The sequence below is a fragment of the Hydra vulgaris genome, chromosome 03, assembly GCF_038396675.1.
Source record: "Hydra vulgaris chromosome 03, alternate assembly HydraT2T_AEP".
Classification (NCBI taxonomy): Eukaryota; Metazoa; Cnidaria; class Hydrozoa; order Anthoathecata; family Hydridae; genus Hydra; species Hydra vulgaris.
In genome coordinates, this window is record NC_088922.1 from 66,806,013 (window position 1) to 66,950,191 (window position 144,179).

At 28.7% G+C, this 144,179-nt stretch overlaps 5 protein-coding genes across 14 annotated transcripts in view; 2 read left to right on the forward strand and 3 right to left on the reverse strand.

Moving 5' to 3' along the window:
- LOC100203339 (UBX domain-containing protein 11) overlaps positions 1-20,728 on the forward strand; it is a 39,062-nt gene extending 18,334 nt beyond the window's left edge. For 4 of the 5 annotated variants that reach the window (XM_065794036.1, XM_065794037.1, XM_065794035.1 and 1 more), the window contains 9 exons: positions 1,706-1,839; positions 1,945-2,034; positions 3,288-3,365; positions 13,001-13,139; positions 13,304-13,407; positions 14,974-15,032; positions 16,913-16,985; positions 20,236-20,303; positions 20,375-20,728. In XM_065794036.1, coding sequence (XP_065650108.1) covers positions 1,706-1,839; positions 1,945-2,034; positions 3,288-3,365; positions 13,001-13,139; positions 13,304-13,407; positions 14,974-15,032; positions 16,913-16,985; positions 20,236-20,303; positions 20,375-20,519 — 890 coding nt within the window. In that variant the 3' untranslated portion in view covers positions 20,520-20,728. The remainder of the gene's footprint in view (positions 1-1,705; positions 1,840-1,944; positions 2,035-3,287; positions 3,366-13,000; positions 13,140-13,303; positions 13,408-14,973; positions 15,033-16,912; positions 16,986-20,235; positions 20,304-20,374) is intronic. The other variant, XM_065794039.1, reaches the window with a different exon arrangement.
- A 21,435-nt stretch (positions 20,729-42,163) lies between these two features.
- Positions 42,164-43,977, reverse strand: LOC105851016 (vascular endothelial growth factor C). The gene has a single exon (XM_065794041.1). It carries the CDS (start codon positions 43,676-43,678, stop codon positions 42,893-42,895), a length of 786 nt encoding a protein of 261 aa, XP_065650113.1. The 5' UTR covers positions 43,679-43,977; the 3' UTR covers positions 42,164-42,892.
- Positions 43,978-50,765: 6,788 nt separating this feature from the next.
- LOC136078858 (uncharacterized) lies at positions 50,766-51,691 on the forward strand. The gene is made up of 2 exons (XM_065794675.1): positions 50,766-50,835; positions 51,036-51,691. Exons 1-2 carry the CDS (start codon positions 50,766-50,768, stop codon positions 51,689-51,691), a joined length of 726 nt encoding a protein of 241 aa, XP_065650747.1.
- Positions 51,692-74,814: 23,123 nt separating this feature from the next.
- LOC100198930 (procathepsin L) lies at positions 74,815-114,717 on the reverse strand. Its single transcript, XM_065794042.1, has 5 exons — positions 114,404-114,717; positions 87,145-87,339; positions 82,790-82,981; positions 75,377-75,657; positions 74,815-75,287 (listed from the first exon to the last, which is right to left on the reverse strand). Exons 1-5 carry the CDS (start codon positions 114,656-114,658, stop codon positions 75,188-75,190), a joined length of 1,023 nt encoding a protein of 340 aa, XP_065650114.1. The 5' UTR covers positions 114,659-114,717; the 3' UTR covers positions 74,815-75,187.
- Positions 114,718-142,781: 28,064 nt separating this feature from the next.
- The window catches only part of LOC100198345 (transcription elongation regulator 1), a 12,667-nt gene continuing 11,269 nt past the window's right edge, over positions 142,782-144,179 (reverse strand). For 2 of the 6 annotated variants that reach the window (XM_065794043.1, XM_065794044.1), the window contains exons 12-17: positions 143,987-144,179; positions 143,653-143,829; positions 143,463-143,546; positions 143,263-143,360; positions 143,101-143,158; positions 142,782-143,009 (exon numbers count right to left, since the gene is read on the reverse strand). The exon at positions 143,987-144,179 is cut by the window's right edge and continues 59 nt beyond it. In XM_065794043.1, coding sequence (XP_065650115.1) covers positions 142,866-143,009; positions 143,101-143,158; positions 143,263-143,360; positions 143,463-143,546; positions 143,653-143,829; positions 143,987-144,179 — 754 coding nt within the window. In that variant the 3' untranslated portion in view covers positions 142,782-142,865. Of the gene's footprint in view, positions 143,010-143,100; positions 143,159-143,257; positions 143,361-143,462; positions 143,547-143,624; positions 143,830-143,945 lie in introns of those variants that run through there. The other 4 variants (XR_010637754.1, XR_010637755.1, XR_010637757.1 and 1 more) reach the window with 4 other exon arrangements.

Genomic DNA, 144,179 nt, shown 5'->3' on the forward strand with positions numbered 1-144,179 from the left:
ATTTATAATACTTTGTTTCCAGTTTAGGATGTTGAATGCTGGATCTTTTTGAATCATTGCATGGGTTTCACTTATGTCTCTGTTATTATGACTAGGCAACTTATTCTATTATGTTCTAATGCGTGTACATCTCTAAAACTCAGTTTAATGGTTCTGAGGCCATCTAGTAGTCTGTTTTCCCAAACTCTGTTGTAGCTTTCAGAGAGGCTGATTCCATCAACAGCTGTAAATATCAGAGTACTACCAGTGCCATAATGCGCATGGATGGTGTTCCTGTATGTCCTTTGGTGTGCATTGTCGAGGCCACATTTGGAGCCCTTTGTTACGGCTTAGGGTTTATTAATAGTAATGAGGCAATTGCTTGGACTATTAGATAGTGTACTGAGCACTATCTGTGGTTTCAGTCAAGAAAGAGAAATTGTATTATAAATACATCTGTGCCAGCCTTATAGATGTAGTAGGGGTGCAAGGCTGGTCAATATATAGAATCTGTTTACCTCTTAAGTCTTTGCCTTGGAGGCCTTCTACAAGACAGTAGCCTTATGCATATAAAGTCTGCCCTAGATGAGTATTTTTTATCATCTCTAACCTTTACTCAACCAAGAACCTCAGGTCAGGGGTTGTTTTAAGTCGGAGTTGGTTTCTCCTAGCCTTTGGAAAAAAGTATATCCTACAAGGCAGCAGGACATAAAACAGGTTGTACTGGGTTACATGTTACCAGTACCAGGACAACCTGACCTGACAAAATATGTAATGAACTGCTATTAAGTAGGCTCCTGCTCCTTCTCCTCTATCTCCTGTATAATTATCTCTCATACTAGAGTCTGATCTTTTGACATATTTCATGGAAAAGCAAATAGTTCTGCAAATAAATAGTTTAGTTTAAATAAACTCATCAAAAGCATGTAGTTCTGTCATTATTCCTGTTAGAGTTCTACAAAATTGTTCTTCAGTATTCTCTTGACTATTCAAGAAATGCTTAATGAATCTTGTTTTTTTACCAGGTGGGAATCGCCACCATTGATTCTAATAAACTTCAACCAGAAGTTTATTTGGCGTATGTTAGACAGTACTTCCAGGGATATGTTGGGGATCGAACTTGGAACTTACTGCTTATGATGCGCTCTACCACAACACCACTATCGCTGTTGATCAATTACAATGTTGCATTTTAAAGTATAACATATATAATAACATGTCACCTCTGTTACAGAGAAGCATTTTAATACTACTTGTTAGTGGATTTTTATGAGACCCGTGTAAAAGAGCTATTTACCAATGTTGTCATAATTCAGAGAATTCACAATACTTTAAGACTTGTGCCTGGAAAAATTTTTAATCAATGACACCAAAAAAAGTTATTTAAACCCATCCCTTGCATTTTATCTTGCTTCAGCTTTTATTGTGTTCTTTGCATCAGTTTTTTTTAGTAAAAAATAAGTTGTTTTATTTATATTTATATTTATTTATTTATATTTTGTTTAGTAAATAGTAAGTTAAAGAAACTTAAATTGACAAATAGTTTGGTCTTTAAAATAACTTGTAGTTTGGTCTTGATAATGACAATTATATAATCAGGTAGTATGATGCAGAGGCTTCCCACTCACATTCACATTGAAATTTTAATCAATCATATATTTAATCAATATTTAAAAATCAAAAATATATTTAAAGTTTTTTCCCCTTTAAATGATATTTTGTTTAGAAAAATTAATGAGTAAAACAAATGCTTTCAAGATGGATTTTGATCTCGTGGTTAATAATATAGCTAAGCTAAACTGGCTTGCTGGTGAAGGTGAACATTATGTAAAACATACAAAAGATGGAGCAAAACTCCAGGTTTTATTTTATTTTAATTTGTTTATTATTATTAGTTTCAACTATGTTTATTATTTATTGTAATTATGATTGGCTATTATAAATCTATTATCTTATAAATTATAGATAAAGGAACCAGTTTCATTAACTCTTTATAATAATGGTATTGTTATGTTTGCTGGTCCTTTTCGGCCATACTCTGAGTCAACAACCCAGGTATCCAGGCTTTTTTTTTTAACTATTTTAAATTATTCTTTTTTTTTTTTTTTTTTTTTTACTCTTTTTTAAATTAAATTTAAAATTAGTATGAGAGTTACATCTTTTACTGATTACATCAGTTTTTTCACTGGTTACATTATTTTTTTTAATGATTATGTCAAAGTTTTTATTAGTATACTATGATGTGATCAGTAGTTTTTATTAGTAGAGTATGATGCGATCAGTAGTTTTTATTAGTATAGTATGATGTGATTGATAGTTTTTATTAGTATAGTATGATGTGATCAGTTGTTTTTATTAGTATAGTATGATGTAATCTATAGGTTTTATTAGTATAGTATGATGTGATCTATACGTTTTATTAGTATAGTATGATGTGATCAGTTGTTTTTATTAGTATAGCATGATGTGATTTATAGGTTTTATTATTATAGTATGATGTGATCAGTAGTTTTTAGTATAGTATGATGTAATCAGTAGTTTTTATTAGTATAGTATGATGTGATCAATAGTTTTTATTAGTATAGTATGATGTGATCAGTAGTTTTAATAGTATAGTATGATGTGATCAATAGTTTTTATTAGTATAGTATGTGATCAATAGTTTTTATTAGTATAGTATGATGTGATCAATAGTTTTTCTTAGTATAGTATGATGTGATCAGTAGTTTTAATAGTATAGTATGATGTGATCAATAGTTTTTATTAGTATAGTATGTGATCAATAGTTTTTATTAGTATAGTATGATGTGATCAATAGTTTTTCTTAGTATAGTATGTGATCAATAGTTTTTATTAGTATAGTATGTGATCAATAGTTTTTCTTAGTATAGTATGATGTGATCAGTAGTTTTAATAGTATAGTATGATGTGATCAATAGTTTTTATTAGTATAGTATGTGATCAATAGTTTTTATTAGTATAGTATGTGATCAATAGTTTTTATTAGTATAGTATGTGATCAATAGTTTTTATTAGTATAGTATGATGTGATCAGTAGTTTTTATTAGTATAGTATAATGTATTCAGTAGTGATACAAGTTTTATTGTATTAGTCAATAGATTTTGAATAATTTGCTTTTAAGTTTTTTAATAATTTAAATCTTAATAATAAAAATTTTAGGTGTTTGATACAGTCACTGCAGATACAGTTTTTTTAATTTTTTTAGAAATTACATGGTAAAAAAACAAATATTTTTATAAAGTAAAAAAATAATTTAAAAAAAAATAAAATTTCTTTTATTATTTAGGTGTGTATGAAAGATATTATGGATGGGTATTTTCCTACCGAATTAAAAACAATGTATCCAAATGGTGTGCTTTTTCAGGTTGCAAAATTTTTTTAGGTTGCAAAACATTGTTATACATATAATAAAATACATCAACAAACATCAAACTTGTGTTTACACAAATATAAGTTCACGCTTTTATTCAAACAAATATAAGTTCACTCTTGTTCACACAAATATAAGTTTGCAATTTTGTTTACACAAACATCTGTTCACATCTTTGTTAGACTTCTTTACAATACTTAGAAGTTAGTAAGTAGTTAAATTAAATTTGTTGTTTGTTTGTTTTTTTAACTGTTTTTTTTTTACACAAAACTTGATGAATAAGGTTACTGCACAGAAAAATGCATTGTACTACCAGGGAAGTGGTGTGATTGAACTACTTTTTTTTTTTTTTTTAGATAAGACTAATTCCTTAAAAATATTTACAAGATTATAAAAGATATCGAGGACACAAAAAAACAACACCAAAAAACACAAAAAAGAGAAACTAAAAAAGAAAGTTGTTAACTTTTCTAAAATAATGACACAGTTGCAATATGTTTTTGTAATATTTTTTTATGCTTCATAAATTAAAAAAATCATTTAATAACTGTAGGACACCAAAAAGGACGCTATAAAGATCCAGCTGTAAATATATTTAGAGTAATTATATTAGGTAATAGTTCATGTTTTTAAGCCAAATTATCAAGCTTTATCCGCTGAAATTTTTTTTTTTAAATCCTACAATAACTTATTAATAATATTTAAACATTATAAATTATTATATGTCCTAGCATTTATTAGTTATTGCATGTTTTCATAAAAAATACAATTGTAAAATTCTTACTTAAAAATTTTCACATAAAATTTATTTTTATGTCGAACTAATAATTTTAAATTTATATTATAGAAACCACATCATACATACACATCATACGGCTTTGATTTTGGTCTAGCTGCAAACCATAATCATCACAAAATGTGTTTAATTTGGTCATGATTTTGGCTGGCTTAGAAAATAAAGTAAGAATAAAGCAAAAAAAAAAACAAATTAAATAATAAGACAAATATACTGTTTTCACTTCTTTCTCTTAATTACCTTCTCTAACACTGAACATCTGTTAAAATAGTATTACTATTACACTAACACTTTTTCTAATGTAATCAATCACTTCTTTTCTCTTTTACTGCTAAATATGTTCCACTTGTGACTACACTTACTTATTCTAGTTGCGAACCTTATGTAGATGATTCAAATGGGGAAAGAATCGAATGAAAATATCCAACGTCTTTCTTTATTCAACAAAGACATACACTATATGAAGGAAGAAAGAATTATTGTTGAGCTTAATGATAATCAATACCATGTTAAATTAAATATTGTTGATCATAGTTGGAACAGAAAGGCTTCAAATATTTATCAAGGTCTTGGAGGTTCACATTGTGATCTTTGTGACCTTTTAAAAGAACAATGTGAAATAATACAAACAGTTCAAGATGGTTTCATCATAAACAGGGATGTTAAGTTTATGCAACAAATATTTCTTGACTTAATAAAAAAGGAAGAGACCATTTTGAAGAAAAAAAAGATTACAACATTTGACTCGATCAAGCTGCAAGTCCGATTGCATGTTTGAATGTTAGGTCCATTCAGGTTTTACATGGTTTGCTTAGGAGCTTTGATTATTTTATGAAGGTAGTTGTCCACATGGGGGCAGGTGTCTTAACATGGAAAGAATTTAAGATAAACAAAAACACAACATTGCTGAAAAAAGAAAAAGCAAAAATACAAGAAATGATCCATGCTAAAACAGGAATAACATGAAATTTTGCAGAATTCACTAGACAAGTGGTATACAACAATTAGATATGTTCCCAGAAAACCTTTACATAATACTGTACTGTGAAAGGTAATAACAGATCACATATCAAGTCAAATAGACAGCAAACTAGTTGAAAAGTATGGCTCGTTTCTTTCCACAATTCTGAGAGCAATGTCATATGGCAAAAAAATTAATATTGAGCTATACAAACAAATGTGTCAGGAGCTAAACATCTAGCTTCTACAAGAACTTATTTTGGTAAGTATAACTCCAATGCTTTACAATATTCTTGCTCATTGCTGGAAGTTGATAGAAGTAAATGATTCACCGGATAGAAATCTTGGAGTGAAGAAGGAATGGAAGCTAATAATAAGCGTCTCAGGTGAACGTCAGGGAAAAACTATCAAGAAAAATAAATCAATTGGTCAATATAGAAGGTTGCTTCTAAAGACTTTAGGAATGACCCATTAGTTGCAGAAAAGCGGAGCAAAGGATGTCTATTTTGTATAAACTGTTTAGATAAAGGGCATTCTAAATGTCCTGTATGTGCAAAAGTGCATCAGCTGATAATACTTTATGCAATCTTTTTGTTTGTCAATAAATTATTTTTGTAACACATGTGTATTTATTATTTTTTTAAAACCAAATTCTTAGACTTTAACCTCAAGATGGAAATTTTAAAACTCTTTTTTTCCAAAAACCACTAATGGGGGCGTTGCAAGCAAGCATTGCAGCAAATAAAAGCTTTTACTTTATTGTTTGGAAATCAAGTTTTAGTGTGAAGTTTTAGTTGAGATATTGACTGAAATGTTCAAAAGCTTTAGCAAAATTATGTTCAAAAATTTACACTTTTTAAATCACTTTTATAAAAATGATCCAATTTTCTTCCTGAAATACTATTTAAAAATTATTAACCAGAAAATCTATTTTTATATAGGCTCTTTATCCTTTATTATTAAATAATAAATTTCCAAGTTTTGGACCAATAATATTTTTTTTTCATCACTTTTTTCAAGTATACTCAAAAACTCTGTTGGGTTTTAAAGTGTTTTTTTTTCTTCCAAATAGTTCAACTTTGCATTGCCATAACTTTTAAATAGATAAAAATTTTAACTTTTTTTTTTTAATTTAAATTTGCATGTCATTTAAGTATACAAAAATTAAGTTTAATTTTAATTTTAAAACATTAAATTTTTTATTCATATCCACCATTTAAACCACTGTGCTCTTGTGTATGTTTGACTTGGAACTCTATGCAGCCATTTAAATCAAGATACATAATTCTATTAAAAGTAAATGTGTGTCTCTTTTCAAACTATTTTTTTTTTTTTTTTTTTTTGCATGTTCTTCATTAATTTTATTAATATTGTAGCTGAGTAGTGATTTATTTAAATACCCATACCACTCACTAAACTTTTCTAATTCTGATGACATAAATTGTGTGCCATTATCATTTTGTACTTTATGTGGTCAATTCTAAAAAAATTATTGTTAACTGTTTTTGATTGGATGTTGTACTGTACAAAATTTTCTGTTTGTTTATGCCATCTGCTATGCCTTTTTTTGTTCACAATTTTCCTATCAGTTTGTTTATGTTACAACATGTGGTGTAACTTGTCAAGTATAAATTTTTGAATGTTTGTGTTCTGTCTGAACCTCTGACATGGTGTTCATTCACCCATAAGTTACTATATGTATGTTTGTGTTCTGTCTAAACCTCTGAGCAGTGTTTGCTCACCATAAGTTACTATATGTATGGTTGTTCCAACCATACATATAGTTACTATATGTATGTTTTTGTTCTGTTAGAACCTCTGTTGTAGTGTTAGCTCAGTTACCAAATAGTTACAACTATATAACTGATACTCACTTTAAATTCCTTACAACTGTTATATACTTTCACCTTAATTTCTAGTATTCCTTAAGATGTAATGTTTTTCCTAATGCATTTCCAAAATCTCCTGTTCAGTGTTTAAAATTATTGCTTTCAAAAGTAACTTCTTTTAACTACTCTAGGTCAGATTCAGGATCATTGCAATCACCATGCTACTGATAACATGAAGCCCAGTACTACCTCCCTCATGTCCTGCTGGCCTGGCAGGATATGCTTTTCTAAACTCCAAGGTAAACTTCCCCTGCCTTATGGTTCTTGGTTGAGTAAAAGCAAGAGATTATAAAAACACTCATGATGTTAATTGCATCCAGCCACTTTCTTGTAGAAGACCTCTAAGGCAAATACTTTAGGGTTAGGAAGAATAATTCTATTGATCAGCATTGCACCCTTCTTTTATCTTTTAGGCTGGCAAAAATGTAAACCTGTGCCTCTTGCCTAAGATAGTAAATAATAGATTTTTATTGACTCTGCTCATAATTTTTTGCTGAAATTTCTGTGGTAACTCTCAGCGAGGCTGACCCTATTAACAACTGTAAAATATCAGAGTATTAACAGTGCCATGTTGTGCATGGATGGTATCCCTATATTATGACATAGGGTTAACTAGCAGGGCTGACCCAATTAAATAGCTCATTGCTATAAATGCGATACTATAAATGTCATATATATATATATATATATATATATAAATATATATATATATATATATATATATATATATATATATATATATATATATATATATATATATATATATATATATATATATATATATATATATATATATATATATATATATATATATATATATATATATATATAGAAAGAGAGAGAGAGAGAGAGAGAGAGAGAGAGAGAGAGAGAGAGAGAGAGAGATGCTTACTATAAATCTCTTGTTCTCTTTAACTTGCGTTATTTTACTGTATCTGTCCTTTCATGCTCTAAAGACTTTTATTTGTCTTTTTTTTTTTTTCGCTCTTTGACTTTCACAATGCTTTGGAACTCTTTCCCATCCTCATGTTTTCCTGACTCATACAACCTACAACTTTTTAAGTCTTTTGTTCACCGTTTCTTTGCTCTATAAAAAAATTGACTCATATAACCTTTAATTATTTAACTCTTCTCTCAACCTAAATCTTTAACTTTGCTTTATTCTTTGTTTTCTAGAAACTTATTAGTGGTTGCGGCCTTGTTGATTATAAAGCAGTATTTTTCTTTTTTTAATTTTTCTTTTTTTCTTTTTTTTTTATATATATTATCTGTACACACCTATCTTTTGAATATAATGTTCAACTTTCATATTCAAAGAAATCTAATTAATTCAAAGAAATCTAATTAAATTAAGTCAGATCAGGTTATCCTGCTACTGGAAACATGTAACCCAGTACAATCTGCTTCATGTCCTGCTGCCTTGTAGGATACGCCTTTTTAGGCAAAGGCTAGGAAATGCCAACTCCGACTTAAAACACCCCCTGCCTTGGGGCTCTTGGTTGAGTAAAGGCTAGAGATGGTGTCTCGATAAAAATACTCATCTTGGGCAGATGTTAAATGCACCCGGCTTCTGTCTTGTAGAAGGCCTCCTTAAAGGGTAAACAGATTCTATTTGTTGACCAGCCTCGCACCTCTTCTTCATCTATTAGGCTGGCGCAGATGTATTTTTAATACATTGTTTCCAGTTTAGGATGTTGAATGCTGGATCTTCTTGACTCAATGCATGGGTTTTGCTTGTGTCTCTGTTTTTATGACTAGGCAACTCATTCTATTATCTCCTAATGAGGGTACAGCTCTAAAACTCAGTTTTATGGTTCTGAGGCTGGCTGGTAGTCAGGTTTCCTGAACTCTGTGGTAGCTCTCAGAGAGGCTGATTCCATCAACAGCTGAAAATATCAAAGTATTAACAGTGCCATGTTGCGCATGGATGGTGTCCCTGTTTGTACTTTTGGTGTGCCTTGCGGAGGCCACATTTTGAGCCCTTTGTTACGGCTTAGGGTTTATTAGTAGTAATGAGGCAATTGCTTGGGCTATTAAACAGTGTTCTGAGTACTATCTATGCTTTGAGTCAAGTTCTTCAATCTAATTTAAAAATGAATAAAGTTACAAAAACTATAAAACACAAAAAACCATCATCATCACCAAGTTCTCTAAACCTATCATTCACTAATATTCGTGGCCTTCGAAGTAACTTTTCCTCTGTTGAGTCTTATCTCTTACAAAGTTCACCAGACCTACTTGCTCTTTGTGAGACTAATTTGAGTTCAGCTGTCTCATCTTGTGATCTTAGTGTTGATGGTTATCTTCCTTTAATTCGTAAAGACTCTAATAGTCATATGCTTGGCCTGGGCATTTACATTCGTAAGAATTCACCCATTGGTCATGAAACTAGATTTGAATCCACAGACTATTCTTTCATGTGCTTTCGTTTAGCACCACTTCACTCTATTGCCTTTCTCTTTGTTCTATATCGCTCTCCTTCATCTTAAGATTGCACTCTTATTGATGTTATTTCTGATCATATTGACCAAGCCCTCTCTCTTTATCCATCAGCTAATATAGTTGTTGTCGGTGACTTTAATGCTCACCACTCTGAATTGCTTGGCTCTAGTGTCAGTGATTCGGCAGGCATTTAAGCCCACATTTTTTGCCTATCTCAATCCCTAACTCAAATAGTCAACTTTACAACTCGCTTTCCTGACACCCCGAATCATTTACCTTCTCTACTCGACTTATGTCTTGTTTCTGATCCTAGTCAGTGCTCAGCTTCTCCACATTCACCCTTAGGTGCTTCTGATCACAGTTTGATCTCTTTAAAACTAATATCTCATTCTTCTTCATCACCTGAATCCCCCTATTATTGAACCTCTTACAACTACAGTAAAGCTGACCGGGATTCTTTCCGTGATTTTCTTCGTGATGGCCCTTGGGTAGAAATCTTTTGTCTTCCTGTCGACAAATGTGCTTCTTACATAACTTCGTGGATTCAGGCTGGCATTGAATCTTTTGTTCCCTCTCGACGATTCCAGGTCAAGCCTCACTCTCCTCTATAGTTTTCCTCATGATGTGCTGCTGTGATTGCCAATCGAAATCGTTACTTCCATATTTATCAGCAAAACAATTCTCCAGAAAACAGATGTCTGTTTATTACTGCTAGAAACAATTGTAACAAAGTAACGCCAAAACCCGCTATTCTCAGGTCATGAATTCTCATATATCATCTCAAAAATTAGGCTCTCGTGACTTCTGGAGAATCTTTAATAATATCAATAATAAGGGCAAATCTTTAATTCCACCTCTCTTGTATGGTTCAGACTTTGTCACCTTACCTAAAGGCAAAGCTGAATTGTTTGCTAAAAACTTTTCATCAATATCATCTCTTGATTCCACTAGTTGCGTTCTACCTAATATTGCTAAGAAACAGGTTGATCCATTGCTTGACATTCATATCACTCCAGCATCTGTATCTAAAGTGATTTCCTGCCTAGACTCTTCTACAGCTTGTGGCCCGGACAACATACCTGTTATTGTCTTGCAGAAGTGTTCTCCGGAGCTGTCGTCTATACTCTCAAAACTATTCAACAAGTGCTTATCAGAGTCTTATTTTCCAGCCTGCTGGAAAGCAGCATCTGTTATCCCTATCTTCAAAAATTCTTTAGAGCGATATGATTCGTCTAACTACCATCCCATTAGTCTTCTTCCTATCTTAAGCAAGGTTTTCGAATCTTTAATTAACAAACACTTAATTTCTCATCTTGAATTTATTAACTTATTTTCTGACCATCAATATGGATTTCGATCATCTCGTTCTACTGCTGATTTGATAATAGTAATAACTCATAGATTTATCTTGCATTAGATAAAGGTGGAAAGGTTAAGGCCATCGCTCTTGAGACTTCAAAAGCTTTTGATAAAGTTTGGCATGCTGGTCTTCTCCATAAGCTTTCTTCTTACGGTGTATCCGGCAACATCTTTAAGATTATTGAATCCTTCCTTTCCAATTGTAGGATAAAAGTTGTCCTCGATGGACAGCACTCTTCTTCTTATTCTGTAACTTCAGGGGTTCCTCAAGGTTCTATCCTTGGCCCTATACTCTTTTTAATTTACATTAACGATCTTCCAGATATTCTCACATCTAAGGTGGCATTGTTTGCTGATGATACTACCACTTGTTCTTGTTGTGATAAGAAACCAACACCCTCTGATTGCTTGGAGGGGGTATTTCAGCTTAAAAAGGATCTCACTTCTGCTACAGCATGGGGCTCACAGTGGCTGGTGAACTTTAACTCAGATAAAACTTTTTTCAGCTAATCGTTATCGCAATAATTTAGATCTTCCTTTATTTATGAACGGTGATGTACTCGATGAGTCACCTACTCTTCATCTTCTAGGATTAACTCTTACTTCCAATCTTTCTTGGAAACCATACATCAAATCAGTTGCAAAATTAGCATCTGCTAAGGTTGCATCTCTTTATCGAGCTCGTCACTTTCTTACTTCGGATTCTATTCTCTATCTCTATAAATCTCAAATCCGGCCTTGTATGGAATACTGTTGCCATATCTGGGGCGGTTCTTCTAATGATGCCCTTTCTCTTTTAGACAAGGTGCAAAAACACATTGTAAACATAGTTGGACCTGCTCTTGCAGCCAACCTCCAACCATTGTCACATCGTTGTAATGTTGCTTCTCTTTCTCTTTTCTACAAATACTATAATGGGCACTGCTCTAAAGAGCTAGCGTCTCTTGTACCATCTACTAAAATTCATTCTCGTGTTACTCGTCATTCAATTGAGTCTCATCCTTTTTCTGTGACTGTTCCTAAGTGCTCCAAAAACGCTTATTCGTCTAGTTTTTTTCCTCGACCATCAGCTCTTTGGAATACGCTTCCTTCATCTTGCTTTCCTGATTTATATAATTTGCCATCCTTTAAGTCGTCTGTCAATTGTTATCTTGCTCTACAATCTTCATCTTTTTTCTTTCAGTAACTTCCAACTTTAATTAGTGGCTGCCTGTTGCCTTGTTGGAAGCAAAGATGTTTAAAAAAAAATCTATTAATAACCTTTATTTAGATTCAGCTCTGTAAAATTGTTTAATTCATAAATTCCTATAGATATTGTTTTGAAAATAGATAGTTAGTAAATTATGTTTTTTATTGTTCACAAAAAAAATTTTAACTGAATGCATGTTGTATTTTGTTTTTTGTTATTAACTGTTTTTACTTAGAAGTTTGAAGAACAAGTTTTTTTTAGTTTTTTCTTTACAGAATTTTATAAAATTTTTTGATGTAGTTCTTGTTGTTTTCAATAAAGCTACTTTTATGATCCTGTAGTTTGACAGGATCATAAATGTAGTTTTTTTTAAGTTTTTCTTGACTAGCAAGTTTTTAGCGGGTTTCGCCGGATTGTAGAATCTTTTTGGTATATAATCAACTTTTGCTCCATTTTATTACTTCAATGTTGGTCTTGAAAATTAACGCTTTTTTTTTTGCATCTACTAAAACCACCTACTTTATTTAATGAAAAATTCAGCATTTTGTATACCTTTTAGTATTATTTGTTACTCATTGAATTTTTCTTAATGAGATAATTTGATTTTTTTTAATTTTTCCTTAATGTCTTTACTTAACTTTAAGTACCACATAAATTTTTTCATAGTTTTAAAATAGCATTATATACCATAATGTTTTTAGCTTCTATACTTTGAATAAGATTTTAAATGTCATATTGTATTACAAAGAACTATGTTACCCATGTTGTCTATATTGCTCTACTGTCTCTCGAAGTATAAAAGGCTTTTTCATGGGTATAAAAGAATGTTTCATTGTTTACCAACACATTTTGTGTGATGCATACTGTCTAATGTATTTTTAAATGACAAAGCATTGCTTTTGTAGTTATTATTGTTTAATAAAAAATGTTTTTATTGTATGAAATATGTTTTTTTAATATTTTGCTTATTGTTTTTTATGTTATAATATTTTAGGTTATTGATAAGCGTGATACATTATACAAAAACAAAAATCTTGAAAAGATTTTTCCAGGAGTTGGACTAACTTTGAGTCCTGATAAAGTGAAAAGTGAAAATAGAAAATGCATAAAAGTAGAATATGATCACAACAATGGTTTAAGAAAATTTACTTATTTTATAATTGTTTCAATTTTTTCAATTGATTAAACAAATTTTATAAAAATATTTATCATCTAAAAGAATTTCTATCTAAGAATTGTTATTGGTCATTTATCATTTAACAATAACAAATAATCGCTGTTGTTTTAAAATATTTAGGCAATAAAGAAAGTGTAGAAAAGTTTCTTTTAAAGCTCCCTTTATGTAAAATAGAAGCAGGTCGAGTTATTGATGTAAGATTAGGAATAAAAGAAATGTTAAAGGTGAAAACAATTATATTGAATGTACTTTCAAATTAAGTATATTATAATTTGTTAAGTTATGTTCTATGTATTATTAGCAAAGTTATAAATTATGAAACTCTTAATGTTTAACTATTATTTAATTAAAAAATATATATATTTTTTTTAATTAAATAACAGGTGATGCGGAATTTATCGGATAAATCCTAATTTCATTATTTGAGCATAATAATTAGTTTTTTTGGCTTATCTTTGATTTTATCTCAAAATCTGATTATTATTTGAGCATAATAATCAGTTTTTGTGGTAAAATGAGGTTAAATGCAGCTGAACGAGAATCTTTTCGAAAGCGACTAAAAATGTTTTTTGTAAATAAACTTAATTAAAAAAAAAAAAAATCGTAAATCATTTTGAAAAGGAAGGATTTGCTCGAAGTACAGTATATGATAACTTAAAAAGACTTGAAACTGTTTAATCGTTTTCTGATAGAAAGCACCCTGTTCGTCCGACATCCTAGACTAGAGAAAAGAAAGCCGAATTAACGAGACTTGTCAACAAACGAAAAGGGGTCAGTCAGAGAAAAATAGGTATTAAATTCGGTGTTAATCAATCGATAATTGGTCGCCAGTTAAAAAAAATGAATATTAAATATAGAAAACGTAAAAAGACTCCAAAATACACTATAGAACAACAAATAAAGGCAAAGAAAAGAAGCAGGAAACTAGTTAACCAACCCGATAACACAAAATCACTTCTAGTCATCGATGACGAAAAAAACTTTTGTTTTGCAGGGGACAACATGCCTGGAAATTCTGGATACTACACAAACAACAAAAAGACATGCCCAGAAAGTGTTCCTTTTATAGAAAAAGAGAAATTTCCAAAAAAATTAATAATGTTGATAGCCATATCTGACCGTGGTATGTCCGAGCCATTGTTTCGCACTTCCAAGGCTGTAGCAATCAATTTACCAATCTATATTAATGAATGTTTAGAAAAATGACTTCTTCCATTTATTCACAAGTATCATGGAGACTTTAACTATTTATTTTGGCCAGATTTAGCAAGTTCTCATTATTCTAAAGATTCTCTAAATTGGATGGACCAATATGTCTATTACGTTGGTAAAGAATCCAATTCCCCAAACGTGCCTCAAGCACGATCAATTGAAAGAGATCGAGAGAGATTGGCAAGTTTCAACAAAGCAAGTTTTGATTGATCGCATTAAACTAAAACTACAAGAAATTGATTTAAACTTTTTACAGTTGCATATGAAAGGTGTCAAAGCAAAATTGAGATCAATTGCAGATGGTGGTGTTTTTTCATATAATAAATAATATATTTTTATTAAAAGATAGATGGTTCATTTAAAAAAAATATAATAGTAGTTTGTTTTTTTATTTATAAATAAGTTATTGACGTTTTTATTTTGTCCGATATTTCCGCATCACCCGTTAATAGTTAAACATTAAGAGTTTCATAATTTATAATTTTGCTAATAATGCATAATACATAACTTAACAAATTATAATATACTTAATTTTTTAACATGTTAAAGTAAATATACATATATTTTTGTTGTTTAAGCCTGCAAGTTCAAATAACGTCCTTGTAGAAAGAGATCTTTGTGAAGAAATAAAATTCAGGTAATTCATTTTTGTAATCTTTTTTTTTTTTATTTAATTTCTTTTTTTTTTTTGGATTTTGAATTTTCTGAAATAATCCAAGAATACATGATGTTATGGTGGGGTACCTAATTGGTATTTAAAATAAAGAAGAAACTTTGAGAATGACTTAAGGTCTGCATACCTGACTTTGTCATGTCTTTGATATGTTGAGAGCAAGATTTTGTTGTCAATAAAATATCTAAACATAATCTAAAACTATGTTGCCATAAATATATCAGCAGTTGATCAGAAAAAATCCATATTTATTGTCAGAATCAGTTGTAAGTTGTAAGAATCATGTTGTAATGCTAGAATACTTGAGAGATCAATAAAATCCAAATCATCCAAAGTTTCTAAAGAAAAACTCGGATCTTGATTGAGCAATTGGGACTTGTGTGAATATGATGGAGATAAGCTTGTGCAAATTAAAATAGTTTAAAGAGTGTTTTTTTAATGCCAATCATTATGACAAAGATGTTTTTTTCGACACAAGAATCTTAAGAATCAAATTTTATTTTTAAGATAATAACAGGCCAACACAATTTTAATTTTTTTTGCATACTATATGTTTTTCTTAGAGTATTGCTTATTCTGATTTCAAATATGCAATATTTTTTTTTTCTATCACGTCAAGTTTTAAAGATATTAGGCCTCAAAAAAGAATTTTTTTTTTTTTTTTTTTTTACAGAGATTTTTAAAAAGATCAACACTTTTATTTAAAAATTATTTGCAAAAAGGTATAGTAAAAAAAGCTAAAAAGTATAAAAATAAACTAAAAAAATAATTTTCATTTAAAAAATATTAAATATTAAGAATATTCATTCTTATTACAAACTAACATTATTTTTGAAATCTCTGTGAAGAAACGCTATTTTTGAGACCCAGGTTGACATACTTTTGAAGTTTTTTTTTTGTGACAATATTAGCGATTTTACCCCAAATATTTGGGATTTGTACCGTAATATCTTTAAAACTTGGCGTGGTAGAATAAAAAGGATTGCATAATTGAAATAAGAATGAGAAATACTATGAGAAAAACATATTGTATGCAAAAAAAAAATTAAAAAAGTAAAATTTTGTTGGCTTGTATAATAGTTATCATTGCTTATTTATTATATGTTTACAATGGCTAACATTAAAGTTTCATTAAATAAATTTAAAAAGGAATTTTTAACTCCATGGGTATTAAAATAAATGGTACATAATCTTTGATTTAACAAATTAGATGATCAGGCATAAAATGTATTTATTGCATCGATTGAAATAAGTGTCAAATTAATTTAATGAACCTATAACCAAGTATTGCTTACTTAATCGTGACCTGTAAGAATATACATAAAAATAGTATGTTTACTCAATAATAGAAAATTTAAGTTTTTTTTTTTTTTTTTTTTTTTTGAGGTCTCTAAAATTATTTGCCTATTACGAGTCAAATGGCCGATTTACCCTCTTGTAGGTCTCTACGCTTTAATTAAAATATGTTTTATATTAGTCAAGCTTTTGCCTTCTGAAAAGTTTATCATTTAAAAAATAAGAAAGGCTGAAAGTCTTAAATTAATTATTTTCATAGTGAAAAATAAGTAGTCTAAATAAGCATTATATTTTTTATAAATTATTATTATTTAATTATCTCCTTTATTATTATCTCCCTTTTATCTTACTCTCTTTATTATCTCCCAGTTGTTTATAAAAATACGATAGCATTTTATAAATTAGTTTTACAGCCGATAGTTTACAATCGGTAAGTAAAAATTAAGCTTAATCATGTGCAATACAATCCTACTAAGTTTTGTGTTGCGTTTGTTTTAGTCATTGAAATATTTGATAAAAAATTATGGTGCTATTATGTTATTTTTCAGGCCTAGTTCTTCTGGAAAACGATCAAATTCTTCTGTGACTACTTTAAGAATCAAGTCTGAAACTGGTGATCAGGTAATTTTAATATTAGCTTTATTAAAAGCAGGGCCGTACCGAGCCAATTTTGCGCTTCGGGCAAGAAAAGAAAATTGCGCCCCCTCTTCCCCTCCCTTCCCCCTCCACCTCCTTAAAAAAAAAAGAAGAAAATTAAACGAAAAAAATGATTTATTACAAAATTTATCACATCAAGTTATAAGTAAAATTTGTCATTAAGATTGCACAAACTTTAGTTCAATGCCACTTTTCTGGCTTTTCTTGAGGCAAATTCACTAATGACATCATCAAAATCAATGTTGTTTGCCACTTCATTTTCAATTGAAATTATAGCCAAACTAGACAAACGTTCTTGGCCAATTGTTGACCTCATATAGTGTTTTATGAGCTTAAGTTTACTGAAACTTCTCTCACACGTAGCAACTGTGACTGGTATGGTGAGGAAGATGCGAATAGCAATTGTTGTGTTGGGATAAGCATCGGTCAAAGAATATTTATGAATGAGCTGCAAAATGTCGATCGGGCTAGATTTTTAAAGTTGTCCATGATTGCGGCAGCTTGATATTTAAAGCTTGCCATTTCTGACTGGAAATCGGAAGAATCTAAATCTGCCTTGTCAATTTGAGATAAATTTGCAGCTTTTTTCTTGAGTTCATCCACTGAACTTTTAGAGAGTGAATGCCCACTGAGGTAGCCAAAATCAGAGGATACAGCAGACATCAGCCTCAAACCGCCACTCTATTTGTGTAATAATGCTGTCAAACACAAAGTTGCACTGAGATCCGAATTCTGTTTCTGCTGTGAGAAGGTGAGAGTCATCTTCAGCTTCATAAAGTGCTATTCGCTTCACTTTGCGCTTCCTCTTAATTGGAAAGCCACCATCAATTCCGCTCTGGTTAGCTTTTTCTGTGGCATCTTTAATAATATTGTCCACCCCAACATCTCAAAAATTCTGAATGAAAGCCTTCAACCATTTCATTTTTTTTACGGCAATGTCAATTGAAATGGTTTTTGACTGAAGCAGTTTGTTTTCCCGATCAATTAGAGAAAGAATTTGACACCAGAAATCCAACAAACACAAAAAACTGAAATCAATATGAATGAGAAGTTCTTTTGCACTGCTAACTGTGACAGCATTTGTCATAGGATTGTGGATAATGGATTCCAAAACTTGAAGAACATCTTTGATTTGTCTGTGCAATGGTGTAATTGCTTCTTTTTTGGTAGACCATCTTGTGTCACTATTTCCCTTTAATGAGATGGTCAACGTTTTCATCAGTTTTTCCCATCTTGACGTGAAGCTTGAAAAAAAGTTAAAGATGGCTTGAACCTTTCCAAAAAACGTAATCATGAGTGGGGAAACCTCAGCAACATGAACACCAACAAGATTTAAAGTGTGAGCTGCGCATGGAACAAATCTTGCTGACTCATTAAGAGAATGGATGTGAGCTTTGACGCCATTGTATTTTCCAGACATATTGGCTCCATTGTCATAGCCTTGGCCCCGGCAATCGGAAATGCTTAGACCATCCTTCTCCAATTTTTTACTTATCTCTGTTGCAAGACCTTTTCCGGTTTTTTGGTGAGATTCAATGAAGTCCACAAAGCTTTCCTTAATTGTGCAGGTTTCATCACTGATGCGGACATACCTGATGATCTGAGTCATCTGCTCTTTGTGGGAGGTATCTGGAGTGCAATCAAACAGAACAGAGTAGTATTTAGCTTCTTTGATGTTTGACAAAATTTCTTTCCTGACTTTGTGCCCAAGTAACTCAATCAGCTCATTTTGAATTCAAGGAGAAAAGTAGGATGTTGTGGTTTTTTTTGCTTTAACGGACGCAATGTGTTCAGCCACTAAAGGATAATAATGGCTAATCAACTCAATTAAGTTCAGAAAAATGCCACTGTTTTGTTGACCGATGTCTTCTGTTGTTCCCCGAATGGCAAGATTGTTCTTGGCACAGAAAAAAATTGCATCAACAATCACTTTTAAGATATCTCTCCGCTTTTTCATCTCTCCACTAATAACTCTCTACAGATCAGAATTCAGGGTCTTTCCTTCCTTGAGGTTTTTTTCGAGAGTTTTCCGATCAGAATAGCATCTTTGGTGTTCATTGTTGTTTTCATGCTCAGGAATTCTTGGGTTTAGTTTTTTCCAGTCACAAAACCCTATAGAAATTTCTGAGAAATTGTTGGTTTTTGTTGTTAAAAATAACAAACAGCAAAAACAAAATAAAGAATCTTTTTTATTGCTGTACTGCAGCCAAGTGCGAACAAATTTTTTACCATTGGGATGAATTTTTTCATACCATTTTGAGCTGAAGTGTCGCATTCTGTTGTCAAAATCACACAGCGTGTTTGGGAAAAATTCTCTTTTGTCTTGCTCTGGCCTATGCTCAATCAAAAAGCATCTTGTTTTGTCCGTTATTTTAGGCCATGTTGCTGGATCCCTCTGTTGAAAATTTTCTTCCGAGGCCACTAGAATTTCTGAGATTTCTGAATGAAGTTCATCCTCGTCCATTTCAGCTGGGCTTGAAAGCTAGGCATTTTCATCTTCCCTAGTTGGTTCTGAATCAGTTGTGCAAAATTCTTCTTGACTTTGGCTAATGAAAATCTCCTCTTCAATTATTTCCAAATGATGATCTGAACTCAATTAAAGTCAATTATAGGATCTGTTGAATTGTCATTAATTTCAATACAAATATCCTCTGAAATAATTTGTTTCTCCACTGAGTTTGTTACCAACCACTTTTTGAAACAGTTTTGTAGTTTCTCGTCACTTTCTTGGCGCTGTTTTTTATTCTTCTTAAATTCAGCACCAGATAACTTTTGGGTTCGACTCATAATAGAATTATAATGCTCAAAAGTTGTCAAAGGTATAGTAGTGTTATAGGGCGCTTTTTTGTTCAGTATATGAGCTTTAATATTTAAGAGTTTGTGTCAAGAGGCGGAATTTTAATTAATTTTCTTATCAACAGCAGCGACGCCGTGAAAATTAGTTTCATAAACTGATTATCGTTTTTTTAATTTATTAAAGTTTGCGCCCTCCCAATTTTGGGGCCTCAGGCCGCGGCCCGGCCGGCCCCGCACTTGGTACGGCTCTGATTAAAAGATTTGAGAAAACAAGTGAAAGTTATAAGAAAGGATTACTGATATCCTGGTACTGAACTTAAAATAAAGGTTTGTGAGATTCTAATACTATTAATGAGTTAGCGAGACTTATATTTAGATTTATAATATAGTTATTGTAGCGAAGTTATGATATTTTTAGACGTACCTATTAAGGATGCGCTACGATCAAACTGTCGGAGATGTGTATCGCTATCTCGATTTAATCAGGTATTTTTTGAACTTTCACATTTATTTAGGTTTATTGGTTTTTGTTAAAATAATTAGATTTTTTTTTCCAGAAACCATCAAGGCTTGTATCAGTTAAAATCGTCATTTCCAAACAAAACATTTACCGATTTCGATATTACTTTGAAAGATTGCGGACTGGTTCCAAATGCAACTTTACATATTCAAGAATGTCGTGCTAACAACGGTGTTTTTTAGAACTTTACATATTTGAGAACCTCGTCAAAACACGTCACAATGTTTTTTAAATCGACTCGTTTAAAAAATTATACTGTTTATTTTTTAAATAGTTATAATTTTAATATTGAAATAAGTTATTTAATATATTAATGCAATATTTGTATTATATTTCTTTATGTTGCTGTAAACCAGCTATTTACATATGAATATCTTACAATAATAAACCAGACAAGATTTTAACTTCGTGTTAAATTTTTAAAAAAATAAGAAATTCAAATAGTTAAACTTTAAATAAGTTGATATTATTTTACTTCTAATGTTTTGATTGGTAATTTAAAATATTATTTTACTTCTAATGTTTTGATTGGTAATTTTAAATATTATTTTACTTCTAGTGTTTTGATTGGTAATTTTAAATATTATTTTACTTCTAATGTTTTGATTGGTAATTTTAAATATTATTTTACTTCTAGTGTTTTGATTGGTAATTTTAAATATTATTTTACTTCTAATGTTTTGATTGGTAATTTAAAATATTATTTTACTTCTAATGTTTTGATTGGTAATTTTTTACAAAATTTTTTCTTAAGGTTTTCGAAAAAACTTGATTTTTTCATCTGACACTAAATTTTTTTTTTTTTTTAAATAATGAAAATTTAGTTGTAGATGAAATAAGTAAGTTGTCTTTTACCTTGAATATTTGATGATGGACCAGAAAAACTTGACCAAAAAAAGTTGAATTTCGAGGTGAAGTCTTACTTTTCAATACCGATTCAAGATTTTTCATGGTTATATAGTGGATGAACTCTTGAATCATTTTTTCATTTTATAATAAACGCTTTAAACGATGAACATACCTGTATTGAATAAAATATTAAATACAAATATGTACAATAAATTTATATTATATTTTAGTACGGCTAAAAACTAAAAATATATACTTTTAAAATTAATCAGAGTCGAATAAAGCATTAGAAAATGGAAAACATCTGATGGTTCTAATGAAATTATCTTTGTAAATTATTTCGTAAGTAGAAAAACGAGTTAACACGGGGTTTACTCTTTATGGTAAAAATGCATAACTCCGTATAAAAATGTACGAGGTGCAACAGAGGGAAAGGGAGGTTAAAATCTGGAGATTTATGCGTACTTAATATATGGATGGTCCCTAATTAAACTAAACTGTCTATTTGATGATGAACCTTTATTATCGCTTATTTTCTATATAACGACTTCACAAAATTACAACAGCATAAATATAGTTTTTTTAAGATCTCCATCTCTGAGCACATTCACACACCTTTCCATTCATCTGAAATGTTTGAATGAAATATTTTACTGATTTTGTTCTAAAATGTGTTAATCCTCCATAATTCTATAGAATCTCTTTCTCTGCTTTGTCATGTTTTCGGATTCAGTTCTTGATAATAGCTTTTCAGTTGTGTCGGGACAGTATTTGTTATTTCTTTTTCTGGCGAAACCAATTCGTTCTAGGAGTATTTCTCATTTTCCTCTTTTTTAATTGTTGTCGTATTGAATTGTATATTCGTAAGTAGCTTCATGTGTGAAGCATTCCGGGTTTTTTGCGAGTTTTTTACCAACGGGAGATTTGACAGTAATAATTGTATCGTTTTTATCTGTAATTGCGTAGGGTTTGAACTCAAAAGGTGCTGTAGCTTTGTTCTATCATTTTTGTTTTATCACTAATGTATCCCAAATATTTAAATTTGGATTTTTTGTGCGGTATTTTAAATCGTGTTTTTTTTTTTTCCTGTATAACTTAGCGTTTTCTTGTTTTGAAATAAAGGTATTGTAGTATTTGGGTTGTGCAATGGGGAGTGGAACTGTAGGAGAACAAGAAGTTGTATAAAAGCTGTTTCCAGTCTCTTCGTTCAATAAGTGCTGCATGTATTGTTTTAATCTGAGGTTTCATAAAGGATTTGGCTTGTGAGTTTAGTTAGGACCAAATCGGCGTGATTTGCTTGTGTTGAACTTTCAGTATGTTGAAAGACGTCTTTATTTTGAATGATAATAGGTCCATTATCGCTGATAGTTGTTTTCGGTATCTTTTTGGTATACTGTTATCGTTTTCGGTATGAATTTAATCAGGAGGTCAGCAGATGTATTATGTAAAACATTGACAACCGAAAATTTTGATGTTTGGTCGACGGTCGATTACGAGGCCTATCAAATTGATTCCGTAAGGACTGTTAAAAAAGTTTCTCAAACTTTCCTTGGTAATGGTGTAAATAATAGTTTGGCTGGTGCATTTTGTTTACAAGTTGTTTGAAAAATTGCACATTGTTTGATACATTGTTTTACTTTAGTGTCTAGACCAGGAAAGTAAACTTTCTGTTTAAGTAGCAAGTTGGTTTATTTGAGTCCTATGTGACTATTATCCGCAAGTTCTATAACCGTAATTTCTGGTTAACGTGGAATCATAATTCGATTTGCTTTTAGAATAATATCTAACGTTTGATTTAGTGTCAGTTCTTAGCAAATATTACTATAAGCAAGGAATTCTTTTTGAAACTTTTTTTATTTCCGTAGGACAGTTTAAATGTAATAGTTTATGATAGCTACTTGTAGCAACTAACTCTGTAAATATTTGTAGAATGGAATCGGTTTTTATTTGAATAACTAGTAGTGAAAAGGCTATAGCAAATGCGTATTCAGCCGTAAAATTGGCATATTTTTATAGTCCTTCGTTGTCACAAGGGTCTGCAGGGTGTCTACAAGGATAATCAGGTTTACTATTTTTTCCTTGGGCGTAGTGTAGATCAAAAGAATATCCCTGCAATCGTTAAGTCATACGCTCAATGCGAAGTAGCATTTGGGTTATTTAAAGTTTTAACAATACTTTCGTGATCATTGTACATTTTAACTAGGGTTTCCAAACATATTTGTTGTTTTGTGCTCGCAGGCGTATACTAGAGTTAAACATTCTATTTTAAGCAAAGGATTGTGTTGTTATACAGGCGGTAGAGCTTTCGAATTAAAAGAAAATAGTTTAAGTCTTGTGTTGGCGCGTTTTGTACAATGACTGCCGATGTGCCTACAAGACCCGCATTGGTTTAGATTGTGGTCTCTTTGTAGGGATTGAAGTAAAGTAACGCGGTGTTATTTTGATATGTGGGTAACATTGACATGTATTTGATTAAATTTTTTTATCGGTCACCCGTTGACTATTATTTAAATTGTTATAACAGATGCTGAAGCCAGATGTTGAATAAATAAATATAACTACTTTAATCCGCATTATTATAAGTATAAATAACAACACAATATGGCTGGCATAAACTAAACGAATTTTAATTAAAAAACTTTAGTTAAAAGATGAATAAAAACATACAATAATACCATTTTACATGTGTTTTTATGATGTTGTTTTTAAATACTAAGCATATAAGATTTTTTTGTAGCATTTTTTTCAAACGCATATTTCAGTTTTAGGGTTACATTGACGGAAATGCTTAAGCCACCCCATATGCCAAGAATCAAACAAAAGTTAGTGGAGTGCTTACAGTTGATGAATCTTTCACAATTACATGAATGGAATCAAGCAAAGCGATCCCTAAACTAATAGAGCTAAACTTAAGAAAAAATGCACCAAAATATTAAATGCCATCAGATCTAAAAACCGACACTCTCAAAAAGTTAAAATCCACACCTAACAATGTTGCATAATACTGGTAAGAACAAAACATCAGAAACTGAAGATGTAAAAAATTATCTCGTTGTTTCAAAAATTTAAACAAGCACATTTACAGCATAAACATACTACAGTCAATGTTACCCAATATAGGGGTTACATTAAACCCCATCAACAAAATTAAGTATCTGTCAATAATATTGGATAAATAATTAAATTCTTTATCACTTTATGCCAGAAATATAATTGATAAACGTGTAGAAATATTGCATATCAAATTAAGCTTGTCACAACTAAAAAAATTATTATTTTCTAAAGATGCGTCAATGTTCCCTCACTTAACCTTATCCAAAACATGTGTCTGATATCATATCGTTTTTTAGTTTGTCAAATGCATGCTGGCACTCAAAATTTAAGTTCAATGATGAATCTTCATGAAGAAGTTTTCGTAAAGGATAAATGATTGTACTGTAGTGTCGAATGAAACATTTTAAATAGTTCATAGACCTGAGAAAGCTTTAGAGAGCGTTCTGACCGTTAGAGAGTGAGTTCTGGCGTTGACATGTTCTTGATATTATGAAGTTTTTCCTGATTTCATTGAATTCATTTAAAAATATAAATCCATTCCTTTAAAAATATAAATCCATTCCTTTGAAAATATAAATCCATTCTTTTGAAAATATAAATCCAAAATATTTGACTTTTTCTTTACCATTATTCATTATTAAGCATTATTCAATATTTAGAATTTCTGTTTAAATCGTTCTAATACTTTTTGTAATATTAAAATGTCCTGTTTTATATTTGAAAAAAAAATTAGAACACCTTCGGCAATTTTCAAAGTTTATTCTATATTTTTTAAAACTTCTTGAAGCGTTTTGTAGTTTATTCTGCGCGAAGTTTACTCCAAAATTAAGTCTTGTAAAAAGTTTAATTTGAGTTAAAATTAAAATGTATTCATTGATCTAAATTCCTGCGCAAGTTCGAGCTGGTGAATTGCCTTTCTTAATTCTAGTTTTGAGAAAACGGCTGTGTTTTTTAGTTTTATATTAACACCGTCCAGGGTTGGAATTAATAAACGTGTTCTTCCAATAGCTTTGTTAGGGGCTCGCATGTCTACGCAAGTTCTTAGGTTGTCGTCATTTTTTGGAACAATTACCAACGGACTTTTCCAAAGTGTCACTTTGTCTGTTACAGTTTTAATTATTCCTTCTGCTTCAAGCTTCGCAAGTTCACCTTTAACTTTTTCTCTATGTCCAAAAGGAATTTTTCTTTCTCATTGTGCGACTGGTGGAACACTTTTATTAATTTTCAATTTTGCTTGGTAGTTGTTCTATTTTTACCGCTTAGCTATCCTATTTTACCGCTTAAAACGGAATTTTTGCATAAATTTATAAGAGGTTGAAAATCGTTTTGGAGCATTTAGAAAGAGAATATTGTTTAGTTTGTTATTGTTACCGCAGGAATTTAGTTTAACTTTCCTTCACGGCATTAATCTGCCCTTCTATTTTAAACTTCGGTTGCTATCCCTGTTAGTAAAAATCTATCTTTTAGATTTATGTATACAAAGTGATTTATTTAAGGAAATTGTTTAACTTTACAATTGTTAGAATATTAAAAAGCTCCGGTATCTATAGAACGGTTATTGGTATATATTTTTATGTATATCGTTATCTAGAAGTTTTCAACTGCGATATTAGTCATCTTTTTAGTATTCAGTATTAGTATTCACAGAGTACGAGTCTCCTTGGTTTAACTTTATGTAAAGATTTTCGGATTCGTTGATATCTTTATAAATTATATTTAATGGTTTTGTATTAGTTATTTTTGAATAGTTTTATGTATATTTTGTATATTTTGTATATTTCTTTGGTATTTCTCTCAATGTATTCATATATTCTGTTCGTTTTGTTTCTTACTTTTACAGACTGTTCCAAAATTTTTCCCGATTTTCCCGCCGGAGTAGTTTTACCCAAAGTTAAACATATATTAGTTGTGTAAAAATTGAAGTTCATTGTTGTGGGGGGTAGAGGGCAGGGGAATGATTAGTGGGCAACAGGGGTTGGGTGGCACATTAACCCCTCACAGTGTTATAAAATGGGTTCTAACCTTGACTTTCTGACCCGAGAAAACCCTTTTGTATAATGATAGCCACACTATGGGGATCACTTGGATATAAGTATTAAAATCAGATTACAACGTCCTGGCAAGTTATTGATGTTTAAATTTTCTGACTTTATTGATTACACACACATTCGAAATGACAGCTTGTTTTGCATTTTTACAGTAAGATATAATTTTAAATTCAAGTAAACAAACATACTGTAGCATAAAGAGCATTATGTTTTATGAAAACATAAAAAAAAGTTGAAAAATTAAAAGATATCAAGAAGATAAGCTTCCTTTATTACCAAACAAATATAATATTTTTTTATTCTTCTGTTTTTCTGTTTAACTTTTCATAAAAATTATTTTTAACTGTGAAAATAAGACAGTTTTTGAATTTCGGGAAAATTTCGGGAAAATAAAAATTTCAGGAAAAGGCATGATTTATTTACTTTATTCACGAGAGCAAAACTGCGCACATCTAATTTTACAAAAAAATGCCGAATACAGCAAAAAACCACCAAGACTGCAGGAAAACTGTCTGTTTTCTTTGCTTCAGTAAATGTCAGAAGGAACTGACACCTTTCCTAAAAGAAAAATGCCAAACAATACTCAATGAGAGGATCGATTTTAGTAATGACAAAGTTCCACTTGGAATTTGTGAAAAGTGTCGTTCTTGTTTAAGAAGAAAGGATTCTGGAGAACACATAAATCTCCCATCACTTTACAATTTTGAGACTATAAAAGTTCGACCTCAAACTAGAGACACATAATGTGACTGTTTGATTTGTTCTGTTGGAAAACTGAGAAATAATGGTCAACAGAAAACTCAGCTTTTGCAGAGCTCAGCACAAAATACTCCATCTTCAACTGTCCAAAAACGATGCTCTGACTGTTTTTCAATTATTGGAAGAGGATTACCTCATCATTGCACAAAGGGCACTTTGCGAAATAACCTTGTTGCTGTTGCAACCAAGGATCCTGTTGCATCTGAACAAGTTGCTGCTCTTGTTGTTTCAAGTAAGGATTCTTCTCCACATGGCACTGTTCGATTGAGTCAACCACAAGGTGGAAGAATGCTTCCAATAATGCCAGGTAAAAGTTTAACTTTCATGAAAAGATATTTTAGAAATTTCGAAATTAAACAATATCTGCATTTATTTTAGGTTCCTCATCAGCTAGAAAACTATTTCCTCCAAACCCATCAATTAGTATAAAAGAACTTGTTCAAGTTCAGGCAAACACAGGGCTTTCAAACAATGGCATCAAGAGACTAGCTGCAACAATTAATCAGTCAACTTCACAACATATTGTTGAGAAAAACTATGCTGTAAAATTTGATGCAGTTAGTAAGCAGCTTTCTCACCATTTCACGAGTTCATTGATTAAAGATCATGCTGGATGTGGAAGGACTGTCATTCATTTCAAGGACTTCAAAGAGCTTAAAAATGAACTCATTTCTATGAGAAGCACATCAAACAATCATATTGTGAAAGTTGGAATTGACGGTGGGGGAGGATTCCTGAAAGTAAGCCTTGGAATTATTGAATTAAATCGTGAACCTAACACTCCCCCAGCAAAACTCAATTGCACAAACAAGTTTTTCAAGGACACTGGAGATAAGCGGCAACTTATTATTGCTGTCTCTGAGGACCTGCAAGAAAACTACTCAAATGTGTCTCAAATTTTCGAATTGATCAATATGAGAGACCAAGTTTTTGTTTTGTCCTGTGACCTAAAACTGGCAAATATAATTTGTGGTCTCCAAGCACACTCAAGTGCACACCACTGCACCTGGTGTGATTCAAGTGCAAAGGACCTTTTAAATCAAGGAAAATTAAGAACTTTCCAATCTCTTGATCAGAATGTCTCACTTTTCAATGCAGCAGATTCAAACATCAAAAGAGCTCGTAATTACATGAATGTTGTTCATTCTCCTGTATTTGATCTTGCTGGTGGCACATTAGTTTTGGACTTCATACCGCCAATGGAGTTGCATCTCCTTATTGGTGTTTTCAATCATCTCTTTGCTGCCCTACTAAAAGTTTTCCCTCAAGGAACTCTTTGGACTGATTCACTGCACATTAAACAACAGCTTTATCATGGAGGGCATTTTGCAGGAAATGAGTGCAGGAAATTGCTAAAAGATATTGATCTTCTTCAATCTATTGTCGAGTAACACTCATGCTATGCTGCAATACCATTAGTTGATGTATTTTGAAAATTCAATGCAGTAGTGTCTGCCTGTTTTGGATGCGTTCTTGATCCAAGTTATGTACAAAAAATTGAAGCTTTCAGATTGGCTTATGTGGCACTGCAAAATGTTTCTGTGACACCCAAGGTTCATGCACTATTTTTTCATGTGAAAAATTTCATTGACAAACACAGCCAAGCTCTCGGACTTTACTCAGAACAAGCAACAGAGGCAATGCATCACAACTTTCAAGTGCATTGGCAAAGGTACAAACGACCTAACCATCATCCTGAATACAGTAAAAAGTTGCAATGCTGCCTTGTGGACTTTAATAGTAAACATTGCTTGTGAAAAGAGGCATTTTAGAATGATTTTTTCTTGTATTAGAATATTTATTTTAAAGCATGATTTTCATTTTAGATACACGATAAACTCTCAGAATATGTCTTTTTGTTTCCCTAGTTCATATTTATTGGAATAACCTATATTTTGTACTATATTCTGTCGGTTTTGACGGAAAACTCGAAAATTATGGTTTATGTCGGTTAAAACTGAAATTTCGCTTCTTAAAAAAAAAAAAAAAAAAAAAAAAATTTTGTCGGTGAAATTTGTTTATTTCATTTTCACCCTTCCCCCCACCCCCCACCCCGCCACGTCTTTGTCGTTCGGTACGGCCCTGTCAATAACTTGCCAGGACGTTGTAATCTGATTTTAATACTTATATCCAAGTGATCCCCATAGTGTGGGCTATCATTCCACAAAAGGGTTTTCTCGGGTCAGAAAGTCAAGGTTAGAACCCATTTTATAACACTGTGCCCTAGAAACATTTTTTTTGAAGAATCGCACATGTGATAAATATATTTTATTGATACTTTAATGTGACTTATTGTTTTCAATAAGAATTTTATTATGATTATTGTTGTACTTGTAAATCTCAATCTATAAATAATTTCTGTTATTATTTTAGTTTTTTTTTGTTCATATTTGTTTAAATTTTGTTCATACCGCGTTTAAATTTGAAACACCAAAGCATTGGCCTAATTGTTTAACATTGATGTTTCTTTGAGCTAATAATGCTAATGTTAAATTCGAAAAAGTATTGAATAAAATCAAAATAATGCAGAGATGACACCATCTCATTTTTTTGGATTCGATCGTGTAATAAAAATAGTAAACAATTTTGCTAAGGATTTATAGGATAAGGATAAGTATTTATATTCAAAGAAATATTCAAAGTATAAAAATAATAATATACAGAATCGTACCTCGAAATGTGAGCCCAAATTACAGAAGGTCTTATATTGAAACGCTGTTGCTCCAACATCGACCTACCGCCAACGGACCACTGTTAAAAATTAAGCGTTTTGCCTCCGTCATATTTTATTTTTTTAGGATATTTTATTCTTTTAGGAGAGGCAAGTAGAAATTGAAGTAAAAAGATAAAAAAAAGATTTTTAAAAAAATATATGGATGATAGAAAGTTCCTTTTTTTTTAACATTTTGCTATAGCGCTAAACCTATTATATACGGTGGAAAATTAAATTATTCTTATCCTAACTTTCAATCTGCATTTAAATTAAAACCTTGGTTTAGTGTTGTTTTAAAGAATCGGGAAGCATTACTATGTAACTCTTATTAAGCTATGGGAAATATTATAAAGCAAAAGCAAAATGTTTATTTTATATTCGAACTCAAAATAACTACTATGAAAAAGGCACTGTTTAAGTAGCGGGATGGTGTCAAAAGCTAAAGTTCTTCATCAGACAATATCTCTGTTTGCTCTGAAGATTCGTCATCTGAGCACTGTTTTGGCAGTAAATGCGAAAATGTTAAATGAGCGCTTCAGCTGCTTCTTCGGATAGTTGACCAATAGGAAGCAAAGCATGCTCTATTACAATAAAACCATGAATAAAGATTTTATGCATAATAGGGGTCATTGGATACCATGGATATAACTCGACATATAGTTCCGCAGTTTTTACAGTATATTCTCCAAATATTTTGACATTAATTTTATATTTGCTTGATATCGTTTCTTTTAGGGCGACAATAACATGGCGAAGAAGGAGTTGGATTTTTCCAGATCAATTTTTTGTCTTCCGTACAGGTTAATTGAAGTGGTACAAAAGAACTCTAAAATATACTTGCATCATTCAGAAATTCCTGTTTATATTTATTTTGCAGTAATCCGTCACAACCGCATTTATAACTTAATACTGAAATTTTTTGTCTTTTCCATTTAAATTTTGTACCACTTTTTCTAAATACATTAACAATCGTGTAACCCTTACGGTCCAATAAATCTTGTAAATTGATTGCAATACAAGTTTCAGTGATATTATAAGATTCTTATTCGAATAAAAATCCATTTTTGCCTTTTTCAGGCTACTGTAGCAAGAATATTGTATTTGACAAGAATTTCTAACAATTTCATATTGTCTTCTGGAAAGATCAGCTTCGACAAACATGGCCAATGCACTTAATAACGATTGGTGCGCTTTGTTTTTCTGTAAAACGTTAGAATATGCTATTTTAATACATATTTGCCCGCTTTGGAGAGTCAATAATTTTCTGAAGAATTTTCGAAGCAGTTCAAAACCAATGTTTCTGAATCTGTAATACTACATTATTCTTCTGTTTTCCTTCTTTTGCTTCCCTCGCTTAATTCTTTAAAGCTATTCGTTGATCTACCCCCTCGATGCAGTACTGCAGGTATCGCAATAATTCCTTTGAGCTTATTACTATCTTTTATTCCAAATTTTTTTTTTTATTCAGCCTTGCCCATCGTTATTTCAATTCGAAACTAAATTGCGATAAACTATGCTTTACTTCTTTTATTTGTTTGTCTGACTAATTATTATTTGCTAATATGTAATGTTCTAAAAATTTTCATTTTTCATTAATGTTTGATGTTATTTGGCTCTGCATTAGATAAAAAATCATTCTTTGAAAATCAATGCATTCTCAAATAAATATTAAATTTAATTTTTTACCTAAAAAATCTTTATTTTTATTTGAATGTTTACAATAGTTTTATAAAGTAGGATCCTATTATCCTGATGTCACATATTGATGTCATTCCACACAATGCTGTACACTTGAGCTAGTGTAATTTACGTTGGTAAGCAGCTCTGGGATTTGAAGTAAAAATTGCACATTTTTCACATATCCGTTACGATAAAAATGAGGTTCATCACTTATATTTTATTTTTAATAAAAACATGTTACTTTCTGTACACAACTCTAGGAACAACTAATTTGTTACCTAAATTAGCCGTTGTTGATAGTCAACTGGTAAAAGTTCCTGTGCCGATTGTAATATATGGCTATACAAACCAGTGTTTTTAAAAAGAAGGATTTGCTCAATATATTTAGAGCAAATCCGCCCTTTTAAAAAACACTTATTCATATGTAATGTATGATGCATAATATAGTTTGATGAGATGAAATTCGCTGAAGTGATGTTCTAGACATGCCCAATTGTCTAAAACGTCTTTGCGTCGATGTTTCTGAATATTCTTAAACACTCACACGATAAATGCTCCGTTCACGATCAATGTTCACCTGTTTCTGCACTTCTCAGTCTTCATGTATGTGGCAAGTCTGATGCTGCACCTTGTTGTCACTATCGTACAATTTAGCAACTTATTGTGGTTTGGCTAGTTGCATCTCTGGCGTTGAAATAGTTTCAATATGGTTGTTGCGTAAGTAAAATTGAAATCTCATTGGGAAAGTAAAGTTCTACCACTTTATTCTGCTGCTCCTTCTTGTAATTTTGTATGTTGATGTAACAAGATTTGGCGATTTAAATCTGACAATAACAATAAAAAATAAATGCAAATAAATAAAGTTTGAATAGCTCCGTTTCAAAACGCACAAATGAGCATTAACGTTAAGTTTGTAAATACAATTTACTGAAAAACTTGCCGATAATGCTTATTCGTGCGATGAATTGTATATTCTATTACTAATTATATTATATTATGATTTAATTAGCTAACAGAATATACAACTTTCCGTCTACAGTGTATATTAACTTAAACTTGAAAATAAAATATAGAAATTAAAAAAAAACAAATTAAAAAAAAAAAGCATATAACAAAAATTCAAAAAATAAAAAAGAATGAAATCAAAAAATTAAAAAGTTGATATACTATAATGACTATTGTTTAAAACCTTGTTTACTGTTTGTTTTATATATATACAGTGCTTCCAGAAAGTATTAGCGCACTCGTACTTTTTTTATTATAGACAACTTCAAATCAGTACAAATTGCAAAGTAATTTTAATTTTGAACTAGTTTTTTTTTTAAATGAAAGGTAAAACCAATTAAATTTAATTATATTGTCAACCTGCTTGTTTTTTTATTAGTTTAATTAGAAGAGTTAATTAGAAGTTTAATGATTACTCGGAAAAGTGTCTGAAATTAAGCGTGCAAAAGTATTAGCGCACTCATTTAAAATGTATTAGCACACTCGTTTAATTCCGTTGAGAAAAACTTTCTTGGTTAATTTTTGTTAAAAACTCTCTGCTGATTAATAATAGTCAATAAAAAATGTAAGAAGAATAAATTGAAGTGGCGGAAATATCACTTTAAAATTGCAACAACAAAAATATGGGTTTAAGGAGCATAACAATTAAAACAAAGTGGCAAGTTGTTGGCCTGAACAAAAGTGGTCCCAGCAATCAAGAAATCGGACGTCAACTTGAAATCAGTGAATGCAGCGTTAGAACAACGCTCAAAAACTATAATGAGTTTGGAACAGTCAAAGACAAAAGTCGCTCTGGTCGTCCCAAAAAAATGTCAGAAAGGAATGAAAATAATGCAATTATGCTCGCTAGACGCAACCCAAACATAAGCATAGCCGAAATTGCCTCAGACCTGAATACAGCGTAGGGTGCACATCAAGTAAGCCGATCAACAATTAGCAAGCTTATGAAGAAAAAACATCTTAATTCATACCTTGCACAAAAGAAGCCACTATTAAGTATCAAAGACCGTCTCAAGCGAAGAAAATGGTGCAAAGAGAGCTGCATGGACTGTAGAGCAATGAAGAAAGGTAATTTTCTCGGACAAGTCAAATTTTGAACTTATTAATCGCAAGAAAAGGGTTGTCGTGAGGAGATACAAAAACGAAAAATATAATCCTCGTTTTATCATGTCAAGAGTTCAAAGAGGAGGAGGTTCAATTAGCATTTGGGGCTGCATTGCTGGATCTAGCAATGGACTGGCGCATCTTTACACTGATTGCCTTAATCAACATCGATATAGAGAGATATTAGAAGGTTATTTAAAGCCATCAATGGACGTTTTCAAGGCAAACTCCACCTGGCATTTTCAACAAGATAACACTCCTTGCCACACAGGACGCTCAATAAAGCAATACATGGGAAAAAAATGGTTTAATCTAATGCCTTAGCCCGCTCGCTCACCAGGTTTAAATCCTATTGAGATTCTTTGGAGTTGGATGGACTGCAAATTACAAAAAAGCAAGCCCACTAACTTGGTGCAGCTCAAAACGCAGATGCAAGAGTTGTGGAATACCGTGACACAAGATTTAATCAGAAAACTTATAGATTCTATGCCGCGCAGAGTCTTAGCATGCCTTAAAAACAAAGGTGGTCACATAAATTATTAAACTTTCTTACCATCTTTGAAAAACTGTAAGTGCGCTAATACTTTTGCACACTTTTTTAATATTGTTTTTATCACTCTTGTTGTATTCTAACTAAGTTCAAGATATTATTAAAGAAATATCCTTTATATATTTGACAATTAGTATTTCTGCTTTATTTTATGAATAAGTTAAAAAATAATTATCACTCAGCCATTTATTGTTTTTGAATTACACTCATTTGAAGTTCCCTTAGGTAAAAAAAATATGAGTGCGCTAATACTTTCTGGAAGCACTGTATATATATATATATATATATATATATATATATATATATATATATATATATATATATATATATATATATATATATATATATATATATATATATATATATATATATATAAATGTTATAAAAATTTTATAACATTTTTATTACTTTTAATAAAGTTATACCATGCTTGAGCATGCCTATAATTAAAATTCTTGCGGTTGCTAAAATTATAAAATAAATATTATTGTAGTTATATTTTAAAATGATAAATCACTTTTGTCGTTATATTTTGAAAATAATAATGGGCGTCATTCTGTCATAATTTAAATACTGGTAGTACTCATTTCATTTTTTCATAAGTCTTGTATAGCTTTTAATTCAGATTATTAGAATAAAGGTGGTAGGGTTGCAAATAATGATCGAAAAAAAAATTTTTGTGAAATTTTCTTTATGGTGGAATTTCACCCTTTGATATGTCTATTTTCATGCAACTAAATTGGGAACAATAAAAAATATTTCTTGGTCCATATTTAGACTTTAAACACTCTGAGGTAACATCAGAGTCCATAGCAACGTCCCTAGTTACCGTAAATAAAAGTTTATTCTTTATTTTCCTCTGAAAATATGTGCCTTATTTTACTCAGAACATTCATTAGGATGTATTTGCTATGTCTTTAGCGATCTAAATATCATATTTTGAAGTCCCAAACATTACTCAGACAGATAAATAAGCTGATTGAACATTTTACACTTAGTATTATTTACAATAATTTATTCTTTAGAGAACCGTATGTCTTTGAATTTAGATTGTTTTAATAATTAATACAATGGAATTTCATGAAGATATTAGTAAAAATAAGAATATAAAGAGCACATCAAAAAAAAAAATTTTTTCTCGAATCAAAAAAAGAAAATGGAGTAGTATTGTTTTAAAACGACCAAAATTTACTGTGACACCTTGTGTTATTGGTGAATCCCTTCAAACATCCTCAGCAAAATAGATTTCTTATACTGTTGATCAGTCTAACTCAGAGGGTTTGGTTGATAATATTGAAGACTTTTTCTTATTTTTTCATTTTAATGTGTTAGCAAATATTTGTCGTGAACTTATAGCATGTCCTGATTGTGCTGCTAACGTTGTTGTTATTGATCAACATTGAAAGCGAATGGGTTTTGCACATTGTATTCTTATAAAATGTTCAATATGTGATTGCATGAAACCTTTTTATATATCTCCTAAGACTTCCTACAATCCCGAAAGTGATTTTAAAGGTCGCAAAACATTTGATGTAAATGCCCGAGCTGTATTTGGTTTTCGGGAAATAGATTGTTGATTTTCATCTATGCAGATATTTTCCTCTATCATGAACTTAAAGTTCATGGCATCATTCTCTTTTAAACTGTTGAACAAGAAATGACAGCCTACAAAAATGTTGCAGAGAGTTGTATGGAACGTGCTGCTGAAGAAGCTCAAAAAATAGATTTAGTAGATTACATAAAATGTATACGTGTTTCCATTGACGGTTCCTGGCAAAAAAGAGGACATGCCTCTTTGCATGGGGTAGCAACTACAATATCAGGTGATAAGTGTTTGGATATGGTAGTAAAGTCAAAGCACTGCTTTAGATGCAAAATGTGGAAGAATAAAAAAGGTTCACTTGAATATGATTTATGGAAAAATGATCACCACTGTTAAATAAATGATAAAAAATCCTCTGGTGCGATGGATTCATATGGTGCTGTTGATATATTTAACCGGTTAATTAATAAGCACAACATAATTTACAAAGAATATATTGGTGATGGTGGTACTTCATTTTTTAATGATGTTGTTAGATCTAAACCATATGTAAAACATAGTTTAACACCAATTTAGCTTGAATGCGTTGGACATGTGCAGAAACAATTAGGAACCCAATTACACAACCTTGTTAAATCTTACATGGGAACAAAAACTCCTGTCCCTTGAAAAGGTTAACTGATGGATAAATTCATTAATTCTATGCAAAATTATTATGGTATGGCAATTAAATCAAACCTTTCCAATCTTTATGCTACGAAAAAAGCCATATATGCAATACTGTTTTATTTCACAAACACAAATAATCCGCTTGAGCGTCATAAATTTTGCCCTCAAGATACCAACAGTTGGTGCAAGTACTGATCCAAGGGCCAAAAGGATTATAAACCCTCCAATACAATCCCTTTTTGGATAAAGAGTCTTCTTCTACCGATTTTTAAGGATTTAATGAATGAGGATTTGTTAAAAAAATGTGTGCATGGATAAACCCAGAATGTAAATGAGGCCCTAAATGGGCTCATATGGTCAAGGTTACCAAAAACTGTATTTGTTGGCAGGGAAACCATAGAAATGGGTGTAAATTCAGCTATTATTCATTTTAATGATGGACACAAAGGAATATTGAAGGTTTTAGAACACTTTGGTTTGAAAGGGCAAATTTCAAAGGCAACTGCAACAAATTTAGATAATGCGTGAGGCATTAAGCGAATGGAAAAGAAGTTCACGGCTGCAGAGAAAAAGCATAGAAAAGGATTGTGAGCCAGAAAAAAAGGATTTTTTGATAAAATGAATGAAAAAGAATCTGTAGATTTATATCAAACTGGTGCTTACTGAGGAAATTTTTTAAACATTTTATTTTTGTTTCGCATTTTTCTCTGTTTTCAATTTTCTGCATACTTGCTATAACTCAAAACATGATAACTCGAGATAGAGTTGAGCATTTGACTTGAAATTTTTAATTTGTGTTTAATACGATCTAATACTCCGTATGACCCTCGGATTTTACATAAAACACTTAATAACTTTAGAAAATTTAGTTTGGGGGAAAATTGATGAACATTTGTTGAAATAATAATATTTTCACAAAAACTTAAATAACTCTTAGAGTAAAATGATTTATGCAAATCCTAAGGGTCATCCGGAGTATAATATAATAATATACATATGTGCAAAAGGATTTTCAATTTTGCTTTTGTTTTATCAAGATATCATGTTTCAAAAACATCATTTGTAATAGTCAAAATTAAAAAATTTTCCGTCATTATGGATTTTCTGTTTAAAAAATTAAAAAAATTTTTTTTGCAAACTATTTCTTTTAATGTATTGAAGTTTTAATAAATTAAAAAATGTTGCATTGATGAATTTCAGAAAGTAGCTTATTTCCATCCCTACCACCTTAAGTTTGGAGTTTGGACGATGTGTGAAAGTGTCCTATTTGAAACATCAAAAAATCTCACGGGCCCCCATGTGTGTGTGTGTCTCTCTCTCTCTCTCTCTCTCTCTCTCTCTCTCTCTCTCTCTCTCTCTCTCTCTCTCTCTCTCTCTATATATATATATATATATATATATATATATATATATATATATATATATATATATATATATATAGTATAATATATATATTATAATATTATTTTATATATATATATATTTTATATATATATATAATATTATTATATATATAATATATATATATATAATATATATATATATATATATATATATATATATATATAGATATATATATATATATATATATATATATATATATATATATATATATATATATATATATATATATATATATATATATATATATATGTGAATGGTTTATAGCAAATAAATTATCCATAAACATAAAAAAAACAAAATATAATTTCTTCCATCGTCTTCATGAAATGAGATTCATCCCATTAAATCTTCCAGTTTTAGTTGTAAATAACTCTTGTATAATAAGAGAGCGTTCATTGTTATTTCTTGGTGTTGTTATTGATGAAAATGTGAGTTGAAAGGAGCACATAAATATAATTCAAAATAAAATTTCGAAAAATATTGGTCTACTTTACAAAGCTAAGCAGTTATTAAGTCAAACCTGTTTAAAATACATTTATTTTTCATTTATTCATAGCTACCTAAGTTATGCAAACGTTGCCTGGTGTAGCACTAATGTAACTAAAATAAATAAACTATTAATTCAACAAAAGCATGCTTTAAGAATTATTGGAAATGTAGATCGTTTCTCACACTCTAAACCTCTATTCATTAAATTTAATATTCTCAACGTATTTCAACTAAATCTTTATCAAATTCTTATTTCTATGTTCAAAGTTAATAAAAAAAATAGCACCTATTTTATTTAACTCTTTTTTGGAAAAAATATATCATCTATACCCAACACGATTCCTAAAACCTATTACTAAGTTCTCAATTGCTAACAGAGGTCCTAAACTATGGAACATGCTATTAAATAATGAGTTAAAAACTATTTCTTTTATTAAACAATTTAAAAACAAACTTAAGCAAAAGCTTTTAATAAATGACAACGAATTAAAAATTTTCTGAAGCCTTTGATTAGGAGTAATCTCGTTTGCCTATTTCTTTATAAATATGGTTTAAATATATATTCTATATACAGTTCAATTTGTACATTATGACGTTGTTTTTCATCTGATATAATAAACTTTACAGATATAAAAGACACATGATACTAAAATGTTTTTTTGTTTTTGTTTATTTGTTGTTCGTGTATTATCTGTTATTTTATGATTTAAATTCAAAAGGTTGATAAATCTAAAACCAGTTAGGAAAAAATAATTTAATTAAAATAATTAATTAAAAAATCTTCGTATACTTTTGAATATATTTCACTGTAATATAGCGTAAACTGTTTTTTAGTTTTTATTTATCGTTATTTTATTTTAACGCAACGTTTTGTTTAACGTTTATTTAACGAGTTACTTTGTTTTGTATTTTTATTATTGACATTTTTATTTAAAGGGGCTTGGTGATAAGACAGAACTTGTCTTCTTCTTGCCCCAGCCATGTATTTATATATTTGTATTGCATAAACTTGTAAACTTTTCTTATCGGAGAAATACATAATAATAATAATATATATATATATATATATATATATATATATATATATATATATATATATATATATATATATATATATATATATATTAGGGTGGAGTGAATTTTAGTTTTTTTTACAACTCGTTTAGCCTGGGTGTGCAAATGTTGTCTATTCATTTCAGAAATACTCTGGAAAAATATCAAAGCTCTAGGAAATTATCTTGAGGTGCCTCAAGACCTATAAAATTTTAATGGGTCCCTAATATTATGTAAAAAAAAGTTTTTTAAAAGTATGTCATGTTGGGTCTCAAAAGAAGCAAAATTTTATAAAAATTTCAAAAATAACAATTATTTTTTAAAAAAAATTGTTATTTTATAGTTTATTGCAGAAAAAATGACCTTTTAAACTAAAAATGAAAAAAGTTAATTTTTTTTTATTATAATTTCAAAAAAATCTTAAATAATAATTTTTTTATAAAATAGTTGTTATTTTTGAAATTTTTATAAAATATTGCTTTTTTTGAGACCCAACATGACATACTTTTGAAAATATTTTTTTTACATAATATTAGGGACCCATTAAAATTTTAAAGGTCTTGAGGCACCTCAAGATAATTTCCTAGAGCATTAATATTTTTCCAGAGTATTTCTGAAATGAATAGACAACTTTTGCACACCCAGGCTAAACGAATTGTAAAAAAAACTAAAATTCACTCCACCCTAATATATATATATATATATATATATATATATATATATATATATATATATATATATATATATATATATATATATATATATATATATATATATATATATATATATATATATATATATATATATGTATGTCAAACTAGTTTAGAGTTAAAAAAAAAATTTAATATTTAAGTGCCTAAATGTTTAAATGTTGTAAATTGATGAATAAAATAAGTCCTTAAAATTTCAATGAATTATTCCAATATTTAGTAACAGGCCCGTAGCAACCGGGGATAGCGGGCATTTGCCCCCCTTCCCAATAATTTTTTTAAATAAATATTTTAAGAAAATTGACTGAAAAATCGATTAAAAAAAAAAAAGAAAAAATCCTTTTTGAACTAATTTGGGGCCCCATAATCCAGCACTGCCCTCCCCAATATAATTTTTGTTCCTACGGGCCTGCTCAATTAACTTAACTTTTTATTGGGGTCCTAATATTTTTTTTTTTTTTTAAAGTTTTTTAAAAGTAGGTTAACTTGGTATTTGAGTACCAGGTTAACCTACTTTTAAAAAACTTTTAAAAAGAGCAAAATAATATATATTTCAAAAATATCAATTGTTTTATGAAAACTATATTAAAAATATTTTTAATATTTAAAACTTGTAAAGATGCACTTTATTATTTCTAGTTTAAAAACCAGTTTTATGCAATTAAATCTAAAATAATAATTAGTAGTATAGTAATAATTAGTAGTATGAAATAAAAATAATAACTGTAGTATGAAAATAATAATTGTAGTATAAATTTTTTATGAAAAATTTATAAAATTTTGCTACTTTTAAGACCAACCAACTTTTTTTTTTCAAAATATTATGGAGCTGTTGATAAGTTAATTGAGCTGTCCAAAACACATTATATAAGCTGGAGTTTTGAACTAATTTTGCTGACCATAAACCACATCAAATCGAAGGGTAGGCCATATAAAGTTCAAAAACTTTTTTTTTTTATATAAAATTTTGAAATGGTCTGTGTTTGTATATATATATATATATATATATATATATATATATATATATATATATATATATATATATATATATATATATATATATATATATATATATATATATATATAGAGAGAGAGAGAGAGAGAGAGAGAGAGAGAGAGAGAGAGAGAGAGAGAGAGAGAGATATATATATATATATATATACATATATATATATACATATACATATATATATATATATATATATATATATATATATATATATATATATATATTTAAACAACTTTAAAAAGTATTCTACACAATAGAGTGCTCAATGTTCTTAAAAGAACAGAGCAATTATATTAGTAATATATATATATATATATATATATATATATATATATATATATATATATATCAAATCGAAGCGTAGGCCATATAAAGTTTAAAAACTTTTTTTTTTATATAAAATTTTGAAATGGTCTGTGTTTGAATATATATATATATATATATATATATATATATATATATATATATATATATATATATATATATATAAATATATATATATTTAAACAACTTTAAAAAGTATTCTACACAATAGAGTGCTCAATGTTCTTAAAAGAACAGAGCAATTATATTAGTAAAATATATATATATATATATATATATATATATATATATATATATATATATATATATATACACACATAAATAACTATAAATGTTTTCTAGAAAGTACTCAATATTTTTGAAAGAACAGAACAATAAAATAGTAAAAAATCATTATCAAATGTTAAATTCTGTATAATAATTTTTTTACTAATGGCAGACTCACTGTAAGTCACTGTTAACATTTAAAATGTCAATTCTTTAATCCATTTTTTTATATAACAAAAAATAGCCAAGCACATCAAAACATATCACAATTATTTCTTTAAATAAAAGACTAAATAAGCTTTGCTAGAAATAACTAAAAAAGCTATACATACATATAATAAAAATATATGTATATATATTTATATACTTATAATTAAGTTAGAACTTCTTTTTTTTGTATGTCGAATTAAAAGTTATAAAAAAAATTAAACATAAAAAAATAAATTAAAAAAAAAGGATTATAAAATCAAGACTTGATGATTTAAGAATTTCCATTATATGCTAAAAATAACAATTTTGAAGGAGGGTTTCTTTTAATTTCAAAATTCTAACCTTCAAAAACTTTTGCATAGTAAGTGTGTTATAAAAAATACAACTTTGAAGCACATTATACTTGTTCATACAGTGTTTTATAAATATTAAACAAATATTATCAATCAATAAATAAACTATGCTTTGTAAATATTGAGCCATTAAAAATATATATATATATATATTCTTTTTGCATTGCAATAGATGTGAACAAGTTTTCAGAGAGTTTGTTATTATTTATAACTTCAATCATATTATTTATGTTAAAAAATTTTCTAAAAAAAATTCTCTATGGTTATTTTAATATAATTACTTGAAAATTAGAGTAAATAAAGTTTTAAGAAACAGAAATTCACTTTAGTTGATAAAACTTCAGATAATGGTAATCTGTTTGACTAAAAACAACTTAATGATTGCAGCAAAACAAATAAATTGAAGGCATAGACAGTTTTTTCCAGACATTAGCATATACAATTTTTATGTTATGCTTATGTAATTTTTAAAAATTTAGTCACATTAGAAATAAAATAAATATAAAAAAGGTTAAAATTTCTAAAAGAATAAAATGTCAACATGTGCAAACAAAAAAACAAAAAAGAAAACATCTACAAGCTATTTACAATACTACATAAAAACTAAAACTTGAAAAAACAAATGCACAGCCTGTAACATATATAATATATGTATGCCAATGAAATTTTTTTATCTTAAAATCATAAAAACTTTTTCTTATTGCTCTCCATTCTCCTTGTTAGCTGGTATTTTATGTTTTAGGCCTATTTTGTTTCATAAGCCTAACGGTTTATAGGCTTAATCTCTGCTAGAGTTGTTTTGTTTTTTTGAAAATAATTTATTGTCTGTCTTAAACAACCACTTTTTCTGCTGTATAAAAGGCAGTCAAAAAATAAAACCAACAAACAAAAAACGCAGATCATTACTGCTACTATTATCCATTTAATGGGTAACATACCACAATTTGCCTTTTGAGAATATGACTTTGGTAAATAACATGAACAATCACTTTCTTGTAAAAGTCTTTCATTCCGGTTGCATCTCTCATAAAATCTTGATTTACAAGCACAAGTGCAAGTTGATCTATTTAAATACTTTTTACCTTCACATTCAGTTATACACTCACATGCACATAAATTTGGATTCCAAACAAAGCCACCATCACATTTCCTTTGTTGAGAGCGATCGCATACACATTTGCATTTCTCTGCATCCCATGTTTGATACTTTGTGCATGCAGAACTATTATAGGCACATTGACATTGACAGGATGTATGATTTTTTAAAGTCAGTGTTTCATTTCGTTCCAGAAGTTCATTGAACACATGTAGTTGAATATCTGTAGAAACGGCAGAATCACATTTTCGAAAGGATGGCTTTTCTCTTTTGCAAACACCACTACAACGATAAAGTGACACTACTAAAGGATAATATTTATAATTTAAAGCGTCAGTATTGATAAGCATTGGTCTTATGTCACATTCTTCATTAGGAAGAGAAATAACATCTTCCGTGGATAGCTTTGATAAAATAAGAACAAAAAGTAACAAAGACCTTAAAACGCTCATCTTTAAAAATTTTTAATTATTTAACAAAAATCTTCAACTTTATTGCAGATATTATTGTAAATTTACACATCATTTACATATCAACTTGACGATAGTTTTAAAAATTGCCGAACCTTAACTTTTTTGTTATGAAACTTTTGCGTAATGCATTATTTAACGATTTTACAACTGTTTAAAAAGTCGTTGTTTTTATGAAGAAATGATGTCACAAGTGAAATTAAAAATATGTATAGAGTTTCGTTCGTGACAATCGTAATTATTAATTTACATACCGATGCACTACAACCTTAAATAATAAGAGTTAAATAGTGAGATCTAATATAATGAGATCTTTAACAAATAGTAACAAAAAAGGCATTAAAGGTAGTTCTCCAAAAAATAAAGGTCAACTTTAACAAAAAAGTTTAAAAAAAAACTACTATATGATTGTTTTCATTCGTTTACAAAATACAAAAACTTTTAATCTTCCGTTTTAACTGTAAGTACTTAAAATACGGCTTTTGTCCATTAAAATAATACTTTTACGCATAACGACGGTGTTGCAACGGATAAATAAATAAAACTTCTCCGAAATATTACTTCAAAAATCAAAATGAAACCGGGTTTTTTTAATCAATAATAATTTATTTACTTATGCTTAACTTTTTTGGTCATAGGCTGAACGAGCAATTGAGTTTTAAGTGAATACTGACTTTTTTTCCCGTGAACTTCATGAAGTCAGACAAGAAAACTTTGGTTATTTAAAAAAATTAATAATGGCAAAAAATATTTACGCTTAGCAGGGTTAAGGACGGGGGTAATAAACTTTTTAAAAACCAATTACCAACTATTTTCAACAAATTATCAACAATTTTATCAAATTTAAGACACGTCAAATATATCTTGTAAACCCGTATTTTTAACTTTCAAACTAAAAAAAGACACATTATTAAAGTTTTTTCTGATTGCAGATTTATAAAAATAATAATAAGTTCATTTTTTTTTCTTACTCATAAGAAGTGGCCAAATTAAGTTGGATTAACTTCAAATTTAATTTATTCAATTCAAACATTTTGTTTTGCTTTTTATATACTCATAAGTTTCGGTGAACTCTTTTATTGCAACATGGTATCCAATTTTTAATAAATGGATGATAAGTTGTTTGATTTTCAATGCAATGATCACAATATTTTATTACTTAAAAAAAAAAACATTATACCATTAACAAAAAAAAAGGTCACAACCTTCTAAGGTTTTCTTACCTCCTTCATTAAACGTGTGGATTTTATATCTTCATGATATCACACAAAAGTATTCATCAAGTTTTCATAGAATCCTCATTCATGATGATGATTCTATGAAAATTAATTTATGGGATAATAAGGGAAAAGTAACAGAGGGTGACCTAAATATAGAAAAAATCATAAATGAAAAGCTAACTTATTTAAATAACTATCATTGTATTTGTAAAACATGCTATACAAATGTAAAAAGAATATTAGCAAAAATAAAAAAATATATAAATGCCATATAAAGAGGTTGTGAAATTCTTAAAGAAAACTCACAAAGAATATTGATATCTATACCAAAAGCAGAAGAAACGGATTGTAGAATATTTTAGAACAAACAAATGAAGCTTGATCAAAAAATATTTTTGAACAAACAAATTGAAACTTGATCTTTGTATTATTATATTTTTCATCATTAAAATCATCATCTGTTTTGGAAAGAAATTGACCATATGGTCTATCAAGATAGCTTTTATATTTTTCTCCTAGTTCTTTGTGAAAATACCAATAAATTGATCTCACATTAGTCATAGTTGTAGAAAAGACTAAAGTTCTTTTAGCTGAATAAGTATTCAAAAGAATATGTTGAACAACTGGGTAGAAAAATTTCTCTGGATCTCTAGAGTCAATGTGTTAATACACATGTATTTAATATTTCTTTGTATTTAATATTTCTTCTTTCTGGTGTAGATGATATAATAACCAGATGTAGATGATATAATAACCAAATTATGCATACAAAGATTATCAATAATAAAGTCAGCAATACTTTTAGCCACAGTTGCTGTTGATGCCAATACTGGAATTCTTTTAGGGACAGGTGATAGCAATTCGAGAGTCTATTATAATGAGACCGAAATGCATCTGATTGTGTACTTGAAGATCTATAACAATCACAGACAAATAAGGTATAAATAAAATCATGTAAATCACAAGATTTTACTTATATAATGCTATAGGCAATGTATTTATCTTTTCTTTCAATGAGTAAAATTTTTTTAATTTTGATTTAATTTAATGTATTACAAGAAGTTCTGACATTAAAGTTGTAAATATCAATGTTTACTTTACGTAGAAAATTTATATAACAAAATCACTTACCACTTTTTCCCACAATGACTTTCATCAATTGCAACTGCAACAAGTTTCTGATTAAAGGCAGAGTCATAGACAATTGATCTATTAGTTGTTAGAATGGCTTCAGGTGAACAAAATTTTACATTTACTTCATTGTAATTTATCTAAAAAAAAACAGTATACTTTTAAACAATAAACAACACTCCATAATTCAAAAAAAAAATTTACTTGAAGCATGTCTAAATTCAATATCAGAATAATATAATACTTCATAATAAATGCTTAACACATTTAAAATTAATGAAATATAATAATGCATTTCTAATCTTCAATGCAATTTTAATCTAAATGCATTTAGCATTAAAAATTTCTCAATAAATGATTAATTATTTGCATTCACTAAAAAATATTTTACATATTTTCTACAGAAAAATGAAATCAAAATTCCAAAATTTATAAACAATAATTCAGAAAAAAAAAATTCTCAGGGTAATTACCAAGCAAAAACTAGACCTTCTCTAGAGAAATGAAAAACTTTATTTAGTAACTAAAATAATGTATAATAATGATAATTATTGTTTGATCATCTTCAACATTTGATAATTAATGATAATTAACTGTTTGATCATCTTCAACATTTTTTCTTTGTTGATTATGCTTTATAGAAGCTACTTTGATTCCCTTTTTACTAAGTGTGTATATGTAACCTTAAATTATCTATCCCAAATCATTCTTCGGATAAGTATGGTCATAAATCAATCACAAACCAATGCGTAAAATCTTGGAATAAATTAACACTTCACCTTTAAAACCTGTCTTCATGCTTTTTTTTTTGGAGAGATACTGTTTGTAAAATGTTGAAATTATTGTGTGTCTTATTATTATTGCTTTTGTATTGTTATACATGATATAAATATTATTATAACATTCTATATGTGTATGTATATGTGTATCACACATATACATACACATATAGAAGGGCCGACGCAAGTAGGTGTCACGTGATGGTGCTATTACAACTTTTGCTTGTCTGAAGGGTCTGCATTTGCCAACTGCCTTGTCGAAAAGGGTCATACCTCACTATAAAATTACGTGAACATTTATTAACCTTCCCCTTTAAAATAAAACTTAAATGGAAAAAAAACATATAATTTTTTAAACTATAAATACTTTGTTTACATACTGTTTTTACAAATAAATCCAAATCATATACCTTCTTGCATCTACATCTTGCCATGGAGATGCCAAGTGTTTCTCAATTGTTATTATTAGTATAGCTTTTGTTGAATAATTTATTGACAAGTGACAAATATTTACCATAAGCTCACTCGCATTGGACGAATTCTTTGTTGTTGGGGTGCAAGTAGTATTTGACTGCAGCACATTTGACAGTACAAACTTTGTTTGTTCTGTTGAACAAACTTTTTTAACATGGCTTGCGAAGCAATATAAAGGTGACAGATTTTACAGATCTGCTCAACAAATGACAACTGAATAGATGGACAATTGATATCATATGGATGAATTTTTAATGATTTTGCTAACCGAGGTAGTATGTTTTCAACTTTCATAGACTGATTGAAGAAAAGAGATGGAATTCTATATGATTTTATATTAGGTACATCTGGTGCTTTACGTCCCTCGTTAACTTGGAAGAGTGGAATTAGTGAGGGGAGGGGGGGATAAATCTATTGATAAATATTGAAATATTTTTAAGATATAATTTTAACCATTTATTATTTCAAATGTTTTGGATAGTTATTTTGTCATAAACTACTTGTATTATTTTATATTATATTTATATTGCAATTTTTATATGGTTCTGGCGACAAGATCGTTATGATCTTCGTCCAGATTCCAAGTTTATATGCTTATATTACATGTAAATCACGACATGTATATAATGTAATAATTATTATAAATAATTATTGTAAATAACTATTGTCCTAATTTTTGCAATTGTTATGTTTATTTTATTAATTTCTGTCATAGTTATAAACTTTACTATAATTATTTTTACCATTGTTTTTATCATTAGTCATAATTTTTAGTAAATTTATCATGATATAGTTACTATTTGTTTTTTTATTCACATTATTATTAATATTATTATTTTTATTATATTATTATTGCAATTATTAATATCATCTTTATTTATTAGTGCTTTATTTTCCTTTCTTTCTTTTTTTTTTTATTTATTTATAATTCTTTCTGTGTTTTATTTGTTATTATTTTTTTTTTTTAGGTGCCACAACATTTACTAGTTTTTAACTATATGAGTGACACCTAACCTTATTTATGTAAGTTTATAAAATATTATTGTAAGTTTTCATATTTTAAGGTTAAATAAATGGATAAAAAATGTAAACTAAAACTAAACTAAAAAAAAAAAAAATATATCAAAGTATGAGCTTCTAATTGATTGGCAACTTAAATTATAGTATTTGAAAACTTGTAGAAAATGCTGGCTTGTTCTTACATTGTTTTGGCACCTAACTTAACATTTGATTATCAAACTTCAAGCTCAGACTTTTCAGGCACATTAAACTATGCTAATCTTGGAATATTGTCTATGTTTCTTGCTTTCATATTTCTGACAATGTTTTACCAGCGTATTTGAATTTAAATTTTTATAATTCATCATTATAATTCATCATACCAACTTCTACGTCATTTACGACATATCTAAAAAAATCAACAAATGAAACAATGTATGAAAGTGCTTTAACTTTTCTTGAATTTGACGCACTTTATTTTTCTTTGAAAAAAAATAAATCTCCAGGATTTGATGAAATTCCCAGTAATATCCTTATTTCTAACAAAAAAAGCATTACAAAACCAAGAGTATGCCCAATTTATAAAAATAATGATTGGGCCGACTTATCAAACTATAGACCCATATCGGTACTTTCAGTTTTCTCAAAAATCTTCGAACGTGTAGTTTATAACAAAATATTTGATTATTTTACAAAAAATAGTCTTTTTAAGCCAATACAATTTGGATTTCAAAATAACATTCACCAGAACATGCCATTATTGAATTAGTCGACCAAATAACTGATGGTTTTGAAAATGATAAGTTTACTCTCTGAGTATTTATAGATTTATCCAAGGCATTCGACACCGTTGATCACTTTATTCTGTTAGAAAAACTAAAATGGTACGGGGTATGCAATAAACTATATCATTGGATAAAAAGTTATCTATCTAATAGAAAACAATATGATCGAAACAAGAAATCCGGAATTCTGAATATTCTTTGTGGAGTGCCTCAAGGATCTATTCTAGGACCGCTCTTATTTTTAATTTATGTTAATGATTTTAATAATGCATCAGTAAAACTAAATGCTATCATGTTTGCTGACGATACAAATCTATTTTTATCTAACTGCAATATTAATCAACTTTATGATAACATGAACATTGAATTAGAAAAAATAAATGATTGGTTCAGGTCAACTTTCTCTTAACGTTGAAAAAACACAATATACCTTGTTTCTTAAAAAAACACAAGAAGAAAACCTTCCTCTAAAACTGCCAAAACTTATTATAAATTATAAACAAATTAAAAAACGAGATACTATAAAGTTTTTAGGAGTTATTGTGGATGATCATTTGTCATGGCTCCCACATATAAAATATATACAGTCCACATATAAAATATATCAGATAAATATTTACCAACACCTAATCTTTATGTATTAATATACCAATAATCTGACTCCTGAAATCTTTATAAGCAAATTTAATAAAAATCTAAATGAGAAGTATTTCTTAAGAATAAATCAAAGTAACACATTTAAATTACCTAAAATAGTAAACAAATACACAGAATATAGTTTAACTTGTAGAGGTCTCAACCTGTGGAACTCTTTTCTGAAAGGCAATTTAAAATCTTGCAAAATCTTTAAATTAATTTCAGTGTCAAAGAAAAACTTACGTTTTAAATCTTACGGATTAATTATTATTTTTGTTTACAAAAAATTGTCTTTTAAACATTATATCTGATTATTTAATTGTTTGTATTTTTGAATATTAAATGTAATCTTTATATACTAGGGTAGGGTGGGGTAAAATGGATTGTTGGGGTAATATGGATATATTCAATAAGTATCCATGGAGTAAGTTAGTTTAATGATGTATATTCATTAGTTGGACCATGATGTAACAATATGTAAAATTTAATTTATAAGTTCTCTAACCCATATTGATAAATAAACAAAAATCTAAAATGGGGTAAAATGGATATACAGGTAAAATAATAGTGGGGTAAAATGGATATATATAAAATATATAAAATCCTACTCACGTTATAGTATTTTATTACAAGAACACAAGCTACACGACATTTAAATATACATTTATGCTCACTTTTGCTTTTTAATATAGTATTATACATTTTTCAGTGACATATAATAGTTTTATATAATGCTTCTGAACTATTTACATTAAGATCATAGTTCAAATTTGTTTTCCCTGAATGGTTAGGGTAAAATTTAAACTCCCATTTAAATGTTTTATATTTTATTTTTGTATTCCTCTTACTTTATAATTAAATTATAGACATTATATAACTAAAGTTTGTTTTGATAAAATAATAAAACTGAAATAAATTATTATGCCTCGTGAATACCAACGCAAGACTATTGGTACATATGATCACAGCAAACTAATGACTGCCATACAGCTTGTTAAGGAAGGAGAGTCAGTATACAGTGTATCAAAGTCTTCTGGAATTCCTTATGGGACATTATACAGATGATCCCATGATCAAATCCAAAGGAATGACAAAAGAATTGGAAGCGGTCGTGGGTTTGTTTTAAATAATACTGAGGAAAATCTTCTAGTAGAAGCCTTGATGTACTTAGCTGATAAGGGTTTTCCACAAGATAGAGAAGATATCAAACTGATGGTTAAATCCTATATAACATTTATTGGCAAAAAAACTCCATTCAAAGTTGACAAGCCAGGGAAAGACTGGTGCATGTCTTTTTAAAAACGATGGAATGTAGTCCTTGGTAAAAGAAAACCTGAACTTTTGACAAAAGCAAGAGCTAATGATCTTTCTTTAAAAACATTGACAGATTTTTTTGAGTTATATAAGAAGACATTAAATGATAATAATTTATTTGATAGACCGCATTGCATATTTAATTTAGATGAAACAGGTTTACGTACAGATCCTACAGCAGGAAAAATCTTTGTTCGTAAAACATCAAAAACAGCCTATTACATTGCTCCATCATGTGGTAAATCAATGTATACTGTACTGTTTTGTGGGTCAGCAAATGGGCAGTGTCTACCTCCCTTTGTCGTTTACAAAGCCATCCACCTTTATGATGCATGGTGTCAAAATGGACCAGAAAATGCAATGTATGGTGTAACAAAATCCGGTTGGATGGAGGACTATATTTTTGAAAGTTGGATTGATAGGTTTATTATACATGTAAAAGATTATGAAAAGCCTGTGTTGCTGCTATGTGATGGACACAACAGCCATATAACATATTCTACTGTTAAAAAGGCTCTGGACAATCATATAATTTTACTTTGCTTACCTCCGAACACAAGTCATGCATTACAACCTCTTGATGTTGGTTTTTTTGCTCCATTGAAATCCCATTGGAAGAAAATCCTTAAGGATTGGTTAAGAGAAAGCAGACATTAAAATGTTGACAAGTCTGTATTTCCAACTTTACTAAAAGCTCTTATCAGTAAGATAGATAACAAACTCCTGAAAAGTGGTTTTAATGGTAGTGGTCTTTACCATGTTGACAAATCAAAACCTATGAAAAAGAAAGTGAATATGTAGCCAATGCATGAGGAAGTAGATAAGTTTAACAAAAAAGAAAATGTTGTAAAAAATCTGCAGAGAGCAATCGATTCTGTACTTACACCTAGCCCAAGTCAATCTACACTGACAGCACTTGCAAATTCAAAAAAACGCAGAGCACGTGTCCAGGCCAAAAAGGGAGAAATTTTAACAGCACAAGATGTTGTCGCAAGGTTACAAGAAGAAGAAAAGAATAAAGCTGAAAAGAAGACTGTATCAGTAAGTAAAAGAAAACTGCTTGACATAACTAATACAGTTTGACTTTTTAAATACGTGAAAAGCAATAAGTGTGATATCAAATCAAATATAATGAGTATTCTTATATCAAATATAATGAGTATCCGCATTACCCCACCAGTGGGGTAATTTGGATATATGAAAAGTGTTGTTAAAAGAGAATTAGTATGTTAGTTATTTAAAATATATTTATGTTTTACTCATTGTGATTTTATTGTATACACCCTGAATGTAAAGAAAAATAACAAAAGTTTTTATGGTGGTTTTTAACTAAAAAAAAAAATTATGTTAGAAAAAAATATATCTAAAATTCTATCCGTATTACCCCTCCCCACCCTATATGTTGAATATGATATCATATATTTAATTGGAAGTTTGTGTTTAAATATCTTCTTTTTATGACCTCTTGTGACTATTAGTATCTATTAATATTATATTTTCTTCTTAACTATTTTCATCAATATATATATATATATATATATATTATATATATATATATATATATATATATATATATATATATATATATATATATATATATATATATATATATATATTAAATAAAATTTTTTCACTTTTTCAATATTATATCTTCTTTTTTGACTAATAGAGGGTGTTTGTACTTTGAATTGATACATCTTTTTTCCCTATTTTTATTCTTAAATATTATTTTTCATTTTACTATTTTTTTTTTTTTTTTCTCCTAAAACTTCTACTTGATTTATTAACCATATATTAGTATTATTGTTATGATCTGTAGAGGCTCTATGAAAAGATTAGGTTGGTATCTTGCCATACATATCTTCTTTGAGCCCCTGTTTGTTTATTATTTATAAATTAGTAATTATATTGTATTTTTTGTCAAAAGGAAATTGTAATTTATGTAAACAGCAAAATTAAAAAAAAATTAAAAAAAAGTTAAATATATATATATATATAAAAAAATATATATAAATATATATATATCTATATATATTAATATTGCATTATTTTATTATTAAATTTCTGGTTTGCTATATTTTGTTCTCTAGGGTACCTAAGTAACCCTAGTAAACAAAAAGCCTCTATGGTAGGGGAGAGGGGGGCACGTTGATACAATTGTTATATTTTTTGACATTAAAGGCTAAATATTATATTTTGAGTGGAAATAATAACTTGTATATGTTAGACTAAGTATCCTGCAAACACAAAAGATTAAGTAAACAAATACAAAAGATAAAGTAAACAAACTAAAAAAATATGTTTTTTTTTTTAATTACTCTAAACAATTTTCACAAATAAAAGCAGGAATACCATCTGTACATTCTTCATGGGCCCACAGTTTACAATCTACAAACTGAACCGAAGTTTCTCTTGATCTACTATTTGAATAGGGCTCGCCACACACAAGACAGAAAGTATCATCAATGTTTTCATTTGAATTCAAAAATGAAGTCCTTACAGTTTTATGTTTGGATATGGCTGCAACCGATTTAAACTTTGGTTCTGCTTTTTTCTTTTTCTTTTGTTCTGCCAGGTCAATAGCCAGTTTTTCTGGTGTATTGGTCAAAATACATGTTTTCTCCCGCGTTTACTCTAGCTGCGTGGTCCGGCTTTAGGAAGTTGCTGTACCACATAGGGCGAGGCTATAGCTTGATTGTTGGCACAAAAAATAGTTCCAGCAATAGCAATTTTCTCCACGTTCAAAGCAGAATCGACACCACCAGAAACTGCAGGATCTGGCTTATCACCAACAGACGAGAGCACAAACAGGACAGCGTCAATCCGAAAACGATTGAAAGGAAAAATCCCTGTTGATTCGAAGCCTGACTGTATGTTAGCAGGTGACATGGCAAGCTTGAATGCGTTACAACATGTAGCAGGAATGTAAAGAGGCTGCATTGGCTGCCCAAGATGGCTATTTAGCCATGCATCGCACTGAACATTATAATGTCTCTTTAGTGAAAAAAACACTGAACGATCTAAAGACTGCAGCCTGTGCAAACAATGAGGAGAGAACAAAAGCATATGAATACCATTTTCCTTGGCATATTGAATAAATTCAAGAGATACATGAGATTCATGATTGTCCAACAGCAGCAGGACAGGTTGTACAACTGTTGGTTTACAATGTTTCACAAAATGTTTCAAAAATAGAAAAAAATTCCCTTGTCCCCTTGACCCTTGTCATCCAGCCAGAAATATGACATGCTCCAACAGCCAGGGGAACCTCCATCTACCATTTGTTCACTATACCTGACCCTAGAAAATATATGTCATTGGAGGACATGCGTGTCCTAAGGCATTGACTCCACAGCACAAGGTTACTAATTTACCCCTCTCTGACCTTGTTGCAGATCCCACTTGTTTGACGCTTTTTGGAGCTACTATTTTTGATGGTTTCTAAACTTAGTCCAGTCTCATCCACATTCCAAATGTTCTGTGGTTCGAAATGGAAACGAGTGTACAGGCTCTCTAAATTGTTGTAAAACAAATCAACATTTGTCCTGTTAAAACTTGTCATTCTACTTAAAGAAGTGGCCTCGGGCGTTCTGATAGACAGGATAATTTCATGTCTTTTCATGAGCCCTTTAAACCAGTCTACTCCGTCAGATTGAATGGCATGCCAGGAACAAGGAATTACTTTTTGTAGACTCTTAGAATACTGATATGCAAGCTTTCTTGTTTCTTTTGGCGAAAGAACAAAAAACATTTTTGCTGCGTCTAGCAGTTAATTAACAATTTCTTGCTCCTCTGCAACAGTAATTAATAGTTTGTGTTTGAATTAGCCAGATGTGGAAACTCCTTCCTTGACTTTTTTGCAGAAACGAAGTAATGTCATTTTATCTAAGCCGTGGGTAAAGGCGACAGTTCTGAGACTTTGCTTTTTTGAAATGACTTTATCAGCAGCAAGTTTAAGGACTTGCAATGAGGCCCCAAAAGTAGTTTTTCTTTTATATGTTAGCACCATCTGAAATTGTAAAAAATTAAAAATTTTTACTTTCTCTGGTAATTTAAATTTATATTTAATACCAATATAATCACACCACGAACTTTTAAAGTGTTTACAAATATACGAAAACATTGATGCTAGCGGTACGGCAACTTAAACTCTGTTGTAATTTTTATTGGTTGATTTTGAAATTTGGGCGCGTCTTTTTAGAAACGTGAAATATAAGAATGGAACAACTTAGTTGGATTGCTATCCAAAAAATTGGATTGCAAAAGTTTTAAATAGTGGTATTAATAATAATTAGGCCATAGGCCTAACAATGTTTTATTTGGCCCATTTACCTATTTACTATCTCTGAAGGAAAAAAAAACATCAGTCTACTCCAAACAATTTAATTGCCTTAATGCAAATACATAAACAAAAATATTTTCGGCCATATTTAAATGCTTTACCAAAGGGGTAAGATGATACAGTGTATCAATATACCCCAAGTGGTCTGGATCCACATGTCCCTTTAGACTACATTGCATTAAATTCGAGTTAAATTTTAACAGAAGCAACGAACAAACAAATGACATATACAAAATCATTTAGCAATGTTTTCTCAAACTTATGGAAGGGTTGATGAGCTAAATGTACTTACCTTTTTTGTAAAATCTCTTACGAAACACGTTGTTAGTTTTTTTTGAAATGTGCTCGATTTACAAAATGCTTCCCAGCTTGATGAATTTTGAAATAAACGGAAATCTTTTTGCATTGGACGTTAGGGAACTAAAAAGCTGTTTCCCGTGCCAAATCTTATTCGCGCAATTAGTGTAATAGCTGTTTTATTAGCTTTGTATCAATTTGCCTCATATCAATTTGCCCCCCTCTCCCCTAGCTATGGATAATAAAAAAAAAAATTATATTAATTTTAGGTCTACAGCTAGCATATAACGCCTAAATATTTAAAAGAATTTTTGCTTTCAATGTTTTAATGTTTCAAATAGTGTCACGCAACAAGTTAAATCTGTGTTTGATAAAGCTTTAACACCGACACGAACGTTTTACAGAGTTGGTTAGATAATAAACGAATACCATAACATTTATCGTAAACTGATGAGTTCCTTTAAGCGTGATAAAGATAAGGAAATGTTCAAAAAGTGATTTAAAGAATAAATAAAAAAATCACTGTTATTGTTTAAAGTATTGGCGACTTCAAATGCAGAGCAAGAAAAAGTACAGCCCACTTTAAAAAATCTATTTTAATGGCAGGAAAGATATAACTTTAGTAGTTAAAAAGTTTAAATTAAAACGATTTCGAAAAACTATAAAAGAAGTGACCAGTTAAATGGTTTTTAGACAAAGTAACGACAGGTCTAAAATTGTTTAGTGGTCCAAATGGCATGCAGCTTGATAAGTGTAAAGTATTGTAAGCGGTAAAATTTGTTAGTATCGATTGTGAAGTTCAAGAAATTGATCGCAAAATTCTAAGTAAAAATCTGCCGTTCTTGTTGATATGAGTTCTACTGTTACATCAAAGTCAACTCAATGTTGTTAACAACTGTAAATAGAATTTTAAGATTGTATTTAAGACTTAAAAGTCATACCCAAGCATTAGAAGATGCGTGAAGATGGCATTGTAAGATCTATATTTAGCTCCTAACCTTTAGCTCCTAATTTTTTAGGCAAATTGTACTTTAAAGTACAATCAGAAATTAACGAAAAGGAAAGGAATATATTTCTTTATGATTAGCAATTTTGAACATTCGGAAAAGATTGTTTTTACTTAAATGAAAGATTTCTCATTTCATTTATTTGCAATTGCAATGCATTTTTCTACTTAAATAGTCACCCAATATTTCATTTCATTCGTTAGAAAATGCTGAAAAATATTTCTAATAAGTTCTAGACTTAAAATATTCTTTTTCAAACATCCTTGGGTACTTTGTTTGTGTCGTTGTTAGTTTGGGTAACTTTTGGTCTGGGTGCCCTAAAGGAAAAGTTTTTTGTGGTAAACCAAATCAAAAATAAGTTTTCCGGCCCACCCTATTGTATAACTCATTGTTTAAAAAAATAAGTTATATATATATATATATATATATATATATATATATATATATATATATATATGTATATATAAGTTAAGTAAAAAAAATCTACTCTTTGTGAAAACTTGATAAGAAAATTAACTGACAAATCTATAAAATTAATCTATATATTCTCATAAAAATTAATCATTCCAATCAAAATTTAAAAGACGAAAATATTAGGAATTTTTCAAAGAATCTTTGTATTGTTTTTTTCTCTCTAACTTTGATCGGTTCTAAAGTTATTACCAAAATACTAAATGGGGAATTTCGCCACCTATCTATATTAAATAGAAGTGCGCTTTGATTAGATAATTAATATAATTTCCCTACCTCTTGTTTTGGTAATTAATTTTTCAGGTAATGTTGGTCTTATAATCAATTCAAGTTAATTAAATCAATCAATTATCAGCAATAATGCCGCAAAACTATAAGAGAAAATCCGTCACCAATTATATCAAATAGCTAATGAAAAAAACCATTGCAAAAGTAACGCTGGCGAACTGAGTTGCAAGCGAGCTGCAGAACTATACTGTATACCTTGAAGGAAACTAGGGGAAAGAATTCAATATCCATAAAAGATAGCTGAAAAAGAAAAAAGATAGGTAAAAAAGCTAGAGGGGGGACATCCCCCGATAACTCTCGGTATCAATGGTCCCCACTTATTGATTATTGTGAGATTTCTTTTATTTAACTGATTGTAAATTTATTTTTAAAATTTATAATTTAAAATAAAAAATTTACGTTGTAAACAACATTGGTGGCGAAATAAAAAAGTTATTTAAACTGAAAAAATTAGTGGAAAAATTACCGTATCTTACTCTCTCTCTCTCTCACTCTCTCACCCACTCACTCACTCACTCTCTCACTCTCTCTCTCCCTCTCTCTCTCTCTCTCTCTCTCTCTCTCTCTCTCTCTCTCTCTCTCTCTCTCTATCTATCTATCTATCTACATATATATATATACATATATATATATATATGTATATATATATATATGTATATATATATATATATATATATATATATATATATATATATATATATATATATATATATATATATATATATATATATATAATCATTCCCTCGGTCCAAACAATTCCATATTTTTTGCAGTTGTGGAGATCAGTTTTGATATGATTAGTGGTTTAAAGCATAAAATTATATTCAATGGAAGCTATATTTTTTTTTTTGTAGTTATCCAGCGTTTAAAATATACTTTTGATTGTTTGTTTTATCACCTTTACTACATTTATGTTGCTTTCTTGGATCATTGCAATCATTTTTTTAGACCATTGATATCTTTATTTTGTATCAGATATTGATGAAAAAATTTGGGGGCAATTTATATATTGAAACACCTGTTGCACGATTAAATTATGCATACTTTTAATTCTCTGCTGTAAAAAATCAGTTCATTAATTTCATAAAAAGGCATTTCAAGGTTTCAGTACTTAACATCAATTTCACATATAGATACAAGTTGACATTTGTATGATAAACGTTTAGAGGAGAAACTGAACTGAACAGAACGAATGTTTAAAGGAGAAACTTCAAGCTAACGCAAAGTTCTGCTGAGAAACTATCTTGTTGCCTCAAGTATAATTTCTTTCTCCATACTTTTTGTTATCAATAAATTTTATCTCCATCTTTTTCTTTGAAGTGAACATCTGCAACTAATAAGAGCCGATGACACCGGGTGGATTGGGGGACGATCCTCCCTCCCAAAACTTTTATCTAAAGGACTTTTTTCTTTTTTTTTATACTTTTAAGAAAATTTTCGATATAGAAGACTTTTTTTAAAAGTTGACGAATGTGCCCCCTCACTTTGGAACCCGTGTTGTATTATGTCGGTCCTGCTATATCTTATTGATGTCTTTATTGTGGATAAAGTTTTCACCTACTACTGCGAATTTGTTTTTACTGCACATGGACTTCTTAATTTTTTCTAGAAAAGAAAAGGTAAAAAAGATTTCTTCAAAAGAATATTTTTATGTTGCCACGGCTGTGTAATCATTTTATCGGTATTTATAACCAATAAAATCAAGTTCAGATTACCCTTTTTGGGTAAATTACATTTGATTTAAATTTTGTAATTGTGCAAGGATAGTGCATTGTGGGTAGTGACAGAACGATGTTTTTTATTGAGCGTGGATAGTGAATGGTGGGTAGAGGCAGAGTGATGTTTGAGAAAGATAACTCACATACAAATAATCTTTCTCAAACATCAAAAAAAGCTATTCACTGATCAGACTATAATACAGAACTTTTTTTATAATATATAAAAATATTTTTCGAAGATTTTATTTAAAAATTTGAAGTTCTTAAAACAAAATATTGGAAAAGTTGAGCAATAAATATTAAAACGTTTTCATTAGTTTATCACATGTTTATATATATCCTAAATATCCTTTTATCTATCTGTATAATACGAAAACAACATTTCCAAATACTTTTATTAATCTGTATAATACAAAAAATATTTCCAATCACGGTCTTAGAAAGATTTTCGTGCAGCTTACATATTTTATTGATCTTTGGTTGACAGATACAAGAAAAACTTATTCACTTCTTTTTTATCTACGTTACATTCACATAAACATAAATTTGGATTCTAAATAAAGTTCTTAAGGCATTTCTTTTTTTTAGGAGAAGGATTATAAACGCATTTGCATTTTTCAACATTCCACGTTTAATACTTTGTGCATACAGAGCTATTAAAAGCACATTGACATTGACAGGAAGTATGATTCTTAAGTCAAAGTTTCATTACTTTCTGGTTTCCATTCTTTCTAAGTTTGTTAAACACGTGTGCTTGGATATCTTTAGTAACTGCAGAGTTGCACTTTCGAAAAGATAGTTTATCCTTTTTACAAACACCACTACAGCGATAAAGTGATACTGCTAAGGGATAATATATATATAGGTTAGAGGGTCAGCATTAACCAGCGTTAGTCTTAATTTGCATACTTCGTTTGGGAGTGTTAAAACGTTCGATATGATTGAGTTTGATACCTGATCAATAAATGCGTATAATTTGATACAATATGAACCAAAAATATAACTTTTTTCATATTTTTTATTTAAAAATATTCATCTAAAAATCTTCATGTACAGTTAACATATTTTTGATTTAATTACTGGAATGTTCAAACTATAAAAAAAAACATTGTTTTTTGGTTTATATGGTTTAGCTATATCTAGCTACTATATAAAGATAAATCATAAAACAAATTCAAATTATACTGGTTTTTATATTGTTTAATAATTTCGCTTTTTTTTTTTTTTTTTTGAAAAATAAAAATATATTACTCTAAAACATCTGGAAAGTAAAAATTAAATTTTTGTAATTTATTATCACTTAAAATTTAAACTTGAAATTGAAACAAATTAAAAATAAATTAATAATGCTTGAAATTGCAAATAATGCCTAAAAGTTTAATTATAAGAATGAAAATAAATCGTTAAATATTTGAAATAAATATTTTTTACTGTAATGAAATAATAATAAACAATTTATTTTTTTTAGAACGAGTTAATCTCTGATGGCTGGGTACACTTCAGGTAATTTTTTTTTTTTTTACTCATTATTTAATCCTAATAATCTGAACTAAAACCCGAACAGACAAGATCTTTGAATCTTATTTACCTGAATATAAACCTGAGCAAATAAGATATTTTAATCCTATTAATCTGAACAAAAGCCTGAGCAAATAAGATGTTTAAAGGTAAAATATTGTAAAGTCCGTAAAGTCCGTAAAATATTCAAATGATAAAAAAACTGCTATTAAAATATTTTTTGATCGTTTTACTTGAACAATTGTCGTTCAAGCGACCATTAAGTGTTTACTAAATGTTTGCAAAACGTACTTTTGCCCACTGGGAACAGACAAAGAAACTCGTACACAGTTAGCTTCCTGGTTGAAGTATGAGCCACATTGCTTAAATGGAAGTAAACGGAAATCCTAGAAGCACGAAAAAGAAAACAAAGAAGTTATTAAAAGAAGGTGATAAAGAAATCAAAAAGATGATACCTGTGAAATAGAAGGTGACGTTAAGTTAAACAAAACCGAAGGTAGTTTACCCTCTTACCCCAACTTGTAAAACTTTTCTAAAAATTACATTATAGTAATTTTTTTGAAATTATAATCTTTCGAAAACGTTTAAAAACGTAAATTAAGTTCAAAGTTGTTTTTTTAGATATTATAATTTATATTTAATTTATATATATATAACTCGCGTGGAAATATCAACCAATGTTGATATTTCAACGCGCGTTCTTGTTTCCAAATTAATGCTTAAACCAACGTTTGTAAATCAACGTCAGTTCAACGTTAATTTATTGACGTTGAATCAATGTTAATATTTCAACTTCGATTTTTTATTTCCAAATCAACGCATAAATCATCGTTTGTAAATCAACGTCAGTTCAACGTTAATTTATAGACGTTAAATCAATGTTGATATTTCAACGTCGATTTTTTTGTTTCCAAACGCGCAAATCAACGTGCCAATCAACGTCCTCAAATCAAAACGTTTTTAACGTTCAATCGACGTCAAAATGCTTGCTGGGACTTAATGCAAGATTTGCGAAAAATAAGTAAATACAAAACTAATAATGGAAAACCTCTATAAACAATTTTTTGCTTCAAGTAAAAAAAACTTGGGAATATTAAAACCTTTTGAACTATTTTAATCTTTTTTATATTATACATTAAATTATTATTTAGGAGAAAACATCCTTTATACAAAAAATCCTAAAAACTTAATGAAAGTTACCAAAACTTATGTTATAACACTTTGTATACTTACTTTATTAAAAAAAAACAATAAATTTAAGTGAAACATATTTAATGAAGGAAATATACTCTTATAAAATTTTATATGGGGAGGAGCTCTTAATAAATAGGAAGCCGGTTTTTTAACAAAATTTATTTATCATCAAAAGCATAAATTGTTAAAAAAGAACAGAGTGTAAATCTTTTAAATAATTTTTTTTTTAATTAACAAAATGCAAAGTGTTAACGAAAAAGGATCAGAGTATATATCTTTTTAACAAAATTTACTTAAAAAGCAACAGCATATAAGTATTTAATGAAGCATATATCTTTTCAATAAAATTTACTCAAAATTATAATTATTTAAAAAATTATAGATATTAAAAAACTATATATCTTTTTAATATTTCTTTAAAACACATTCTTTCAACAATATTTTTACAAAACATTTTATGATTACACTAACTACGAACAGATTTAATTTATGGGTTTCATCATGACAGTACACCACTTTACTGGCACGGACAACATTCTTGCTCTCAACAAACCAAGTCACATTATAGCAAAGTACATCACTTGACTTGCAAGGTCAACAACAATCTTGCTGTAAATTAAGCCAAGTCACAACAATTTGAAACCATGCAAACAACGTAATAACCGCTTACAAACTATAAACATATAACATTATAACACATCACAAGCATAGAAACACTTCGTATATAAAAGATATTTACACACTTACAAAATAAAAACCCATGTAACCTTAACACATATAAACACATAATAAATAACACATAAATATAACTAAACATATAAATTAAGAAAAATATATAAATTAGAAACTTTTATAAAATACAACCTTATTTGTCTCATGACAGACCTCGTAATAAATGTTTAACAATTTAAAAAAAACTAACAATCAAACGGCCTGGTTTTTTATATGATAAAAGCAAACAGATTTTCTTTAATTTCATTAAAATAAAGTATTAAACGATCTTTTTCTTTAACATATGCAAGGGTTTCGGAGATAAACACTAAATTTATCAAGAGTTTGACCTTTTGAAAAGAGCATCGTTTTCTAGAATCATTATTGTCTTCTAATTTTTAAAAATAAAAAATAACAGATTAATATACTTTAAATACAATTGACAAAGGACTTGAATTGTGTTAGTATTAAAATGCATGAGTTAAATAAATTACCTGACTTTCAAAGTTACCGTATTTGTTAAGAATAAATTAAAGTAACACATATAAATTACCTAATACCAAATTCATTTCAGTGTCAACCGTTTTGATACTGAAATGAATTTAATACTTTTGCCATATTTAAGTTTCCATTTTAAATTGCCTTACGTTTTAAATCTTACGGATTAATTTTTGTTTTTGTTTACGAAAATTTTTTTTAAGCATTATATCTGATTATTTAAATGTTTGTATTTTTAAATATTATATGTGATCTTTATATATTATATGTTAAATATGATATCATATATTTAATTGGAAATTTGTAATTAATCATTTTCTTTTATGACTTTTTATGACTATTTTCAATATCTCGAGATATCGTATTTTTTTTTGTAAAAATTGATATTTTTGACTTTCAAAAAGTCTTTAATCCTAAAATATTGAATTGCCTTTAAAATCTCTAACTAAATATGGACCTAACACTAAGGATCATTTTTGAAATTTTTTAAAAAATGAAGTAAAAACAAGTATGAGTTTAACTCTGATGTAACAATGTTAACTTTAAGAAAATTGTCTACCATTTAAAAAAAAATTAATCAAAATTTATAATTTTTTAATAAAAAAACAAACTATTTTTTAATAAAGGCTTTATCTTGTATGTTAAAAAGTAAATGTTATAAAAAATTTTATTTGTTTGTCATTTGGCATTTTAAAATTTTCAAAATAGATTTTATAATTTATAAAATATGTTTTGTAAAAATAGTATTTATTAGTTGGTATGAAAAGGGTTGCAGGCTGGTATGAAAAGTACTCGCAGGTTGGTATGAATAGGGTTGCAGGTTGGTACGAATAGGGTTGCAGGTTGGTATGAAGAGGGTTGCAGGTTGGTATGAATAGTGTTGCAGGTTAGTATGAATAGGGTTGCAGGCTGTACTTGATAACTTTTAATTTCGTTTCCTTCCTGCAACGCAATTAAAAGAACCTTCAACTACAAGCCAATTTAAAATAACTTCATAGCAGCATTTTCTAAGAAAATTTTCCTTTTATTTCGTTTAATAATTAGGTTATTTATATTTCATAATTTCTTTGAATTATTATTTTTGTTTAATTTTGGTGTTTTACGAAATTTTGAGTTTAAAAAATTATTTTTTATATATATTTTTAGTTTTTTGATATATAGTTATGTATAGTATGTTTATAATTGGAGTGCCCAACTTTTGAAATATTTTTTTCTGCAAATATCAGCTTGATATTATTTTATCGATGTGAGATTATAATCTCAAGATATAATTAAAAAATGGTAAGATGATATACATAGACCAATGACCCATACGCTTTGTTTTCTTATAAATCAAATTCAATTCAAAAAATTTTTCACAAAATGTCGGTACCGATAGATACTAGCATAAACTTTTGATATTGATTTGTCTAATAAATTTTTATTGTTATTTTTACCTGGTTTTTACTTACAATGACTGTAGATGTGAAAACTTGCGCTAACATGTATCAAATATATTTGTATTAGTATACAAAATTTTCTTTATTTTTAAATAAATTTAATAGTCATTTTATTATTTGACAAAAGTTATGTATTTTTATATGTTTTTTGTATATTTTATTTTTTGTTTATAAACGCGGACAAGATGTAAACGGGGCTCGGTGATAAGACAATCAATGTCTTCTTCTTGCTCCCAATTTTGATCAAATAATCACTAATAAATTCATAAACACCAAAACTAAAACAGGAGTATTTAAATGATATTTCTGACCACTTTCCAGTGTTTATAGTGTCACAAAAGTGCGATGATATTAATGCCTCAAAATATTAGTGTCACAAAAGTGCGATGATATACCTCAAAAATAAAAAGAACAACTAGAATAATAAGACTACTATAAACTATTTTCATAACCTATTATCTTTTATAAATTTGAATCATCTTTTAAAAATTACAAACGTTAATAAAGCATATGACATGTTTCTTATCAAGTTTCAAAAAGTTTATAACAAAGTTTTTCCGGCAACTACGACTTTTTTCTTAACAAAAGCCCAATTAAATCCTTGGATAACAAAGGGTATTCTAAAGTCATCCAAAAAAAAACAGCGGTCATGTAATAAATTTATCTAAATGAGAACACTTGAAAATGAAACCAAGAATAAAAACTATAAACGTCTTTTTGAATCAATTTTAAGACGTTCTAGATAATATTAGTATTCTGAACAGTTAAGTAAACACAAAAATGAAGCGCAAAAGATCTGGAACATAATTAAAGAAGTAATTGAAAAAAAAAAATCTTGATCGGATTAGCCTTCCATTCTATCTTAAATCAAATAATGAATTTATTACAAATAAATCTTTAATTGCAGAACAATTTAATCAGTATTTTCTTATGGTAGGTTCTAACTTAGCATCAAAAATAGAAACATCAGAAGTAAAATTCGAATCTTTTTTAAATTCTCATAATACCATTTCTTGTTCATCATACCGTTTCTTATTGTACAAATCTATTGAATATTTAAGAACAAAATAAAAAAAAAAGTAGTTGCGCCATTATAAAACCAATAAAATATAAAACTATTCCACTATTGCACATTTTTAATGTATCTTTAAAACAAGGCGTTTGTCCTGAAAAAACTTAAAATTGCAAAAGTTGAACCCATTTTCAAATCTGGTGTTTCAAACGTTGTAAACGATAGACCAATTTCAATTTTTTCTTGATTCTCAAAAATACTAGAAAGAATTATGTACAATAGACTTTATTCCTTTCTAAATAGAAATAATATTCTTTACAACAAACAATTCAGATTTAAGTCAAAAAAATCCGCTGACCATGCCATTATTTACCCTTTTCAAGATAAACTTAAAGCATTTGATGAAAAAAATTATACAGTAGGAGTTTTCATAGATCTCAGAAAAACGTTCGGCACAGTTGATTATAACATTCTTCTAGCTAAACTAAACATTGATTGGTTCAAAATTACTTAACAAGTAGAAAACAATATATACCGTATAACGGAGGAAAATTAAAATATATGACAGTCACATGCGGTGTTCCTCAAGGATCAATACTCGGACCACTCCTCTTTCTTGTTTATATAAACAATTTACATAAGTTTTCTAATATTTTAACTTAAATTTTATTCGCCAATGACACAAACTTGTTTTACTCTAATAGTAACATCGACTTCTTATTTGAAAGAGTCAATAAGGAACTCACAAATTTAACTGAATGGTTCAAGTCGAATAAACTATCCTTAAATACAAGTAAAACCAAATACACTCTTTTTCATAGGCTCCACAAAAAAAAAAAAAAGAAATTCTATTAAAACTTCCCTATCTATATATTAATAATTCTAATATAGAAAAGAGAGCACTCGCGCGCGTTCTTAGGAGTATTTCTCGACAAAAATCTTTCATGGCGCGAACACATAAGTATAATGGATAACAAAATATCAAAAAATATTAGCTTACTATATAAAGCTAAAAGGTTTTTAAACCAAAACTATTTAAAAAAGATATACATTTCTTTTATTCACAGCTACCTTAATTATGGGAATATTGCTTGGTGCACCAAGCAATATTCCCATTTTTTTGTTTATTTTGTTCATTTTTTATTTTTGGTTGCGTTGGTGCCGCATGCGGCACCAACGCAACCAAAAAAAAAAAAACTACTCTGTAGAATAAAATATGCTGCACTAATTATTTCAAACGTAAATAGTTTAACGCCCTCAAAAGGTTTATTAAATAAGCTAAATATACTTTATGTTTATCAACTAAACATTTATCAGATTGATATTAAAATGACACCTGTAATATTTAGTATCCTTTTTAACCAAATAAATCATTTTTACTCTACTAGATTTTTAAATCAGAACATTCAACCAATCAGAACATTCAACCAATCAGAACATTCAACCCAAAACCTATTATATGGCCACAAAATTCTCTATCGCATATAGAGGATCCAAATTATGGAACTCGAAACTTAATAACGACATTAAAACTACTAACTCTTTTGATACATTCAAAATAAAACCTAAGCAAAAACTTCTTACTATTGACCATGAATTAATTTTCATTGTCACCCCTCTAGAATTTCAGAGGGCCGACGACACGAGTTTGTGAAAGTAGAGGGGCGCAACGTCAATTTCTAAAAAAAGTCCTCTTATCTAGAAATTCCTAAAAAAGTAATAAAAAAAAATACATGAGCAGTTCCGTGATATTTACATTTTTTTCATTTTTGTTTTGCCCTTCTATATCAGGTTGTGATGGTGTCACCCGGTGTGGACCGCACCCTTTGCGCCCCTAGTGATGCCGCTGCTAATAATCGATAAAATAAGAATAATAGAGAGTTATCATAGAAATTATTCAAATCGACATACATTTATATCTATGTGAATTAATAGAGCCGTGGCTAGGCTACCCCACACCCCTCAAATGGGAGAGGGGTGGAGGAAAGGAGGCAACGATTTGCAAATTTTACGGGCTATTTTGAAAATTAAAGAAGCTCTTTCATTTTTAATGATACCTAAAATACTTTTTAATAAACTGTATCCTTAATAATAGTTTTTTTAGGGGGGGGGGGGGTCTCAGACCCACTAGTCACAGCACTGTAGATTATATTTATATAATATACAAAGATATAAATGAATATTGTATATACATAGATATTAAGGTGGTACATACCAGAAAAAACTATTTTATAAAATATTTTTTATAATTATGTCTTTTATAAAAAACATAAAACATAATTACATTAATTACAAATAATTAATTACAAAAACATAATTACAGTAAAATAAAAAAGATAGTTTTTAAAAGTAATTAGGAAAATACCCTATTTATGCAGATTTTTTCTTCCCATATATCTTTTGATTGCAAAAAGATATTGACATAAACTTTGTAAAAATCAATAATGCAATGGTGCCTGCAAGTCTATGGTTCTGAACTATAAAAATTCAATGAATCAAAACTTTTATTTCCTCAGTTACAATAATTTGGGTAATTTAAATGCATATAAAAATGAGTAAAAAAAAATTTTTTTAGTTCAGAACATAGACTTTCATGGAAACAATGAATCCTGAAAAATTCAATAAATTTTACAAAACAAATTTTAAGTTATTTCAGATCAAAGTGGAAAAAATGCGTACCTGAGAAAAACTCATTAAAAAAAATAAATAATTACTATAAAATCTAAAAAGTTCCAGAAGCATAATTTTCACCTTCTGCAGCAATTTTTTTTTTATCTTTTTTTATATCACTTTTTTATTGCTCTGAGCTATTTTCTTTGATTTTTAACAATATCACTAGACTTTTTATTTTTATTTTTTATGCGTTCCATATAATAATTATGCACCCCGTTTATGCAAAATTGATCAGGTTGCAAACCAAGACTATGATAAATACTTAGCAAACCACAGCCATCTTCATTGAAACATATCACTGCGGATGCTACAGTTATATCATTCAATAAGTTTCCTACAAAATCCTCTTTGTAGCACCGTTTCCATATTAAACTATGCAAAGCTTAATAAACGTTCTGTGTTTCACCAGCAAGGCAAGATTTAAGTAAACTATCATTGCCTAAATCTTTATAACTAAAAATATATTTGATTTCATTAGCAGTAGGAATATTGACTTTTATATTAATTTCTTTTAATACCACATTTTATTGATTCTTTTAATACCACAACCGTATAGTTCTGAAGTGTGTTTATTGTTTTTCCATCAGAAAGAATTTTTCCTTTGAGAGATTAGCGCACGTAAACTTTTTCCATTCTTTTCTGGACATGGCCAACGCATTTGTTGGCCATGTCCAGAAAAGAATCTTTCTTTGCTGTTAATCCAGAATAAGGGTTATTTTAAACAGTTTCTTTGTAGTAATAGATCTTTGAAAGATATTTAGTACACAATCAGTTTCGATTGAACAAAAACTTTCCCTTGTTTAATAGGGTAGTTATGTATATATATATATATATATATATATATATATATATATATATATATATATATATATATATATACATATGTATATATGTATATGTATATATATATATATATATATATATATATATATATATATATATATATATATATATTTATATATATATATATATATATACATATATATGCATTATGCTTCGCAAAAAATTGCGATGGTTGGAGCCTGGTAACAAAAAAACCCGAAAATTTTAGCTACACCTGCCCCAAACGTGAGAGCAATAAGTTAATAAAATATTTTTTTTACTATTCTCAACCAAGTTTATAATCATTGATAAACTTTAAAACTTACACAATAATCTCTTAGCATTCAACAAATATGACCTTATAAAATGTGCAACTCCCTCAAATTGAGGGGGAAGGGGGGGGGAGCAACCTTTTTATGGTCATAGTTTTTGAACGCCTAAAGGTTTTTGTGTGAATTTTAAAATTTATAAATGAATATAGATTTAGTTAAGAAGAGTATAAAAATTATTTTGTCAACTTATTGCTCTCACGTTTGGGGCAGGTATTGCTAAAATTGGGGTTTTTACAACTTATTTCATAGCGTTAAAATATACATAGTCGTGTATATTTTAACGTTTCGAAAAAAATGTCAAATAATAGATAAATCTAATTAAACTATATAAGCAAAAGCTATACAACTGGCATATTAGCAATTTTGATTTCACTTTTTTCTCTTACCAATAATTCAATATGTTTAAGTTATCATTGGAAACCAAATCCCTCGATAGTTTTTATTTTTTATTAAAAAATATATTAACAAGAATTTTTGTTAAAATCTGAATTCCCCAAATGTCATGATTTTTAGTGCGTATTTATGTAACAGGAATGTTGACGATTTAATGACTGGATATGATAGAGATAAAATTTCATTCTCAATTAAATCCAAAATAGCAAATACACTAATCAATTCTGCAACCTGTTTGGATGGAACAAATAGTCTAATATAATATAGCATAATGAGTATAATGAACATAATGAGAGTAAAATAAGAGTCATTTTCACGATCAACGTTTCTAGCTTTTAAATATGTTTTGCAGTTTTCGCATTTTGATCTTTTTGACATTTTTTTGCAATATTGCCTGCTATAGTTATTGCCGTTTCTCGACTATTATGATCAAGAGAACTTTCCATAATTTTGAGAAAATACAGTTCTCATTACATAATCATACCCATCATTTAGAAGCTCCTCAACAAATAGTGCTTAAGTACGTAAAGGATTTATAAATGCTGATGCAGTTTGAGTTCTAAGGGTCAATGCAGATGAAAAAAACCACTGATCAATCCAATCAATGAAAGATTAGTAAAATATCATTTTCTTGTCTCCTAATACAATAGCATTGCCAATAATATTAGGTGAAAACCTTTGTTTAGAATTAGTAATTGTCCAGTGTTAAAAATGGTTAAAAATAGTGTTAAAAAAAGTGTTAAAAAAAAAGGAGTTAATAGTAGTTAAAAATTTGAAACATCTTTTCAATCTGAATTGCATTTAAAGCTGCAATTGCAGTTTTATGTATAATTGCTAATCCTAGTGGCGAACTGATTATTACTTGTTTGTTCATTATTGCACATTTGCAACAAAAGTTGAAGGAATAAAAGTAAGTTTAAATTTTTATGAGGAACTCATTGAAAACAAAATTAAAACCGCAGTAATATATTTTCTTAAAAAATAAGTCTACTCCTAAAGAAATTCAAGTTAACAACACTGAACTCAAAAAAAAAACTAAATAGTAAGCTAAGTGAAACAATGGATACAGAGTTGACGGAGTTAAATAAGATAATAAGGAAAGCTGGTTGGAAAGTGAATAAAAAGTAAAAACTATATTTGATGAGTACTTGAGTATAAAAAATATGAAAATTGAAAGGGCGCTTGGAGCGCCTGAAGGTATGAAAGAGCACAAAATAATTGTTCTCAAATTATTGAACTTTAAAGATAGGCAGGTAACTGTAAAAAAATCTTCAAAGTTAAATGGAAAGAACATTTCTATTAACGAAGATTTTTGCACGGATCGAATTAGAAAAGATTTGCGAGAGAAAATGAAAATTGAAAGTCAATCGGGTAAATTTGAGTAAATTTCTTACAAAAAGCCAATTGTACGCGAGCGGAATGGAAAAAAAAAGAGTAATTTTACCTTCTTTGATTAATTTTTTTTATTTACGTTGGATTTTAAATGGTTATTGATTATATATATATATACAATTTTTTTTTTAATGGGAAAGCTTTAAAATGAATCCAAAAACGTTTGAATTTGAAAAACTTTTCGAAAACATTTCAGATAAGGTATTTAAAATAAATGATCAAAACACTTTTGATAAACATGACCCAGACAATAACTTTATTGTTAAATTTTCATTAATGAAAATGAAAACACCTTATATGTTTCCACATGAAATAAAAAAATGAAGTTGAGCCTCATGAGGGCTTGTCTCTCATTCATCTTAATATAAGAAGTACTAAAGCAAATTTGAAAACTTTAATATATTCAATTTTTTGAATATATTAAAGTTTTCAAATTTAAAACTTTCAAAAACTTTAATAAACAAAATATTCTTAGAAGAAAGCAATTTCATTTTTAATATTATTTGTTTAAGCAAAACATGGTTAACTGATGAAGAATTTAACGAAAGCGTGCGTTTTCATTTAAATAAATATGAAGGAGTGATTTGCAAAGAAATTCGAAAAAAAGAGGTGTTGAGTGTGTTACATAGTTTGCGGTGTAAATCACGAAGCAATCTGATTACGAAAGGGAATTTGTTTCTATTGAAATCATTAATAACGACTCTAACAATACCAAAATATCATGCTGTTATAAACCATCACAGTCTTCAACAGAAATATTCTCAAACCATTTTCAAAACATTATTTTAAAAAGCTTCCAAAAAAAAAAGTTTATTTGTTCTATGAGGTTTTAATCTTGACGCTCTAAACTATGACAATAATAAAGAAATACAAGCTTTTACAATGATATTTTCCGATTTGGTGTAATTCCTCTTATAAACTGGCCAATTCGAATTACAAGAAATTCATCAACATTAACCAACAATATACTAACAAATTCTTTATTTGAAATCTTGCTAAAAAAAGGAATAATTAAAACACCATTATGGGATCACTTTCCGATATTTATTTCAATAAAGACCTCAAACCAAACTAAAATAAGTCAAAAAATGACAATCCTAAGGCAGCATTATTCTTTTGACAGCCAGGTCTAATTTGAAAGAGAGTAAGCAAATATTAACTAGTCAGGTTTAGAATCCTCAATTATACCAATTTAATGTATAACAATTTTTTAAATACTTTTTTATTTTTTTTAAAAAAACATTTTCCGAAATCAACAAAACAATTTAACTCAAAGATATAGATTCACCTTGGTTAAGTAAAGGTCTTAAAAAGGAATCTAAACGGAAACAAAAGTTATATATAAAATACCTTTAAAAAAAAGCTATAAAACGAAAAAAGAACAAAAGAATTATGCAAATTTATTTAAAACTTAAAAAAGCCACTAAAGCTAGTTATTAAAATAAACTTAAAAAGTGTTAAACAGATTCCAGAAAAACATGGCAGTTATTAAACGCAATTATTGGTAAACCAAAAATTAAGAAACCATACTTTTCTAAAACTATAAAAATCGATCAAAAATCAGTTGATAATGAAAACGACATTGCAAGTGAGTTTAATAACTTCTTTGTCAAAATAGGATTTAAACTTGCATCTCAAATTCCTTATGTAAATAGTTCTTTTTATAAATATTTAAGTTGTAATAGAAATGAACTAAATAATAAAAAACTAACCATGTTAGAAATTGACGAGGCTTTTAAAAGCCTAAATAGAAACAAGGCAACTGGAATTGACGATGTATATAACAATATAATAATTAAATGCTACAATAAGCTTAAAATTCCTTTATTCAAAGTTTTTAAGCGCTCTCTAAAAGAAAGTATACTTCCTAAAAAACTAAAAACTGCTAAAGTAAAACCTATATTTAAATCAGGAGATGCAATTGAAATAGGTAGGTTTCTACCAATATCAATACTTTCAACATTCTGAGATACTTTAGAGAATTATGCACAATGGGATATATACTTTTTTTTAAAGAAAACAGTGTTATTTATTTTAATTACTTTGGTTTTCAAAAAAATACATCAACTAAACACACAAACCTTCATTTGGTTGAAGAAATAAAAAACTCCTACAAACGGAGAAGTTACATTAGGTGTTTTTGTAGATGTCTCTAAAACTTTTGATTCAGTCGATCACAAATTATTTTTATCAAAGCCTAATATGTATGGCATAAGTGATCGTAAATCCAACAAGTGGATGGAAAGCTATTTAGATAAACGTATGCAATTTGTATATTACGGAGGCAATAAACTCTCTAACCCGTTTTTAATAGAGTGTGGTGTACCTTTGTCAAAGACCTTACGTCTTTGCTTTTCTTAATCTATGCAAAACAATCTCTAAATGGATCAAAAAAAAATTCAGCTATAATGTTTGCTGACGATAGCAACTATTTTATCTCTAGAAAACTCATTAGCAAACTTTGCCAAAAAAATTCTTTAATTTTATATAGTCTTTATAAACAAAAACAAATATTTATAGTGTACAAATAGTACACTGTTAGAGCCTTCAAGTAAAAATTAAGCTTGAGCAATTCAAAATGACTTATTGCGCACCTCATACCTGGAATAAGATTCTGTAAAAATTTTATGAATATGAATTTTATTATTTTCAGAAATGTAAAGCGGTTTTTAATGAAAAGACCGTTTGGTCCAGTTTTCCGCGTTTTTTTTACAGTGTTAGAGTGAATTTATTATTTTTGTAAAACCACTTTGCAATATTTTGTTTTTATTTATATATTCACTGCTAACGAACCTTTATTATGTAATTACGGATTTGTAATATTAAGGAACAAAAAATAAATGAAAATGAAATTAAAAATATTTCCAGAATGTAATATGTATGTTCCTCATATATGAGCATAAGAGCTTTTCTAAGTTTACCTTTTAGTTCATTATCATAATGGTAATCTTAAATAAATCATCGCAAATAATATATCTTAATTGGTAATCAATACTGATGTTTGCATTATTTTTTTATTATTTATTTATTTCGTCATTAAAAAAAGAATACGATGCCGTTTTATATAAATAAAATCTACATGACCGGGGCTAAAAGAAGACAATATTTGCCTTTTCACTACACCCCGAATTATTAACGCGAGTTTAAATAGTCATCCAAAATGAAATTTTTTAAAGAAAACAGTACCAAAATAAATTTTTATAAAGAAAACAATACATTGGGAACATTTTGAGACATTCCGTGTATTAAAATTTGTTCATAAAAATGGGATGGACTACAGGTGGTGCTGCCAATTTAGGGTGCAGTTATCACCTCTAATTATATACTTTTCTTCAAAATGAAGTTGAAATAATAAGAATATTTTGTTATAGTCTAATCTGAATGATTAACAAGTCATATATAAAGTTGGTTTCAGTTTTGGTCTGTTGGAAAATGAAAAGATGCAACTTTTTTGCTTTGGTTGTTTAAATACCCTGATATATATTTTGGTGCAACACATTTTCATCTAAAAAATGTAAAATATGCGGCCTTAAATGTAATGGTGAATATAATGGCAATGGCACAAGTCTGTTAAGAGATAGAACTCTGTCGAAGAAAAATTACTTTATTTACGATCGGAGAACAATCAAAACAATTAAGTTAAGTAATTCCCTCCTCAGTCCTAACTTCAAAATCAAATGTGTTTGTTTTATTTTTTTATTATGACATACAAAAACTTTGTAAACAAACACTTTTTTTTTTACATAATATGTTAATACAAAATAATATAAGAAGCATTATTTAGCGTACGTCATTAAAAATCTGGAATCTTTTTCTACAATCAATCTGTATTCATTTTAAAAGTATTCTAATACTTTTTTAAATTTTTGTGAACTATGTGTACGTATGTGTACTATGTGTATTGTTTCGTGAAGTACTTTATAGAAAAGTATGCTGGTTTTTAATTTTAAACGTTGTTTGGCTTTGATTGTTTTTTTCCAAAGGTTAATAATTACTTTATACAAATGTGTCGAAATGTATATAACAGGTTGTAGTTTTTTGAAAACTTAAACTAACGGGTAACTGGCTTTGGTTGCAATGCCACATTGGTTTGACATGTTTCTTGACATTTTAATATAACCTTGATCTCCCCAGGTTATGTCCCAACTAAAAAAAAAAATCACATTTAAATAAAAGTATTTAAAACAGTTTACCATTTTTAAAATAATACAAAACACATTTTTAATTATTAATACCTGTTTTTTACAAGCCAAAAATCGCGACCTTCTTCAGTACCATAACCAACAACTAAAACAGCATGGTCAAGATTCTCTAGACCATTGCCACAAGTTGGTTCGTAATACACACCTGACTGATAGCTCATAAAAGAACTTTTTGTGGCATCTATAGCAACAGATATTGGTCCAACTGTGGCAACAGCTACTTTAAGCGCATTTTCGTCTCCAGAGGGTATGTCAACAAAACCTGTATCAGAAGCTACATTAAATTGCTGATTGTAGTAACAATACCCAAGTGCCTGAAAAATAATCAAATTATTAAATAACTAGTTTAAATACAATAAAACTATAAATAAAATGTAAATAAATACAACTATAAATGTATTATAATGATTAGAATTATGTGTGTGTGCGTGTGTTAAAAACAAACCACAAACCAAAAGATTTTAATTGTTGATTGCAAATTGCATGAAACTAACAGAAGTAAAAATCATGCAGTTTAATTTTTAATGCAATAAAGTCTCATCAGAAATCTTTCTGCTGATTCAAATTATCTAAAAGATTTTTAACACGCCTTTTTTGATGAAAAACTTTATAATATAAAATAATAAATTTAATCTATAGATATATATATATATATATATATATATATATATATATATATACATATATATATATATATATATATATATACATATATATATATATATATATATATGTATATTTATATGTATGTATATATATATATTTTTAATTTATTTATATGTATGTATATATATATATATACATATATCATATACATATATATATGCATATACATATATATATATACATATATATATATAAATATTTATATATGTATATATATATATATATGTATATATATATATATATATATATATATATATATATATATATATATATATATATATGTATATATATATATATATATATATATATATATATGTATATTTATATGTATGTATATATATATTTTTTTATTTATTTATATGTATGTGTATATATACATATATATATATATATTTATATATATATATAATTTTTATATATTTATATGCATGTATATATATATATATATATATATATATATATATATATATATATATATATATATATTATATATAATTTTTTTTATGGTACTTTAAGTTTAATGCCTATACAACAATCATCAGCCAACAAATACAAAATCAAAAACAAAACAACTTGTTAAAAATTACAAAATACTGTGTAGTGAGCTGTTTACATTCCTCTAGGTACGTTTGGCAGAGCAGGCTAGATGAGTAGATCATTTATATGGTACAAACGGCAGATTAGATTATAAAATCATCTGAATTCTTATAATTAATCTGCTATTAAATCACACTAAACCGAAAGTTAATCCTAGAAATAATCAAGCGTTTAAAGACTTATGTCTTGTGCACCAATTTTTCTTGTGTTAGGTAGTAAATACCTTACCATTTCTGCCATATTCTAATATGTAATCTGCCAAATTCAGCAGATTACATGTTAGAATTAGGCTTATTGGATATCTGCAAGTACAATGTATGTTTAATTGAAGATTGATGGAAAATGAATATACCATCAAAATATTTATATTAACTATTGACAATATATCTATTTTACTATAATGAATAAAATTAAATGTTATTATCACTATATGTTATTTAAATAAGAAATTTTGTTGTTCAGATATTTCTAATATAACAAAATTTAAAAATAATTTTTTTTTTTAACAAAAAAAAATAAATTTTTAAAAACTAATAAAAAGTTTTTTGACAATTTAAATAATTGATAAAACAAAAAATTTTATCATTAAGTTTGATATGTGAGAACGAAGGTTCGTGCTAATTTATGTTATAATATATGCTGAGAGTTAGTACCAGCTCTCAGCTACCATGGTAGAAGTTATACTTATACAAATAGTTACGTCATCATATCATTACCTAATTACTATTTTTTGTTTACTTACATAAAACTACTTTATTTTTTTAATGAAAATGTTTAATGTGATTTTTTTTATGAAAATCTTTAACTATAAACATTTTAATGTTATTAATACAAATAAAAATTATTTCTTTATTTGTATTTGGCAATTTTTAAGACTGTATCAATAACTGTTAAATGTTTATTTTTTATTTACAAAAAGTTTTAAATAAGATACATTAAACCTATATTGGGTATAAACCTCTTATTTATGGCATCAACAACGTTGTTTTTTTCTCTTGTTTAAGAAACAACTAGGGCATGTTTTGGGGGGTGATAATTTGATACAACAATGACATATAAAATCAAATGAAGGTTCTAATTCAATAGTACACTATGTGATATCATATATAAATCAGCGAGAACAAAATTGAGAACTTAAAAATTGTTCCAGCAGATCCATAAAATTGATTCTTAATTTTATAAAAAAGACCTGATACTTAATTAAGATAAAAATTGATTTTACGCTGTTTCACCGATGCCCATTTTCAACAAGCCTCTTTTAATCAAATAATGCTCAACAAATCTTTGTTAGCATTAAGAAGCATAAAGTTTTGTTGTCGATCAACGTTCATTGTGGATCTTAAATAATTTATGATCAACTTTAATCTGCTTTTCCTTTATTTGGTGACAAAATAAATCATCCATTGCCAGGTTGTCAACATTAATTCTGTAAAAAATCTAAGTTGATCTGTTTAGCAATATAAGTGTATCAATTATGCTAAGATTTTTAAATTCATTTTCATTTTGTATATATTTTTCCTAAAATACAAGGATACTAAGAATTCAAATGTTTACATTTTTTTTTAGATAATCCTGAAGCTTGAGTTTTTTCTCTAGTATTTTTATCTAAATATTAGCTAGTTGACGTTTCTACAACGGTATTTATAATTAATAATAATCAAACCGATACAATTAATTTGTTAGATTAAATATTTAGTTAGATTCATCTAGTTTTAAATAAAATATGAAGTAATAAAAAATTTATAATCAATGATCATGATTGTAACATCTAACAAAATAAACCTGCACTTTATTAAATTGTTTAGAAAACAGATAAATAGCGGTATGAGCCAATAAATATAACCAGTAACAGACAATGTAGACAATAGAACCAGTAACGGACAATTTATCTGATTATATTTTACTTCAAACCAGGTTTCAGTGTATTTTAATCAGTCGTTCTTACCGCTGATTTATTTAATTTCTGCACAATTTTACTTATTGAAGTGCCTATAGAATGCTGTTAGGTACTGACCAACATCCTATAAATAAATCGGTTGTAAACCATTATTTATTATTAATAGAGAAAACCAAAGTTTAAAAATATTGTATAAAGTATCATTTTTAAAAGGATTTCCTTTTGAATTGCCATCTAAGGTAAATTAACCCATTTTTTACGAATTTTCGTGTTTGCACCCCCTATTTCCAACCCTGTCTCTATACAATCCAAATTTATCTTTGTTATAAGACTAAGACAATTAAAACTAGATAAATATTCCAACTTAGTCACAAACTTCTGCGCCATCTATTAAATTTATTCTATTCTATCAAAGCAGCTATTTTTTTATTTTTATTATTCTATTAACTAAAGCGTGTTATTATTATTCTATTAATTAAAGCGTGTTATTATTTTTTTTTTTTTGCATATAATGGCTGATGTTTCTCACTTTATTTAATGAAATTTTTACATTATTTTATTAATATTGAGCATACTTTTAAAATTGGGTTTTGTTATATCAATAGGGTTTTAATTTATTATCATAATGCAAAACAACTATCAAAATACGTATTTATATACATATATATTTTTTCAGTTGCCATGCTAACGCGAATGTCAATCTATTGTTAATCCTAACCCTAACCCCTGACAATAGCTATCACATGCTAACGCGCAATCTGAGATTTCACATTAATGTGGGATAACTAATTAGTTATTTTGACATTTATTAGCAGTTAACTAATATCAAATTAACTAATTAGTTAATTCGACATTGGTAGTAGTTACTAAAATAGCTGTTATTGTTTTGTTGTTATTGCACTTATGCTATTGTTTAGCTGTTATGTACATATGTTATTGTACAACTGTTGTTGTATATACAGGGCCGTCGACAACGGGAGCCAAAGGAACTGTTTGTCCCGGCGGCAGCTATCTAGGGGGCGACAAATGAAAAGAAGGTACCTAATATAAAAATAAAAAAAATAAAAAAAAGTTCTTCATCTATAATATAGGAAAATTTTGATAAATATGGGCGCCAACCAGGGTTGCTGTCCCGGACGGCGTAACAGCTCTCGGCTTTCTGTGTACATAGGTTATTGCTTAAATTGTTGTTGTACATATCCTATTGTTTTGTGTGTATTTATATATATATATATATATATATATATATATATATATATATATATATATATATATATATATATATATATATATATATATATATATATATATAGTCCTAGACGGCGTTTACAAAGACATGTTTTTTTTGTTCCCGAGAATTCTTTTTTTACTTTTTTTCTACTATTTTTCAACATATTTATATAATTTTTTTAATTTTTACTTTATTTCTATTTTTATTTATTCATATTTAAATTTATTGCTTTATTATAAAAATATATTTTTTGTATTTATTTTTGTTATTTTTATTCATTTATCTTATATAATATTTCATTTTAATTTGCATCTATTTACAGAAACGATCAATGCAGTAATATAACCGTATTTAAACCTAACCCTAAGCCTAAACCTAACCCTAAGCCTGACCTTTATGCTGACCCTAAACAAACCCTCCGTCGAGGTAGCAGTACTCCCTTGCAAATTAGACTATTTAATAGTCGATGTATGAACTTTTCGTTCTCTATAAAAGTTTGGGTTTCCAATCGTTTTTAAACGATAACCGATAACCGCGGGTTTTTTGTCAAAAACGATATAAAGATATTTTCAAAAACGGTTTTGGCGATTTTTTTGTATAATCTCTTTTGAATGTTCATTTATTATAGAAAAGTATAAAAAAACAAGTTTAGAAGTAATCAAATTTTTATTTTATCATTTACATTGTATGTTGCTGGAAAGCTTAACACATCTTTTCATTTTCAAAATTATTCAAGTATTCTAAAAAAAAGTAAATATATTTGTATATATAGTATAAGGTATAAATTTAATTTTTTTAAATTATTAAAATAATGTCATCAGTTTGAAAATTCGCTACCTGGCGTAAAACTGCGAATTCAAGAGATGCCGAAGGCATTTGTAATAGATACGGTTCTGTTGTAACATGCTCCTGTGGATCCATTAATACTTTGCGGAATCATATTTTGCATCATAGAAATGCTATCGATTGATCTTCGACTGCAGAATAAATCAGCAGCTAAAATCCTTAAAAACGAGCCTTAAAAAAATTGTAGCTGATCAAGCTACAGATAGCGTTTTGATTAATGCAATGACGAACAATTTTTTTTGCTTACCGATTCAACAAAGAGGAAACCATCTTCTTAAAAGCCTTACAAATGTGATGAATTTCCAACAAGGCTTTTCTTATACAAAGAAAGTGATGAAACAAAAAATTATCGAAAAAGTTCTAATGGGACATAAATTCAGCTAAGTTCATGAATAATACACAGCTTTTAGGCACACAAGGCACATTGGTGTCAAACTACATGAAAGCGAATGTAAAAAAATCTATAATATTAGCCTCATTAAGATTTATGGTTCCTGTCCAGCTGAAATTTTAATTCAAAATATTAAGTATCATTTGAAATCATTTGGTGTCTGTATAGATAGAGATGTAGTAGGTTCAACTCAAGATGGTGCAGTAATCAACCAGAAGCTCATGCATTTAACGGACATTGTTGATCAGTTTTTCTTTAATCATGGAATCATCTTGATGCATACACATTATACAAGTGTGTAACACGTTATGCAAAAGAAATAAAGACACAAAAGTACCAATTTCCAAGGAAATGGACAATGATTCATAAGAGGATGAACACGGAATTTACGATGATAGTTTTGGTTTTGAATCAGTAAACAATAAGATTAATGTTAACTACCCTAAAAATTTAATGAGTGCACAAAAAGTAGTGAAATTCATAAAAATGTTATCAGTTTGTAATCAAATTTTTCAGAAAAAAGTTACTGAGGAACTTGGTAAAGAAATCAAACTGCATCAAGATATTCGTCATTGTTGAAATTCACTTTTTTCATAGTTGCGTCTTTGTTAAAAACTAAAAAATGTTTATTTCGGGTTTTTGCTGAATTAAATGCCCTTGATACAATCAACAAGTTAGTTTTGAGTCATTAGCTTCATTACATGCTGCTTTAGAGGCAGCAAAACTAGCAGTGGAATTTCATAGCAGAGATGCAACGTTATTGAAAGCAGATACTGTTCTTGAATTCATGCTTCCAAAACAATTTGCTATGAATACAGAGGTCGCATCTTTATTGCATTCAAATTTAAAAAAGCACGTTGATGAATGAATTAACGGAAACGTTATGCAGTTGTAAAGTTGTCTAAAATATCCTTCAGTTGTTCCATTAAAAAATACTTTAAATTTTGCTGGAAAACTTGCGTTTAGGCTTTTTGGATTTACTTCTAATGATGAGGAACCACTGCTAACTGAAGCACCACGTACAACATTGGAAAGTTCATCTTTTTCTCTTGAGGATGAATCAAACGCACTTCTCAATAAAGATATCATCACACACTTGCCCAAATCTACTGATTAATTCGAAAGACTTAAGCAAGAGATCTTGTTGTACCGAAATACGGGAAAAAGAACACAAAATCTTGATAAAATTTCCAATGCGATTCTCTCTTTAAAACCCACATGAACAAATGTCAAACGCATTTTTTTGAGCTGAAATTTATTTACAATAAAAATAAGTCATTATAAGTTTTGTTTCGAAGCATAAACATAACGTTAAAACACTTTTTTTAAATAACTTATTTAATTAACAATGCAAGAAAAACTTACAAAAGTTTTATTATTTAACAAGAGAAACCAAAAACCACGGTTAATCACGGTTTTTTATAAATGCGGTTTTTTGGAAACCCTAACAAATGTTGCCTACGGGGACATTTTTTTTACAAAAAAACGATGTTTACAGGGACAAAAAATTAACGGGTACACAAAAATGTCCCCGGTAATACTAATGTCCCCGTAAGTATCCTTATTTTTGTAAAATCTGTCCCCGTAAGTGATACTATAGGCACCTATATTATCATTTACGAAGACAGAATTTACAAAAAAAAGGATACATCTATATATATATATATATATATATATATATATATATATATATATATATATATATATATATATATATATATATATATATATATATATATATATATATATATATATATATATATATATATATATATATATTTGTATACAGCCATATGCACATATATAGAAAAGAAAAACCTTGGCATAATACGGGTATCCTGCTTCGCTGTCAATTCCCTTATTATCACTTATATATTTAAAGGCATTATCCATCCAACCACCATTGCAAGCCTCATTTCCATAAGACTGCGTACAATCAACTAAATTTTGCTCACTCAAATCAGGAAGAACTCCTGTTTTTCGAAATGTTTGGCCTTCCAAAGCTCCAGTCTAAATAAAAACATTAGTTTATTATTTCTTAACTGTATAAAAAAGATAATTAAACTAAAAGTTTATGTAATAAAACTATTAAATCATTTCCTAGGACAAAAAACTTCTTTTATTTCCTTAAAAAATAGGCAAGGAATTACCAATAAGATCAAATAAATGACCCACACACACATACACACACAAAAAAACAATATATATATATATATATATATATATATATATATATATATATATATATATATATATATTTTGTCTTTTTCTACATTAATATACAAATATCTCTTGTTTGTTTAACAGTGATCATTAGGGATATGACTTTTTTGCAACCTACTAGGCCTGTATCGTAATTCAATGAACTTTTATGTAAAAAGAACGAATAGATGTTTCATTTTGACATATTTTGAAAAAAGGTCACCCCAAAACCAAAAAATCGAATTTTCAATAGGTACACTTTTGTACAGTAAATGAATATTAAAGGCTGAAGATGTTGTAAGAGTCATACTCCTGTTGTTATTTTATTTATTTATGCAACATGTACTGTGATATAACAAAAAACATTATGTGATATATAATTATACAAGTATTACAAAATTAACAGTATCAAAGCGTCTAGTACAACAATATACATAACTGTCTGTGTCTATAGGCCTACTGTGTTTAGTACATGGGTCACATGATGCTCACGTCTCATAAAGAGTCTAGCGCTTATTACTTAGAATGAATCGAAGTTGCAGTTTGTCTTTCTTTCTGCAGGAAGCATACAGGTCTTGCATCACCTTGATTGCACGTTCAGCTATCTGATTACTTCGTGGTTTGTCGATAACGGATGGCTCTTTCTTCCAGTGATTTTTGAATGACTGCAATGCCTTTTTGTAAGGCTTCAATACATCAGATAAATTCTTGAAGTCATTGTCATTGTACTTTTGACTACTAAACCAATGTTCTGCCCACTCATATGAAATGAACCTGCAAACCTTCTCCAAATTCTTTCTCGCTTCAGGCATAAGAATGAACGCCAGAATGGCGAGAATGGCTCTTGAGTTCCATCTGGCATTGGTCATATTAGGAATGTTCTGAAAGTGAATCAGAGGGAAGTTTCTTTGTTCTTCATAGAACCTAAACACTCTTGTTAAATGGTACAAAAACTTCATATCGTCTCTCCACCCTGATTTATCAAGAATTTCTACAGTTCCATTCACAAACTTATCCTTCAGTTCATCATACTTATTCAACAGTTCAGACACAAATGGGTATTCAATGTTTGGAGATTTGGTATCACCCCCAAGTTCTTCGTCCATCACCAGACGGAGAATCCTGTCTAGTACGTGATGCTGACAACCGATAAATTGTGGTATTGTGACACCCTTTAATTTAAACATACGTTGCAACTTCACAACAACTCCATTTCTCTTCCCAGTATTGACGTTTGTTGTATCAGTAATGATCATCTTAATTGAATTCCACAAATTGTATTCATCAATAAGTTTGGCAATTTTTTCAGCAACAGTTTCAGCTTTGCCATCTTTTAAACGCAGTGCATCAAGTTTCACGTCAGTTCTTTCATTCTGAAGTACAACTACCTGATATTCCTTATCATCTATTCGTTTGCCGTCAAAGTGTAAGGACCACTGTTCCATTTTAAGTTGTTGTATCATTTCTTTTTTTAATTTACCTGCCTCTTTGAATATGGACTTGTAAATTGCTGATTGACTTGGAGTTGGAATATCAATACCTTGTTGTGATAATACATTGCATATTTTAGCAGCTTTCTATGTGGAAACTCCACTTGATGTAACCATACTTACAGCAAATTTACTTTTGTAGTGCTTTCTAGTTTTTTTCTGAGTGTCCTCATCATCGTCTTTATCACCGTCGTCGTCTTCATCATCTTCACTCTTACTTTTGCAGTTTTCAGATTCAGTACCACTGTCTGTGGTAGACAGGACTTGTGATGTGGAAGGTATTGCTGTTCCAGACTGGACTTTCCTTCTCTTGGAAGGGTGAATGGTTTCTTTACTTGCCACTTGTCCTGTTGAGTACCCCACCTGTCCTTTACTTTCTTTTTGTAGGTGGTATAGACGTTTATCTTCCGAGGATAACCACTGGCCATTCACTTTCGTGATGTCAAATAATGCATTGAGAACATCATATTTTCCACGCTTGACACATTCATCATAGACCTTCAGCACCTTCATAAGCTTTGCTCTTATCACTTGATCAGGCACACGTGGAAAATTCAGTTTATTGTCCCACAATTTTGTAATTTCCTTAGAAATTTGGTCTATTCGTTCTTTTCTTCCTTTAACATATGCTCCGAGAAACTGGTATCTTCCTACGATCTGCAATTAAAGTGGTATTCTGGATTTTTCATCGAGTGAATGTTCTTCTACAGCCAGGCTTCCTCTTCTTCTGTGTGACTCTTGAAATCTCACCAAATTTTTAGTCCAAGTCTTTTTGTTCTTTGTTACTGTGGTATGACTTTTCTTGTGAGACATCATATAATATTGTTACGACTTTACGGATAGCTGAGCGTAAATATCCGTTTAATAAAGTCGTTTAATTAATAAAATACTTTAAATGTATAGTAATCCAATTATAGTTCGATAATCCAGTCAATGTTGATTCCAGTCCGTATCCTAACGATAATGCTACAACTACTTATACTTCGTACACTTACAGCGTCTTTAGTTCGCTACAGTAGTTCCTTATTAGCTCAGTTACACGCAGAGTACTTCATAGAACTATTCACATTATCAACACTGAGCTCTGACAGCAGCTCGCTTATATAATTATTTAGAGCTTCCAGAATGTTCTACTAAGTTCTATAATCTTCTACAGTCTGTTAGAGTCATCTATATCACCGTGGTAACACAATGACGTCATCACATAACAATTCCAAGTATTTGCCGGCACACGGCCGTTTCATTGCCATGGTAACGTGTGGCGTTATGTTTATAAATTCATAACAAAATAATGAAATAAATAGAATTAAGCTGAGAATTAAGCTTAAGATTAAAACATCGGTCAAAAATGAATGTATAAAAATGGTAAATCAAATTTTTATTTTGGGGGTGACCTTTTTTTGTTGCAGAAAGCTATTTGGGCCTTTTTTCATGATTTTAGGTAAAAGTTCATCGATTTATGATACAGGAAACATTTTATTTGAAAAAAAATTAAAAAGTCATATCCCTAGTGATCATATTATGTAAACAAATGTTTTATATAATAAATCCAATAAGGGCATGCATTACTGGTTTCTATAATGATATTATACAAGCATATGCCAGTACTACCCTTAATATCGGTTTATGGTTGTATGACATTTGGTATTACCGAGAAAAATTGAATAAATTAAAAATTATAAAACTTTTTATTGAAATACTGTATGAAACATAATTTTTTTATTACCGGTGTTTGTTATCTGAATTTAGTGTATTAATACTGGAATCTTTTTTCAATATTTTTTTATAGCTCCCTTGTTTTTTACATGCTAATAAACTAATTTATATAATATCCTATATAAACTAATTTTCAAATTTTTTAAAATTCATATAATTATTCAATTTTTTTCCTATTAGGACTTGTTTGAGAACTTAATATTACGTTTTATAATTTATCTTACATTAGTAATTTTATAATTTAAATTTTTTTTTGTTTACAAACAAATAATTAATTCTAACTTTATGAAATAAAGTTTTAAGTAACAATGAAAAAACAATCATCGGCAATTAAATGTTTACACATTCTTTTAAAACTTAAAAATTATAAAACTTTTAATAGACTTTTTATTAAAATACTGTATGAAACATAATTTTTTATATATTTAAAAAATATAAATAAAGAGAGAATAAGACTTTCTATAGCTGAAGTTATAATTACTTTTATAAAATTTCTATTAAAATTCCTACAGATAAAATGCTTTAAAAAGTATGAAAACTTATAAAGTAAAAATGTTTAATTTTAACAATAACAAAATGATTTTTTTTTCTCTTTTTATATTTTATTATAACGATGACGATGAAGTATTGTCTATTGTTTCACATTGACAATTCATTAGTATTGCATTAAACTTTATTGTATCATTTTGTATCACCTTGAGTGTGATACATTAGTTGTGAATTTATGTATAAAAAGAGTTTAAATAATATAAAAAATTTAGTTACTGTGCTAAATGCCCAACATGATCCACATTGTCCTTGATTCTTGACCGGATTAACGTAACCTTCAGTTCTCCAATCAACTTCACCAGGAATGTCGACATTACTAGGTGGTAAAAATGTAGATCCTTTTGTAATATTTACAGTACTTTTCGGAAGTTTGAAACATCCGCCATGAATCTTTATAAATTCTTCATGAGTCTAAATTTAAGTAACAAAATAGGTTGCTATTATTTACTCAAGCTACCTCAGAAAGAGTATAATTCATGTTTGTATTGTAAATGTTTTATAAAATTGAAAATTGTTTTTGGAATTGTGAATCAATGGTGAATTTCACCTAAAATAAAAAGCTATCTTTTAATTGAAAATTGACTTTCAAAAGCAAATGGGTCATAGGCTATGGGTCAAGATCTATACAAACTATTTCTAAATAAATGGAACTGAAACTTGGGCATGACTACAAATAGTTGTATTAATTTAACAACAATTTTCTTTAAATTTCTATATAAATATTAAATAAACTATTAATCAATCCCAGTGGGCACAGGAACATGTTGCAATTGTTTAGTGAATTATACAAATGTTAAGTACGATTATATTGGTAAAACGTTTAAAAAACGTTCGATAAATGCTTTGGTAAAAACTTTTTTATTATTCGATTTATAATTTTGCGAGACCTTTGAAAAACGTTTAAAAAGCGTTTTTTAAAAACTGTAAATGCCTAACTGCGCATGTGTAACATCAGACAAAAATAAACAACAAAATTATATGTAAGTGTATATGTAGATATTAGGTAAGAGGAATGAAAATTTTAAATAAAATATATATATGTATATATATATATATATGTATAAATATATATATATATATATGTATAAATATATATATATATATATATATATATATATATATATATATATATATATATATATATATATATATATATATATATGTATATATACATATATATATATATATATATATATATATATATATATATATATATATATATATATATATATATATATATTTTCATTCAATATTTTTTCATTCAATTCTTGATGTTAAGATTTTTTTTAAGCTTTAATATAGATGGTTTACCACTGTGCAAATCCAGCTCTACACAGCTGCGGGCTTGTTGTTAAATGCAGATTTGCATACAAATATTGAATTTCTTAATTATACTTATGCTGATATAGGGTTGCCAGATACGCGATCGACTAAAGGAGGACATAAAAACGCCAAAAGGAGGACAAAGGAGGACATACTTAATTTTAGTTATCTTTTATGAAAGGCTTTTTTTTATTGGTAGTGGTGGGTGAGGAATGAAGGGGGGTATAGAGCGAGACTCCGACGCTGTAGCCATGGTACTGACACCGGATGAAAACAAACAACAAAGTATAATATCTGTTAATGTTGTATATGAAAATATTATATGAAATGTTAAAGTTTTATTATAGTTAATAGAAACAACCCTAGTCTGGAAAAAATTTTCAACTGTTAATGTATTTATTGTTATCATTTGAGCATTTTGTAAATCGCCAAATCCTCAATAAAACAGCCACCTGGAGAAAAGTCCTGAAACGAATTTTGGATATAATTATATCCAAAATTATATATCATGTTATATATATATTAGTATATGTATTATATAATACTATTTCTTGCTAAAAATGAATTAGCTTTTCATGAAAAATCTAATCTAATTGGAGATTCTCATAATGGAAATTTTTTAGGATTTCTGGAACTGATTTTGTATTATGACTCAATTCTCAAAGAACATGTGATGAATGTTTAACAACCACAAGGGAAGGGCTTTCGGGTAATAAAATTAATTCCACTTATGATTTGAGCTGTATTGATCAAACAAATTACCCATTTTCTATATTCTCACCCTGTGTGAGTTATTCATTGAATTTGATAAAATGCTGCCTCAAACTGTACAGATACTGAGACTTACTTTGGAACTGTTCAAACCATGTATAAAATCTTCTCTGCTAGTCTAAAACGCTGGAAATTATTGTAAAGGAGGCAAAAAACACATTACTATGTGTTCCAGATTGCCTATGCGAAGTCACACCTCCATTATGTGTCTTTGCATGGGCAATCTGGAAAACAATAAACGGAGAGACTTGACAGCAGTCGCTCTTTCTCTAATCACTTAAGTTAAATCATTGAATCTTTGGTAGAATTTTAGAGCTTGAATCTTATGCCTACAAAAAAACTGAGATTAGAGGTGCCCTGAAATATTTATTGAGCAAGGCAACTATTGATAATGATATTGGCAAGAAAGACAACTACTGATATTGAGGTGAAAAATACTGAAGCATTGACCAGTCACCTTAAACCTGTTCGTCTAATAATTTAAGTTAAATCTGGAGTGTCCAATAATTTTGAAAGAAGTCAAATAAGCTGTAGCTACTTTAACTAGTTCTGATTTTCATTCTTTCCTTTCAACTTATTAAACAAAATTTCTGGATTTCAAGAATTTTTTGCGCTCAATTAGGGGACAAGAACGAAGAAGTAATCTTGCCATTTTGAGTATTGAATGTCTATTAGCACTAAATGCTCAAAGTTATAAGTTAAATTTGACGTTTTAGTTAAAGAATAGAACGTCAAAAAAACTTTGAATTACGCAGTTTTAAGCAGTGACAAATCCAACATATTTTGCTGTTTGAAATAGCTAACTTCCAGACATTAAGCAAACTCCAGACTTTTGTATATTTTTTTGTCATTAATTTACATAAATTTAAACAGTTTGTTCCAGCTAAATGAAAAATTGCCCAGCAATTTTGCCAGACAGTCTAGGTCTCTCTCTGATTTAAATCAATAGAAGCAACATAACTATGTTCCTTTTTGGTATATTACTGCGTGATAGTATTAAAAGACGTCATCGATTTACGTACATATAAACATTTCCTAAGTTTATCGATATCAATACGGATTTTATGTGATAGTAATGCTAAGTTTCGAAACTCAAGTTTAGAGAATGCTCGTCGTCGTCGTCGTCGTCGGCTGATTAAATATTTTGCTACATACTCAAGCGAAGTATTTGGTCAACTATTTTGCGTTTATAACATACATAGTCTTCTGCATATATTTGATGATGTTGGGTTTTACAATGCTCCGCTTGACAATTTTTTGCTTTTCCGTTTGAAAATTTGTTGCAGCAGATTAAAAGATTAGTTCAATCTAAATATAATCTTATATCACAAATACGTAAACGGTTTGATGAAATCAATCACTTTATTAAGTTTGAGAAAAAAAAAACCAAAATTAATACAAACTTGAAAGATGGTTGCTTCTCAACCAAACAAGGTGCGGTTTTCATTAAATTTAATTTAGGGAATGACCAATACTCGTGCTTCTATTAAGAAAATATGTTAAGAAAATTGTTTAATAAACTAAAAGTAAAGTGTAGAATTTACCATGAGTATTAATGTGTGTTTGAGTAACACCTTTTATACGTGCTTGTTGGAATCCCTGAATGATTTTTATGGTATTTCTATTTTTAGAAACACTGGTGTCACAAAGTTGCAACAAAGTTCGATTTTGTAGATAATTTAAAAATTATTTGATGAGAGCACTTGATGGAATAGCATAACAATTAATTTATTACGTTTTTGTATGCTTGTTTATAAATGTTTTTTTTTTTTAATTCTTGTATGCTTATATTATAAATAAACAGAAAATTAAACTTTTAGAAATTTATTAAATTATCGGGATCTAGGCTGTTGCACCTAAATTTTTGTTTGTAAAAGATTTTTCTGCATAACATAAGTTATTTACTTAAATAACTGATACTTAAAAAAAGGTTTTCAGGATAATCCTTGAAAAGGTTAAAACCTTTCTTTTGCACACAATAAAAACCTATATAAAAACGTTTTCGTGAAACCCTTAAAAAACGTTCAAAAAACTTTTTTTAAAAACGCTCTGTTGCCGCTTCATATGGAGGTTTAAAAAACCAATGAAAAACGTTTGCGTAAGACCCTTAAAAGGAAAACGTCCGGTCACCGTCTCATATGGACATTCAAAAAGCAATTAAAAAACGTTTTCACGGGACTTTTAAAAACGTTTGTAAAACGTTCTTGTGCCCACTGGGATACGTTGTTTACACGACCTGTAAATGTGATTATCATTTAAATGCTAAAATCTAATAAATCTAATTTTTCTATATCGTTTTTTATTCTATTTTTTCTACTTTTTTTATCTTTTAGTCTAAATATTATTTTGTCTCTTTATAAAATTTGTATAATATAATATAATAAATAAAATATTATAAACATTTTTTTTTTCTTAGAGATTTATTAAATTGTAAATTTTATTTTACTATTATTATTATTATTATTATTATTATTATTATTATTCCTGTTATTATTTTGTTATTTTACATTATTATTATTTATTTATTATTAATTTCATAAAATCGACACGACGTCATAAAAATATTCATTATTAAGCAAGGTAAACTTAGCTTTTCGGAACGCATGTTTTGAAACCCCATACAGGCTCAAAATAGGCAGAGATATGCGCAATCTGATTCGCTGATTTGAAAGAGAGGCTTTTGTGCGTAAGTTTAAATCAAAACTAATGTCAAAAAACGTGTTAAACGTATTAAAAAACTTTCCGATTTTGTACAATATCCTTTTACAAAACTTCACTACTCAAAACGTGATTTTCATAACATTTTCTTAAAAATAAAGATTTAAAAAATTTAGTTTGCTTTCCTAATGGTTTTTATAACTCTAAGATATAAAAATGATAACCATTGTAATAAACTTTAAATCTGATGGTAAAACTTGACTATGCTATGATTCTCTTACGATAGATTTTATAAAATAGTTTTAAAATTTACCTAGTAATATCAATTGAATATTATTAACTTGATATAAGTTTTTTCAAGTTAAGTTCCCATTAATCCTATTATATAACAAAAAAACTATTTTTAAAAAGAACCTAATTTCTTTTCACATTTTACCCTTATTATTCCCATATATAAATTGTATACGTCACTAAAACATTTTAAGTTTGAGAATATTGCTTATTGATTGTTATAGATAGCCCAGATAATTTGCAACACTCTCAAATTAAAAGCAATTGTGAGCAAAAGCTGATTTAGATTGCCTTTCGTAATGTATAGTAATAAAAGATTACAAAGAATTGTAGCATAATAAGCTATAAGAAAAAATAACCTGATGTCCACAAGTGTGTTTTAATATAGTAAACTGGTTACAAAAAGGAATAACTTTTAACTTATCACAGCTTTATGAAATACTAAGTGTAAAAAGGTAGAAACAAGAAAAATTGCAAACATACAAGTTCATGTTGTTGTTTATTTCAATTTCAAAAATCAATACATATAAAGCACATGTTTATTGATATATAGCTTTTAACCTGAACAAAATATTGGTTATTGTATTCTATAATTGGTAAAAAATGTTTACCCTTTAATAACAACTGGTGGTAAATAATATCAAATAAAGCAACAAAGTTTGATAAATTTTACATTTATTAAGCTATCAATTTATTTTACATTATATACTCCTGAAGAAAGAAAAAAAAAATGAAAAAAAACTTTTTTTTTATTTTTCTAGAGCAGAAATATTTATCTTTCATATTTCCAAATTTTATGAATAGTTTTATTATGGAATCTTTGGTTTAACCAATATAATCGAGTGTGCTTTTTTTGAATTTTTGTGAATACCTCTTGTATAATAATATAAAAATAGAGACGTGTCATATTTTATCTTGAAGTAATATTATTAAATTTTTTTTTAAAACTTGCTTCTTCAAATGTTAAAGCTTGTTTTGATGAAGCTTATCTTATTACAATAATTGCCATAATTTACCTTCATTTGGTTATGTTTTTTAACTTAAATACTCTTTGCTAGCTTGTAATATCAACTCTTATATGTAACTGTACAAAAGAACTTTTCAGTAGAAAAACAAATAAACATCACTTTTTTAGTTAAATTTTCCAATAGATTATTAATATGCAATTTTTATCCTATTTATATATAAGTTAAAATACCCAACCAAACTTTTTTAATTTTTCACAAAGTGTTTGAAGATTTTAGAATGATGTTTTATTAAAGTTAAGTAAAGAAAAATATTGTTGTACACCTTTTCAAAATTTAGGTTAAACAGTAACTTCTTCAGGGTTCATAGATTTACATGGAACATGTATGCTTGGTAAAACTTCTGTAAAAATTTTCTTTTTCCAAAAATTTAAATGTTTAAATATTTATAATTAACAAGTTGGTATAAAGATGCAGTAACGAGCTTAGAACAACCTCTGTCTCAGCTTAAAATTTATACTTTGCATACTTTAAGTACTTTACCAGCAGTCTGGTGCAACTGCATATAAACTTTGTATTGAGCATGCTTTATTGAACATGTACATTGCATTTGACGAAAAATACATTTAGAAATCTTTCAAAATTGCACACATGCAAATTCAAGTTAAATATTTCAAGAGTTTATACATACAAAACATATTTGATAATAACAAAAATATTCATAGCATGACAACAAATTTCGATTCTTTTTTTTGATAATTTTATTGTATTTTTTTTATTACTCTTCTTTCATTAAAACGTTTAATTTTAACCACTTAGTTAGGTTTTTTCAAATATTTTTTTTTTTTCAAATTATTAGGATACAAAAAATGCTACAATCATTTGCCATAATCCACTTTTATATGGTTAATTTATTTGACTTCAATACTTTTTCTTGTTTTTAATGTCAGTATTTATATGTAACTGTACAAAAAATACTGTTTAGTAGACAAACATATAAATTTCACTTCTTTTGTTAGATTTTCAAATAATATTTTATATTTAAGTTAATATAGCCAGCCAAAATTTTTCTAAATTTTTAAAAAGTGTTAAATGGTTTAAGACGATGTTTTATTAGAGTTAATAAAAAATATATCACTTTCCTCAAAACTATGGTTGAAACAAAACATGAAAACAAAATCTTCTCAGAGTTCATATATTGACATGGAACATGTAAGCTAGTTTTGCAATCAGTACAAATTTTCTTTATTTAAAAACTCTAATGTTCAACACTTTATAATTAACATATAAATCAATTTATAGATAAAGTTCTTCAACAGTAGTCTGGCCAAACTGCATATAATCTTTATATGCAAAAGTACTTCACAAGTAGTCTCGTACAACTGTGTATAAATTTTGTATTTGAGTATGTTTCAAGGTCAAGAACATATTTATGAGAAATACATTTTTAAATCTTTTCGAATTTAATTCAACACATGCATTTTTTTTCCCATTTCTTTAAATTAACAACAGATAAAACCTCCATCACCAAGGTAAACTTTATTGAAATTTTGAGATTTTTACGAGTGAAAATTCTCTTGTACAAATTTTGATACCTTTTAAATTCTCTGAAGAGTACTAAAATAAAAAAAATTTCCTGTATTGATAGTAACACAAAACTTGTATTGATAAACTTAGCTTATCATTCCTATGAAATTTACTTCGATGATCTATTTATATTCTAAATATATTTTTCAACAAACGCGCACTTGCCTCTCTTTCAAAATCAGCGAATCAGGTTGCTCATATTTTTGTGTATTCTGAGCCTGTATAGGGTTTCAAATATGCGTTCGGAACGCATATTTTGAAACCCTATACAGGGTCAGAATAGGCAGAAAAATGAGCAATCTGATTCGCTGATTTTGAAAGAGAGGCAAGTGCGATTTTGTTGAAAAATATAATGAAAATCAAAACAAACAGATTTTTGAAATAAATTTCAAAGTTATGATATACTAAGTTTATCAATTCAAGTCATGTGTTACTATTAACACAGGAAATTCATTTTTTTTTAGTACTCTTCAGAGTATTTAAAATGTATCAAAATCTATTTGTACAAGAGAATTTTCACTCGTAAAAATTTCAATAAAGTTTATCTTGGTGATGAAGATTTTATCTATTGTTAATTTTAAGAAACGAAAAAAAAATGTGTTGAAGTAAATTTGAAAAAATCTACAAATGTGTTTCTCTTAAAATATGCTCTTGGCCTTAAAGCATTCTCAAATACATAGTTTATATAATTATGTTGTACGAGACTTATAGTGAAGCACTTTTGCATACAAAGTTTATATGCAGTTTTATGTGACTACTGAAGTGAAGTTTTATGTGACTACTGGTGAAGAACTTTATTTATAAACTGATTTACATGTTTATTACAAAGAGTTGAAAATTAGAGTTTTTTAAAATAGAAGATTTTTACTAATTGCAAAACTAGCTTACATGTTCCATGTCAATATATGAGCTCTGAGGAGATTTTGTTTTCATGCTTTGTTTCAACCATAGTTTGGAGGAGGCTGATATACTTTTTTATTACGTAACTTTAATAAAACATCGTGTTAAACCATTAAAAACTTTTTTTAAATTTATAAAAATTTTGGCAGGCTGCATTAAGTTATAAAATATTTGAAAATTTAACAAAATAAGTGATATTTATGTTTGTCTACAGAACAGTAATTTTTGTACAGTTTCATATAAACACTGACATTAAAAGCAAGAAAAAGCATTGAAGTCAAATAAGTTAACCAAATAAAAGTGGATTATGGCAAATAATTGTGGCATTTTTGTATTGCAGTAATTGAAAGAAAAAAAGATTTAAAAAACTAAACTAAGTGGTTAAAATCAATCGTTTTAATGAAAAAAGAGTAATAAAAAAAAGAAAAGAGAATTATCAAAAAAAAAACTATTATAAAATGTGTTTTGTATGTATAAACTCTTGAAATATTTCACTTGAATTTGCATGTGTGCAATTTTGCAAGATTTCTAAATGTGTTTCTCATCAAATATAATGTCCGTGTTTTATAAAGCATACTCAATACAAAGTTTATATGCAATTGCACCAGACTTCTGGTAAAGTACTTATAATATGAAAAGTATAAATTTTAAGCTGAGGTAGAGGTTGTTCTAAGCTCGTTACTGCATCTTTATACCAACTTGTTAATTATAAACAGTTTAATATTTAAAATTTTGGAAAAAGAAAATTTTTACAGATGTTTTGCCAAACTAGCTTACATGTTCCATATAAATCTTTGAACCCTGAAGAAGTTACTGTTCAACCTAAATTTTGAGAAGGCTGATAAGGCGTACATCAATATTTTTCTTTATATATATTATATAGGATGAAAATTGGATATTAGTCTAATGGAAATAATTTGAATAATAAATTGGATGAAAATCTATTGGAAAATTTAACAAAAAAAGTTATATTTGTTTTTTCACTGAACATTAAAACTGTACTGAGTATTAAAGTCAAAAAATTTAACCAAATAAAGGTGAATTATGGCAATTTTTGTAATAAAAATAACTTCATCAAAATTAGCTTTTACATTTGAAGTAGCAAGTTTTAAAAAAAAGTTATTAATATTACATCAAAATAAAACATAACGCATCTCTGTTTTTATATTAATAAACAAGAGATAATAACAGAAATTTAAAAAAAGAACACTTGTTTTTATTGGTTAAAATTACATAATAAAACTATGAATAAAAATTGTAAATATGAAATACATTTTATTTAAGATTTTTTTTCTAATTTTTTTAGAGCAGACATATTTTCTTTTTTTTCTGGAATATATAATGTAAAATAAATTATTAGCATTATAAATTTATAAAATTTATCAAAGTTTGCTGCTTTATTTAATATTATTTACCATCAGTTGCTATTAAAGGATACACATTTTATATTAATTATAGAATACAATAATGAGTATTTTGTTCAGGTTAAAGGCTATATATCAACAAAAATGTATTGAGTTTTGAAATTGAAATAAACAACAACATGAAATTGCATGTTTGCAATCTTTCTTGTTTCTACCTTTTTACACTTAGTTTTTCATAAAGGTGTAATAAGTTGAGAGTTATTGCTTTTCAGTAATCAGTTTCCTATATCAAAACACACATGTGGACATCAGGTTATAGATTTTTTCTAATAGCTTACAATGCTTTGTGATCTTTTATTACTATACATTACCAAAGGATATCTAAATTTGCTCTTGCTTACAATTGCTTTTAATTTAAGAGTGTTGCAAATCATCTGGGCTAGCTATAACAACCAATAAGCAATATTCTCAAATTTTTTTAGTGTTGTATATAATTTATATATGGGAGTAATAAGTGTAAAGTTCTAAAAAGAATTTAGGCTATTGTTTCAAAATACTTTTCTTGCTAAATGATTGGATAAATGGGAACTTAATTTGAAAAAAATTATACCAAGTTAATTATAGTCTATTGATATTAGTAAATAAATTTTAAAACTGTTTTAAAAAATCTATTGTATGAAAATCACAGCATAGTCAAGTTTCACCATCTGGTTTATAGTTTGTTACAATGGTTGTCTTTTTTATATCTTAGAATTAGAAAAACAATTAAAAAAACAAACTTATTTTTTGAAATCTTTATTTTTAAGAAAAAATTCTGAAAATTACGGATGTTTTGAGTTGTGAGGGTTTGTATAAGTATTTTTATTATATTGCACAAAATTGGATAGAAAAATCATAATTTTTTTTTGCTATTATTATTTGGTTTTTTATGAAATTACTCAAATTCACTTTTATTATTCAATATGTTTTTTGACATTTGTTTTGATTAAAACATACGCGCAAAATGCCTCTCTTTCAAAATCAGCGAATCAGATTGCGCATATCTCTGCCTATTCTGAGTCTGTATAGGGTTTCAAAATATGCGTTCGGAACTATCCAATATTATGCGTGGTCAGATATACGTGATCAGATTGAAACTATTAAAAGACTTATAAAAAGAATTGAATTATTAGATTTGAAAAAAAGAAACTAAAAATATTTCAGCTACGTTTTGGTCAACTCTTTATAACAAAAATAAATCTGCAGAGAAAGCTATTGCTGTTAACTCAATCACTAAAATTATATTATCTGAACAGAGAGAGAAAAAAAAGCGTGAAAAGAACATTATCATTTTTGGAATCCAGAATCAAATAATTTAAATGAACTTGAAAAAAACAACAACAATAAAAAAATAATTGACCAGATATTTGAGGAAATTGGTAAAGGCAATGAAAAACCTATTAAAGTAATAAGATTAAAAAATAAAAAAGACTCAAAACTCCTCCGCCCATTATTTCCGTACTTCCTGAAAACTGCGAACACAATAAAGTTTTACATGCCACTAGGAAATTACGCAAAAACATTAAATATACAAATGTCTTCGTTAATCCGGATATGACACTCGCCGAAAGGCAAATCAGTTCTCAACTTCGAAAAGAAAGAAATAAAAAACCCAACTACTTCTAGAAAGTGAACCAATCTCACCCTTTTGGTGGTGCAACGAAGTCATCAAACTCAATTTTAGTAAACAAAAAATATGAAAAAAGTATAAAAAATTGGATTAATTTTCAAACCATTAAAAAAATTACTGAAACTAAATCCGTAAAAGCTATTTACACAAACATCGACTTCATATTAAACAAATGCCATGAGCTCAAACATATTGTAAACAATCTGAAACTCGAAATTATTTTTTTTAACAGAAACACTGCCTAAAAATAAAAAAATTGAAGTTAATGATCTCGAGTTTGCTATTGAAAATTACAAATCACAGCAATAGTTCTTGCCGAAGATGTTTAGCCATATCTATACATAGCAAACTAAAGTCATCCCGAATAAACCTAGATATATTTTCATCTGAATCGCTCAGTTGTGAAATTACAACAAAAACCTCTAAGATATTGTTAAGTTTATATTACAGATCACCGAATAGTAACAATGAAAACACTAACTGCATAAATCAACACATTGCCAAGCTTTCAAACAAATATCTAAACATTCTTATTATAGGAGATTTTATCTACCCAGATATCAGCTGGAAAAATTCAAAATAACTTTTACAAAATTAATGAAGACCTTGCAAACGTTAAACTCTGTCCAACATCCAACTTAGACTAACTATCGAGTATCTTTTTCAATAAATTTAAAACTAGTATCAACAATAATTAAAAAGAAAAAAAAAAGAAACATTCCCTGACATCCAATAAAATAATAATGTTGCAACTACTGATCTTGATAAACCTCAACTATTCAATTGTTATTTTGCTGATACTTTTTCAAACGAAAAAATCACAGCAATAAGACCATTCGACCTAACATATAAAAATGTAAATCTACTTTCAAACAATATTAATTTAATTTCATAAATTATCAAAACATACTTCAAAAGTCTAAACTCATCTAAACTCATCGCCAGGCCTTGACAAATTACACCCAATAATATTTAAGAAAACTTGCATTTAAATCTCTAAACATCCATCTACTGTTTTTATCAAAGTCTTTCAGAGTGGATCAATACCCCAAAAATGGAAAGACGTAACAATTACACCCATATTCAAAAAAGGAGACAGATCAAAAGCACTTAATTATAGACCCATCTGTATAACTTATACCTCAATAAAAATCTTTGAAATTATAAAAACCCATATTATGACACACCTGATTAACAATAACTTATTAAGTCCACACCAATATGGATTTCGTCCAGATCATTCCTGCTTAACTAACTTTTTAATTGTAATTAATTATTGGACATCATCACTTAATAATATTCCCATTGAAAACATTTACCTCAATTTTGAAAAAGCCTTTGACAAAGTTACACATAAATTGCAGATCTTGCAGATCTAATCAACGTCTATAAATAGTGCTAAATTAACAATGGTGATCAAAGTCAATTTGAAATAGATAGCCAATTTGTTACTCGTGGTCATGTATATAAACTAAAAAAACATTCTTCATGATTAAATCTACGTGTGGATTTTATTTTTCTAAGAATAATAAATAAATGGAACTGTCTTCCTAATGACATTGTATCAGCGCTATCTCTAAAAACGTTTAAGCTGCTTTTAGACAATCATCTAAAAATTAAATGGCTTCTCAATGACTAATCCACATTTTATTGTCTGTTAGTTATGCAAACTCTGTAATTGTCAAGTATTATATAACTAGGTTGACAGGCAGTTTATGCTTATACAATTTATTGTAAAACCTTAATGTTAAAAAAAAAACATTAAAAATTATTGGTAAAAAAAAAAGGCTCAACATCATGATGATATTAATTAAAAAAAAAAATTTTTAATTTAGAATCATCAAAGCTGCAAGCAACTACTATCAAGTTGGGAGTTGATAGAAAAAAAGAAATGAGTTATTAAGCAAGGAAACAGTTGACAAGTCTTAAGTAAAAACTTGAAAACTTGAAGGTTGTATGAATCGAGAAAACATGAAGATGGGAAAAACTTCCAAAGGGTTGAAGTGCGGGAAAAAAAATAGACAAATAAAAGTTTTTAGAGCATGCAGGAACAGATGCAGTAAAAGAATTAGGCTTTGATGAATGAAGTCAATCAAAATTGAGTTTTAGTTGATGGAAGAGATAACAGCTCCTTTGAGCAATGATTATGATAGAATTTGTAGAAAAGAGAACTTTACAACAATGAGAAAGAGGCTCAAGCTTAGCAGATAAAGCGGGTCCATTTACAATGTGTTTTTAACCTTGTGAAAAAGAGAAAGATTGTCATTAGAAGAACTTGTCCAAATATGACAACAGTTTTCCATACATGAACGAATAAGATATTGGTAATGATAGAAAGAGAAATCAGAAGAGAGAAAATGGCAAGCACAATAAGGTAAATACCATGAAGTAGAATAAGACTTTACTTGAAACCGATAAGAAGGAATAAAAGCTTTCATCCCTGCCAAAATCCAGAAAGTTATGTAGGAAGCGCATTTTTCAGCAGGGAGAGAAAAAACATCAGCCCAAGGACCGTCACGAAAATCATGAAAAGAATCCCAGTGAGCTTTCAGGTAGTAGTAAGTAGTGCAATGAAAAGATGAATCTGAAAAAGAAGTACAAGATGAAAGGTTTAAAGAGATCATCGCATCGTCAGAAACACTTTAGGAGAGAAAGGAGAAACTGAACATAACCTAGTATTATAGACATGACATAAGTCAAGAAGTTAAATGATTAGGGTTTTCAGTAAACGAGCCATAAAGTTAACTATCTGAGTATGAGATTGAGAAACGTAGAAGTATAGGCTTTAGTGCCAGCAGGGTCAGTGGCGCGTTAGAGCCAAGCCATTTAGGGTAATGAGCATTAAAGTTACTAATAACAACAATATTGGCAAAAGGGTAAAGAGAGAGGATATGGTCACTTTGATCAGAAATTACATATAAAAGAGTGCAGTCTAGGCAAGAAGGAGAGCAATAAAGAACAAAGAGAAAGATGATGTGCGACGCATGAAGAGGTGCTAAGCGGAAGCACATTAAAGAATTGAAAAATGACGACAAGTAGGTGAACTGATGCTGTAAATTGATGCGTTTACCCCCAATAATGACATGTGGCTTCTGGAATCTTTCCAAATCAAAGAATAGTACCCATCAACACTGTGATCTGAAGAAGAAATAATAGAATTAAAATTGGTCTCACTAAGGCCAAGCAAGTCCGGTAAATTTTGCAAAAGGTAAGATTCAACTGATAGAAGGTTGCTTTGCAGACCACGATTATTATGTAAACAAAAAAATTGTAACATAGGGCTCGCTATGTGGCCTCGACAATTCGCCCCAAAATTATTAACAGAGACACTATCAATGAGCAACATGGCACTATTAATACTCTGATATTTTGCAGCTCTTGATAAAATAAGCCTATCTGAGAGCTACCACTGAGTAGTAAACGACCGGGGCTTTGGTTGGGGCTAGGTTTGATAACACATAGCCATGACCAGGGCCAGGTTTATGATTAGGGCTGCATTAATATTGATAGATCCTATATAAATTTTTTCTTTAATTAAAATTTTTGATATGAATTTTATCTAAAAACAATATTTTATAGGATCTATCAATTTTAATGCAGCCCCGGCCGGGTTTATGACCGGGGTTGCATTTATATTGATAGATCCTATAAATGTATTGTTTATAATTATAACTCATTTCATAAATTTCAATTAAAGATAACATTTTTATAGGATCTATCAATATTAATACAGCACTGATCATAAACCTGGCCCTGGTCATGGCTATGTGTTATTAAACCTAGCCCCGGCCAAAGCCCCGGTCGTTTAATACCACTGAGTTCGGGAAACCTTACTATCAACCTGCTTCAGAACCCTTAAACTGAGTTTTAGAGTTGCACCTTCATTTGGAGATAACAGAAATAGTTGCATAGCCACAATCAAGGAGGCTCAAGCATAAAACTATGAGAAGAGTCAAAAAGATTTAGCATTCATCATTATAGACAGAAAACAATGTAACACTGGTTTACATTTATGCCAGTCTAGCAGATGAAGAAGGGGTTCAAGGCTAGTTAGCAGAACTTTTCTATTTGCCCTTAAAGTCTTTGCCTAGGAGACCTCCTACAAGATGGTAGCTAAATGCAGTTAAATCTTCCAAAGATGAGCACTTTGATCGAGACACCATATTTAGTCTTTACTCAACCAAGATCCCAGAAGCAGAGAATTTTAAACTCACAGATTGTTTGTCCTAGCTTTTGTCTAAAAAGCACATCCTACAAGGTAGCAGGGTATGGGACAGGTAGTACAGGGTAACATGGTAGGGTGATTGCGATGATCCTGAACGTGACTGACCTGCAATATATACATATATATATATATATATATATATATATATATATATATATATATATATATATATATATATATATATATATATATATATATATATATATATATATATATAAGCTGTTTAATTTTTTAACATTTAAAGTTTATAATGATGCTCACATAATTAGTTTTTGTGCGAGTGGTGTGAGTGAGTGATGTGATTGGCTTTAGTAGAATGTTTAAAAATTAAAACTGTTTTTGAAATTTTAGATAGAAAATCCATCGTTCTCCTATTCCATAATTTCATAAGCATGTAAAGTTCCAAAACTAACTGTTGGAATTGTTATAAAAAAGTTAAAAGGAAAACAAAACTGTAAAAAGAAAATGGGAAGTGGTGGGAAATCAAGATTTATTTTCAAAAACAAAGGCAAGCCAATAGTTGACTTTATTCATTGAAATCCGTCTTAGTCACAACAAGATTTAGCTTTACTGCATTTAAATTTCGTTTAGTAGTTTCAGTAGATCTTTCGTTCAAAGAGTATTTAAAAAGAAAAATATGAAAGCTTATATAAGAAAAAAATGCAAAAAAGATTGCCTGATGGAGAAATAAAAGCAATTGGACAAGCTAAAAGTTTGCTTAAAATAATTTAAAAATAAAATTTAGGTATTTTTGAAGGCGATGAAACTTACTGAAAAAAAGATCACTCGATGCTTCCAAGTAATCAATACTATTATCAGTAAAATTTATAAAGCTTTTGATAAATTTAAGTAAATTTGAGTTGAAAAATTCGCTCTCAAGTTCCTTGCATAGCAGGCTATTATCAGTAGTGGTTTTAAAAGCTCTCTTTTTATAAAAAATCAATCCTTCACATCAGAAATATGGGACAGAATGTTTGAAATAACAACTTTTTCTAATTAAAAAGCACAAACAACCAACCTTTTCTTCTCCAGATCTGGCATCGATCAACTATTCTAGAAAAGTTATGTAGTAGTATAAGAAAAATAGAGTCAATTTTGTTTCAAAGGATGCTAATTCACCAAACTGTTCTGATCAGCAATTTGCTGATTTTTACTGAGCAGTTGTGAAGGGAAAATTAAGGAAAAGATGCAAATGTGCAAAGAGTGTTTAAACTTTCCGAGATTTATGAATTAATGCTTCAAGAAAAGTGACGCAAAGTAAAATTGTGGAGATGATGGTGGGTATTTTGCATAAAATTAAATTACTTTGACGTCGTAAAGTTAAGGCTAAATTTATTTTTGTTGAAATAAAAACTAATCGCGTAAACATCTAAAAAAATCATTACAATGGATTAAGTGGTTTTTAAAAAACTCAATTTAAAATCGTTCAAATTTCAACCGATTATGTTGATATATATTTATATATATGCGTATCTATATATATATATATATATATATATATATATATATATATATATATATATATATATATATATATATATATATATATATATATATATATATATATATATATATATATATATATATATATATATATATTTACGAATGTAAACGCCCAGTGTTTGTCCTGGGCGTTTATTTTTGTAAAAAATTACTCATTTGTTGGGAAACTTGGTTTGAATCCTCAGGTTATTCTTTTATGTGCTTTTGTTTAGCACCAATTCACTCTATCGCCTTTCTCCTTGTTCTATATCGCTTTCCTTTATCTCAAGACTGTACCCTTTACGATATTATTTCTGATCAAATAGACTAAGCCCTATCTCTTTATTCCTCTGCCAATATCATTTTTGTTTGTGACTTTAATGCTCATCACACTGAAGGCTTGGCTCAAATGTTAGTGACTCTGCTGGCGTTAAGGGCCACAACACATGCTTTTCTTATCTCTAACACAAATAGTCAACTTTCCAACTCGCTTTCGAGATAATCCAAATCATTTGCCTTTTCTACCTGAATTTTGCCTCGTTTTTGATTCTAGTCAGTGCTCAGTTTCTCCACATCCATCCTTAGGTGCTTCTGATCAAGGTTTATCTCTCTAAAACCATGAACTCATTCTTCTTTTTCGTGAAAATTCCCCAATTAATTTACCTCTTACAACTACCTTAAACCTGGGACTTTTTCCAATTTTTTTCGTGATAGCTCTTGGGTAGAAATCTTTGATATTATGGCTGACAAATGTGCTTCTTAGGTATTGTCTTAGATTCAGGCTGGCATGCAATCTTATTCTCTCACAACATTTTCGATTTAAGCCTTACTCTTCTACATAAATTTCTTCTCATTGTGCTGCAACAATTTTCAATAGTAACTATTACTTTAATATCTATGAGCAAAACAATTTTACAGAAAACAGGCATCAGTTTACAACTGCTAGAAACCATTGTAAAAATATTTTGTCAAACGCCTAAGCCCGCTATTCACAGGTCATGATACCTTGTATTTCATCTCAAAAATTAGGTTCTTGTGACTTCTGGAGAATCTTTAACAGTATCTATAATATGGCCAAGTTATTTCACCTCTTTTGTATGGTTCAAATTTTGTCACCTCATCTAAGGATAAAACTGGATTTGCTAAGAACTTTGCTTAAGTCAAAGAAGTTTGCTAAGAAACATTCTCATCAATATCATCCCTTGATTCCTCTATTCATGTTCTTCCTGATATAGCTGACAAGCAAGTTAACCCATTGCTTGACATTTTTATCACTCCAGCTTCTGTATCTAAAGTGATTTCCTGCTTAGACTCTTCTACGGCTTGTGGTCCGGACACCATACCTGTTATAGTCTTCAAGAAGTGATTTTCTGAGCAGTCGTCTATACTTTCAAAAAAATTTAATAAGTGCTTATCAGAGCATTTAAAAATTATGGAGAGCAATCTGACTAGTCTAACTATCGTCCCATTAGTCTTCTTACTGCCATGAGCAAGATTTTTGACGGATTGTAAACATTAATGGACCTGCTGTTGCAGCCAACCTCCAAACGTTATCACATCGTAGTAATATTGCTTCTTTTTGTCTTTAACAAAGAAAATAATAACTTTCTGTTAATTACGAAATGTATCACAAAATTACAGGAACAGTAATGGGTACTGATTTTGCTCCAGACTATGCATGACTCACAGTTGGGTTTTTAAAAGATATAAGACTTTTTCCCAAAATCTTACCTAAGTATTTTTCCGATCAAGAAGTTAACGATATGAAGCAATTTTATTATAGATATATTGATGACGGTTTCATAATCTGGCCAAAACAATTGGATGTCGTAAAGTTTATAAATTCTTTAACTGTAATAGATAATTCAATCAGTTTTATAACCAGCCAGGGCCACAATTATTTTATATATATATATATATATATATATATATATATATATATATATATATATATATATATATATATATATATATATATATATATATATATATATATATATATATATACTTATAACCACTTAACAATATTTTTTTTCATTTTACACTGTGTTTCATCAAAAAAGACTCAACAGAAATGAATGGTCGAATTAATAAAACTTCAACTTATACCAAAAGTAAATTACAGGAAGTCGTTTATGTCTTAACTACTGTAAAATTTTCACGTATTTGTGGAATATGCTGACACTGTTATAAAATTTTCACGTATTTGTGAAATATGCTGACACTGTTATAAAATTTTCACGTATTTGTGAAATATGCTGACACTGTTATAAAATTTTCACGTATTTGTGAAATATGCTGACACTGTTATAAAATTTTCACGTATTTGTGAAATATGCTGACACTGTTATAAAATTTTCACGTATTTGTGAAATATGCTGACACTGTTATAAAATTTTCACGTATTTGTGAAATATGCTGACACTGTTATAAAATTTTCACGTATTTGTGAAATATGCTGACACTGTTATAAAATTTTCACGTATTTGTGAAATATGCTGACACTGTTATAAAATTTTCACGTATTTGTGAAATATGCTGACACTGTTATAAAATTTTCACGTATTTGTGAAATATGCTGACACTGTTATAAAATTTTCACGTATTTGTGAAATATGCTGACACTGTTATAAAATTTTCACGTATTTGTGAAATATGCTGACACTGTTATAAAATTTTCACGTATTTGTGAAATATGCTGACACTGTTATAAAATTTTCACGTATTTGTGAAATATGCTGACACTGTTATAAAATTTTCACGTATTTGTGAAATATGCTGACACTGTTATAAAATTTTCACGTATTTGTGAAATATGCTGACACTGTTATAAAATTTTCACGTATTTGTGAAATATGCTGACACTGTTATAAAATTTTCACGTATTTGTGAAATATGCTGACACTGTTATAAAATTTTCACGTATTTGTGAAATATGCTGACACTGTTATAAAATTTTCACGTATTTGTGAAATATGCTGACACTGTTATAAAATTTTCACGTATTTGTGAAATATGCTGACACTGTTATAAAATTTTCACGTATTTGTGAAATATGCTGACACTGTTATAAAATTTTCACGTATTTGTGAAATATGCTGACACTGTTATAAAATTTTCACGTATTTGTGAAATATGCTGACACTGTTATAAAATTTTCACGTATTTGTGAAATATGCTGACACTGTTATAAAATTTTCACGTATTTGTGAAATATGCTGACACTGTTATAAAATTTTCACGTATTTGTGAAATATGCTGACACTGTTATAAAATTTTCACGTATTTGTGAAATATGCTGACACTGTTATAAAATTTTCACGTATTTGTGAAATATGCTGACACTGTTATAAAAAAAATTCTTTAGAACTGCTTATTTTTGCTTTTTAAAAATATAAAAATTTTTTTGCTTTTTAAAAATATATTATTTTAAAAAAGGGATTTAATGGAATTATTATTTGAGCTCACTTATTTTTATAGTTTATTAGGAGAAACTTATTTTCGTGCATGTATTCAGAAATCAATTCCATTTTTTTCGCATTACTATTAAACCATCCTGACAATAAAGGACTAAATTATTAATACTGATTATTTTACTTAATAAATGTAAACTATATTGTTCAACAAATTCACAAACTTGTGCACCATCATAACCGCCCATTGTTACATCAGTCATGTATGTTTTTCTTTCCTTCTTAAAATAGAATAAGGTTTTTCTGCAATGTTTTATTATACGGATTGTCTCTTCTGGAATAACTGCGTAACTTTTTGAAAATTCAATTGTTGTATCTAAAACACCTGCAGTTTGATTAATATAACCATTTATTAATGATGAGTCTTTATTAACATTTTGTTTAACGGTGTTAAGAGAGTTATTTTTTGACGCCAAAAAAAATTGAATCCATAGATCAGAAAAAATAATGAAGTTATTTTTTCTAATCAACAAAACAACTAAATACAATTATAGTTTCAAACAACTCACATAGAAACATATTTTAATACACTGAGACATTTTTTTTTTTCTTCTTATTTCTTTTTTTTTTTCATTTTTTTTTTTTCATTTTATTATCAACAACTTTGTTAACCACATAATTAATTTTATTCAAAGAAAGAAATGCACATATCTATTGTTAATATATTTTTTTGCCGACCAACTAGAGACACCTGCAACTAAAACCAGAATTACTCAGGTCCTTAAAAGGCGGTGTGATTAGAGAGCCGTGACTACCGGTAAGCTCCTTTAAGGGTTTAAATGCCATTGAGCCAAAGAGCAGCGTCAACTTAGTGGTATATCTCTATTTAACGTCCTGAGTGGATGGATCGCTTTGAGATTTCCGGTCTAGATGGAAACAACGAATAGGCGAATACGCCAAGAACCTCGATCGGCTGTCGCAGTTTTGATCTTATGCTGCTTTTTCTTTCTAACAACTCCGCGACTAACATCAAGAGGCAAATGGCAATTGGCCTATTTATTGTTACCTAAAACTATAAACATCTAGTTGTTATTGAAAAATATTTTCGTTACTGAAGGCCAAATCCATAATTAAAATCTAAACTTCTGAGATTTTTAATGCCCTTGCGTATAACAAATTGCCATTTCTAAACGACCGTCATATAGTAAGAGAAAAAATTGCAGTTGCGAGTGATGTGTCACCCATAATATCAGCCCATATCTAGACATTCTATCCACCCATATATCTGGTGGATATAAAAGTTTATTATTATCTATCGATTTTATAACTATTAATCACGTTTGATTTGCTTGTGCTTTAATATTTAAGTACTCACTAAAGATTTTATTTAAGTTATATAACTTTGCACTCACAACGTCGGGTTGCATATATCGGATCAAAGTTAGTCCATATAGATTCATTTGGTTATATAGATTGGATCAACGATGAGTTTAGTTTGTGAAAGCAATTTGTTTTTGCCACGTGTTTTCATAGTTAAGGCAATGTAGCTGCGCTGCTGGTTCATAGTTGTGCCGGTTGCCGGTTATTCTTTTCATTGATATCTTTCCAAAACACATGACATTGTATTACCATAGGATTTGCATCAGAAAAAATAGCCGACGTTCGCGATGGTATTCGTGGTGTGCGCTAGCTTGGGAACAGTGATCGATTCAAGAAAAAAATTAAAGATTAATTTTATTAGATCGAGAGTACAATTACATCAAATACAGATTTTATTAAAAACAAGGGTTTTTATAGTTATTTTTAATAAAATAACTTACAATAAATTCTTACTTACAATAAAAGATAATTTTTTAAAGATCAGACTCATTCATAAATATACAGAATCATCTTAAATAAAAATCTAATATTGCTGTGCATAATTGTATCGAACCTTTTTAAATAACAATTAAATCTTGTTTTTGATAAAGGTATTGATTTTTTAAAAATAAAAATCTATTTTTAAAGTAATTTTTAGTCTCAGCGGCACGTTTGGAATTTTATTAAATCTATATTAATAGCTACTTTAAGTGTAGACACTTAAAGTAGCTATTAATGAGAAGTTTTTGTCTGTTTAACAACATGCTTTGCAACATATTTTTTGAATTCTTGTTTTTCTAATAATTTTTAACAAAAATTAATTGCGTGTATTTTCAAAAATAATCTTTTTTTACTGTTTACAAATTTACTATTTTAGTTTAGTTTTTGAGGATTTAACTATTTTAGTAGTAAACGATGTCAACAAAGAAAACAGTGAACACAAATTTACATTTGATTCATTAAACCTATGTTTCATTGAACCTATGTTTAGTAGATCATGGAGAAAATAAAAACTGTTTTCAAACTTTCAAACTATAATTACTATGTCCCATACATGAAGCACATTATTCGGAAAGCATATTATATACTTTTTGTTTACTAAGTAAGTTTAAATTAAACTGTTTAAATACCATTTTGAAGCTAAGTAATAACTAAGTTTACCATTTTTGTCTACTTTGAAGCCAATTAACTACCAAGTCTACCATGTTTGACTACTTTGAAGCTAATTACTAAGTCTACCATATATTTTTAATTGCAACAGATTTTTTTTATTGAACTTATACTGTTCATTTAGCTTAGAAACTCTATGTTTATTTCAGGTTTATTATTTTTCCTGTAAATTTTTATTTAATTTTTAAATTTTTTCTTGTCTTGTAATGGTTTTTATTTTATAATTGAAGGGCTTATTGTGAAACAATGACAAGCCACACTTTTTTCAAAAATGAGTTATTATCATTTTTATAATCATAAATAGTATACGCAATTTTTATTTATTTTTTTGTCCAATATATAATATCCATTAGTATTTTTATGATGTATAAATTTGAGAGAATAATAGGTAAGCACTGATTTTATAGATTTAAATAAAACTTAAAAGTCATTTTTCTCAAATATTTGTTTTTGTGGCTTGTCATTGTTTTACAATAAGCCCTTCAATTGTTTTTTTTTGTAACAGTTTTTTTGTCGAGTTTGTTTTTTTTTAACAAAAATTCATATCACGTGACACGCTACAAGTTATTAGATAATTATTTAAACTTATGTAACTTTTAATAATTTGACTTATGATATAACTTACACTATTTCTTTATCTGCATTTTTAACATTGCACAGCGGCCCAAGGTCGACATAAAATGGATAAATAATCATAACTCCTTTATTTTTAAAGTTGTCAAATTGAAATTTTTATAAATGACTCTAGTCATCATGAAAATCAGTTAAAAAAAAAATTTTTCGCCCTAAACACCCTAATAGAATAGGGTGCATTGGGCGTTAGGGATTTTAGACATGACTTTTGGTTGTTTTTAGAAACAGTTTTTCCCAGATTCGAAGCATTATTTAATTAAAATGTTTGTTATGTGTTTGACCCCTTTTTATAAGCAAAGAAACGTTTATTTATTAGATGTTCCATCAGAAATCAGAGTAATTTTTAACGCCTTTACTTCGACACTCCTCAGCTGAGAAAGAAGACCTACTGGTACGGTTTTATCTCTTAAAAATTGAGAACTATGAATTAGAATTTTATGTACGATTTGAGCCATTGGTAACCATGGGTGCAGAGAAACGCAGAGCTCTGCTGTTTCTTTGGTATTTTTTAAGTTCATCAGCGTTAATTTGATGTTTGCACGATAAAACACAATTGCGCAGAAACGTTTCATGAGATTTTTATCTAAGCCAAGTATTTCGGCAAACACCTTATAGTTTTCGAATACTTTTCGTGTCGTGTTTCCATCATTTGTTGTACCTGAACAGCTACTTTTTAGCACATCTACAATTAAACTTAAGTGATTTTTCGTCTTTGTTTGTTGAACAATGTTTGAACAATATTTGAACAATTGTTGAAGAAAAGTCTTTTTTTTTTTACAAGAATTTCTTTAGTATCTTCTCCCCTACCTTGCCACTTTATTAATTCAATTCTATAACTTATATAAAGACAGCATTCAATGCATCTAATCCATATATGTAATGTGCTTTATCCAAGCTCATTTGAAACTTTATTACAGATTTTTTAAAGAGCAACATTTAGATTGTTCATGTTTGAAATGCGGCAGTCCAAAAATACTTGAAAATAGTTACTTAAAGTCAAAACTATAGTAGTCACTTTTCCATCAATAATTGTGCATCCTAACTTATGTTTGATAATAAAGGAATTAAAGAACGTTGGTTTCAAATTATTGTTTTTGAAGGAAATATATTCTTGTGTAATAACAGCACTTTCTTTTACATATTGAAATCATACTTTACGGCAGTAAAGTGTTGAAGATTAAGACATTCAAGATTAGAGGATTACGACAATAAAGATACGGCAGTAGAGTGTAGTGATTTGTCAGATTCTTCAATATAAAGTTTAATTAGAACGATGCAGGATAGAAATAAAAATTTTAACTCAACATAAATGATACTTATATCATCTTCTATACTTTATTTGTATAATGATTGGTCGGTTGAACCATCAAATCATATTTTGTGTATAAAGAATAGTATGGATATCTTAGGAGCTTTATAGAATCATTGAGTATTTTTAAAAACCTGTATGTAGTAAGATCAACAAGGTTCTGTAAATCAACTGAAGCTGGATAACCAGTAGTTTGTATTCGACAACAAAGTGTGCATAAATTCATTAATATAAGTTGGATACAACTTGTTTCCTTTAAAAACTGCTCCAACACGAATTGTTTGGTAATTGGCTTTACTAAGTCGTCAGTCCAAAATCAAAGCTAATGAAAAAAAAAGCTTTCTCTCCAGTAAACATTGTTGTTGAAATAACTGCACTATCTTTCTCTGATTTTATTATTTGCTTCACAATCTTTAGTGTAAAAATGTAAACTTGAATAGTGAGATGAATACAATCCACTAAGAACATTTATCGCCCGTAGTATTTTGGATTTTTTTTTAATAAATTAGATAAATTATAAATGGCTATAGCATAGATGATAAATGGCGTTCTGAACTTCTGAAGCATTTCTGAACTTTTTTTCCCCTTTTACTTTCAAAATAAGTAAAATAATTCCTCTCTTTTGACAGCAATGTTTATTTTTTTCTGCTCTCCTCTTCTTTATTTTTTCAAAAGCTTGGATAAATTGTATGGAATTTGCAGCTGGTAGTCTTCCGTGGACAACTGATTTAAATTAAAATATCAGATGATTGTATTTAGTATAAACACTTGTTAAAGCACAATTGAATAGTAAAAAAATGAGTCCATTACTTTAATTTTTATGAAATATAATAAATTGTGAGAAGAAGTCGGAAAAGCCATGCCCAAGTTTTGGCCCTTGTCTAGTTTATCTGTTTCAAAACATCGCTTGTAGGTAGTTCTAGTTCAGATTTTGCAATGCAACTCAAATCTTAAATGCAACTCAAATTTTGAATGTAACTCAAATCTTGAATGCAACTCAAATCTTGTATGCAACTCAAATCTTGAATGCAACTTAAATCTTGAATGCAACTCAAATCTTGAATGCAACTCAAATCTTGAATGCAACTCAAATCTATCCTTTTTTCTGTTTACTTTATTCCATTTTTTGTTAAATTGTTTAGTAAATAATTTGAAGTCTATGTCAGCGAACCCTACAATTTTATAATCATCAGGGTTGATAACTGATTTGATTAAGTTGTTTTTCGAAGCTTGAAACAATTTTCGAGTAATTTCTTTATTTTTCGTAATGATTGGTAAAATTAAATTTCAATTTAAAAATATAAAAATAGTTTTTAAAGTTTTTAAATAGAACTTGTATTTTACATAATTAAAAACATAATCGATAATTAACTGAAATAAGTTTAAGTGTATAAATAAAAAAACCACATTACTTGTTTAAGTGGAATAGCATTAAACTTTATTGTTTCTTGTAGTTTCCGTAATTGCAACTGATTATTTAGAGTTCATACTAAACAACAATGGGCATTGAACAATTGAAAATGACAAACGAGTTGTACGTTTAAAACCTGCTAAACTTTAGTTCGCGCAACTTTGCACAAGATATTTTTAATGAGAAACCTACAACGATGACTGTAAAAAAGTTATTCACATAGTGGGGAAACGTGGGCGAAAAAAGATCTTGACCCTTTTATGGTAACTTTTTATTATGTTTTGTTATACTTTAACTGTCATATTTCAAGTTAAGAAAAAAGTTATAAAATGCAAAAAAAAATTTTATTTGCTAAGTTTTCTATAATAAAGCATGTACCCTGATATTGAGACTATAAAATTTTTAATAAATTAAAAAAAACTGTGCTTACGAAGTGAAATTCAATTTTATGAGTATTTTCTCTTTTTTTTTTTTAAAGAAAAAATTTTTTAAATGGACGAGCTTGAAAACATTCCCAGGACTCTTAAAACAAAACGTCAGATTTTTTTATTGTGGGGTATTTACTTTTCAAATTTTGCAAAAAAAAGAAAATTTCCACAGATACTAATTTTCGGCATCTATACCGATCTCTGGCCCAATGTGCATTGGGTTTTTAAATAGCATATTGAAATTTAAAAACTTCAAAATCCAAGTTATAAGCCATTATTAAAATTTTCTTATAATTAGTTATCTTTAAGTTTTAGCAAACTTATTGGCTAATGATAAAGAAATGTGAGTGATGCTCAAAGATTCTTACAAACTTTTTATAGTAAAATATTTATTTAACAATTTAACTTAGAAACGCAGTTATTTTAAAACGTTATTTTATTTTAAAAAGTTATTTATTTTAAAACGCATTATTTATTTTTTTAAGCTATGCATGTCGCATTAACAAAAAACTCTTACCAGATCAGAAAACTGGTTCATTCCTATTTTGAAAAAACGGTTTTCGGAATTATGACTTTTTATTTTATCATTGTTCATCTTCCAATTCAAATATTTTGATGTTTCTTCATCATCGTTGCTGTAAAACTTTCCAAACTTTATTTTAAATCTTCTCCATTCTGGATCCTTCATAGGAGCCTGTGGATCATTCAAAAAACTTTGAAGCTTAAATGAATAGGATTGAACCAGAATGCCAATCAAAATAATGTGTTTCATTTTTGCTAAAATATTAATGCTTTTATATATGTATACGCTATGTATTTTTGTTTATTCTTCAAAAAAAAATTGCAAAGAAAATCAAAAAATTGCAATCATCATTAAAAAGTTACAAACTACATCAACAAATTGCAAACAAAATCAAAAAATTGCAAACACCATCAAAAATTTCAAACAACATCAACAAATTGCTAGCACTAACAATAATTGCAAAAAAAATTCTCAATAAACGTTTTAGTAAGCATCGAAGCTAACGCTCATCAAAAAAAAGATACCCAATGATACATGAATAAATGTCAACATCACTAGACGTAAATAATAAGCATAAATAGATCTATATTTTGTTATGTTTTTTAAAAAAAAACATTTTTCACACGATTTGTAAGCAGTTTATTCTATTATATACTTACATCCAACAATAGGATAACTTATCTCATCACATAACTACAACGTAATTAATCTAATCACGCGACAACACATAACGAATCACATGGTTAGATTAAGTTTGCTTTGAAAAAATAGTTTACTTGACATGCTAAAAGATAAAACTTTATTTACATTACAATAAACTCCTATAAACATTACCACTAACGTGTTGATGTATTAAGTAAAACATTTAAAAATCAACCATAAGCAGCCAGGTCATATATTGCTTTTAAAAGTCAACCAAAAAATTTCAAATATAAACAAAAGTAATCATTATACATGTTTGCTTCGCTTTTTAAATTTAAAAGATACGAAATAATGAATAACAACCACTGCGGTAAGTTAACCATGTCATAAATTTACTAAGGTGAATCATTTCATAAGTTTACTAAGGTACACCATGTCATAAGTTTACGAAGGTAAATTTATCAAAAACAAATGTATTAGAAACAAAAATTTAAAAAGTATTGTTAAATGATGGCAAACGTATGTTGACATTTTTTTTTTTTTGAAATAGTACATATTAGCAAATACATTTAGTATTAGTTCCACGTAGATTGATTGACAAAGATTTACACTCGCATCGAAGTTCGTAATAAAAAGATGACACCGCCATCTTTTTATTATGAGCTTTAATGCAACTTGCATGGTCTTCACTACACCACTACCCAGTGGCGTAGTAAACGTTATTAGCGCACGAGGTAAAAAATAAAACTTTCACTCATTTATGTGCACTAGGGAGCTTTTTGTTTTTTATTGCTATTTTATTTTTGTGTTGTTCAAGAGTGATGAAAAGTTGCAACTCAAAATAAGGACATTACTTATCATATTACATTCTTGGCTGTTTCAGATCATGTGCCAGTAAGCGTTTTGCCGTAAAAAAATTATATAATATATACATAAATGTGTGTAAATAAAATAAAGTACAATACTTACTTTATTTATATAAATAAAGTAAATAATGCATTTTTTATACTTTAATATTTATCTTTCTTGGACGGAACCTAAAAAAGACGTCTTTTGAACATTCAAAAGACGTTCAAAACGTTTAAAAGACATTTAATAGACGTCGTTTTTACGTCCCGTGCCCACTGAGTTGTATATATTCATATACGAATAGTTAGAAATAAAATTGAAAAGTGAGAATCCCTTTTCTTGCTTTCTGTAATGCAATATTGTCAATAAACTTATCAAATTATTTTTGAAAGACTTTTCACGTTTAATAAATAAAAAGGTTATATTAAATAAATGGTCTTGACTCATAGTTGAGCGAATACATGTTTTTATTAGCTTAAGCTTTTAGATGCTTAAACTGATTTTTTCTTTTTTTTTAACTAACTAATAACACAGTTATTTATAAAAAAATTCTGATTGCCTTAAAAAGATTAGTTACACTTTCTTGTAGTGTCATTTTAGAATTTTAGTTTTTTTCCAGTTTTTTAACTCTTGCAAGTTTTGTTTAGTGCATGTTTAGAACACGGCCATAAAAAGTCAAAGGCAACTCACTTTAATTAGTATTTCAGTTGAATTCAGCTCTTTGTAAATTTTGCACTTATGCTCAGTCTAGCGTTTGATTAAATCATTAATTCTCCCTACTGAATAATACTGCAGTTCTGAGGGAGAAAGAAACTTTTCTCATGTTCTTGCAACTAAAATAAGCGCTGCATAATTTTTGCTTTCAACCACTCAGTATTAATAACATCTAACGTCATCAATTAGATTTCTACGAGTATCTTTGGTCTGTTCACTGAGGATTTATTTTCTCGGCGAACTGTTATTTTTATTGTGATAAAGTAATTTAGTATACTTCCGAAGCAAGAATTCTTGCCTTCTTTTCATTCAACAAATAAATTGCTGTTTCCATTTATATGACACTTGATCTAACAGAAGTCCTTTCTTTTGTAGAAATCTCTGTGCATCATAAATTTAAACGAACTGAGTGCTCCAAAAGTAATAGAAACTCAAAATCAAATACGTCATTACCCATAGTATAAAATTTTTAGAATCACCTCTTGTTTCAATAGTCTCATGGTCACCATGATCTCTGATGTACAAAGTGAGTTTTGGGGTTGATTTCCAAGATTTATATTTTGGACCTCACTTATACGTCTTTTCAAGAGCGGCAGCTTCAGTTAGTTTAGAGCAGTTTCTCAGCTTATTTTTAAAAAAAGAAAAAGTTTATCAAGTGAAGCAACGTTCAGAGACTTATAATAAAAGAAAAAGATTTACGGGAAATGTTGTCAATTCTGTAAATAATAATGCTATTGATATTAAAAATATTAAACCATTGGTAATAAATTTGAATGCCACTGGCAGTACTAGTATTGAAGAATCATTTATTGAAAACCCTCTCATTTTTTCAGCTTCATCTCGTAAACTAGAAAATGCTGAAGATTCACTTGATACAAAACAGGTTTATCTGGTTATCGTACTGTTATCGTTTTGGTGTCTGTTTTCAGTTCTTATATGTCTCAAGATTATGGCTGTTCCATATTCATATTAGATGAGAGGTATGCTCAAAAGCATATTATATCTTCTTTAATATATCTTCTATATTTGTATACGCATATTATATCTTCTTTAGTATATTTTAAGTGTCTGAAAAGAGATTGCAACTAACTTCATCAGTTCTACACCTCTCAATATGAAAAAAATAAAAAAACATTTGATATTAAAAAGCGGATAATTTATTTCATGCATTTACTAGGCCATGGATATGCATGTCTAAAGAGATATATAAAAAGTACAACAACACTATTGGCCAGAAAAAATATAAAAACAACTTATATAAAAAAAAGAGTTTAAAAAAACACTTTCAAATGTTATTCTGAAAGTTTTTTTTTTTTTTAATTCATTTATTCAGCCGTACAAATATTTTCAAGTCCCATGGCAGAAGACAGGTTTGTCCTGTCACTAAGTCCCTTGATTTTTCTAGACATTTATATAAATACGTTGTAACTAAAATTAAAAATGAGAGAAAAAAGCAAAATGTTCAAATAAGTTTATATAAAATGCAAAATAGTTTAATAGAGTCTTTCAAAGTTATTTTTAATTAAAGTTAAGGAAGTAATTTTATCACAACAACATGAAGGTTAACTTACGGTCATGCAATACTATATATATATATTCAAATTTCAAAGTTATTCATTAAAAAATTTTAAAAATTCATTCAAGAAAACAAAAACCAACAGCAATAAAGAAAACACGAAGAAAGAAAACATAAAAGACAATTTACAATTATAAGATACTATATGTATATATATATATAAAGTATTAGAAAATTACTTAACAAAAATTTTTTTCATTTAACAACTTCAATTTATACGAAAAATTAAATTACAGGAAGTCGCAAATGTCTTAACTACGGTAAGTTTTCAAACATTTATGGAATAAATTTGTGAAAATTTACATGTATTTCGATTAAAAATTTTATGTAATTTATTACAGGGCGGGAAACGCTTAACAACTAATTTTAAAAACACTTTTCCTATGTTAGTAGAAACATTGTTGATACATGGGGGAGGGGGGTGGGTTGAACCAAACTAAGTTTCTAGTTATATTTCGCTTTTTTGTATTCTTTTTTTCAGGGTCAAATTTTTGTTCAAAACCACTTTTTTTAAGGGCATCTTCAAATATTTGTTAAGAAGAATTGAATACATTTTCATTAGAGGATTTTTGGTTTACCCTGTTATTAATTGAAATCGAGATTTGTTTTAGAATTTAGGGTGGATGATTTGAGTTAATATTAATATACAATAATTTATCGTTTGGATTTTTAAAAGGCTTATATGAATTTTCAGAGAGGTTAAATGTGACGTCAGCATTTCCCGTCCTTTATTAAATTACATAAAGTTATTAATCAAAATACAATTAAAGTTAGCTACAGTTGCACAAAAAATATGGAAAGAATTATAAAAGGTCACAATAGTGCTTTGTTAAACAAAACAGAAATCCTAATTGAAAAAACTACAGAAAATTGTAATTGTAAAAAAAAAAAAAATTGTCTAATGAGTGGAAGTTGTTTATCCAAAAATGTGGTATATAAATGTGTTGTTTCCTCTAAAAATGTACCTGATAAACAATATATTGGCATAACAGATGGTGAATGGAAAAAACGTTTTGCCAATCATAAGCAATCTTTTAAAAATAAAAAATATTCAAAAGACACCATGCCGTCAAAATATATATGGGAATTTAAAGATAAAAATATTGATGATTTTATACTGAATTCGTTCATCCTTAAAACTGCGCCTGCATATAACAATATTTCCACAAAATATATACTATGCCTACAAGAAAATTTGAAATAATTACGCATTCAAACCAAGAATGTTTATTAAACAAAAAGTTGTTTATTAAACAAAATGCAGGCACGTAAATAAGTTTCTCCTAAAAAACTATAAAAATAAATGAGCTCAAAAAATATTTACATTAAGTCACCCTTCTAAAAAATATTTTTCTAAAAAAATATAAGTAATCATTTAATCGAATTCTTCTTATAATAGTGTCAGCAAATTCCACAAATGTGTGAACATTTATAGTAGTTAAGACATTTGCGACTTCCTGTGATTTAATTTTTGGTATAAATTAAAGTTTTATTAATTTGATCATTCATTTCTGATGAGTCTTTATTGATCAAACACAGTGTTAAATAAAAAAGTTTTTGTTAAGTGATTTTCTACTACTTTATAACTGCTCTGTTCTTTTAAAAACATTGAGCACTCTTTTTTGTAGAACACATTTTAAAATTGTTTTAACACACACACACACACACACACACACATACATATATATATATATATATATATATATATATATATATATATATATATATATATATATATATATATATATATATATATATATATATATATATATATATGTATATATATACATACATATATATATATATATATATATATATATATATATATATATATATATATATATATATATATATATATATATATATATATATATATATATATATATTTGTATTTATTTTCACATATCACAAAATCCTGAATATATGTATATATATATATATATATATATATATATATATATACATATATATATATATATATATATATATATATATATATATATATATATATATATATATATATATATATTTGTATTTATTTTCACATATCACAAAATCCTGAATATGTACTAACGCGTAATTTTGCATGTATTGGTATTTTAATGTAATAATATGGTTTACCAAAAAATTGGCAACTGTTTTATAATTACACATAAAAAAAATAAAATCATTTATTAATGGCATATCCTTTACTTTTTTTGGATCGCGGCATATCTTTTCGGCCTAGCCTTGATAAGTTTACAAATTTTTCACGTGTGACCATTCCAAGTGTCTTCAATAGATATTCATAGCTTATCAACGTTTTTAATGGAAAGTTCTAAAACTTTTTTTTTTAAAGAAAGTTCTAAAATTAAACTTTATACTATAAGTTTTCAATTGGATTAAGATCGGGTGATTTAGCTGACCATTTCATTACTTAAAATTGATTTGTTGCAAACCATTGTTTAACAATTTAGGCATGTATTTTGGGTCGTTGTCTTATTGAAATGTTCATAGAATAGACATATTATTATCATCACAAAAAACCATATTTTCCACCAAAGTATATCTATTTGCAAATCAATCCATAACTTTAATTATTCAAAGGGTATGTCCAACTCCACTAAAACCAGGAAAACAACCTCAAACAATTGCATATTTGCCACCACCATCGTCGACCGCTCATATTTTGTATTTTGGTTAAAAGTGGTAACCACAATTTTGATATAAGGGAAGCCTATGGTTCTTTTAAAGGAGGGTGAGGAACTTTACGCCTGATCGAGGTAATGCCAAATATATTGAAACATCGATTAAAGGGCTTTTCTTGTCACAAAACATTAACCTGGATGATTTGATGGCAATCGGTTGCGAGGTTACGGTCGCTAACACAGGAAAATTCAACGGCATGATTAGAATCTCCAAGAAAAGACTTCAACTCCCCTTACAGTGGATTATTTGGATGCTACATTTAAACGAGTTGCTTTTAAAAAATCTATTTACCAAATTAGACGGTGTTACCACTGGCCCATCCTCACATGCTGGTCCTCTTGGCAAATCATTAGAAAATGGTGATAAATTACCAAAAATATTATATATAAAAAAATACAAAGCGAAATTCCAGAAGTCAAGTTTGAAGATCTGAGTACAGATATAAAGACTTATATGAAATAAAATACTTATATGAAATAACAACGGCCGTTATTAGTGGCGAATGCTCAACTGATTTGAGTAACAGATCCCCGGGTAAGATGTCCCATGCCCGATGGTTAACAAAAGCAAAAAGAATATTACAATTATATATTTCTACATCAAATCCATCAAATGAATTAAAACTATTAGCTAAATAAGTATATGCTCCAGTATGGTTTCAAATAAAAACAAATCCAACTTGCAATGATTGGTCTAAGAACTTTTGGAAGTTATCGATATCTACCAGCACAGCTTAAACTAATATTAGACCCTGTAACTCAACGTAATGCCTTCTTTGCTTATCCTGAAAATTTGCTTCTGTCGATGTTGTGTAATGAACACAAAACAGTAAGGGAACACAAAACAGTAAGGGAACTTGCTGCCAGGAGGAAACTTAAAGCACAAAATTCACCTCATAAATGAAAGATACCTTGTGTGTTTGAGGTACTGCAAATCAATTTTAATGCCATTAGTTATTATGAGCTCATTAATTGGCAACAAAACTATTTCGATTCACCAATTCTTCAAAACATCACTAATCAGGAAATAAACGAGTTTATTGAGTTTCAGGGCGGCTTAAACTTATTTTACGTAAAGCTGCCATGTCATACGCAGGCAGTCGAACGCTCTGTGAAAATAGTGACAGAAGCATCAAAACATCAGCATCAATGTCCTTATGTGATGAAAAATTAAGAGAAGGTTTAATACGAGCAAAATTTCAAGAAAACAAGATTTTGTGGTCAAAACATAGTTAGTTAGATTTTACTTTACAGTTGTTTATAATAATACCAAATTTGAATACTATGTTTATTGTTTATACATTCTATATTTTATTTCTTCATATTCTATTATTATATAATTGTTTCTTAATAAAATATATGTATTTAACCAAACGTTGTTTTTTTGAATATTCCGTAAACTATGAATCACATACGTGGGCTAAAAATACGACTTTATTTAACTTTTTATAGACAATTTTTATTTGTTTAGACCTAACATCACTATGAGAATATAATCAAATAGCTTTAATATTTTTTTCTATATATAACAAACCACCCTACTGCTACTCATTGTTCTTGATTAATAGTTATTTTTACAAATCGTGTGAAAATGAATTGTTTTTTAATAACGAAGCTACAATGGTACTAATCTGTTTTTTACAAAATATCTTTACGTTCCGCACGTTAGGAGGTTTTTTTGCAATAAAGTTTATAATTAAAATATTTTTTTTGCAATAAAATTTATTGTTATAGTGATAAAGGTGACAACGACAAAACGCTGTCACCTTTATCACTATAAAGCGAAAACATGAAAGTTGATTGATTCAGTAGACAAATAAAATTCAAAAAGAAATGAAAAAGTCTTGAAACATATTTTTGCATATAAAAAAATTAATATGTTAAAAATATTTTACATATATGTTTTTACATATACGTTTCTTCTGTTCTTACGCCCTTTTGTTCTGTTAATAAAAAACTGTCTGTATTAAATTATTTCAATATTTGAATAGTCAATGAAGTACTTGATGGCGTTTCCTTTTTTTTTTTTTTTCACCCTTTTTTAAATCCTTCGATAATACGTTTTTGAAAAAACGTATGTTTTATGCCATTAAATAGGACCGATACCCCAAAAATATGTTTTTTAGATAAAAAACCTTAAAGTTATAAATTACTCGTACCAAAGCAGCACAAAACTGTGACTTTAAGTCATTATTGTTTCTTATAATAAAATAGCGACTGAAGAACTCTTTAATAAAATTTAAGTTTAATTACGAACATTATACGCAGCTGAATTTGCCAGGAAATTTCGTAGTGTTATGGAAAAACTCACCGAGTGTAAACGAACGTTTTCGTTGATATACGAATATTTCTGTAAACATAATTCCACTAAGTTCTCATTTCCTTTAACTCAATATTCCGAAACTCAGTGAATTTTTTTCCGTTAAACAAAGTCTAATACACTTCCAGACGTTTTTTGTAAGTAAACGGTCTATTTTATCTTAACTCTTTGATTTTTTTTCCTTTTAGGACTAAAATGTTTTGGCAAATTACACTGATAAACAAATAAAATTTTATTGTGCATATCTTGTTAACTAGGTGGTTTTTTAAAACAAATTAAATATGCTGATTTCAAATATGCAAAACATTTTTCACCATCACGTCAAGATATTTGGGTTCAAATCTTTAATATTTAAGGTAAAGTCTCTAATATTGTCGAAAAAAAAGTTATTCAAAAGTATGTCAACCTGGGTCTCAAAAGAAGCGTATTTTCATAGAGATTTTAGAAAAGATAAATATTTTTACTTAAAATTTATTGACAAAAAAAAATTATGTAAAAAAATGCTAAAGACTTTTAAAAAAATTTTAACAAAATGTTACTCAGCAATAATACAAAAAGTACTTATTTTTATTACAAACAAATACCATTTTTAAAATCTCTATGAAAATACGCTTCTTTTGAGACCCAGGTTGACATACTTTTGAATAACTTTTTTTTCTACAATATTAGGGACTTTACATTAAATACTAAAGATTTGAACCCAAATATCTTTACAACTTGACCTGATGTTGAAAAATGGTTTGCATATTTGAAATCAGCATATTTAATTTGTTTTAAAAAACCACCTAGTTAACAAGATTTGCACAATAAAATTTTCTTTGTTTATAAGTGTTATCTGCCTGATATTATGAGTTATCATCATTACTTATAGATTTTTATCGCGCAATCCTATTTGAAGCTCGTATACTTTCGTTTTAGACCCCATTTTTGTAACTATTTAAAGTTTTTTTTAGCAGAATAGGCAGTAATTTTTGGTTAAAAATTGGCATATTTTTTATTAGTTTAAAGACAATAAAATATATAAGAAACATGATTGTTTGGTCTAATATTTTTAATTTTTATGAACAAATTTGAAAAAAAAGATTTGAATTACAAAATATATTTACGCAACAAAAAAAAATTTATTTAAATTAAATTATTTAAATTAAATTGATGTTGTGTTGATTGATTCAACTTCATTTATTACTACAAAAAGTTAATGCAATTGTAACAGATAACTATGTTGTAAGTATGTTGTATAAATGTAGTGATCATGTTTTATATGTGTTGTTACCATGTTGTATAAGTATACATTCAATAAATTATAATGTTGTGCATATATTTATTTTTATTTTATATAGTAAAGAAGAAATAATATAAATTTTAGCATCTCTCACCAAATAAAAATGAATGACAGCCATGATCTTGACACAACAAAAAAAAAGGAAACAAACAGTAAATATAGTTAAAATGGATGCATGCACTAAAGGAGAAAAAAACATCACAAACTAAAGCAGAAATTTACAACGAATCATGTTGGCAATTGGATATAAAATGCAGAAAAGCACCAGTGTTGAATGGTTTTGGATCAAATTATTGCAAAATAAATTTTTTTTTGTTGCGTAAATATATTTTTTAATTCAAATCTTTTTTTTCAAATTTATATATATATATATATATATATATATATATATATATATATATATATATATATATATATATTTATATATATATATATATATATATATATATATATATATATATATATATATATATATATATATATATATATATATATATATATATATATATATATATATATACAGTATCGGACAAAACGAGTGCAACCAAATAATGTTAATTTAGTTTCTTTATATAAAAGTGCTGCATTTTTTCAATTTAGAGAAATAACTATGTTTAGAATTTATTTTTTTAGAATTTATTTATTTATTTAGAAATAAATATGTTTAGAAATAACTGTTTAGAGACAAAGCTCTTCAAGTTTTATTCATGACAAAGTTCATTATTTGTACACGAAAATTAATAAATTAATCAAAAGTATTAAAAAAAGTTGATTTCTTTCTGGACAAAACAAGTGCAACTCGACAAAATGATGACCAAGCTGTATTTCGCTATCAATATTTCGTGGCGAATCCTTTGTTGTCGATCACAGCCTTGCATCTTCGAGGCATAGATTAGATCAGGTGATCAACGAAACTTTGTGGAATCGCTGCCCAGGCCTTTTGGATTTGTTCAAACAGTTGATCCTTATTACGAACACCTTCACGATTAATTCTGCGGTTGACGATCTCCCACAGGTTCTCGATAGGGTTGAGATCCGGAGATTGTGGCGGCCAATCCATCACCGATAGGTGGTTGTCTTGAAACCACTGCTTGACTACTTTTGCAGTGTGTTTCGGATCGTTGTCTTTCTGAAAAACCCATTTTATTTGCATATTCCATTCAGCATGAGGTAACATAACATTTTTCAAGATATTTTTATACATGAAACGGTCCATTATCCCATCGTTTCGATGTATTAGACCTAGGCCGTTAGCAGAAAAACACCCCCAGACCATTACATTGCCTCCACCGTGCTTCACGGTCTTATGGCAGTAACGTAAATCGAGGCGCTTTCCGGCCGGTCGACGTACACGGCAAATGCCATCGCTCCCAATGATGTTGAACTTCGATTCATCACTGAACAGGACAGTTCAACATTTTTGCACATTCCAGTCAATATGAGATGTAGCAAACAGGAGTCTTTTCTTCTTGTTTTTTAGTGAAATCAGCGGTTTCTTTGCAGGGCGTCGAGAAAACAATCCGGCTTCAACAGCACGTCGTCTGATTGTTCGGTCCAATACAGGCAGCTCTAATTGCTTTTGTATCTCGACTGATTATATCCAGGGATCCTTCTTGAAGGATCTAACGATCATAGAATCCTCTCTAGAAGTGGTGGAACGCGGTCTTCCACCTTTGTTATCTGCTGCCAACTTATCCGTAGAACGATATTTGGAACAGTCTTGGTACGGTCCATTTTTTCACGCGATATTCATCACAAATATTTTTTTGTGACATTCCACTTACGCAATCGCCAGTAATTTTCTTTCTTAGTTCCAATCCAAGACTGTCGGGAGCCGTTTTTGCACTTGAAGTCATAAAAAAAATAATAATAAATAATCACGCTTCTCAAAGCTTACCGTATTACATTTACCTTGTGATGATACAATAATGCTCTGTGGAACACAACGTCTTGGTTGGATGTGGACTGTATTGATGTAATGAAACACTTGTTGTATTTCACTTCTTGTATTGATGTTGTTCGATAAAATACTTTGATAAAACTCACTTCGATAAACTGTCTTGATAATACTGACTGATTGACTTCCATATACTGACTGAATTACATGTCGATTTACATGTCGCTTATATAGTAAAATGAACCTGTGTGAACCTGTTCTGGAAGATTCTAGATGCTTCTTTTCGATGCTTCTGAGAGCTTTTGGATGCGTCTGGATGCTTCTGAATGTTTCTGGATACTTCTGGATGCTACTGGATGCTTCCAGATGCTTCTTCTGGAAGCTTCTGCATGCTTCTGGAAACTTCTAAATACTTCCTTTAATTATTAAAAAACTTCTGTGACGTTGACACGGACCAGACTTCAGAAAATGAAACAAACCAAAAAAGTTGTACTTGTTTTGTCCGCTGCAAAATGGCACTCGTCAACAAAATTCTGCTTGTGTGCTGTCACCTGTCAGCTGATTGCTCATGTCATGGCATGCTATGACTCCAGACTCCTGAACTGTTTGCTGTGGTAGTATAGTTCGTTTCGTTTTTAAGGCATGTAAAATCAGGAACACTTTTTAGCATTGTTCGATGTTGGTTGCAAATGTTTTTTCCAATACTGTATATATATATATATATATATATATATATATATATATATATATATATATATATATATATATATATATATATATATATATATATATATATATATATATATATATATATATATATATATATATATATATATATATATATATATATATATATATATATTATATACATGGGTAGCATTACCTGTTTCGAAATCGAAGAAAAGAATTATCTCCAAATACAAAAAGTGGAATTGTGCCGAATAATAGGAACTGTTTCGAAATCTCTTTTTTTCGAAATATTTCGAATTTTCTACTTGAAATATATTTCGTTGCCAAAAATCTAGGAGCTATTTTGAAAATTGTAATTTGGAATTATTTCAAAATCTTATTTGAGGAACTATTTGAAATGGAAGAAAAATAATTATTTCGAAATCTAATTTCAGGAATTATTTCGAAATCAGATTGAACTTGTTATAAAGAAAAATCAAAAATGCAAGTCAACAAATGATGGACAAAATAGTTGTTTATTTTACTCAACTTTCATTAAATCTGCGAAATCATCATGTATATCATTTTTAATACAAAATATTAAATGAAAGGTTCAATGACTTTTTCATTTGGTCCACTGTTACTTGGGCAGTGTGGTGTTTAGCTGATTTGAACTTGACCAATGCATGGAATGCAGAAAAGAAAATGTCTGCAAGCCATTACTAATGCATTTCTATTATTTAAAAGGCAGATAAGACACTTTGGGTTGCTATCTGTCTGAATTCTCTTCTTCTTGATTCTCAGATCCAAGTCTTTATCGTGCCTAAAAAAATTTTAATGCAAAACTGATATAGTCTATTTTTTATGAAAATAAAAGTGATATAAATTTGTGAAAAAATTTTCAAAAAATTGTTTTGAAACAATTTTTTATGAACAAAAATAAATGCTTTAAATGCTCTCTCTCTCTCTCTCTCTCTCTCTCTCTCTCTCTCTCTCTCTCTCTCTTGTCTATGAAATAAAAGTATTTACCTCACACGAAAACTTTGAAACAAGTAGGCAACTGCCCTGAAGAAACGCTAAGTAGACTCCTCTTCACTCAACAATTTCTGCTTATATGCCTTTGTCTTCTCAATGGCGCGGTAGTCGCGCTGATCTCTCCGTATTGGCAGAATGTTTGCCAGCTTCTGAAGCTCGTGAAAAGTATGCTGAAGCATGTGTTCCAAGAGCAAACACATGAACTTCCAGAAGTCTTTATGCAGCTTTCCCATAGTTAACTTCAATCTTCTATTTAAAGCTTCAGAGTTGTAGTTTGTTTGTTGTTGAGGGAAAAGACACTGAACCCTTCAGGTATAGCCAGCTCTAGCTAGTATCTTTTAAAATATCTTTAAACACAACAGCAGCTTGGTTTTACCTTCACCAGCAAACTGGGCTAGCTCTAAGACGTAAGCCCCATGATCCTAAAAAATTTTCTGGTAAGAGCATGCAGAAACCTATCACTTTACGAGCCCATTTTTTCAGCAATGGGAGATGCCTGTACTCTCTCTGAATTCCTATGACAGTGAGTTGTCAATTGATGGCATTTTTATAATGGAATCTGAAAGAGAGAGAGATAAAACATCAGCATCTATTACGGTCAGAAGTGGCTACATTGGTAATTTTAATTTATATGATAGAGTGGTAGAATAGTTGATGGAGTGGTAGAGTAGTCGACAGGAAAAACATATCTTTTAAGCATTTATCAGCGTCTCAAAAAAGTAATCAAAAAATTTGCAACATAATATTAACTTAATGAAATTTGAATTAAAATATTTTTAATGAAAAATAATATACAAAAATAGCATGAATAAGAAACTATTGCTATCATCATTGGAGTATTTTGGGAGACCGACCCTTACTTTTAAGTCTATTGCAATATTATTGCATTTTTTTATCATTGTTAAATCTTTTGGTAGAATTAAAGACAATCCCTTAGTTGCTGTAGTGAAATTATATTTAAATATTGGTCACCTGCATCTATATATTTGCTTGATTGCCATGTCTCTTTCAGAGCATTTTGAATTTTGAGCTCAAAGTCTGACATCACGTTCTGAGGTTCCATTTCGAGCACATCTTTAGTCTTAGCAAGTACAGATTTGTACAGCAATTCTTACTTTGATGTCATAAGTGCACATGCCACAGATATTGATTACCCCCAGAGCCATGGATCATCTAGGTTGTGTTGGTCAAGCGCAGGAAAAGGACCTTCAAGTGTTTTTGAATACTACACTAAAATTATTCAAAGTTGATATCATTTTCCTTCTTCCATTCGTGGAATCATGCTTAAATATTTAATTCAAATTTAACTTTTTTTTAAAATGAGCATTTATAATGAAGTAACACATTCTTTTGTGCTACTTTACACACACATATTTTTTAAATTTGATTGTAGCTTTTCATAATCATGAAACATTGCTACTTTAGTGAATAATTGAGTGATGTACTAAGAAATTTAATAAAAAAAGATCACCTGAAAGTCCCATTAACAAAGCAGTTTGTTGCATATTTTGCCTGGATATTGCAAGTTGTTCTTCAAAGAATAATGCCATATCCTTGCCAGACTCAACAGATCCAATGAAAACATCGCCATGTCAATGAGAATTCCTGTCATCAAGAATTATAAGCCATTGGAGATTTAAGCTTAGGGGGCTTATTTACTTGTCTCCTTTTCCTTAATGTTGAAACAAGCATAAGAAAAATGAGGTTTCCAGCAATTCTCAAGGTGCTCCTGGAACAGTATTTCGAAACAAAATGTGCAGATCTTCAGAGGTGGATTCAGCTTTTCTTTTGATTGCAGACTTGGCTTGCAAAACTTGCATGTCTATTGATTTTGAACCACAATCATGTGCACCAGTTAAAAAAAGTTTCTGTTCAAAAGTGCACGCTCTTCCTTTGCATTTCATAGAGCTAACAAAAACGACACTTGAGATGAATTTTGTCTTTGTAGACTTTGTCACGAGTAAAACCATAGTCTCCATACCAAATAATGCACGAATTTTTTCTTTCTTCTTCAATTTCACAAAAATCAAGACCACAAAACATATTTTCTAACATTTTGAACCAAACAAACTAAAATTGTTTGTTTTGATTAGCTAGATTTTTGAAACTATTCCTAAGATGCGTTTCGGCATTATTCCTGATTTTTGGCATTATTCCTTTTTTCCTTTTTCGTAATTGTTTCGATGTTGTTCCTTTTTTTTACCTTTTAAAAATAGTATATATATATATATATATATATATATATATATATATATATATATATATATATATATATATATATATATATATATATATAATAGGTGTATGCATATGAAACCGCTGTTTTTTCTTTGAATTAGAACGTTTGTTTTGGAGATGTTTTATTTATATTTCTTTGAATGTAATTTCCATTATTTTCTACGACTTTTTGCCAATTTTTTGGTAACTTATGAATTCCATCCCAATAGAATTTCTCAGGTTTAGAAGCTATCCAATCATCGAGCCATTTTTTGACCTCTTCATAATTCGAGAAGTGCTGATCTGCCAAGCCATGTGACATTGATCGGAATAAATAGTAATCTGATGGAGCAAGGTCTGGTGAATACGGCGGGTGGCATAAGACTTCCCATCCGATAGTTTTCAACGCTGTTTGAACAACTTTACAAACATGAGGACGAGCATTGTCATGTTGAAGAATTATTTTATCGTGTCTCTCAGCATATTCGGGTCGTTTTTCTTCTAATGCTTTTCTTAAACGGAATAATTGGAGTCTGTAAAGTGGCCCATCATTTGTTTCTTTAGGTTTTAGCAACTCATAGTATACCACACCAATCTGATCCCACCAAATAGACAGCAAAGCCTTATTTCCATGAATATTCCTCTTTGGTGTTGATTTTACAGGTGCGCCTGGGTCAACATAATGTGTTGTGCGGACTGGATTGTCAAAATAAATCCATTTTTCATCTCCAGTCACTATTCGATGCAAAAAAGACTTTCTTTCAAAACGATTCAATAACATTTCGCATGTCACTAAACGCCTTTCAATATCACGTTCTTTCAATTCATGTGGAACCCATTTTCCTTCCTTTCTCATTTTACCGAGAGCTTGTAAACGTCTTGAAATTGTTGCCTGATCAACATTCAACTCTTCTGCTAATTGTTCTTGGGATTGAGCATCGTCTTCGTCCAATAAACTTTGCAATTCTGAATCTTCAAATTTTTTTGGAGGTTTACCACGTTCCTTGTTGTCAAGATCGAAATCGCCACTTTTAAATCTTCTAAACCAATCTCTGCAAGTTGTTTCAGATAAAGCATGGTCAGAATAAGCTTCTACAAGCAAACGATGACTTTCTGCAGCAGCTTTCTTTAAAATAAAATAGTGAAGTAATACTTCCCGCAAATGCATATTTGAAGGCACAAAGTTGTTCATTTTGAAAGATGTATAAAATTATCTAGATATGAATAAAATCAAATTAAAAACTATGATATTTAAAGCAAATTGAACGTAGTTTCACACACATAATCATCCATACATTAATTTTGTCTTAAAAAGAAAATTAACTTGTCTTATTTTAAACAGCGGTTTCATATGCATACACCTATTATATATATATATATATATATATATATATATATATATATATATATATATATATATATATATATATATATATATATATATATGTATATATATATATATATATATATATATATATATATATATATATATATATATATATGTATATATATATATATATATATACAGTATTGGAAAAAACATTTGCAACCAACATCGAACAATGCTAAAAAGTGTTCCTGATTTTACATGCCTTAAAAACGAAACGAACTATACTACCACAGCAAACAGTTCAGGAGTCTAGAGTCATAGCATGCCATGACATGAGCAATCAGCTGACAGGTGACAGCACACAAGCAGAATTTTGTTGACGAGTGCCATTTTGCAGCGGACAAAACAAGTACAACTTTTTTGGTTTGTTTCATTTTCTGAAGTCTGGTCCGTGTCAACGTCACAGAAGTTTTTTAATAATTAAAGGAAGTATTTAGAAGTTTCCAGAAGCATGCAGAAGCTTCCAGAAGAAGCATCTGGAAGCATCCAGTAGCATCCAGAAGTATCCAGAAACATTCAGAAGCATCCAGACGCATCCAAAAGCTCCCAGAAGCATCGAAAAGAAGCATCTAGAATCTTCCAGAACAGGTTCACACAGGTTCATTTTACTATATAAGCGACATGTAAATCGACATGTAATTCAATCAGTATATGGAAGTCAATCAGTCAGTATTATCAAGACAGTTTATCGAAGTGAGTTTTATCAAAGTATTTTATCGAACAACATCAATACAAGAAGTGAAATACAACAAGTGTTTCATTACATCAATACAGTCCACATCCAACCAAGACGTTGTGTTCCACAGAGCATTATTGTATCATCACAAGGTAAATGTAATACGGTAAGCTTTGAGAAGCGTGATTATTTATTATTATTTTTTTTATGACTTCAAGTGCAAAAACGGCTCCCGACAGTCTTGGATTGGAACTAAGAAAGAAAATTACTGGCGATTGCGTAAGTGGAATGTCACAAAAAAATATTTGTGATGAATATCGCGTGAAAAAATGGACCGTACCAAGACTGTTCCAAATATCGTTCTACGGATAAGTTGGCAGCAGATAACAAAGGTGGAAGACCGCGTTCCACCACTTCTAGAGAGGATTCTATGATCGTTAGATCCTTCAAGAAGGATCCCTGGATATAATCAGTCGAGATACAAAAGCAATTAGAGCTGCCTGTATTGGACCGAACAATCAGACGACGTGCTGTTGAAGCCGGATTGTTTTCTCGACGCCCTGCAAAGAAACCGCTGATTTCACTAAAAAACAAGAAGAAAAGACTCCTGTTTGCTACATCTCATATTGACTGGAATGTGCAAAAATGTTGAACTGTCCTGTTCAGTGATGAATCGAAGTTCAACATCATTGGGAGCGATGGCATTTGCCGTGTACGTCGACCGGCCGGAAAGCGCCTCGATTTACGTTACTGCCATAAGACCGTGAAGCACGGTGGAGGCAATGTAATGGTCTGGGGGTGTTTTTCTGCTAACGGCCTAGGTCTAATACATCGAAACGATGGGATAATGGACCGTTTCATGTATAAAAATATCTTGAAAAATGTTATGTTACCTCATGCTGAATGGAATATGCAAATAAAATGGGTTTTTCAGAAAGACAACGATCCGAAACACACTGCAAAAGTAGTCAAGCAGTGGTTTCAAGACAACCACCTATCGGTGATGGATTGGCCGCCACAATCTCCGGATCTCAACCCTATCGAGAACCTGTGGGAGATCGTCAACCGCAGAATTAATCGTGAAGGTGTTCGTAATAAGGATCAACTGTTTGAACAAATCCAAAAGGCCTGGGCAGCGATTCCACAAAGTTTCGTTGATCACCTGATCTAATCTATGCCTCGAAGATGCAAGGCTGTGATCGACAACAAAGGATTCGCCACGAAATATTGATAGCGAAATACAGCTTGGTCATCATTTTGTCGAGTTGCACTTGTTTTGTCCAGAAAGAAATCAACTTTTTTTAATACTTTTGATTAATTTATTAATTTTCGTGTACAAATAATGAACTTTGTCATGAATAAAACTTGAAGAGCTTTGTCTCTAAACAGTTATTTCTAAACATATTTATTTCTAAATAAATAAATAAATTCTAAAAAAATAAATTCTAAACATAGTTATTTCTCTAAATTGAAAAAATGCAGCACTTTTATATAAAGAAACTAAATTAACATTATTTGGTTGCACTCGTTTTGTCCGATACTGTATATATAAATTAGTAAAAACACTTATCTAACTTTTGATTACTTCAACACTGTGTTTCACCATCAGTAGGTTCATCAGGAAGAATGTCTAAACATAAAAAAATTTTCAAATTATAGAAAAATTATTTCACAGGAAGTTGGGAATTGTTATAATAATTATGTAATAACTGTAGTATTTTGCAACCAGGAAGTTGAATCAACTACATTAGATAATTAAAAAATCATGAAAATAATTCTTTAGAATTAGGATAAATTTAGACTGGTCATTTGTTTTTGTAATTTTTTAAAAGGAACTTATTTTCATGTCTACATTTAGAAATACATTAGAAAGTGTTTAAGAGAAGACCTACTCGTCGTGAAGGGGAAGCCCAATTTTATAAATTTAGCTATTCTTATCATGCATGATGGAACCTATGTAGAACAGAAAGTCTGCTTCAAAGCCTTTATTGCCTTGTTAGGCGTTACTAACAGAAGAGTTTAAATCATCAAAAAAGCTTTAACCTTAACAGGAAAGTAGCAAAATATAATACACAAAGTATGCCTATTTAAAAATGTATAATTGTGATAATTATTATAATATTTTATATTATCATAATTATAAGTTATTGAAAAGACATCTTTACATATAGCTATTTCTGTATTACAAAGTTAATTACAAAGTTAATTATCACAATCAGTTCATCTTACTTGATGTAGTCACGTAGAATTTTGTAATACAAAAATATCATAAATTGTTATTACTTAGATTAGCTGTAGACTGTAGTAATACCAGTTGACTATATTTTTTTCGTGCTAATGCTAAACATCCAGTGGAACCTCTTTTTCGAGTTGATGTTTGGGTATCGCACCCTTTTTTAAAAAAAGGGTGTTTTAGTTGTGAAAAGATAATTCTGCAGTTGTTTTATTATTAATAAGACGAAGAAATAAGTTTAATTTATTTTGTTTAAAACTTTTTGAAATTTCCTGGATTTTAAATAGCGAATTTGTATAGTTTTTCTAATTACATTCACCTTTTTCATCAAAGCAGATTATTTTGACATACCATAAGTTAAGATAATGACTGCAAATAGTTTATATATATAGGGAATAGAAATTGGGCGGGCAAACCGGATTCCAGATTGAATAAAAGTTTGAACGACGCTCTAAAGTTTGAGATTTTACATCAACATTTGTATAACTGAGTGCACCAATAAGTAAATGTTTTATGTCCCATGGAATCCCAGATGTCTAAGTTTATTCTGAAGATTTTTTTAATTACTAGAAACTGTTATAGTATTGGTTTGTATCTGTGCTTTACCTGAAATCAAGAACTCAGTTTTTTCGGCATTTATTTTAATACAATTTAATTTACTGTAAATATTCCATCTTTTTATCAGCTTTTTGAGACTAGAGAGAGAAGAGCCTAAATGTATGATACCATCCGCATATGATACCACACCAGTACAGATACCGTATATAGATGTTCCGACAATACCTTGGCTTTTAATAGATTCAAGAGGACTTTCAGTGTAAATGTTATAGAAGTGAGGTTAAAGAATCAACCCTTGTCTTCTTCCTTGCTTTAGAAGAAAAGAGTTTGATTTACAACAGAGATATGAGACTGTTGCACTACTATTGTAATTTAACGAAGAGATAGTGCTAACTATACAGAGTGGTAATTTTTTATCGAAATATAATTTATCAACTAGAATGAACTAGCATTTAAATTTAAACTGTAGGGGGTGAAAGGGGGTGACTATCTCTAATATCCGAACATGTAATGAGGATTAGGTATTCTAGAGCCTTTGTAAAAATTGGTATAATGCTTATACCACGATAGCTGCTCGGGCTATCTAAAGATATTTTGTACGGTTTAACAAGGGGTACAATAATTGACGTTATTAATGATATTGATGTCCGTCCATAAATAATGGAGTATTTAAAAAATTTGAGGGGCCATTTTGTTAAAGTATCACAATTTGCGTATTTCAAATGTTCTGCTGAGATACCGAAAGAGTCAGGAGATTTTTTTAATTTTAGGTTCGAAATAGCCCTAATTATGTTTACTTCAGTTACTGTAACATCATTTTTTCAGGGTAAGGGTTATATTAACACGCTCTTTTGTTTTTGAAATTTGTCATATTTATTTGTTTATGTTTATTAGGAGGCTTAAGTTATATTTAATCATAAGGTTTTATGATGCTGGCGACAAGATCATTAAATCTTCTATCAGATACTAAGTTTTTATTTAAACTAGTCTACTTTTTATTTGTTTTGTTTTTTTATACTTATTGAAATGGTGATTATATTCTTTATTATAAATGTATAAAAGAATAAAAATTCAAATATTTATAAATCTAAAACTTTATATCAAAAAAAAAAAAAAACGGAAAATTTATTTATACATTAAATAATATACAAGATGTATGTATTGATGAGTATGTGTGTTTATATATGTATGTGTGTGTGAGTGTGTGTGTGTGTGCATTTATATATGTATGTGTAAACATATATAAAAAAAAAAAAAAATTTTGAAGCCTAAAATTACACGCAATACTCAAAAAAAGCAATAGAAATTATTAAATATACAATATTCGAAACGCGAGAAGTTATTAACAAATAATACTCGAAACATGCAAAAACTCGAAATACAATAACATACAATACTCAAAAAAAGCATTAGAAAGTTGATTAAATGGATCCCCTTACCAAAATACTTACTTAAGGTCATACAAACTACTTTACTTAAGGTCATACAAACACTGTAGGCGTTAGAAAAGTTGTCTACCATTATGGATTTTACAAGAAAAAAAATTTTTATAACTGTTAGAAATAGTAGAGAGCGTAATAATTTAATTATGTAATAGGATATTGGAAGAAACGTGAATAATTTTTTTTCTCTTTAAAAGTATGGCTTGTGTTGGCGCAGAGCTTCTGAAAAATGTAAGCTTTAGTATAAACTCATCAAATTCCCACCTTTTCCTTTTTTTTTAGTCCAATGGGGATTCAATCATCAAAAAACAATTAGACATAATATAGACATTAAAATAAAGCATAATTTTGGGTGCTACTCTTCATAAGGTCATACAAAAACGTATAAGTAAGTCTACCGTTTTTGCTGTAGGATGCTGGTAGTTTCCAGCATCCTACAGAAAAGAAAACATGAAAAAAAATCAAAACTGTATATATATATACTTTTTAAACGTCATTCTATACTTTTTCCCATGATATATTATTTGAGGGGTCTTTTTAAGGGGATTTTAGAGTAAAAGTTTGTATTGTTTTTGTTTGTATTTAAGTTTTTTTGCGAACTAGGATTTTCATGCAATTTAAAGTTTTTCGAATCTCATATTTTCATAAATATTAAACTTTATGACTTGAAATTTTTTGAAAACATTTTTCAAACATGTACCTAAAAACGCAGTGGGAAGAAATTAATAAATCTTTATTTGATTTCATTTATTTTAATTTTGTATTTGGATAGAGGGTTTTAAAAGCGTATTTTTTTACGTTGACTGCCATTATGAGTTTTAAAACCTGTCCATAGATATTCATCTATTGACAGGTTTTAAAACTCATAATGTTTCATATTATATGTAAGTTTCATATTATATGCATTTGTTGTTTTAAAATTAGTGTGTCCTAAGTTTCTTCTAAACTTGCTCATAAAACTGTAAAAAATTGCTGATTCAGCTTTAAAAAATGCGCATTATGTTATAAAATTATACTTTTTAAATTCGTACTTATTTCAATCGTATATAAAAAATGATATTAAATCAATTCGCTATTACTATTAAAGAAAATAGCTTTTTTCAAGGGGTACCACCTTAAAAGAAAACGAATATAAATAATAAACAGCTCCTACAATAATTCGCAAATTGAAGTTCAGAAACTTCTGAAGGGTTATAAATTTATTGGTTAAAAATGTCATAAAATAAAAAAAAATCTATTTAATGTATACAAGTTTACTTCGGGGTATCATTGTATTTTAAAAGTTTATCCTTTGACAATAAACATGTAAGTAAAGGTTCATGTACGTCCAAACTCCAATTAATTAGATGAAAAAGTGAATCAGCATTTTCATTATGTATACGATGTTTTCTACTTCTCACATTAGTGTTTTTGTATTCTGAATCTCCTCTTAATTTTAAAATTGTTCTAACTGCAAATTTTCTTTCTGTTTTTTCTAGACTAAATAACAATGCTTGAAGAACATTTTCACTTAAGAGCATTCCATGAACATGATAAAACATAGGGCATTACAATGTCTTTAACTTTGATGACAAAGAAGTTTTAATTGCTTGAGTATATGGCTAGGCCCTTCAGTCCACTTCCACTTTACTTTGATTTTAAACCAAAGTGGCGCATAAACTCCAACAATAAACTCCAGCAGAAGTTGAAGATTATATGTTTCTTCAACTGAAAGTAAGATTTCTGAGCACCAAATTAAACATATTCTATTTGCAGTAATTCGACAACTTCTTGCATGAGAATGTGACCCAATTTCTTTTGAGAAGCCCTGGTTATATGTAAGTAATTTTTTTTCAAACTTAAGTAAAATTTTTCTGAATTATTGGAATTTTTGTTGCCAATTTCTCAATTGTCTTTTGTTGCTTGAAATTCGACAGCTTAAGGCGAAAATAAATGCTAAAATTATGTTAATCAAATTTGATGAAACATTTATATTATATTTTTTAATTCAAGTTTAACATAAATTAAAAATATTTGTGATATTTTTGCATTTACCTATATCCTAAATGTTTGCTCCAGTTATTTTGGAGTCTGATTCTTTTCTATCCAAATATTTTTTGTCCGTTAATATTTCTCAATAAAGACTTCTACTTTTTAATATTTATTTCAGAGTTTTTTATTATTGTAAAATAATCTTTTGAAAATGTAAATAAATTTTAAGAAACATGCCAAGAATAAAAAACATTGTGTTATTTTTTAAAATATTTACTTATTTTATGCTATTACGACGTTCAATATATATATATATATATATATATATATATATATATATATATATATATATATATTATATATATATATATATATATATATATATATATATATATATATATATATATATATATATATATATATATAATAGAAATTTAAAATAGTATTTATATAGTTTATTTATTTTAACTATCTTACATAATATGGACTCCAGATGGGTCAGTCAATGTGCTCGCCCCAGATAATAGCCCATGACACATTTTCATTAATATGTAAGCTGACGAGTTTTTATCTCAACACGTACTCTTACCTACTTTTACAATGTTCAATGGCTCACAAAAAACTACACTTTACTAAATAAGCGAAAACCCTCTAAGTGTATTAAACATCATTAGATCTTATTTAAGTCTACTTTGGAGTTATATTCTTCCTATCGCTTGGGAAAATAAATTCATCAGCTCCAAATTTTTATATATATAAGGTGGCTTTTCTTATCTAAAGAAAAGTTCACTTAAATTCAAAAAAAGAGAAATGGGTTGCTTGTTAAAAAAAGTTTTATATGATTTCTATTAGAACAATAGAACTGCCATACCTTAGTCAAAAGGTTGTTTAGGATCTGATAGGTTTTATATGATATGTAGTAGGAACTACTATAGAATTATTACCGAGCTCCAATAAGAATTAGAGGTTTCCTTCTAGGACACTATAGATTCAAGATCTATAGGACAACTATAAGAATAAATTTGTATTAGTTAAAAATTAGTTTTTGTTGTTATGTTTTTTTAATCCCATGGGATTTTTATATGTCATATATAATTTTGATATTATGATATCAAATTTTTTATGATGTTATGTTTTGGTAATCCTATGGATCTTTTATAAGTCGTTTATTATTTTTTTCAACATTGTAAAATAAAGATTGGATTTCTACTAGACTCATAAGATGATTATGTAGTTTATTAGATCTCTAAGTTACCTTTAGGAATTAAAGGTAGTCCTAATCAAAAGGTCCTTTAGAGTATCCTATAAAAACTATTTTTTATAAGATACCTATGTGGGTATCCAATAAAATAATTGGGTATATATAAAAAAATATATATTTATTAATATATACCCTATTAATTGAACAACAAGGTTTGTTTGTTTGTTTTAAGAGAATTTATTTGATCTAGTAAATTTAATATTTTTGGATATTACTTTGTTCTACAAATAAGGACAACAATACGAAATAGAGAAGCGAATTTCTGACTAATCAGAAATCTGGCTGCAACAAGGCGCCACTTTGGTTTTCTTTTACGTTTGAACTCTTTTACGTAACAAAAAATCTATAATTGCGCTCAAAATTTTTTTTATATATTTACACAAAATTTTAAAAAACGTGTAACATACGGTCTTACTCATACTAAACGGTCCTACTCATGAAATTATTAAAGCAAACATATATAAGCTTTAAAATATCTGAGTATAAAAGCAAGATGTAGCAATAAAAAAATATATTATCAATTAAAAGCAAAAGTTAGACATTAAAGTATAACATATTGAGCATATTTAAAATTGCTATAATTATGTTAATTACTTACCGTAAAAACATATATAAGCTTTAAAATATCTGAGTATAAAAGCGCAATATTTTATGTAAATGTTATTTATTTCTATCGATTTTTTCAACAACATTTTCTCTTTACAACTTTTTTTTTTCTAATTTACATTCGCATCTACTTCAATAACAGCATTAGTATATTCATTAAAACTTTAAGTGTATATAAACGGTTTTGAATTGTTTTATAATATCTTTATAATGGTTTCAAACCATTTAGACATCAAAATTCTAATTTTGGTTTTTATACTTTTGCCCAGTCACTGGCCCACTGTGCGTAGACTACTTCATAAATTGAAAGCATATGGAATTGATGGCAATGTTCTTAAATGGATTGAGTCATTTTCGATTAGTAGAAAACAGCGATCTGTTTTAGGTGAACACTCTAGCGACTGGAACGATGTTCTAAGCGGGGTTCCTCAAGGGTCTATACTTGGTCCAACATTATTTGTCCTTTATATAAACGACTTAACGGATAGATAAAATCAGTTCATAGAATCTATGCTGACAACACAAGGTCGTGTTATCAGCATAGATATTCATCGTGAAACTCAGGTCTTAGTTCTTTTACAAGAATTAAGACCTGAGTTTCACGATGCTGATCGCCTGATCCTTCAAAATGATTTAAACATTGTCACAGAATGGTCAAAGGAATGGCTAATGGAATTCAATGTTCCGAAATGTAAAGTTATGCACTTTGGTTATGGAAATAGCAATCATGAATACGCAATGAATGATGGAAATACATCACTTACTCTCAAGGCAATGGATTTTGAGAGAGACCTGGGTATCTTTATATCTAATGATCTAAAATGGAATCAACACATACAGGTTGCAACACGTAAAGCGAATATGATACTTGGCTTATTAAAAAAAACATTTAGATCAAGAGATATGAAGCTTTGGAGTAAATTATACACTATGTATGTTAGGCTGCATCTGGAATTCGCTATTCTTACTTAAAAGTCCTTACTTAAAAGGTGACATCTAAGAAATTGAAAAAATTCAGCACAAAGTAACAAAAGTACCTCATGATTTAATAGGATTATCTTAGGCTAAAAGGTGTTGGCGGCTCAATTTTACTACTTTGGAAACTCGCAGGAGACGTGGCGACTTGATCCAACAGTTTAAGCTAGAAAACGGTTTTGAGATTATTAATTGGCATAATCCACTAGTAAACGAACGGGGCTTTGACCGGGGGCTAGGTTTGGCCCTGGTCATGGTTATGTGTTATCAAACCTAGCCCCGGTCGTTTACTATAGTCCACTAATTCGCAGATCATCTTCCAACATCCTAATGCGTGAATTCACATATAATACTCGTCACAATTTTTTTACAAATCGTATTGTCAATGATTGGAACAACTTGCCGTCAGCATGCAAAAAGTCTCCGTCATTTAACGCATTTAAGAATAGAACTGACAAGCATTTTTTTTCTAATAACAACTGCTTTTTTTTTTACTTAAAGTTTATATTTCAGAAACCATGATTTTTTGTATAACTTGTTGGTTTCGTTTGTTTCTTTTCTAATTATTTGTCATGTTATCTTAAAAGACTTATTTAAATATTAAAATTATTTCTGTTACAAAACGCATTAGTGATTATTTTAAATCGTGAAATTCAATCTGTTACGCTGCCTTTAACACTCCCTTCAATTGTACGCATCTTATACCTCCTTGGGGAGAGGGTTACCTAAATGCGTATTAAGGGTGATTTTGTTGTAGGCATACTACTTCATATGAGCACAGGTCAAGAAATGACTTAATGTAACATTTTAAAATTCACAAGAACTTTACAGTAGTTTAGATGGAAAAAACTTTCTCTTAACCTGGTCACAGTTAATGACCTTGTTAGCGGTCATCGAAGTACTTAACACTGAGCTCACAGTAGTATAATCAGAAATTTACCTCAACACAATTTTCTGTACTAGCTTATAGTGCCTGGTTGTAGGTCCCGATTTCGTTTATGTCTTCAAGCCGGTCAATCAATTCAAAAACAATTGCGACAAATAAAACCATTCAACTGTTAGTCAAGCTACTATAAACGGGATTCCAGGTTACTAGAAGTTTCTAACAATTTTTGAAGATTTAGATTGTTGTAATTAAAAAAAGCTTAAAGAATTAAACAACTTTTAAGCAACTTTGGATATTAATTAAAAAATACTTGATAACTTTAGATATTGATTAAAAACTACTTTGATACGGAAATTTTCAGTTGCTTATGAGATTAAAATCGTATATTTATTTTTATCCTCATTCGGAAGCGTACCGATTGCTATAGATAATTTGAATGCAAAGTAGTTCGGTTTGATTGAGATGAAATATAATAAGAATTAAGAATAGGATAAGAATTAGAATATTTCCATTGAAGATAATACATAAAATAATGATAAAAAAAAACTATTTTTTGTGTGAATAGCCCATTCAATCTTTTTTGTATCTTGCAGAGGGGTTTGTTGCGGTTGGAGGCGGTGGCGGCCCTCGTTTGTGGAGATCGTCTATATGGCTTATAATCAAGCGTTCACGTTCTTTCTCCAAAGTCGCCATATTATCATATCGCTTATCTTTCTAAAAAGTTTTTGCAAAAATAAACTTATAATCTTTAATTTAATTGTTCAGGATTAATATGCTAAATTTAAGAGAGAAATAAAAAATTTACTTTCAGTATTTCGTGAATGTCTCTCATATGATTGGTTTCTTCGCATAAATTCTTTGATCTAAAAATAAATATTTAGCTATTAAAATAAATTGTCATTATAAACATTTATTGCTGTATTAAAAAATAAAAAAAATAAAAAAAGGAGTAAAGCGTAAAATTCACTTGTAAGTAATTAGTTTAGTTTCGCGAAGAAGTTCTCTAAAGTCCGTGCGTGCTGCTGTAACTCTTTCACGGAGATAGGCTTCAAATTCCTCTTCCCTCTAAAGTGAAATAAAAAAATTCATTTTTTTGACAGTGCTTTTCAAAAATAATAGTAAAAAAAAACAAACGAAAAACAAAAACAAAAACGATGCAACACTCACCAGCTCACTTGTTCCAAATTTTGCGTATCTAGGATCGTCCTTTACTTTTTTTCGAACATCTCTCCAGTGAGCATCTAACGGTATCTATTTAAAGTAACAATAATAAAAATAAAAAATGTAGATATTTGATTAATCACCAGGACTAACATAAAACTTAGTTACTTGAACAATTTAGTATGAACTTAATTACGTCAGCTTCATCCAACATTTTCCTGAAAGCTTTCTTTCTCTTTTCTTTTATCCCAAACACGTGTTCGTTAAACAAACCTTCCTTTTCACTTTTGTCCAGTATATCAAGTGCAGCCCAACGCGGATCTCGACGAAGCGAGCGGCGAGTTTCTTTCCACGAGTAATGTGTATCACGAACCTAGTGTACAATAGTTAATAAAATCAAAAAGATCTCTTCGATGAAAACACCTTGAAAATATAATCAAAATGGAAGCCATGAAAACAAAAAAACAAAAACAAAAAAATAACACAAACCAACATTGCAGCAGGAAAAAAAAACACCCACAAATCAATACCATATCAGCAAGAAGAGCTTTGAAATGCTGCATAGCTTTTTCATGTAGATGGAATCCTCGTTCTTTTTCATTATCTTTGTCAATTATTTCTTTATGTGCTCGTACTTCAGCTTCGCGTTTACGTATGCTAGCTTCAATGCGATCATTTTTTTCTGTAATAGCATTATGGACAGGAGGGGATTTCTGCACTACT

Bases quoted from the DNA above. Each gene is read 5' to 3' on its own strand.
- LOC136078858 (XM_065794675.1), top strand. From the start codon at position 50,766: ATGGGACATTATACAGATGATCCCATGATCAAATCCAAAGGAATGACA. The intron at 50,836-51,035 runs GTTTGTTTTAAA...GATGGAATGTAG, and splicing joins AGAATTGGAAGCGGTCGTGG to TCCTTGGTAAAAGAAAACCT.
- LOC105851016 (XM_065794041.1), bottom strand. From the start codon at position 43,678: ATGAGCGTTTTAAGGTCTTTGTTACTTTTTGTTCTTATTTTATCAAAG.
- LOC100198930 (XM_065794042.1), bottom strand. From the start codon at position 114,658: ATGAAACACATTATTTTGATTGGCATTCTGGTTCAATCCTATTCATTT. The intron at 82,982-87,144 runs GTAACTAAATTT...GTTTTTATTTAG, and splicing joins CATGTTGGGCATTTAGCACA to ACTGGAGCTTTGGAAGGCCA. The intron at 75,658-82,789 runs GTTTTTCTTTTC...ATTATTTTTCAG, and splicing joins GATACCCGTATTATGCCAAG to GCACTTGGGTATTGTTACTA.